This window comes from Anolis sagrei, chromosome 6, assembly GCF_037176765.1.
Source record: "Anolis sagrei isolate rAnoSag1 chromosome 6, rAnoSag1.mat, whole genome shotgun sequence".
Taxonomy (NCBI): domain Eukaryota; kingdom Metazoa; phylum Chordata; class Lepidosauria; order Squamata; family Dactyloidae; genus Anolis; species Anolis sagrei.
Window position 1 is genome coordinate 55,097,484 of NC_090026.1, and position 144,179 is coordinate 55,241,662.

Here is a 144,179-nt window from a genome sequence, read left to right on the forward strand (position 1 = left end):
CCTGCATGTCCATGAGGTCTCTTCCAACTCTTTGATTCTATGATTCTATGATTCTATGAAGGGTGCACGGGTGTGGGGATGAGGATAGGGGTTTTGGGATGAGTGTATGGTCTGATGTGTGTAAAATGCCATGTGCTGATTTCCTGAATGTTATGGGGGAAAATTGAATAGAAAGCTTTGACTGAAAGTAGTGAAAAACAGGCAGAAATAGCAAGTCTATGTGTATTAAGTTATGTAAATGATAATAATTTGTACTCAATGTCAAAATTAACTGATTGATTGAATAAGGTAGACAGGCATGTACACCTCAAAAATATTGGTACCTGATTATATCTGCCATGATTTGCTTTTTTGTTATGTACCATAATCAAAATAAACAGTTTTATTAAAAAAAAAAAACCAACCCCCCCCCCAAAAAAAAAAACACTAACCAGTTTAATTCAGCATATGCTTTTGTCCGCTTCTGAAGATTTCAGTTTCGAAAAAATACATATGAAGAAATGGGCCATCAACCATAAAAAGTCAGTTTTGAATGTACCAAAGTCTCCTCCTTCTTTTTATATTAAAGGGATAATAATAATAATAATAATAATAATAATAATAATAATAATTTTTTTATTTATACCCCGCTTCCATCTCCCCAAGGAACTCGGAGCGGCTTACATGAGGCCAAGCCCAACAACACATCAATAAACAGAAAAGCAATAAACAAAACAATACAATGCAATATAAATAACACACAAGGATTTAAAAACCTATGGCCAGGCCAAATGTAATAGTTTAAAAATGTAAAAATAAACGCTGGGCATGAACAAGGTAGGATATATCTGGTAAGAGGGATTTAAAGAAGTGAGGGGCGCAGTCCAACACAATCCTATAGAATAAAATAATAAAAATTATTCAGCCTAGGTAGGTGCATCTGTCATTACTAGATTAGTTTTAAATTTTATTTTGTACTGTCTATTTTACTTGATTGGTTTGTTTGTTTTATTGTGATGTTATTTTGTTGTTTATATTTTATGTTGCTGTAATGTATCGCTGGGCTTGACCTCATGTAAGCTGCTCCGAGTCCCCTTTGGGGAGATGGTAGGTAAAGGTAAAGGTAGTCCCCTGACATTAAGTCCAGTCATGTCTGACTCTGGGGTGTGGTGCTCATCTCCATTTCTAAGCCGAAGAGCCAGCATTGTCCGTAGACACCTCCAAGGTCATGTGGCCGGCATGACTGCATGGAGCGCCGTTACCTTCCCGCCGGAGTAGTATTGATCTACTCACATTTGCATGTTTTCAAACTGCTAGGTTGGCAGAAGCTAGGGCTGACAGCGGAAGCTCACGCCGCTCCCCGGAATCGAACCTGCGACCTTTCGATCAACAAGCTCAGCAACTCAGTGCTTTAACCCACTGTGTAGCGGGGTATAAATAAAGATGATGATGATTATTATTATTATTGTCATACAACTGAAAACTGTACTGAAGGTAAGCAAAGTTCCATCTAAATCAAGGGTGAGCAAAGTGCAGCCTTCCAAATGTTTACCGGACCACAACTCACACAGCCCTGCAGTTCATAACCTCCAAAAGGATGTATAACTCCTGATCTAAATCCAGTATATTTTTTCCAACTACAAGAAGGACATCAATAAGAATAGGATATCCTTAGTAATGCTAGCATATAGTTTGGTTTTTTTTCCTACACAGCAAGAAAAAAAAGGTAATCTACTTAATTAACATGATGAACAGTGAAGATAATTGGTTTTTATATGTTTTTAAATGGTTTTTATTGTATGATTTGATAAATCTGTTGAAATTTTATACTATATATGGTTAAGGCACCGGGATTGTGGCGCAGCTGGCTGAGTGTCAGCTGCATTAAGATCACTCTGACCAAAAGGTCATGAGTTCAAAGCCAGCCTGGGTTGGAGTGAGTTTCCAACCAATTGTGTGTAGCCTGTTGTTGACCTTTGCAACCCGAAAGACAGTTGCATCTGTCAAGTATGAAAATTAGGTACCACCTTAAAGTGTGGGGAGGCTAAATTAACTAATTTATGAGGCCATAAAGAAGACTCCAGCAGAGCATTCCAGCGGGGAAGCATGCGGGGAATGCGGAAAGTACTTCATCAGCGTCGCAGATGGACGATGAAAGTGACAGCTCCCCTGGCGGCCAGAAAAAGTTAAATAGCCTCTGTGTATGTCTGTATATGTTTGTATGTCAAAATTGGCATTGAATGTTTGCCATATATGTGTACACTGTAATCCGCCCTGAGTCCCCTGCGGGGTGAGAAGGGCGGAATATAAAAGCTGTAAATAAATAAAAATAATAAATAAATAAAGCATCAAATGGCTGCCAAGTTGTAAGCCGCCTTGAGTCACCTTCGGGTTTGAGAAAGGTGGGATAGAAATATCATAAATAAATAAGTAAATTAACCCTGTGCTACAAAATTATGTGAAATGCTGAGAGTTGTAAATTGACAAGAATGCAGAGAATTATGTCACTATAGACATATGGTGGCATCTCCTCTTAGGACATCATCTAGCTCTTCAAAACCAACATGATTTTAAGGCCTGCTCGGATTTACAGGCAGTATGCAGTCCCTTTTGCATACTGGTGCAAAAGTTAGAATTAAGTTAGAGCAAAAGCAGACAGTGAAAGTTGGCTATGGAGATATTCAATTTCCTATCCCAGGAGATAAATTGGTCACTTGTGCAACCATGCTTTTGGATGTTTCCTTTCCAGCCATTTGCGTTGCTTACAATGCACATCGGTGACTACGAATCTGCAATGCACTTTGCCTTCTGCAAAGCCAATTTCACCATGCGATGTAGTTTAGAATGGGGCATGCTGCAGCACATTATTTAGATTTAGATTTCCCCCAACTTTGCTTAAAGCACAATACAGTGCATAAAGGACACTGCTGCTCACTTCAGTGGCATGCACAGTACAGCTGCCTCAATAAAGCTAGCTTCAAACGGCATTATTATATGGTCAATGTAGACGAACCCAAGGTCAATTTGTTCTCTTAGCACAAATGTGTATTCCTACCTGATGCTTGTGAATACTTACATGCATGTATTTTGATGTATTTTGTTATTGTGTGTTTATTATGTTGTATTATTTTGGGCTTGGCCTCATGTTAGCTCCCCCGAGTCCCCTTTGGGGAGATGGTGGCGGGTTATAAATAAAGATTATTATTATTATTATTGACACAAAAGCACAGTATGTCACAGCAAACGACATCTATATGTATTGTCGAAGGCTTTCATGGCTGGAATCACTAGGTTCTTGTGGGTTTTTTCGGGCTATAGAGCCATGTTCTAGAGGCATTTCTCCTGAGTTTCGCCTGCATCTATGGCAAGCATCCTCAGAACCTCTGAGGATGCTTGCCATAGATGCAGGCGAAACGTCAGGAGAAATGCCTCTAGAACATGGCTCTATAGCCCGAAAAAACCCACAAGAACCTAGACATCTATATGCTGGATTTCGTATCACAAAATCACAAGTCGACCACTTCCCAAGCGTCTAGGACTGTGTGATGTATTTATTATTAGAAATAATAATAATAAATACATCACACAGTCCTAGACGCTTGGGAAGTGTTCAACTTGTGATTTTATTTATTATTTATTTATTTATTTATTTATTATTATTATTATTATTATTTCTTCTAAAGGGTAGAGAATGGAAAAGTTGGGTTGTTGTAGGTTTTTCCGGGCTATATGGCCATGTTCTAGAGGCATTTTCTCCTGACGTTTTGCCTGCATCTATGGCAAGCATCCTCAGAGGTAGTGAGGTCTGTTGGAAGTAGGAAAATGGGTTTATATATCTGTGGAATGACCAGGGTGGGACAAAGGACTTGTGAATGTTTCAACTGACCACCTTGATTAGCATTTAATGGCTTAGAAGTGCCTGGGGGGAATCTTTTGTTGGGAGTGATTTGATGTGCCTGATCATTTACCCATTTTCCAGCAGACCTCACTACCTCTGAGGATGCTTCTCATAGATGCAGGTGAAACGTCAGGAGAAAATGCCTCTAGAACATGGCCATATAGCCCGGAAAAACCTACAACAACCCAGTGATTCTGGCCATGAAAGCCTTCGACAATACAATGGAAAAGCTACAACTTCCACGCCCTGGTCATGTTAGCTAGAGAATTCCAGAAGCAGCAATTCTAAAAAGTAACTTTTCCTATCTCTGATGTAAAAAATGAACCAGACTTGTTCAAGTTTTGGGATAATTACATTTTTTACAAGAATGATTAAAACAGTAATCTGTTTTCACAAAAGAGGTTTGGCTAATACTGAAACACTTAAAGTGTTTATCTTTTGCTGTGGGGAATACATTTCACATCTCCTTCGAATGCATTTCCATTTGTCAAAAAACCATGACTTTTCTACACAATTAATTTCAGGTAATAACATAGTACACAACATGCTATAAAATAATTTGTAGTCTTAGCACCTTGGCAACTATGGAATAACTGGAAAACATGTGTTTCTTTTATTGTCTTTACCTTAAACATACCAAAAATACTTCCCGCAACCCAATCTCCAAGTACAACTGAGAAAAGAACAGTGCCTGAACATCCAAAAGGCAACAGGAGTGTAGAAGTGCTGCAGATGTTTGCTGGAGTGAATCTTCAGTTCTATGTATAACTAGTGTTCTACCCTGGGGAACGTGGCTTCTGTAGCCTCTTGCAAGGAGATTCCAGATATCTAAAAATCAAGTACATTTTCAATGAATTTCAAACATATGATGATGTATGCATTCAACTATTCTAGTCGGCAACTACTTCTACCCGAGTTTTATACACAAGAACTAAGAACAATAAAGACTAAACTGTTCTTGGCCCTATTCAGTTGTAGATCAGAGCTTTCCAAACATTTCATGTTGGTGACATACTTTTAGATAGGCATGATTTTGCGATATAGTAACTGTGTTTTACTAGCAAATCAGAAGTTAAATCAACCCCCTCTAACTTTTTAAACAGAGGGCCAGGTCACAGTCCCTCAAACTGTTGGAGGGCCAGATTATAATTTGAAAAAGGCATGAATGAATTCCTATGCACACTGGACATACATTATTTGTAGTGCAAAAACACTTTAAAAGAATGCAACAATTAAAATGAAGAACAATTTAAACAAATATAAACATATTAGTATTTCAATCCCTAATCCATCTAAAACACAGACATGTGCCTTTCACCTTAAGAACAGACAAGCATCCCGAGCTCTGAGGATTACCTGGGAAGAAATCCCACTGCAGCATTGCAGAGCACCCGCGGTCCACTCTGGGCCGTGCTCTGACCTACAAGAAGCACTGCCTGAATATCAAGCAAAAGGTGGGTGCTAGAAACAATATCATACGAAAGCTGACTGGCACAACCTGGGGATCACAACCAGACACAGTGAAGACATCTGCCCTTGCGCTATGCTACTCTGCTGCTGAGTATGCATGTCTAGTGTGGAACACATCTCACCACGCTAAAACAGTGGATGTGGCTCTTAATGAGACATGCCTCATTATCACGGGGTGTCTGCACCCTACACCACTGGAGAAATTACTCTGCTTAGCCGGTATTGCACCACCTGACATCTGCCGGGAAGTAGCAGCCAATAGTGATAGGACCAAGGCAGTGACATCTCCAGCTCATCCCTTGTTTGGGTATCAGCCAGCACGTCAATGACTTAAATCAAGAAATAGTTTTCTAAGATCTACAGAGACACTCGCTGGAACACCTCAGCAAGTGAGAGTCCAAAAGTGGCAGGCTTAAACCCAGAACCTCAACCAATGGCTGATACCAAATGAGAGACTCCCCCCTGGGCATACAGAAGACTGGGCGACTTGGAAGGCACTGAACAGACTGCACTCTGGCACCATGAGATGCAGAGCCAATCTTAAGAAATGGGGCCACAAAGTGGAATCCACGACATGCGAGTGCGGAGAAGAGCAAACCACTGACCACCTGCGGCAATGCAACCTGAGCCCTGCCACATGCACAATGGAGTACCTCCTTGCGGCAACACCAGAGGCACTCCAAGTGGCCAGATACTGGTCAAAGGACATTTAATCAACTACCAAGCTTGCAAGTTTTTTGTTTTGTCTGTCTGTTTGTTTTGTTCTGTTAGAAATGTAATACAATTGTCTGGTTGCCCCTGACACGATAAATAAATACGTATTTCAATGGGAAGTGTGGCCCTGCTGTTGGTTGATGAGATTTGTTTTTGTTATTGTTATTGTGTGCTTTCCAGTTGTTTCAGACTTAGGTTGACCCTGAGCGAGGGCTGGGTATATGACCTTGGAGGGCCATATTCGGCCCTCAAGCCATAGTTTGAGGACCCCTGCCCTATAGGAACAACAGGCATACACAGTACATATACTGTAATAATGAAATGTATAGGGACATGAGAGATCTCATGAAAACATTTTTCCAGGAGCCCAGCTAATATGGAGAATCTCTGTGAATCCTGGAGATTCATTCTTCAGGCTGTCACTCTGGTTTTGGTTTTTTTAAAAAATTGAGGCTGGAAAAGACTACAGAGAGGCTGGGGCTACCAGCAGTCCCTGAGTTACAAACATCTTCCTTACAAATGGCCCATAGTTAAGAACGGGAATGAGACAACAGGAGAGAAATCAACCCCTAGGAAGGAAAATTCACTCCTGAAAAGAGTTCTCATTAGGAAAAGGTGTCTCAGCTGAAACTTTATCACCAATCCTTGTTTCCACAACAAACCAAGTTTTTCAAAATCCAATTATTACAAGGACAGAAATCTTCTGGACAGAACCAGAGACAGCAAAACAAACACCACAGGTTTGTTAACCCTTTCCTATGTTATCTAGGGTTATAGATCAGGGGTCTTCAAACTAAGGCTGGATATGGCCCTCCAAGGTCATTTACCCGGCCCTTGCTCAGGGTCAACCTAAGTCTGAAACGACTTGAAAGTACACAACAACAACAATCCTATCTCATCAGCCAAAAGCAGGCTCACACTTCCCACTGAAATCCTAATAAGTTTATATTTGTTAAAATTGTTCTTCACTTTAATTATTGTATTGTTTTAAAGTGGTTTTTTTTGCACTACAAATAAGATATGTGCAGTGTGCATAGGAATTCATTCATTTTTTTTTTCAAATTATAATCCGGTCCTCCAGCAGTTTGAGGGACTGTGACCTGGCCCTCTTTTTAAAAGGTTTGAGGACCCCTGCTATAGATAGATAGATAGATAAATAAATAGATAGATAGATAGATAGATAGATAGATAGATAGATAGATGGCTTGGTTGATCAAGAAAAAAAATGGTTCTAAACTCGTTTCGTATGTAGGGGCGCTGGAGGTTTGATTTTTAAATTATTTCCAAAATTTTCTTTAAAAAAGATCGAAAATACCAGGAAATACGAATTGTTTTCTTTGTTTCGTTAATGGAAGGTGCCCTTCCCTCCCTCCAGAACCATTAAAATCTCGCAGTTTCCCTTCCTTCCCTTGCGGTGAGCTTCCATGCAGAAGGGAGAGATGGGCATGGCCAAGCACAGCCCTCCTTGGAGGCCTCGCCCCCAGCGACCAAGCACAGCGCTCCTTGGAGATTTTACAACTAACACTTTTAAAATCTCTCACCTTTCTTTCTCTTCCCTGGCAAGCTCTCCATGGGAGAGGTGGGCGTGGCCAAGCACAGCGCTCCTCATAGGTCACTGGGGGCAAGACCTCCAAGGAGGGCTGTACTTGGCCATGCCCACCTCCTTCCTCTTTGCATCGGCGGCTTTGCAAGATGGGCGTGGCTACGCCCAGCTCTTCCACATCGCCACTTGTCTCCAGGGAGGTAGTCACGCCCACCTCACAAAGCCGTCGATGCAAAGAGGAAGGAGGTGGGCATGGGTAAGAACAGCTGTTCCTGAAGGCCACGCCCCCAGCATTTATGATTCACTGGCGGAAGTCATAAGGAAGATGGCGGACGCGGCTTCGATATGGCAAAAACACTTCCAGGTTGCCAAAACGCGTCGATATTGCTTCTAAAGGTAATTATTTAACGAATTAATAACGAGATAAGAAATTAATGAACTGGATCAACCAAGCCTAATAGATAGATAGATATAGATGAGAGTTGGACCTGTACTTGTTCCGACTTACAAATCCAGTTTAAGAACAAACCTACAGACCTATCTTGTTTGTAACTTGTACACACACTTTCCATGTAAGTTTCATCTTCACACAGCTGAATAACCGAAAAGGTGTATTATCTATCTACCCCTTCACTCCATTCACATTATGTTATGAATATCATTTATATCCCCCCTTAGCCATCTTTTTACATCTTAAAACCAAGTAAAATCATTTGCACTTTAAGATTGAGAAGAATTAATATCTCAAGGATTTTACTTATCCTTTTTTGAACTTTTTCCCTCACAAGCATCCCATGTTCCAAGCATAGAACGAGATGTCCTCCTCTGCTTGAACCACGGGCTGATGTTGCTTTCCAGCTTTGTTCTTTGGTAATTAGAATGGTAAATGGTACTCTAAATCTAGATGTATACATACATAATGGTATCTTTGCTACTGTATGTTCCAAACCTGTACTAATGGTTATCAACCAGGAGATTTCATTTTTATGAAAGGTACGTACGTGCTGGGGAAAGTGGAAGGGAAAAGGAAGAGGGGCCGACCAAGGGCAAGATGAATGGATGGCATCCTGACCTTGAAGGAGCTGGGGGTGGTGACGGCTGACAGGGAGCTCTGGCGTGGGCTGGTCCATGAGGTCACGAAGAGTCGGAGGCAACTGAACGAATGAACAACAACAACGTACTCTCTCTTCCAAAGACAAAGTTTGCATTATTTGGAGGAAAGAAACTCGGCAGATTGCAAAGATTTACATTCTACAGCAATGACTAAGTAGCTCACCTTCAAAACCTCAAATCATAAATTTTACAAGATAACATCACTAATGGGTATGTATCGACCACTCCCTCTCCAACCCAAAGCAAATGAATACCTGGTGCAGGGCCAGGCTTGAGTTTTGAAGATCTATTGTGGCAAGAGATGGCATGCGAGATTCCGAAACAACTTTATTTTCTTTCTTCGGAAATCTGGAATTCCGAGCTATATGTGAAGGAAAGACAGCTAGCATACTTTGTTTCAACCCCACATCACTGAACATTTGTTTTTGGTTGCAAAAAATGACTTTCTTTTGGTGACTTCATTCATTCATTCACCATAGAATATAAAAGGCTCTGACACGGCTTGATGGATCTGGACAAAACCTGCTATGCAGATCCTTCATTATCCAAATCAAAATACTGGGGTAGGGGAGGGGGAGAGATCCACTTTAAAAATCCACCCCTTTTGGGGCCAGGGCCCCAATCATGATGGGCAGCAAACATTGCAAGGTAAGAAATGTATGCTGCAAGCCCACTGCTTCACCTAGACGGAGTGAAGGGAGAGTGAGCGCATCATCATCGCAGCCAAGGGAGTGCCCCCATTCCGCCCCCCCCCCCCCCCCCGGTTTGTATGTAGGAGATTGGTTCATCAGGCTGCTATCAATGAGTATTTTTAATACATATCATGCATTTATTTATTTATTTATTTTTGTTTACATTATTTCTATCCCGCCCATTTCAGCCCGAAGGCGACTCAGATCTGCATACCAAGTTTTGTCCATGAGCAATGCTGGGTATATACTTTAGCATTATATAAAATTGCAAACATACATAGATACCCTTTTGATTTGACTTATTCTATTTGCCACTTGTTCTTGCCAGATTTTTAATGAAAAGTGTTCATGTTTGCATGTCTTCATGGACATACTTCCCATTATGTTCCCCCCCTGAAAAGTAAGGGCACAATGGACAATGTTATGGAAAAGGGAAAATCTGGGCTGAAATTACAAATATGGTAGATATGCGGACTGGTTCACTGAATCTGAAGCATGGACTGATAGGAGACCATCAAAACTTGTGTATTTAGGGAGAATCAATGTAAAATGTTTTATAGGTGTTATATCACTCCAGCAACATTGGCTGAAATAGACAAATCACAACAAGGTATTTGCTGGAGGTGCAGGAAACAGACAGGGACCTTCCTCCATATGTGGTGGACCTGTGTGACCATACAGGCATTTTGGGATAAGGTAATTAAGGAGACAAATCAAATGTTACATAACAAGATTTTTAAAAGCCCAGGATTGTGTCTGCTAGGTTTGCATAGAGAAGACAATAATCAAAAGGACCAAGAAATACGGAGGGGTATTTTTTAAATAAGATCTGTTTTGTTGTAGATACTAGTAGTTCGCGCACATACCGCAACGAGCGCGTGCGTCATGTACCGGCATGCCTCGGGAACAACTGTGCTCAGTTTCCGCTCTGTAGCTAACCTGTACGGTTCTGTTCTGTGCTTTAAAAATGTTTAAGACTATCAACTCAATTATCTTTTAACTTAATCAAGTTTGAATGTATGTTAGTTCACTATTATGGGAGTCTTAGGATAGTGATTATTGTCTATTTGTGTATGTTTTTGTTTTTGTTTTAATGTTGATACAGTCAGTGGACTAATCAATAAACTTTTCTTTGCTTGACATTAATATTGAAATATGAAATATATACATAAAGTCTTTACTCTGCTTTGCCAGTTTGTTTGGAACAGTTCTTGCAAAGATAAAATTGGTTTCATCTTTGCCACTGGAACCAAAAGTTCTAAATCTCATTTTTTGGGCTCCAGCCAAATCAGATTTGTAAGAATATTAAGAATTACCTTTTAGAATACAAATGGGTTGTTGTTAGCATTATCACCGCCACCAAACTACTAAAAATATTACTTTGACATTGCTACTTTTAGGACCTATTGCAAGCTCTTACCATCTACACACTTGAGTTCAGGGAGATGGCTGTGGTTCAGCTCTGGCAAACGCACGTTTGTTCTGGGAAACTCCCACCGTTTCTTGTTTGTTTGAAGGACACTGTTTTCATTTGAGATCTGGTACCAAACAATAGTTGATAGAAATGAATCTAGAGTTTCCAACAAAAACCTATGATTTACAGTTAAATATTTTACAGACCGCTTTCTGTAATGTGCAATATTATGCTACAAGAACCAATATTTATTATTATTATTATTATTATTAAACTTTATTTGTACCCCGCTAGCATCTCCCGCAGGACTCGATGCGGCTTACAAAGGCCAAGGCCTCAACACAACAACAGCAAAACAATAACAGTACAATTTAAAGCAAATTAAAACATAAGCAATAAGAAAATAACACAACAATTACGCAATAAAAACCAGGGCCGGGCCAGTGATGGGTACAGGTTCAAAAAGTGCTGGGTGTGGCAGGTGGTATTTTGGATTTCCGGGCAAGTGCAATGTGCAGAGAGTCTTAAACTCTAATAAAGTGCTTCTGGGGCGTGGTGTTGGAGATTATCCTATTCCGGAAAGGCACATCGGAATAGCCAGGTCTTCAGATTCTTCCTGAAGACTGCCAAAGTGGGTGCTAGTCTACTATCTTTGGGGAGGGTGTTCCAGAGTCGGGGGGCAACCACAGAGAAGGCCCTATCCCTCGTCCCCACCAAACGCGCCTGTGACGCAGGTGGGATCGTAAGCAGGGCCTCTCCGGATGAACGAAGGGATCGTGTGGGTTCATACACGGAGATGCGGTCACGCAAGTAGGCAGATCCCAAACCGTTTAGGGCTTTGTAGGTAAGCACCTGCACCTTGAATTGGGATATATTCTGCATCCCATATGAATAGTGAATTGATTGTCCGTGTGTGGCTTTTTGATACAAAACAGAACCATTCACAAACAAAAGGAGATAATAGCAAGTGTAACCAAAGCTCAAAGTGTGAATAAATACCCCAAAAAGCCATTTAAGGGAGGGGAAAAAATGTAATTCCAAACAGCTAAACTTAGGTGCAGAATTCATAGAAGTGAGTGATAATAATAACAACAACAATACTTTATTTGTACCCCACTACAATCTCCCCAAGGGACTCGGGGAGGCCGAGCCCAAACACAACAATACAAGCAATTAAAAACACATAGACAATAAGATAAACAACATTATCAATAAAACAAGACATAAGTGTTAAAGTGTTAAATCTCAGACAATGCTTATTTTCATCAAATAATATCTGAAAGATCTTACCAATGCTGTCAGGTTCATACTATAATGTCCTTGTGGTGATTTTTTGCCTTGCTTTATGAATGGATTGAAATATATTTTGGTCTTCTCATCAGCCCTAGAATGGCACAAAAATCACAAAGATCCTATTGACATTGACATCTTTAAAAGTCAGTTCTGAAGAATTTTATCCTCTATCACAATCAAAAACACAACTGTTGAAGGGTCAGTGTGACAGTATATTACATCATAACTTTACTGAAGTTGATCAGGTCTACATCTGATCCAACAGACAAGTTCGGGCAACTGCCTGAGAGCAGCAAATATACCATTTATGAACTCCATGGAAAAAAATAAAATAAGCAAGCCCAGGCAGGTATGGGATAAATAAGTATAGGATAACTTGGTTTGGAACAGCACAGAGTTTTGTGGAACCTAAAAGTCGAGCACAGGGGTCCTCAAACCTTTTAAAGAGAGGGCCAGGTCACAGTCCCACAAAGTGTTGGAGGGCTGGATTATCATTAAAAAAAAAAAGAATGAATTCCTATGCACACTGCACATATCTTATTTGTAGTGCTAATAACACTTAAAACAATACAATAATTAAAATGAAGAACAATTTTAACAAATATAAATATTTACAAATATAAATGAAATATATAGTATTTCATTGGGAAGTGTGGGCCTGCTTTTGGCTGATGAGATAGGATCGTTGTTGTTGTTGTGTGCCTTCAAGTCATGTCAGACCTAGGTTGACACTGAGCGAGGGCCGGGTAAATGACCTTGGAGGGCTGTATCCGGACCCCGGGCCGTAGTTTGAGGACCCCTGGTCTAGCAGATGACTTGTTACCATAAGCTTTTGTGGACTAAGACCCAGAGCTCTGCTACCACATGGTTACTTAGCACTCAATTTCAAGGGGAAACTACACAGAGTTAGGCCTGCTTGTCTGCAAAGCACCAGAAAATGAAAAAGAATGAGATCCATTTCAATTCCAATTGTTTATAATCCCTGATTTCAAAGCTATTCAGAAAAAAGGCCACGGCAAAGGGCTATCTAGTACAGGATTCTATTTCACACAATGACTAAGCAGAAGCTCACCAGCAATAAATATAAATCAAATAGAGTTGCAAGAAGATAACATGTCAACATGTGTGGGTTGTCATACAAGCAATACCCACTGAAATTCCCTCTTCTACACAACCATTAAAAAAAGAAATTATTTCCCTTATTTCATATGACAACTCTGAAATCCAGAATAGATTTTCCCACAAGATTCAACAAGCTGACAATCATCATTCTTCTTGAATGCTACCATAGGGGTAGAATCATATGGGAGAGAACACCTTCAAACTGCCACCACAAGTATGCCCACATCTTCATGGATGATTTGGAACAACACTTTCTCAGCTGCTGTTCATAAATATATTTTCTCTGAGATGCCGTGGTGACATTTTTATTATCTGTACTCTTGATGCCCTTACAAAGTTCTGCCAAAATTTCCATAACCTTGGGTTGTTGTAGGTTTTTTCAGGCTGTATGGCCATGGTATAGAGGCATTCTCTCCTGATGTTTTGCCTGCATCTATGGCAAGCATCCTCAGAGGTAGTGAGGTCTGTTGGAACTAGGAAAATGGGTTTATATATCTGTGGAATGACAAAGGACTCTTGTCTGCTGGAGCTAGGTGTGAATGTTTCAACTGACCACCTTGATTAGCATATAATGGCCTGACTGTGCCTGGAGCAAACTTTTGTTGAGATTCCGGCCATGAAAGCCTTCGATAATACATTCCATAACCTTCATCACACCACCAATCTGAATGCAGACCAGTCCACAAAACAGCTTCTCCTTCTAGAGTGAAGTGTGCAATTACTATAGTTAAAATGGAAATCTAAAGACTGGTGAACATACTTGCTTGCTTCTTGTTTCCAACCAGAATACGCAAAATCTAGTGTTTAAAGCAAATCCTATAATACAACCACATTTGCTGTATCATAGGGATTTCTCTCTGATGCATCAGTCCCTGACTTGTCAGACCAAGAGTCACAACACAAGGCTTTAAACCAGACATAACTCAGACTATAATACTTAAGCATCAATGGGAGCGGAGGATCAACAAGGCCAGACTGGTGCTCAGGTATAATCTACAATAAGACAAACCAGAGGGAAAAAAATGATCATGTCACATACTGTCCCTGGCTAAAACCACTCAAATGTATCATCAGTATCACCCATCTTGCCTAGACAATGAAACTTCCCTGAGATATGCCTTAGGGTAGTAAGTCTGTACTTGTTTACAGAGAGAAACTCCATTTAAAAAGGTCAACAACAAATCTCACCAAGAAAAACCAGTATAAGAACAAGAGCCTGTGGCAGACCAAAAGTCAACGATGTCCATATGCCCTTCCTGGCAACACCAGCACATACAAAAAATGTCAACAACACCAGGAGTTAATTTAACTGCTTATCATCCAATAAAACTTATGCAATTCCACAGATTATTAACTCTGCATAGGAATTTGTAAACAGTGTGTATTACATTTTATGTACGACAAACAAGCCAATACCTTCCCACACACAAACATAATAGATAAAAATGTAGGACAAGAAATGTTACATCAAAGATGGTGGAAGGAGGGTGGGAATTAGCTGAAACAGTTTGACTCATCATATCAAGAAGTTCAACTCTGCCTCTTGTAGTTTAGAAAGCCATAATGACTTTTACTGGACTACTCTACATCAATAAACTCATCAATGCAAGAACATTTCTATGTATTGTCAAAGGCTTTCATGGCTGGAATCACTGGGTTGCTGTAGGTTTTTTGGGCTGTATGGCAATGTTCTAGAACAGGGGTCCTCAAACTAAGGCCCGAGGGCCAGATATGGCCCTCCCAGGTCATTTACTCAGCCCTTGCTCAGGGTCAACCTAAGTCTGAAATGACTTGAAAGCACACAACAACAACCTTATCTCATCAGCCAAAAGCAGGCCCACAATTCCCATTGTAATACTAATAAGTTTATATTTGTTAAAACTGTTCTTCATTTTAATTATTGTATTGTTTTTAAGTATTAATTATTGTATTGTTTTTTTCGGGCTGTATGGCATGGTATGTTTTGCATTACAAATAAGATATGTTCAGTGTGCATAGGAGTTAATTCGTTTTTTTTTTCCAAATTATAATTTGGCCCTCCAACAGTTTGAGGGCTGTGACCTGGCCCTCTGTTTAAAAAGTTTGAGGACCCCTATTCTAGAACATGGCCATACAGCCCAAAAAATCTACAACAGCCCAAGAATGTTTCTGTTGCCATAACAACTACTAGTTTGTTAACAGTCACTGTAGGGCAATTATTATTGTCTGGACCTGTTGAAATTTGATTTCCTCTGACAACCTCACTGGTTAAAACACCACAGCAACTATAGCACAACCTCCATCCATATCCAAGGACTTGATATCCCTGGTTTCACTCACCCGCACTTCAAAATGCATTCCCTTTGGAAATGCATTCTCTAGGTCCTCCAGTGCAATTCTATGGTATTCCTTCTGGAATGCACTTCAATCCTCACCTAGGTTATCCCACCTGAACTTCCCATTGAGCTGTCTTTGGCTGTCAATAAATCATTCATCGCTCTTGTGGGTGCATCTGTATGGGTGCATCTACACTGTAGAATTAATGCACTTTGATCCTGCTTTAACTGCCATGGCCCAATGTTAAACTATAAATCCTGAGATTTATGGTTTAGGGAAGCTCCATCACTCTTGGGCAGAGAAGGCTAAAGACTTTGTAAAAATATAGGATTTAATATTATCTGCAATTTTAAACAACCACGAGGGCCTTGGAACACATTCCACATGGAAGCAGGGGTCATACTATATGTATAAATACATTATTTAGGGATACTATTCTATCCATAAGATGAAGTGGGTTGCAGCTTGTTTGCTGATATTTAAAATGCCACAGTACTCTTTGCTTTCACATGTTAAAAAACCAAATAGAAAATACGGACAATTTTGAGCAAATGACCCATGTTTATTTATTCAAAGCAAAGTATACCATCAGCAAATTATGGTCACTGATCATTAGCACTAATCCATCAGTTTTAGTATAACCCAGATGGCCCTGGTTCAAATTTCACTTCGTCTGCAAATTTACTAGGAGGCCTAAGGCAAATCCTGCTAATCTTTCAGCCCTCACCTCTCCACTGAAAAGTGGAACTGATAGTATCTGTCAGGAAGATTGAAAAGATTATGGAGATGATGTAGATGAAGGACTGAACACTCCAAACTGCTATATAGAATGCTACCTGTTAAGACTGTCCACATACGTAGCTATAAACTTAGGTTTGCCAGTATCAATAGAGAACAGGAGTTCATCCCTAATGCACTAGGATACTTTTATGCCACTTTGCATTTTAAACATACACTCAAAATATCTTAGAAACCACAAAACTTGATTTTTATTTTTTTTTTTATTTTTTGCTATCAACATTCCCCTTGAACAAAAAGAGGGAGGGATAATAATAATAATAATAATAATAATAATCCTTTATGTGTACCCCACTACCATCTCCCGAAGGACTTGGTGCGGCTTACAAGAGGCTGAGCCCAAGTACAACAATAAAACAACAACAACAACACAATAACTCAAAAAACAAAGCAATAGCAAAGAATAGCAATACATTAAAAACATCCAATGACGCAATTAAAAGAATGGCTGGGCCAAATGTAATAATTAAAATTAAAAATTCTGGGCATGACAAGGTGGAGTGTTTGGAAGGGGATGGGCATGCAGATATCCTAGATCTCTGATAAAGTGTGCTGGGACATAATGCTAGAAGTTTCCTTATTCTGGAAAGGCACACTGAAACAACCACGTTTTCAAGCTCCTCCTAAAGATAGCTAGCGACGGGGCCTGACTGATGTCCTTAGGGAGAGAGTTCCAGAGACGAGGGGCCACCACCGAGAAGGCCCTATCCCTCGTCCCCACCAGTTGAGCTGGCGATGCCGGTGGGATCATCAGCAGGGCCTCTCCAGATGAACGAAGAGATTGTGTGGGTTCGTACACAGAGATGCGGTCACGCAGGTAAGTGGGTCCCAAACCGTTTAGGGCTTTGTAGGTAAGCACCTGCACTTTGAATTGGGACCGGAAAATGAAAGGCAGCCAGTGGAGCTCCTTAAACAGGAGGGTTGACCTCTCTCTGTAAAGAGCACCAGTTAACAACCTGGCTGACGACCGTTGGACCAATTGAAATTTATGGGCCGTTTTTAAGGGCTGCCCCACGTAGAGTGCATTACAGTAGTCCAACCTGGAAGTGACTAAGGTGTGGACCACCCTGGCCAGATCCGCCTTCATGAGGTACGGTCGCAGTTGGCACACAAGTCTTAATTGTGCGAAGGCCCTCCCGGCCACCACCGACGCCTGAGCTTCAAGCAACAGTGATGAGTCCAGGAGGACCCCCAAACTGCGGACCTGTGACTTCAGGGAGAATGTAACCCCATCCAGCGCAGGTTGCCATCCTATACCCCTATCTGGTTTACGATCGACCAGGAGGACCTCTGTCTTGTCAGGATTGATCTTCAAAATCACCTAAAGTTGCTGCAACACTTTTTTTCTTTGTGTATACTAAGATGATCCAATAAAAAATTTCAAATGCAAAAAAAAAAAAAAAATCTTAGAAATGTAATGAGGGAAGTGACCTTTAGTTGGGATTAGAAATATTTTCTGAACAGATTGAACCAGTACTTTCTGAACATGAGGAAGAACTTCCTGACTGTGAGAGCCGTTCAGCAGTGGAACTCTCTGCCCTGGAGAGTGGTGGAGGCTCTTTCTTTGGAAGCTTTTAAACAGAGACTGGATGGCCATCTGTTAGGGGTGCTTTGAATGCAATATTCCTGCTTCTTGGCAGGGGGTTGGACTGGATGGCCCATGAGGTCTCTTCCAACTCTATGATTCTATGATTCTATACTGGGAGGTTCTACAAGGGAGACATAACCTTCCTCACGTTACTTTGATTTTGTACCTGTAGTTATGTGTTCCCAATTTCGTCCCAGTGCCACTGATACTGGATGACATGGTAGAACAGTTCTGTGTAATGGGAGGAATCACCATGCTGGGATTCTTTATATAATCCAGACTGCTGCATGAATCTTTCAGTGTTACAGGAGGAATGGCTTTGACTTGCCCAGCTCCGTTCTCATACAGGAAACTTGTATTTGAAGATCTGCCAGATTTCTCTATATCAGTCTTGGACAATTTCATTCTAAACAGCTTGGAGTCTTTGATCTTGGAATCAACACTCAGGTCCTGTTTCAAAACACAAGCACTATTGTGTGAACCATGAATTGTGTAGGCCAATATTATTTAAAAATCAACATCAGAGAACAGAACCAGGAAAAATACAGAAAGGAAAACAAGGCTTCTTTCCATGTGCTAATTGTACAAGAGGTTGTAAATCCAATTAGAAAACCTATGTAGTTATTCTGCAAAATTGCATGTGGAAAAGTCCAATTGCGCCATCGGCAATATTCTGAAAGTACTACACAAGATTTTAGACAAACAAATTATCATGGATCACATTAGAGGTTCTCTATTATTTTATTTACTATATCTTATTTGTAGTGCAAAGAATACTGCTCTTCTCAGCCATCAGGCGACTCAGGGCGGTTTACAACGGCAACGATTCGATGCCCCAAAACACGCTAAAACAGTGGTTCTCAATCGGTGGGTCCCCAGGTGTTTTGGCCTACAACTCCCAGAAATACCTGCCAGTTTACCAGCTGTTAGGATTTCTGAGAGTTGAAGGCCAAAACATCTGGGGACCCACAGGCTGAGAACCACTGCCCTAAAACATTTAAAAACATTAACACATAATATAAAACCATTGTTAAATTAAGTTAAACATTAGGTGATAAATGTGCATGGATGAGGTCACTCTCAATGCTGAGACACTTGTGGGTTTTGATCTGGACAGCCTATGAATGGAGATTATTTTTTTACATATTTAACATGACAATAATGATGTCAAACCGATTATCATTCTAAGATATTTTTTGCATGTTCTAGAACAGGGGTCCTCAAACTTTTTAAACAGAGGGCCAGGTCACAGTCCCTCAAAGTGTTGGAGGGCCGGATTATAATTTGAAAAAAACATGAATGTATTCCTATGAACACCGCACGTATCTTATTTGTAGTGCAAAAACCACTTACAAACAATACTATAATTAAATGAAGAACAATTTTAACAAATATAAACTTATTAGTGTTTCAATGGGAAGTGTGGGCCTGCTTTTAGCTGATGAGATAGGATTGTTGTTGTTGTTGTTGTTGTGTGTTTTCACGTTGTTTAAGATTTAGGTTGACCCTGAGCAAGGGCCAGGTAAATGACCTTGGAGGGTCGTATCTGGCCCTCGGGCCTTAGTTTGAGGACCCCTATTCTAGAACCTCAACTCCCAGAAGTCCTACCCAGCCTGGTTCAGAGTCTTGTGTATGGAAGTCAATAACTCTGCCCCCCAGAAGTAGAGGTTAGCAAAACATCCTTGCCTCATGCTACACTTGCCGCCACCACATTCCCCTCCCAAAGCTGGAGACTGTTGTGTTCCAGAGATTTTTGGACAAACACAAGTGCAACACAATAGTCCTCTGCATCTTCTCCAAAAAGGCACCTGTGCAAAATGAAAGTCAATAACTCTGCTCCCTGGAAGCGGAGGATTAGAAAGCATTGTCCAAATGTGACACTTCCAGGGAGCAGAGTTATTGACTTCCATGCATAGAAATCCCTTTTGCATAATGTTTCATGAACAATTATTTCAGGGAACTGAGGTGGGCTCTAGGGCCCTTTTGGCAGCCTCAGCTTCTCCCTTTCCTCTCCCCGAAGCTAAGTTTGCCACTTTTCCACTATTCTCACCTCCCTTTGCAAGAAGCACAACTGAGTAATCCAATGTGAGCTTCCCACACACCTCACAGCCACAATTTATTTATTTATTTGCCATATTTATACTCCACCTTTCTCTACTCCAGCAGAGGGACTCAAGGTGGCTTACAATGGCACATACACAGTGCCTCAAAACAACAAATCATCTTAAAATTACAACATATTTTAAATGGGTTGTTGTAGGTTTTTTCGGGCTGTATGGCCATGGTCTAGAGGCATTCTCTCCTGACGTTTTGCCTACATCTACGGCAAGCGTCCTCAGAGGTAGTGAGGTCTGTTGGAACTAGGAAAAAGGGTTTATATATCTGTGGAATGACCAGGGTGAGACAAAGGACTCTTGTCTGCTGGAGCTAGGTGTGAATGTTTCAACTGACCACCAACTGACAACTGAACGGTTAAAATATATTCAAAGTTAAAAGTTCCTTCCTCAACCACCCAGCCTTTGGGTGAATATGAGTCGTTATGGTTGCTGAAATTACTAAGGTTTTTTGGCATCATTTTTTTTTTGTTTCATCCTTTACATCAGGGGTCCTCAATCATTTTAAACAGAGGGCCAGGTCACAGTCCCTCAGACTGTTGGAGGGCCGGGTTATAATTTGAAAAAAAACCATGAATGAATTCCTATGCACACTGCACATATCTTATGTGTAGGGCAAAAAACACTTAAAAACAATACAATAATTAAAATGAAGAACAATTTTAACAAATATAAACTTATTAGTATTTCGGTGGGAAGTGTGGGCCTGCTTTTGGCTGATGAGATAGGATGAGCCGTGAGGAAGTGAGAATGAGGAAGGAGAAACGTCAGGAGAAAATGCCTCTAGAACATGGCCATATAGCCCGAAAAAAACCCATAAGAACCTAGAGATGGGATTGTTGTTGTTGTGTGCTTTCAACCTTAGGTTGACCCTTAGGTTGACCCTCAGACTTAGGTTGACCCTGAGCGAGGGCCAGGTAAATGACCTTGGAGGGTCGTATCTGGTCCCCGGGCCTTAGTTTGAGGACCCCTGCTTTACATCCTTTTCTAAGTTTTATATTTGATTTAATTTCTTGAAGCAAAAGAAAGACAAAATTATTATCCACTTTTGCTTGACATGAAGTTGGACATGAAAGGTCATATCAAAATACAATCTGTTCATCCTCAAGGAGCTGCAGATTTCTAAATAAATTGATATATATATATATACACACACACACACACACACACACACATTTGAAATCCTATCCAAGACCACAATTTTATTTCATGGAAATTTCTTGCTAGTGTCTTCAGTAATAAATTAAAAACAACCATATGAGAAAGATCAATGCACCCAGGTAGAAAAAGAAAACGTCTAACTGAAGGCATCAAATTTAATCAAATGGCAGAAATAGTCATTTTAATGCAAAGATAACTGGCCTCCGTTTAAAAAAAATAATGGGTAGTTTTGCTCTCATTTTGTTTCACTCTGAAATTGCCAATTGCTGATTCTAAATTTTACTTTGGAAAATAATAGAACTAAAGCATAAGGCATCTCTATAGGTTCTTATATAAATTGAATAAATAAATAAACAATGCTACAAACCTGGATTACAAGCATTTTTCTATCTTCACCGGAATCATCTTTATCCTTCCTAATTATTTTTGACTTCTTAGGCAAAGGGTGATCTCTTTCTTTCTGAATCTTGCCTTTAAGTTCTTGAGCAAATCTTTGCCCCCCACATTTTGAAAGAACATATGTACAAAGGAAACTTGCATTAATTCCTCAATAAATCAAAACATGATACAATATGCAGAAAATATCAACTTTTGAATCCCTCCCACCCTGCAAGGACAACATCTATATATATAAAAATGGTCTGTGCATAATGAGTACCTTAAAAACAAAAGAACCAATGAACGAAATCACACCAAATTTGGCAACAAAACGTCTCACAACACAAGGAGTGACCATCACTCAAAAATTATGATTTTGTCATTTGGGAGTTGTAGTTGCTGGGATTTATAATCAAAGAGAATTCTGAACTCCACCAACGATGGAATTGAACCAAACTTGGCATACAGGACTACCCTGACCAACAGAAAACACTAGAAAGGATTGGTGGGCATTGACCTGGAATTTTGGAGTTGTAATTCACCTACATCTAGAGAGCACTGTGGACTCAAACAATGATGGATCTGGACCAAACTTGACACGAATACTCAATATGCCCAAATATATACACAGATGGAGTTTGGGGGAAATAGACCTTGACATTTGGGAGTTGTACTTACTGGGATTTATAGTTCACCCACAATCCAAGAGCATTCTGAACCCCATCAACAACAGGATTGGGGCAAACTTCCCACACATAACCCCCATGACCAACAGAAAATACTTAAGGCCATCCAGTCCAACTCCCTTTGCCAGGACAAGAAAACGTAATCAAAGCCCTCCTGACAAAGAGCCATCCAGTCATAGATATAGGTATAGATATATATATATGATTCACACACAGAGAGATATAGTATCATAGATTTGAAAAGGACCCCTAAAGAAGGACAATTATATGCTGCATGTTCCAGAGTGGGCAAACCAGACAATCTCCACATCAACACTGGCAAAGAAACAGCAAGAAATACTGTTTACCCACAAGCAAAAAGGCATTGCATATATTAGAAACAAACACTTTCTAATTACTTTATTTTCCAGATCACCAGACTGGGGCACAGCAACACGTGGCAGGGGATGGCTAGTGTACTATAAAGGGCTCTTCCAGACTAGCTAAGAGTTCCAAGAGGAATAAGTGATAAAGTGGACAAAATCCCTGAGCCAAGAAAATACCCTAGATGAGATTTTCTACAGATCCCCTACATATCTAGGCTGCTGCTTCTCAACTTGGCCAAATCACCTGAGAACTAAAGTTCATTTCCCAGTTTCTGGTGTCACTCCCCAACAGAAAGCACAACTCAATCTAAAAAGACTCCTCCACAGACTGCAAGTACAGATGCAGGCAAAACCAGGCACCCAGGGTTCAATTCCCCCTTACAATTAGTAGTTCTTGTTTATGTTGAGAAGAATCCCTTAGAAACCTAGAAAATCCCTGTAGGTTGTTTTCTATCTAAGATTGTGGTTCTCAGCCTTTGGACTTTCAGATAAAACAGGAATAAAAAAAATAGAAATACTGTTTTAAAGCATTGCTGAACTGAACAAGGAGAGTCGACCCACCTTTCAGCAAAACCGTCTTTGTTAAACAGATCACACTGCAAGAGTTCAGCACAAGATGGCCTTTTGTCTGGATCGGTCTGCAGACACCGCTGAAATGATATTATAATATTAAATGATATTATCATGATAATTCCTTGGTAAATAAATCAGACAAAGTTCCCAAGAACTGAATCCTTGTTATGACTAAGATTAAAGAAACAGCAGAATTAGCTCTGGAAATTCAAGGAGTGTTGAGACTTGGGTTGTTGTAGGTTTTTTCGGGCTATATGTCCATGGTCTAGAGGCATTTTCTCCTGATGTTTTGCCTGCATCCATGGCAAGCAGGCGAAACGTCAGGAGAAAATGCCTCTAGACCAGGGGTCCTCAAACTAAGGCCCGGGGGCCAGATGCGACCCTCCAAGGTCATTTACCCGGCCCTCGCTCAGGGTCAACCTAAGTCTGAAATGACTTGAAAGCACATAACAACAACAACAATCCTATCTCATCAGCCAAAAGCAGGCCCACATTTCCCATTGAAATACTAATAAGTTTATATTTGTTAACATTGTTTCTCATTTTAATTATTGTATTGTTTTAAGTGTTTTTTACACTACAAATAAGATATGTGCAGCGTGCATAGGAATTTATGTTGGGTTTTTTTCAAATTATAATCCGGCCCTCTAACAGTTTGAGGGACTGTGACCTGGCCCTCTGTTTAAAAAGTTTGTGGACCCCTGCTCTAGACCATGGCCATATAGCCCGAAAAAACTTACAACAACCCAGTAATTCCGGCCATGAAAGCCTTCGACAATACAGTGTTGAGACTCATTTGCAAAGGGTAATTTCCTCTGGATCACACTAAAAAAGATTGTAGCTTACTACAAGATTGTAGCTTACGACATGCTGCTGAGAGTAATGAAGTGAAATTCCACTGGGCATCTCAAGTCTTGGATGTACCTAACGACACAGTCTTGTCCTAGTGCAAGATCTTGTAAGGATTAAAGTTACAACTTGCATCCAGTGTGGCAACCCTAGAATAAGATTGGTTTGTAGAATTGCCAGCAAGAGTTTCTATATGTCACTAAGACTATAATTTGGAAATATAATTTCGTTTTATCTACAACCCCAGGATTCCACAGCCAAACTTTGGCTAAACTATCACTACACATATGGCATAATGTGCAAAGTTTTTACAAAATAAGGGTTTTTTGCGTGCTGTAGTACTTTAATTATTTGCCTTTAAAGCAATGTTTACATGATTTTAATTCCGCTGACAGCATAAAATACTATGTTAAGTCTATCTTTTTTGTAAATTTGGCACCACATGTGTTTTTATTTGTAAACAGCCTTAATCTTCAAAATTTGCTTGAAGTCCCTAACATCCGGACTTATCATCTGTCCTCTACTAGGCAGAGAGCCTTCTCAATTGTGGCCCCTTATTTTATGGAATGCCTTGCCAGTTGAAACTCGAACCATCTGAGAGCTACTTGCTTTTTGGAAAGCCTGTAAAACCTTTCTTTTCCGACAAGCTTTCGATGGGCGAATAACTCGGGACTATGTCTGTTCTCGTTTTTATTGTATTTTAAAGTTGGTTGTATTGTTTTAATCTACTGCTGTAAACCGCTCCGAGCCAAATTGGAAGTGGCGGTATACAAGCCAAATAAATAAATAAATAAATAAATAAAATCTCAGTTTCAAGGGAAAGGTATTTATTGTTTTATCGTATCAAGAGCGAACTAAACAGTTGTATTGTATTTAAAAAAAACCCAAAAAGTTTGCAAACTTGGCATTAATGGGGAAAAGTATGATATAAATAAATGGATGAATGAGTGAATAAGTGTCTAACACTCTAGGAGCCTGGGAATGGAGAGCAGCAACGGAGAAACTATTAGGCAACCAAGGGCAAGCCACGCTGACAGTATTTTTACCAGGCTTGGCTAATTCAAAAGATTCATGCTGCCTGCTAATCTCAGAAGCCACGTCTATTTGCCTTGTTTCCAAAGAGCCCTTAGGTACCCAAATCCATGGCAGTCCCACTCTCAGTTTCCAATTAAAACTTCATATATTCCTAGATATATCCCCAATTTTAATTCCCTCAATGTGTTATCAACAATACCGAGGAGAATAAACAAAGTTTCAAACACAACGAAAATTCTTAACAGCCTCCAGAGACTTTGGGAAATCCCTTTTTGGAGCACCATACTGGTCTCATTGCTTTTTTCTTTTCTTTTTTTCCTCTGATTTTTCCCCCTCTCTTCATCATTTTTCAATGTGTACACCTTTCTTATTTTTCTTTTTTTTTTGTTTCGTAATTTCACTTAAAAATGTAAAATCACAATAAAAATAAATAAATAAATAAACAAACAAACAAACAATTCTTGAGGAGAAAAGACAAAAACTGGCTAACAGGACTGAAGTGGAAAGATGAACTGCTTTGCATGCATTTACCTTAGCAAATTCTATGACTGCAACAGAGAGCTTGGAATACCGTTTTTCAAGAGGTTCAAGATCCTTAACTTCAGGCAATCTCACCCCAGCAAAGAGAGGATTTTTATAGAACAATTCTTGGTGCCTTGGTATTAAGTTACCTGAAATTGATCATTTTTAATATTGTTCAATCTTCAAAACATAAGGAAAAATGCAAAAATATCAATGACATACACACACACATATGCACCCATTCTCTGAAAATCAAGTGGCATAATTCATGGATATTCTCTCTCTTTTTACACAATTCTGGGAAGTGATAAAGAAGTATAGATTGTGTTAGAGCTCCACTCATGGATACAGACATCAGTTTCCCTAGTTTCTGATATTTTGCCAGGTACAAAACCTACTTTATTTTACTTGGGTATTTATATTCTGCTTTTCTATGATAAAACCGAAGATGGTGAATTTTTTTTTCAAAATGTACAAATTGTTCTAGGAATAAAAATCAGTTGGCAGAACATCATCACACATCATTATAAAACATTTATCTGTATGTTTGCATATGTGCACTCAAGTTGCCTATAAATGCCATGAATTTCATAGGATTTTCTAAGTCAAAGAATTCCCAGATTTGCTCTTGCCAGTTCCTTCCTCTGAAATAGTGTATTCATTGGAAGTCATTACCTGGAGAGATCAGGAAAGCCCCTTCACTAGAAACGTTCAAAAAGAACCTTAAAATCTGGCTCTTCCGCTGCGCCTTTGGTGAGTAGGTGCACAACATGACATTACTGCACCCCTCAACTGCAGGAAATATAAAATCCTGATAAGTAACGAGTCAATAAACCCCATGACTTTAAAACCAGCCAGAACAGAAACTTCTTATTTCCATTGGAGTGGATACACTACTACCCCAAAATCCAATAGGGTGTTACTTTCAAATATGACTTACGCCACTGTTCATGATATCAATGATCTTCTCCCTAAGGCGTTCACCATAGCATACCTTATAGTAGGGCCATTTATGTTCTAGATTACATCCAAGACCAAGGAGACAGCTATGTTGAACACAGTAGTTCATCCAAAATTCTGTTACATGATCCTTTCTCACATTAACCTTAATCTTCCAAAATTCTGCAAACCAAATAAAAAAAACAAATAATGCTCTCTTACCCATACTTTTCATAATATGGTACAACTGATCAATATCAGAGTCACCAGGGAAAAGGGGTTCTCCTGTAAGCATTTCCGTTACCAGGCAGCCAATAGCCCACACGTCTACAGCCCTGGGGAGGAAACAGAAACCAATTATTCAGAGACAGAATATACTAAAATACATCTTCTATGATAATGCGAAGAAAAGCTAATTTCAAAGGTGTGAGGGCAGGACCTGCCCATGAATTGAATTGAGAACCAAAGAGAAACAAAATAAATAATATTTATTACAGGAACTCCATGCCTATTAATGGGAAATCAAGAACTTTGGTCCAAAAGCAAGGTGCTGGCTGCTGGAGCAGATGAACAACTGCACTGCATCCTGTCAGATCCCCAAAATCTGGAGGAAAGCAAGAGTCATCGCCATCTTAAAGCCAGGCAAAGACCATAATGATCCAAAAAGCTACAGACCAATCTCCCTGTTGTGCCACCTCTACAAAATTCTGGAGAGACTTATTTTGCACAGAATTATGGAAAAAATAGACCCCTGTCTGATTCCACAGCAAGCTGGCTTCAGGAAAGGCAAAAGCTGCACATCGCAAGTGTTGAACTTGACTCAGCACATAGAAGATGGCTTTGAAAGGCAGCAGATGACAGGAGCTATCTTCATAGACCTGTCAGCAGTCTATGATACTGTGAACCACCGCCTCCTCCTGAGAAAAATGTATAATATCACAAAGGACTACCACCTCACCCGCCTCATAGGAAACCTGCTAAAAAACAGGAGCTTTTTTGTTGAGTTCCAGGGCCAGAGAAGCAAATGGCAGAAACAGAAGAACGGCCTGCCTCAGGGGAGCATGCTTGCTCCATTCATGTTCAACATCTACATAAATGACCAGCCACTGCCAGAAGGGACAGAGAGTTTCATTTATGCTGATGATCGTGCCATCACCGCTCAAGCAGGGATCTTTGGGATGGTAGAACAAAAGCTCTCCGAAGCTCTAGGTGCTCTTACTGCCTATTACAGGGAAAACCAGCTGATCCCCAACCCATCTAAAACACAGACATGTGCTTTTCACCTTAAGAACAGACAAGCATCCTGAGCTCTGAGGATTACCTGGGAAGGAATCCCACTGGAGCATTGCAGCGCACCCAAATACCTGGGAGTCACTCTGGACCGTGCTCTTACCTACAAGAAGCACTGCCTGAGCATCAAGCAAAAAGTGGGTGCTAGAAACAATATCATACGAAAGCTGACTGGCACAACCTGGGGATCAAAACCAGACACAGTGAAGACATCTGCCCTTGCGCTATGCTACTCTGCTGCTGAGTACGCATGCCCTGTGTGGAACACATCTGACCACACTAAAACAGTGGATGTGGCTCTTAATGAGACATGCCGCATTATCATGGGGTGTCTGCGCCCTACACCACTGGAGAAATTACACTGCTTAGCCGGTATTGCACCACCTGACATCCGCCAGGAAGTAGCAGCCAATAGTGAAAGGACCAAGACAGAGACATCTCCAGCTCATCTCATCCCCTGTTTGGGTATCAGCCAGCACGTCAACAACTTAAATCTAGAAATAGTTTTCTAAGATCTACAGACACATTCACTGGAACACCTCAGCAAGCGAGAGTCCAAAAGTGGCAGGCTCAAACCCAGAACCTCAATCAATGGTTGATACCAAATGAGAGACTCCCCGCTGGGCACACAAATAACTGGGCAACTTGGAAGGCGCTGAACAGACTACGCTCTGGCACCACAAGATGCAGAGCCAATGTTAAGAAATGGGGCTACAAAGTGGAATACACGACATGCAAGTGTGGAGAAGGGCAAACCACTGACCACCTGCTGCAATGCAACCTGAGCCCTGCCACATGCACAATGGAGGACCTCCTTGCAACAACACCAGAAGCACTCCAAGTGACCAGATACTGGTCAAAGGACATTTAATCAACTACCAAACTCACAAATTTTGTATTTTGCCTGTTTGTTTGCTTTGTTCTGTTAGAAATGTAATATAATTGACTGGTTGCCCTGACACAACAAATAAATGGGAAAGTTATTAAGAGCACTGGAAGAGGACTGTTAGAAGAGGATCTGAAACCACTAATAAGAATATTGGTTAGATTTTATTGACTGTGAGAGCCGTTCAGCAGTGGAACTCTCTGCCCCGGAGTGTGGTGGAGGCTCCTTCTTTGGAAGCTTTTAAGCAGAGGCTGGATGGCCATTTGTCAGGGGTGATTTGAATGCAATATTCCTGCTTCTTGGCAGGGGGTTGGACTGGATGGCCCATGAGGTCTCTTCCAACTCTTTGATTGATTCTATGATTCTATGATTTTAATGTCGTTCTTTTTCTTTCGTGTTTTTATTTTCCCTTTGTTATACAGGAACATTATTGTATATAATTAAGATCACTATAAAATACAAATCAATTTAAAAATTAAAAGAAATATGATCATGATTATCTAAGAGACGGCTCAAAGCCATGTTTAGCTATAGTTCCTTACTTGCCATATTTGATATCTCCAACCAATAGCTCGGGAGCTCGATACCACCGTGTTGCTACATAATCTGTGTACGCTTCACCTGGGGCTGCTAGTGTTCGTGCAAAACCAAAGTCACAGAGCTTGATGATTCCCGAATAGGAAACCAATATATTCTCAGGCTTGATATCTCTGTGTATGATCTAAAAAGAAAGTAAATGTAAGGAAAAAAGAACACGCAATTATATTACAAAATTTGTTTTCAGGGCTTATATATTTTTTGCACTGAAACTGTTTGTGCCTAGAATTCTCATATCTGTTGTGTCCTCATTTCACATTGCCTTCCTTCTTTTCTTTAGATGCCTACACTCTATTTCTAAATGCTCAACTTAAATCATAAGATACTGTAATTGCATGCAATCAACTGCTCCAAGAGTCGTTTATGCTAAAAGACTGGAAATCAAACTGATGAAAGATGAGGACATTTGAAGATGTTGAGGCTGGAAATTAAATGAGCAAAAAGTACATTATCTTCCTTATGTTTTCCACAAACTTTATGTTGTCAGCAAACATGAGAACTGGCACATCCATGAGGGATGTGAATTCAAGTGGAATTTGAAAACACAGAGAGAAACGAAACAGCTACTCTGGTCAGAGTGAAGACAGAGGGGAGCAGAAGACATTTCCATCTTGTCTTTACTAATAATATAATATAGTATATTGTATATACATATAATATCTATAATATTATAATGTAATACAATCTAATACTAGTAATAGTACAACATTATAATTATAATTATATATTTACATTACATGTAATATTACTAATAATATTACAATATAATGGTATAATGGGATTGTGGTGCAGCTGGCTGAGTGTGAGCTGCGTTAAGATCACTCTGACCAAAAAGGTCATGAGTTCGAAGCCACACCGGGTTGGAGTGGGTTTCCAACCAATTGTGTAGCCTGTTGTCGACCTTTGCAACCCAAAAGACAGTTGCATCTGTCAAGTAGGAAAATTAGGTACCACCTTAAAGTGTGGGGAGGCTAAATTAACTAATTTATGAGGTCATAAAAAAGACTCCAGCAAAGCACTCCAGCAAAAAGCACGCGGGGAATGCGGAAGTACTTCATCGGTGTCGCAGATGGACGATGAAAGCGACAGCTCCCCTGGCGGCCAGAAAAAGTTAAATAGCCTCTGTGTATGTCTGTATATGTTGTACGTCAAAATTGGCATTGAATGTTTGCCATATATGTGTACACTGTAATCCGCCCTGAGTCCCCTGCGGGGTGAGAAGGGCGGAATATAAATGCTGCAAATAAATAAATAATAAGTATAGTGCAATATAGTAATATATAATACTGGTATTGGACTATGCTAATAATATAACATATTATATGAAAATATATCTTGTAAGCCGCTCTGAGTCCCCTTCGGGGTGAGAAGGGCGGCATATAAATGCTGTAAATAAATAAATAACTGCAATAAAGTTTAAACTCTCACAATTAGTTTTGAATTAAACTAGTACTGTTTTTAGTATGAAAACATACATCACTGTGAATTCAAGTTTTTACAAAGCCTTATCAACTTTGTGTGATTTCCATCATTTGAAACATCACAGCTCTGCACTCTGAATTACCCTACTGATGCTTAGAGGTACAATAACCTTCACGACAGTTCTAGAATTGAGACCATCAGTCTGTGTTTCTAGGCTTTATTGTTATAGTAGAAATGCTGAATGAGTCCCAAATTTGGGAATTTTTCCAAAAAAAATATTTCCAATATATATAGTGTCAGGTTTTACAATGTATTGTAATGTAATATAGCTGAGTCATGCACTGCTAATGGGTTTCCATTGGAAATGCTGAGTCATGCATTAACTGTATATAGGGAATCATTTGGGGAATGTGTTCTGGCCTAGTCCAGGTGATTGTGAATGATGTAATTCTGGGTCTGAGTTAAGTCAATGAGTTGGGAACCAATCAGTGATTGCTATGTGTAATTGTATAGAATTGTATATAAGGAAGTCATGTACAGTGTATATTTCTCCTTGTGCTGTGATGTTGTTCGTCGAAGGCTATATGTAATTAAAAGAACCTGTCTGCTAAGACAAGAAATAACTGTATACTGTGATAAGTTTGTAATATCATCTAGACTGGGGGAAAGACAATGGTAAAACTGACAATGGCCGGGCATGTGCTCAAGTATATGTAAAAGGTTTCAGAGTGACTGCAGGCTGTGGGAGCAGTTGACTGAAAATACTGTGCAGGAAGAAGCTACTGGAAAGCGCTGAAGTTGTGCAACTGATCTGCTGCTGAATTGTGAAGTTAATCTCAACATATAGTGTGGTGCATCTATCAAATATTCATCTGGTGTCAAAGCAAGATCCTTAAGAGTCATAAAGCTTCTAGTTCTAAGCCGTCTGAGATCAATTTACAAAATCAATACATGGAATGTATTTAATCAAGAACAAATAACATGCTAGTGTGGGTAATTAGATGGACAATGAAGTTTACTTACATTGTGACTATGACAAAATCCTATCCCCTTTATAATTTGAAATAAGTATTTTCGAACTCTATTATAATCGAGGCCATTTGGAAACATCTCAAGATCATCAAGGACTGTGTGGTCCACAAATTCAAACACTAGGTACCATCTTTTTTTCTTCTTACAAACTTCCAGCAGGTTCACCAGGTTTTCATGCCTTAATTGCTATTGGGAGACAGAAAATGCGTCACAAAACTACATCAAAGCCTGAAAACATTCACCACAGCTGTCCCTTGATATTTGAATTCTCTTAGGAAGCAAGACTCACAGTATTCAAAAGGTCTACAATCGTACTATATCTAATGGATCTACTATTGTATTCAATGGGGATTATAGCCTTGGTCTACATCTCCTGCTGCTGTCAGCTACTGTGCTATCTAGATTAGATTTTAGCTTTGAGACTCAGACTCCCAGTTTGTTACTTCACTCCCTTGAACCTAGATTTCTTAAATGTCACAAGACTGACTCTCTCACATGTTGTTGGACTGCAGTCTCCATCATGTCATACCATGAGACATACTGGCTAACTCTGATGGGTACTGCAGTTGAACAACTGAAAGCCCACCATTCCCCACACATCCTTGTGCTCCTAATTTGAACACACTGTTGTACAATGAATTTCGGGGCCAACAGTTATATTTTAACTGCTTGAAATTCTGTTTCAAGTCACCTGCAATAAATCCAATCCTCTTCTTTTCCCACAAAGTCGTGCTCTTTGATATGTCTGTCAGACATGCTTGGAGAAGCAGAGGGCCATTTTCCAGTCATGAACCAGCAAGACCACTGTACTGAGATTTTCTAGAAAAAGAAGTGGTGTTGCAGTCACTTCTTGTTAGTTTGGAGGACATTTTTTGACTGTTTTGGGATACCACCATTCCAAACTGCATTACACAGCAAAGGTTGAGTAAATGTAGCTTATTGTTCACAGTCCTTCCCTCAATAGTTGTTGTACAGGGTGCTGCAGCATAACTTCCTTTTTTTAAATGCGCACCATTCAGTTGGTTGAAGACATAGCAGAGCACTAGTGGTCTCGTTCGAGAGGCGGGAGTATAAAGTTTTGTCCTGACACAGTTCAGTCGCCACCATGCGTTGGAACAGTGAGGAGCGTGCTTTTGCTGTTGAGGCCTACTTTTCGAGCGGATGTTCTGTGATCGCAACTCAGCGCGCCTTTTGGAATCGCTTTAATTGAGCCCCATTGGCCCCTGTCCTGGACCGGAAATCAATTGTGACGTGGGTCACTACATTCATACAAACTGCAAGTGTAACAAGACGAAGAACTGGAGTCCCTCGGCCCATTCGATCACCTGAGAACATTGAGGCAATGTTGCGATCACCACAGCGTTCTGCGCGCAAACATGCATCTGCCCTTGGACTTTCCGATTGTTCTGTGAGGAGAATTCTTCATGATGATCTTCATTTCCATCCTTACAAGATGGCGATTGTGCAGGAACTTTCTGAACGTGACTTCAATTCTCGGAGGAACGCATGTGAGGTTCTTCTCAAAGTCGTTCCTGAGGACACTATTGTTTTTTAAGTGATGAAGCCCATTTTCATTTGTGTGGATCCGTCAACAAACAAAACATGCACTACTGGGCTGACAACAATCCTCGAGAATTGCATCAAAGGCCTTTGCATTCACCTAAAATCACGGTGTGGTGTGCAATTTCCTCAGCTGAACAATTCAGAAATGAACAATTCAGAAATGGTTCCGGTCCAACTTACCTATCCAAACGTATCTCTCCTTATGAACCTTCTAGGAAGCTAAGCTCTCCTTATGAACCTTCTAGGAAGCTCTCGTTCCCACCTTCCTAACAGATGCGTCTGGTGGAGATGAGAGACAGGGCCTTTTCAGCGGTGGCCCCTCAACTGCAGAATGCCCTGTCTAGAGAGATACGATCGCCCTCTCCCTCCTGACCTTTTGAAGAAAGGTGAAAACCTGGCTTTTCAAGCAGGCCTTCCCAAATATGGCATAGATATACAATATTATGGACCACTGATGACGCAACTGGACAATGATTTGATATGGAGAAGCTTTGATAATGTTTTAATGCTTTGTATGGTTTTTACATTTTTATACTGCTGTTATTGTTTTAATAGTATTTATGTTTGTTTTAATTGTTGTAATTGTTCTGGCATCAAATTGTTGCCTGTTGTTAACCGCTCCAAGTTACCCTTGGGCTGAGAGGGGCGGTATATAAGTGTAGTAAATAAATAAATAAATAAACTTCTATGAATACCCCTCCTCAAAAATATGCATGTCTACAGTATATTATAATGACAGATAAAAAACAGAACTACCATTCATCTGTTATTATAATATAACTGATAACACTATGTAACAAAATTTGAAAAAAATCTGTTCCTGGTTTGAAAGTGTTATTTTCTGTTTAATTGTGCGGTACTTATTTTGAAAGTAGTTGTTATACTCCACAAACTTCATTTTTGTGGCTGACACAAACTAGATTGACTTGGCTGAGACTCTATGAGATGTTCATTGAAAAACTACAGCAAAATGTGCTGCAGGATGTCCCATATAAACAAAGTTTTTGCAGTTTGATAAACTTTCCCCATGTTTTTAATGATAGCACCAATTAGGAAATGACATTTATTACCTAAGAGCAAAACTCGTGTTATATAGTGTAATTGTACCAGTCAAAACTACCTTAGGGGCTTTTACGTGATAGCAGCTATCATTATTAATTGCAAGAACCACAGCCACAACAAATCTACTGCCGCACAAACCAGAAAGAAGTCCAACCATGGCCTCACCTTGAGAAGCTTAATTTCCCTCATGGCAATTTTTTTAACCATCTTATCATCCTCGCTTTCCAAAAATTTCTTGATGGCAACCACTCTGCCATTCTCCTTGTTCCTGCATTTCATCACCATTCCATAGCTTCCTTCTCCCACAAGACCAAGGATCTCATACTTTTCCATTTGAATATGAAGAGACTGGGCCCTAGGCTGTAAGATAAAAACCAGGGTGTGCAAGTGTAGCCATTTATATGATGAAGCCATTTGTTATCGGGTTAGCAACACATACATCCAAATACTCTTCGATCCGTTCTTTTTAAATGAGATTCTACAGTTTATTGCTAAGGGCAAAGACAGGATGTAACATTCCAAAGGAGTCCTTCTGGCACTTTTCTACCAGTAACGTAAACTGGGCCTGACATCTTGCCTTGCACACTTACAAAGTACTCCAAAAATCACATAACCAGCTGCCGGTGGCAACCAGAAATATACTGACACTGAATGAACAGGAATGCGTAGAAGTTAAAGACTTGCCTTCTTCAAAATAGCACCAGGTTACAATGTACTACTGTATATACTCGAATATAAGCTGACCCAAATATAACCCAAGACACCTAATTTTACCATAAAAAAGCTGGGAAAACGTATTGACTCGAGTATAAGCCGAAGGTGGGAAATGCAGCAGCTACTAGTCAATTTCAAAATAAACATAAATATCAAAACAATTACATTAATTGAGGAATCAGTAGATTAAATGTGTTTGAATATTTACATAGAATTGTAATATAAGATAAAACTGTCCAATCTGATAAACCATTATTCTCACCTTCTTCAATGTAAATGTGCTTATGTATCCTTCCAATCTATATAAATAAAAATGTAATGTTCGTTTGTGGGATTAACAGAACTCAAAAACCACTGAACGAATTGACACCAAATTTGAACACAAGATACCTAACAACCCAATGTATGTCCTTCACTCAAAAAATTGATTTTGTCATTTGGGAGTTGTAGTTGCTGGGATTCACTTACAATCAAAGAGCATTCTGAACCCCACCAACGATGGAATTGAACCAAACTTGGCACACAGTTCTCCCCTGACCAACAGAAAGTACTGGAAGGGTTTGGTGGGCAGTGTCCATGATATAGTAATGAATAGAGTAAAATAATAAATGTAATATTAATAACAACAACAACAACAACAACAGAATAAAATAATAAATAACCTTGACTCGAGTATAAGCCGAGGGAGACTTTTTCAGCCTAAAAAAGGGCTGTAAAACTAGGCTCATACTAGAGTAGATACAGTAATTTGAAGGGAAAGAGGTTGCTATAATAACTCTCTTGTCAACAGTTCAACAGTGACAAATGCAAGATACTCCACTTGGCAGAAAAAACGAAATGCAAAGATACAGAATGGGTGACGCCTGGCTCGAGAGCAGTACGTGTGAAAAAGATCTTGGAGTCCTCGTGGACAACAAGTTAAACATGAGCCAACAATGTGACGTGGCGGCAAAAAAAGCCAATGGGATTTTGGCCTGCATCAATAGGAGCATAGTGTCTAGATCTAAGGAAGTAATGCTACCCCTCTATTCTGCTTTGGTTAGACCACACCTGGAATATTGTGTCCAATTCTGGGCGCCACAATTCAAGAGAGATATTGACAAGCTGGAATGTGTCCAGAGGAGGGCGACTAAAATGATCAAGGGTCTGGAGAACAAGCCCTATGAGGAGCGGCTTAGGGAACTGGGCATGTTTAGCCTGAAGAAGAGAAGGCTGAGAGGAGATATGATAGCCATGTATAAATATGTGAGAGGAAGCCACAGGGAGGAGGGAGCAAGCTTGTTTTCTGCTTCCTTGGAGACTAGGACGCGGAACAATGGCTTCAAACTACAAGAGAGGAGATTCCATCTGAACATTAGGAAGAACTTCCTGACTGTGAGAGCCGTTCAGCAGTGGAACTCTCTGCCCCGGAGTGTGGTGGAGGCTCCTTCTTTGGAAGCTTTTAAACAGAGGCTGGATGGCCATTTGTCAGGGGTGATTTGAATGCAATATTCCTGCTTCTTGGCAGGGGGTTGGACTGGATGGCCCACGAGGTCTCTTCCAACTCTTTGATTCTATGATTCTATGATTCTACATGTGGCTTCGAAGAAAAATGGTGGAGGAGGAAAACTGAATGTTTCTTGGAAAAAAATAAATCTTAAAATCCTTATATAGTGTTACATGTTCATCCTTCTTCACCTTATGAGTACTAATATGAATCATAAAATCTTCAAGAAACAAGGACAGATAAATACTGTACCTTGAAAAAAATCAAACGCCCTAACCATTAGACACCATCACAGCTCCCTCTATCAGCTTCAGCTCCTCATGCGGGGACATGAGAGAAGCCACCCAAAAGGATGATAAAAACATCAAAAAATCATCCGGGCGTCCCCTGGGCAACGTCCTTGCAGACAGCCAATTCTCTCACACCAGAAGCGACTTGCGGTTTCTCAAAAAAAAAAAAAAAAAGCTTAATAAATTAAGTGCATCTTTTCAATGAATTTAGGCAGCCTTTCACATCAGCACAATCTATTGATATTTTGAAACCGTTGCTATTTTAATTCTAACGTCAGTGTATATTGTATTAGCAGATAGCTGACTAGAAAAGTGTGCTTCATACTTACGATGAAGAGAGTAATCCAGGAAGTAAATCTGAGGAAAAGGTTAAAACTAAATAGGAATGTGGTTGCATCTCAGATCCCTTTTACCACTCATATTCTATGATGCAGACGATTCATTATCTCCTTGCAGCAGATGATCTGAAAACCTTTACTTTAAAAACAAAACACAAAAATATTTATTCCTATTTTCACTTCACCCAATGCCTTCAGTAGCTTAAAGAAAATATAAAACCAATAATTATAAATATAATAAATATAATAAATATAAAACCAATAATTATAAATCTAATAAATATAATAAATATAAAACCAATAATTATAAATCACCATTTTGTAACAACATGAAACTATTAAAATGACAAAATAATGCAACCAATTTTTTTTAATACCTGATAGAATTGTTTCTTTTTAAACATAAAAACGACTGGACGAATTGACACCAAATTTGGACACAAGACACCTAACAACCCAATATATGTCCTTCACTCAAAAAAATTGATTTTGTCATTTGAGAGATGTAGTTGCTGGGATTTATAGTTCACCTACAATCAAAGAACATTCTGAACCCCACCAACGATGGAATTGAACCAAACTTAGCACACAGTTCTCCCATCACCAACAGAAAATACTGGAAGGGTTTGGTGGGCATTGACCTTGAGTTTGGAAGTTGTAGTTCATCTACATCCAGAGATCACAGTGGACTCAAACAATAATGGATCTGGACCAAACTCTACAAGAATACTCAATATGTCCAAATGTGAACACTGGTGGAGTTTGGGGAAAATAGAACCTTGACATTTGGGAGTTGTAGTTGCTGGAATTTATAGTTCACCTACAATCACAGAGCATTCTGAACCCCACCAATGATAGAATGGGGCCAAACCTCCCATACAGAACCCCCATGTGGGCCACAGCAACGTGTGGCAGGGGACGGCTAGTATGCAATGAATTATCCTATCCTATTCTATCTGTTTTGTCATCGAACCGCTCATTTGGGCTTCACACAAATCTACAATTTGCCAAAATATACAATCCCGTGCTTTTCTTTTCCATTTTTGGCCAAATAGCTTAACAATTGGTGTCTCCCATCGAATATGACGTCTGCCCAAGAGGTCTCTTGGTATTCAGTTCGTTAGTCGAAATGTCCATCAGTTGTCTTTTGTTCATGCTATTTGCCCTGCCCATCTTCTTTTTGCCTCACAGATCATATATTTTCAAATATTTTCAATTAGTATATTTTCAAATATTTTCAAAAAAATTGTATATATTCAAAAATATAAATGAAAGATTTTCATGAGATATGTTTTGTCCCCATACATTTCATTATTGCAGTTTATGCATGTGTCTATATCTCTTGTAAGGATTAGTGTCACTTCCGGTTTGCTAGTAAAACTGAACAGCTGTGTCATGAAATGATGCAGGTAAAATAGTGTGTCCCCAACATGAAATGTTTGGAAAACTCTGCTGTATTGAATTACTGATCACAGAGGGACATTCAGACCCCTTCTATATTGCCATATCATCCAGATTATCAAAGCAGATAATCCAAATTATGTGTGTGTGGTTTTGTGAATGCGTTGTAATGTATTTATTGGCTTTTTAAGTCTCTTCTGTTGTGTTTTTCAGTGTTTTATGAGTGTTGGTCACTCATTGGCCTCATTGGTGTATTGTGTCCAAATTTGGTGTCAATTCATCCAGTGATTTTTGAGTTATGTTAATGAACATTATATTTTTATTAATATAGACTAGCTGTACCCACCACACGTTGCTGTGGCCAACCTTCCCTCCCTCTTTTTCTCCTTCTTTCTTTCTCTCTTTCCTTCCTTCCCTTTTTTGCTTTCTTTCTATCCTTCCTTCCTTCTTTACCTATTCTTGGACTGTAACTCCAAGCAGTCCTCCTGATTGATCTATCTATCTACTATTTATCTCTATCTAATCTAAATATCTTATCTATCTGGAGGATTTTTGGGAGTTGCAGTCCAGGAATAGGAAACGTATATGGATTGGGATGCTTTCAAAGAAATCCAAGGAGAAGCAAGCTTGCAGCTTGGAAGCAGTTCATTTGGAGCATCCTCCTCCCCTAAAGGGGATGCTGGGAGCTGTCATTTTCGCACATGCCCTATTGTCATTTAGCTTTGGGGGTTTTTTTAAGTCCTTCCCGCTATATTTTGGGAGGGGTTTATGAGTGATGGTCACTCGTTGGTCTGTTAGGCATGTAGTGTCCAAATTTCATGTCAATTCATCCAGTGGTTTTTGAGTTACGTTAATCCCACAAACGAACATTATATTTTTATTTATATAGATGGGACTGAAATTTACATTATGTTACTCTTCCAATAAAAAATATAACAACATCATTATTCGAGAATACTTTAAGAATTCAGGAAATCAATATAATTGGAAAAGGGGAGGGCAAATAAGAAGGAAAAATGGAAGGAGAAATTGGACCCCTTTCAATCAGGCTTTCGTTCAGGTCATGGGACAGAGACTGTCTTGGTAGCTATTACTGACGAAATTCGTCGTCAGTTAGACCGAGGCGGATCAGCACTATTGGTACTCTTGGACCTCACAGCTGCATTCGACACCGTGGATCATGACTTGCTGATTCATCGATTGGCTATGTCTGGTGTACGAGGTTTAGCCCTGAAATGGTTCAATTCGTTCCTCCGGGACCGGAGACAGAGGGTGGAGTGGTTAGGCCAAAGCTCTGAGAGCTCCTGCCTTTGCTGTGGAGTTCCCCAGGGTGCTATCCCCTCGCCCGTTATTTAACATCTACGTCCGGCCACTTGCTGGACTGGTGCAGAGCTTTGGCATAGAGTGCTACCAGTATGCAGATGATACCCAGCTACTCTTGCGTCTCGAACCTGGGACAACCGCAATTCCGAAGAACTTTAGGCTGTGTTTGGAAGCAGTAATGAGTTGGCTGCGAGCGAGGAGACTAAAAGTGAATCCTGAAAAAACTGAGATACTCTGGCCTGGCCAGCCGCCAGAATTAATCCAGTCTCTGCCTGATTTCGATGGGGAAGTTCTGGTTCCGTCTGCCACTGTTAAAAGCCTTGGGGTTGTGTTGGACTCATCGCTGACGATGGAGGCCCAGATCACTGCCATAAGTAAGCAGGCCTTTTTTCATCTTCGACAGGCAAGGAAATTGGCATCCTACCTTTCGGTAGAAGCATTGGCAACAGTAATCCACTCAACAGTCACCATGAGGTTGGACTATTGCAACGCCTTATATGCCGGCCTTCTGAAGTCAACAACCCAGAAGATTCGGATGGTCCAAAATGCGGTGGCCAGGCTGCTAGCGGGATCATCTATAAGATCCCATATTACACCGATTCTGCAACAACTGCATTGGCTACCAATAGAACATCGGATCTCTTCCAAGATACTGATCCTGACATTTAGAGCTCAAAATGGCCAAGGACCAGTAATGGCTGAGGAGAAAGTCAGGAGAAGAGGTGACTTTTGGTGCACCTCCATACATTAGACTTCAGGCATGCCTCTGGACGCAAAGCGGGCCAGGCAAGGGAGCAAGTGCGGCAAGTGTAGTTACTGGGATGTATAGTTCACCTACAATCAAAGAGCATTCTGAACTCCACCAATGATGGAATTGAACCAAATATGGCACACAGAACTCCCACGACGAACAGAAAATATATATCAAAGATTGGTTGGGGGGGGGGGGCAAAATACTGTTTTGCTTACCGTTGAAAATTACCTAGGGCTGCCTCTGCCAAGGACCTTTATATCTTAGGGACCGCCTCATTCCTTTTCTCCATCAGTTGTCACCTCGATCCACCCAGGAAAATCTCCTCTACATACCGGGCCCTAGGGAGGTACACCTGGAAGCTACAAGGCGTAGAGCTTTTTCGACCTATGCTCCAATTCTGTGGAACTCATTGCCTCCATACATTAGAGCAATGTTGGAGTTGCGACCTTTTGTAAAGGCACTCAATACTTGGCTGTTTGGTTGTGCATTTAAATAATCAGATCTAATTTGCCAAATAGTCACTGTTTTTATGTTGAATGTTTTTATATTGTGTAAATGCTATTTTAGCTTGTAAGTCGCTCGGAGCACCTTGGTGGAGAGCGACTAATTAAGAAATAAAGTGAAGTGAAGTGAAATTGCTGTCACCATGTAGTTAAAAAGTCTCAGTAATTTTTGGCAATACTGCATTTAATAATAATAATAATAATAATTTTCATAATAATTGTGCTGGTACAGCTGTACCAGGAGCTCCGATTTTGTTTGCTTTGCAGTTAATGTTTGTTTGCAATCCCAGGCTTGGGATTTTGCAACAGGGTGGCTTCCTGTTATAGGCTGCAATCATAGGGTAAGCCGCCTGCCAATTATAGTTAGGTTTCCTGGTCCCGCCCCTTTTTGAGTTTTGGAGGGAACAGGAGCCATTTTGAGTTAGTCCACACAGAGAAGTCTTTGTTACAGGACTTAAAACCAGGATCATTTACAGCTTGGCCGGGGAGAAATAGCCCCATAGCTTGGCCAGGGATATACAGTCTCAGCACAGCTTTTGCTGGGGACTTTACAGTTTGCTGAGGAACTTACAGCCTCTCAGCTCTCTTGCTAGGGATCCAGTCCCACAGCGCTTCAGCCAGCCATCACTAGGAAGTGAACATCTTACTCCTCCTGGAAGTTCTGCAAAGGACTCTGTTTTGGTAAGGGCCCTTCTCAGCAGTCATAAAGCCGATTGGACCGGGTGTAGGGGCCCCACGCCAACAGAAGAGAAGACAGATTGCCCAGGGAGAGGTCGGGGATTTTCCCATCAGTGAAGGAACAGTTGCTTGCCCTTGGGGGCAAGATCGAGAAAGCTAATAGTTTGTTAAGAAAACCTTGAAGTCAATAGTTGAAGCTTTGTTATTTGTTCAGTAATAAAGATTTTGTTGCGTCTTTAAAGACTTTGAAGCCCATCTTTTCTGGAAAATCCCAAAAAACCTCTTTCTGAGACAACCCCGGCGTCCTGTTGGGCTCACAGAAATTAAGTCCTGTTTATAGGTTTTTTATAGGAGCCCAGCGCACAACAGCACAATAATAAAAAACAGTGTGTGCACCTCCATAACTCAGCATATTGGGGCTGGATCCTACTATTTGCACCTTCTTTGGAATTTTATATATGAAAATATATTTTATATTATCTCCCCGAAGAGGACTAAGTGCGGTTTCCAAATAAAATCACCAAAACATACAGAGTAAACAGCATGATATAAAATTAACAAAACAACATAAACATAAAAATTGTCACAATAACACATACATATTAAAATATTGATTAAGACCATTAACACCAATTATTTTGGAAATGCACACCTCCCATTGGCTGCCTTGCCCTGACTGTAACTCAGAGCCCTGGACTGAATAGATATAAAGTGTAAAGCCAGATTTTTATTCTGTGTGTTTGGGAGTACAGAATGAGTCCCACAGACCTTGAACATTTCTACACTGCCATATAATCCAGTTCAAAGCAGGCGCCTGTTCTTCCTCTGAGGGAAGAGGCCTTCCATGCCTCCCCAAATTATCCCAACCACAGAAGGTACAAAAGGGGGAAGACTCCATTCTGTCCCCTCAAATGGGGAAGGTTCTGCTCAGGTGAAGGCCTCAAAGGCCTGGAAGCCACTCACCTGTCCGCGCGCCGCCTCCTTCTCCTCCTTTCCTGGCTCCGCCTCCTCTAGCGCCTCCCTTGCAAGGTGCAAACCCAGGCTGAAGGGGATGGAACGGCAGGGCCCGGGCGGTTGCCAGGGCAACGGGAGGCTCGCCTGCCTGACGCTCGCGCCGCAAACGCCAAGGCGTTTGCGGCGCGTGCGTCAGGCAGGCGGGCCTCCCGTTGCCCTGGCAACCGCCCGGGCCCTGCCGTTCCATCCCCTTCCACCAGGAGGCAGCGAGGATGCAAAGGAAGATGAGGATGGTAAAGAATGGCGGGCTTTCCAAATGTGCAAGTTTCCATTCGCTTTGCCCTTTACGAATGCCTGCCAGCCTTGCATTTAAGAAATGCGAATGCTTCTGCAAGATCCCAAAGCAGTTATTTGTCTGTATACTATATTTTACTATATTTATACCCGGAAGGTGAGACGTCGAAATATATTACAATGCTTTCACCTGCAAAATATTTTTTTCAAGGGAGGGGTTGTTTTTGGGTGGAAATGTGTAACCACAAATAATTGTGAACCCTATTCACACCTGGGATATTGTGTCCAATTCTGGGCACCACAATTGGAGGGAGATGTTGACAAGCTGGAATGTGTCCAGAGGAGGGCGTCTAAAATGATCAAGGGTCTGGAGAACAAGCCCTATGAGGAGCGGCTTAAAGAGCTGGGCATGTTTCGACTGAAGAAGAGAAGGCTGAGAGGAGACTTACTTTCTTACTTAGGCGATCCCTCGTTTTCCACGGATGATTGTCTTCCAGTATTCTTGTGGGTCCGTATGTGACTGTGGAGCCCTATTCCTGCTCTGCATCTTCTCCCACAGTGAGGGCATTGGTTTCCAGGTGGAAGGTGGTCTCGGTCGGGGTTGGCTTGACACGCCTTCCTCTTGGCATGCTTCTCCCTTTCGCCCTCCATTCGTGCCTCCTCGAATTCTGCAGCACTGCTGGTCACAGCTGACCTCCAGCTGGAGCGCTCAAGGGCCAGGGCTTCCCAGTTCTCAGTGTCTATGCCAGAGTTTTAAAGGTTGGCTTTGAGCCCATCTTTAAATCTCTTTTCCTGTCCACCAACATTCCATTTTCCGTTCTTGAGTTCGGAGTAGAGCAACTGGGAGACGGTGGTTGGGCATCTGGACAACGTGGCCGGTCCAGCGGAGTTGATGGCAGAGGTCCATCGTCTCAATGCTGGTGGTCTTTGCTTCTTCCAGCACTCTGGTGTTTGTCCGCCTGTCTTCCCAAGAGATTTGCAGGATTTTCCGGAGGCAGCACTGATGGAATCGTTCCAGGACTTGCATGTGATGTCTGTAGACAGTCCACGTCTCACAGGCATATAGCAGGGTTGGGAGGACAATAGCTCTATAAACAAGCACCTTGGTATCCCTACGGATGTCCTAGTCCTCAAACACTCTCTGCTTCATTCGGAAAAATGCTGCGCTCGCAGAGCTCAGGCGGTGTTGTATTTCAGTGTCGATGTTGACTTTGGTGGAGGTGACAGTCCATTGAGCGGGCTGAGAGGAGACATGATAATAATAATAATAATAATAATAATAATAATAATAATACTTTATTTATACCCCGCTACCATCTCCCAAGGGACTCGGTGCGGCTTACATGAGGCTGAGCCCACAATACATCAATACATGCAATAACAACCACAATGCAAAGCAAAATACAAATGCTAATACAAAGCAATGAAAAATAAAACATAAATAGCATAAACATTGAACAATAGCACAAAACACATTTAAAATCTATGGCTGGGCCAAATGTAATTAAAGTTAAAAAAATAATGTTGGGCATGAACAAGATAGAGGAGGTAGGGTGTTGGTGGAAACGTACAAGCAATCCTAAATCAGTATAAAGTGCTTTTCATAGAATAGAATCATAGAATCAAAGAGTTGGAAGAGACCTCATGGGCCATCCAGTCGAACACCCTGCCAAGAAGCAGGAATATTGCATTCAAATCACCCCTGACAGATGGCCATCCAGCCTCTGTTTAAAAGCTTCAATTACAAATGGCTCCTTGAAGGCAACCATAAAGCTTATTTATTTATTTATTTCCTGCATTTATTATGTGGCCCTTGATGAAAATGAGTTTGACACCCCTGCTCTAGATGTTGTCTAACTTGTATTTTCAGGAATAGTGATGAAGAATGTTGTGAGTTGCAGTTGATGCCAGTTGTTAGTACACAGGAGGTACAAGTTTCACACTGTAGAAATAAAACCAGGATCATAGAATCATAGAGTTGGAAGAGACCTCATGGGCCATCCAGTACAACCCGCTGCCACGAAGCAGGAATATTGCATTCAAAGCACCCCTGACAGATGGCCATCCAGCCTGTGTTTAAAAGCTTCCAAAAAAGGAGCCTCCACCACACTCCGGGGCAGAGAGTTCCGCTGCTGAACGGCTCTCACAGTCAGGAAGTTCTTCCTCATGTTCAGATGGAATCTCCTCTCTTGTAGTTTGAAGCCATTGTTCCGTGTCCTTGTCTCCAGGGAAGCAGTAAACAAGCTTGCGCCCTCCTCCCTGTGACTTCCTCTCACATATTTATACATGGCTATCATATCTCCTCTCAGCCTTCTCTTCTTCAGGCTAAACACGCCCAGCTCCTTAAGCCGTTCCTCATAAGGCTTGTTCTCCAGACCTTGATCATTTTAGTCGCCCTCCTCTGGAAACATTCCAGCTTGTCAATATTTCTCTTCAATTGTGGTGCCCAGAATTGGAGACAATATTCCAGGTGTGGTCTAAACAAGGTGGAATAGAGGGGTAGCAATACTTCCCTAGATCTAGACACTATGCCCCTATTGATGCAGGCCAAAATCTCATTGGCTTTTTTTGCCGCCACATCACATTTTGCCGCCACATCACATTGTTTAACGCCCTCTACATTGGCCTTCCTCTGTCGGTGATCCAGAAGCTCAAGTTTATGCAGGACAACTTAAATAACTTAAAAGGTTTTGGGGCTCCCAAATTGAACATTATAAATCTACTAGAATAACTGCAATCTACAGATGTCATCTGTACGCAGATGATGTTCAACTCTACTACTCCTTCCCACCTGTTACCAAGGAGGCTGTGCAGGTCCTGACCGTTGCTTGGCTGCTGTGACAATCTGAATGAGGGCGAACAGATTGAAACTCAATCCAGACAAGACAGAGGTACTCCTGGTCAGTCGAAAGGCCAAACAGGGTATAGGGTTACAACCTGTGTTAGACAGGGTTACACTCTCCCTGAAGACACAGGTTCGCAGTTTGGGAGTGATCCTGGACTCATCGCTGAGCATGGAACCCCAGGTCTCGACGGTGGCCAGGAGAGCTTTTGCACAATTAAAGCTTGTGCTCTAGCTGCACCCGTTCCTTGGGAAGTCTGACTTGGTCACAGTGGTCCACCCTCTGGTTACATCTTGAATAGACTACTGCAACGCTCTCTATGTGGGGCTGTCTTTGAAAGCTTCTCGGAAGCTCCGACTAGTCCAGCGGTTGGTGGCCAGGTTGTTAACTGGAACTGCGTACAGGGAGCGTACCACTCCTCTGTTGCACCAGCTCCACTGGCTGCCAATTAGCTTCCGGGCACTATTTATTTATTTATTATTCGAACCTATATGCCGCCACTCCCCTGGGGCTCGGAGCGGCTTACAAGAATGACTAAAATCTAACACAATTTAAAAACAATTTAAAAACAGCAATATCAAAGATCAAAGGCCTGTCGAAACAGGTATGTCTTACATACCCTGCGGAAAGCCGATAGGTCCTGCAAGGCACGGACTTCGGGTGGCAGAGTATTCCAGAGTGATGGTGCCACTGCTGTAAAGGCTCTGCGTCTGGTTGCTGTTAGACACAAAGTCTTGACACTGGGAACTTCCAATAAATCTTGGTCCTCAGAACAGAGGGATCTCTGGGGTTGGTAGGGGGTGAGGCGGTCCCTCGGGTACATTGGCCCCAGACCATGCAAGGCTTTAAAGGTGAGTACCATCACTCTGAAAGTGATCCAGTGCTCAATTGGTAACCAATGCAGCTGTAGTAAGATTGGTGTTATGTGGCATCTCATTGGAATTCCTGCAAGAAGCCGAGCAGCTGCATTTTGTACCAACTTGAGCTTTCGGATCACCGTCAGAGGAAGGCCAATGTAGAGGGCGTTACAGTAGTCCAGTCTTGAGATGACCGTGGCCTGGATCACCGTAGCTAGGTCGTCCCTGGACAGGTAGGGGGCCAGCCGTCTAGCCTGCCGCAGATGAAAAAAGGCGGTTCTGCTAACGGCGAAGACTTGGGCCTCCATCGTCAGCACAGGGTCCAAAAAGACTCCCAGACTCTTTACCAATGATGACGAGCGTAGCGCCTCGCCATCCAGGGTAGGCAGCTGGATATCCCCACTGCCTGGTCAACCCAGCCACAGGATCTCCGTCTTTGCTGGATTCACCCTCAACCTGTTGGCACGCAGCCATCCAGTAACGGCCTCGAGGCACTGATGGAAATAATCGAGTACAGAGTCCGGTTGGCCTTCCATCTTCAGCACCAGCTGAGTGTCATCGGCGTACTGATAACACTCAAGCCCAAAACCTCGAACCAGCTGAGCAAGTGGTCGCATATAGATGTTAAACAACAATTCAAAGTGCTGGTTTTAATCTTTAAAGTCCTGAATGGTTCTGGCCCAGATTACCTGTCCGAACGTATCTACTGCTATGAACCATCACGAAGCTTAAGATCATCAGGAGAGGCCCTGCTCTCAATCCCACCTCTCTCGCAAACGCGGTTGGTGGGGGCAAGAGACAGGGCCTTCTCGGCAGTGGCCCCCCGTCGGTGGAACTCTCTCCCTAAGGACATCAGGTTGGCCACCTCCCTCCTGTCCTTTAGAAGACAACTGAAGACCTGGCTCTGGGGCCAGGCGTTCGATTAGAGGCCAGCAGCAATAGGAAAAGGAAATTTGGATTTTGCGACATGTATTCTCCCGGCTCAACTTGGTTTTTACTGGCTTGTTAATCTATTAATTTATTGTTAAATTTTACTGATGATGTACGTTTTAAAATGATTTTATTGTGAATTGTAATTTTTATGGTATTTATGCTGTTAGCATCCTCTGATGCTCATGTGAGGCCGCGCTGAGTCCCCCTTGTGGGGAGAACAGCGGGATATAAATATATGAAATAAATAAAACCTAATAAATTGTATCACTTCACTTACTTTGTGAATAAGATTACAAACTGGAAATATCAAAATCTAACTGTCCAACCAATAAAAGCTTGCAAACTTGTTTGGTTTTAAGCAGCTGATGACGTGAAAATCAAGGAGGAGAAGTGGTATGAAATCTCTGTAGCATAAACAGAATCATGGGTGACTTGGCACTTCTGCTTGATTTTCTTAATGAAGACCCTACTATTTTAAAAGGGACATGATTTCACTATGTTTAAGTAACTATTAAACAAGTAAGCGGTCTTAAATGATGAGATTGTACTGCATGGCATCTTGACACGTGGGCTGAATGCACTGGTAGTGAAGAGAATGCTCAAGAATAAGGCAACTCATTGCTACTGAACTAACTGGAAGAAGTGTGATTTTGTTATCAATATCCACAGTAGGACTAAATGATGAATGGGTTGTAAGTTTTTCGGGCTATATGGCCATGTTCAAGAAAAGGTTTTTATATCTGTGGAATGACCAGGGTGAGACAAAGGACTCTTGTCTGCTGGAGCTATGCGTGAATGTTTCAACTGACCACCTTGATTAGCATTTGATGGCCTGGCAGTGCCTAGGGCAATCTTTTGTTGAGAGGTGTTTTGCTGTTTTTTTGCTGTTGTAATTTTAAGGGTTTTTTTAAATACTGATAGCCACATTTTGTTCATTTTCATGGTTTCCTCCTTGCTGTTGAAACTGTCCACATGCTTGTGTATTTCAATGGCTTCTCTGTGTAGTCTGACATGGTGGTCCAGCATTTCTGTGTTCTCAAATAATATGCTGTGTCCAGGTTGGTTCATCAGGTGCTCTGCTATGGCTGATTTCTCTGGTTGAAGTAATCTGCAGTGCCTTTCAAGAACATGAACAAAAAAAATGAACAAAATTTGGCTACCAGTATTAAAAAACTCTAAAATTACAACAGCAAAACAACAGAGAGGAAACAATCAAGGATTGTCTGCACATTGCACCCGCCTCCAAAAAACCTCTACATAACCTGTCAAGTTCAGCACTTTTAAATTTTGTCCATTACATTTGGCCCGGCCTTTTAGATTTTAAATGCATCATGTGTCATTGTTTTTAGTGTTTTATTGTCTTGCTTGATGTTTTATTATTTGCTTATGAGTTTTACTGTTATGTTTGTATGTTGTTTGTTGCGGCCTTGGCCTTTGTAAGACGCATCGAGTCCTTCAGGAGATTTTGCGGGGTATAAATAAAGTTAATAATAATAATCTAATCACCTCTCAACAAAAGATTGCCCCAGGCACTGCCAGGCCATCAAATGCTAATCAAGGTGGTCGGTTGAAACATTCACACCTAGCTCCAGCAGACAAGAGTCCTTTGTCCCACCCTGGTCATTCCACAGATTTATAAACCCTTTTCCCTAGTTCCAACTGACCTCACTACCTCTGAGGATGCTTGCCATAGATGCAGGCGAAATGTCAGGAGGGAATGCTTCTAGAACATGGCCATATAGCCCGAAAAACCTACAACCCAGTGATTCCAGCCATGAAAGCCTTCGACAATACACAATAGGATTGTCTTTCCACACAGAAACCTGCTACACTAGAGCATTAATCCCACCGAGAGAGAATTCGTGACCATTGATGAATGCTGCAGACATCAGTAGTTTATTGGTATGTTTAGTCAAAACACATTCAAAAATGGAAACTTAAAAGTAAATACTTTCCACCTGCAACAAGTAAACTAGATTCTACTAGCATATAATGCTTAACACATTACAGCAATAAAGATGGTAGTCCACTGTCTTGCATACCTACTAAAGCCAAAAAGATGGTTAAAGCAAGTTTGTTGAAATAGGAATGTAATGATAGCAAATACTATCCATATCAACAAATCAGCAGTTTAAACAGGTCAAAGATCTGTCACTTTTTTTCTTCTAGAGGTACATTTATTGAAAAGGAGGGACAAGAACACTATGAGTCCACAGTACAGTAGGTGAACAGTCACCATGTAAACTTCTGTGTATGCTTCCAATATTGTAATTTCATGGCATTTAAAGAAGCAAGCCAGAAAGCTGAATGGCTCAGTAGCTCCTCTAATTGTCAGTAACATTTTTTTTCCAATTATTCCTCCAGTGCCATTTGCCTTAACAGTTTTAACAAAAAAAAAATGGCAGGGCAATACCATAGTACTAAACAAGTCAAGAAACAGAAAACACTGGTAGGCAAACTGCTTGCTGAGAACAGCAGTTTAAAGAAAGGCTTCCCAACTTAAGTCAAGTTTATGGTTTATGGTGAGGCATTCAAGTACGACATTTCCAGGTATCATCTGAAAATGAAACAGTTCAAAACATAAAACACCCCAAAATATAAACATGGAATTAGAGAAATGTTGTCCCAGAAAGTGTATGAAAATAGTGCAAGACTTACCGTCAAACATAGAAGACCTCAATTTGGGGGGTGGAAAAAGAATGATACAAATTCACTATCCCACCTGTACATACAGGAAGGTTTTCCCACTTTTTTTAATCGTTACTTGAAACCAAATGCTCCTTACATTTGGGAATATTTGTCACATCATAACAAGTGAGGTCTTCCATGCTTAGAGCAGCTCTGAGTGGTCACATACTATTGCCTCCCCTCCTCCTCAAGAGTAAGCCTGAGGTTTGCCGAGTTGTCCAGTGTGAAGCTGGGGAGTATTGTTTGCTACATTTGCCGTTTTCTGGAATGTGCTATGTTTGCAAACAGGAACCTGGAAACAGCAAACCTCTCACCAAAATGCAAGAAGCTCTACAAAGTCCAAACACATACGGGGAGTTTTCCCTCTGTGTACAAATCTGCGCCGCACAGGCAAAGTTGCTTCAAGGTTTTGTGCAAAACGGGTGACAGTTTCAAAAACTGGAAATAGCAAATACTCAAGCTATTGTCCTGCTCTGCGAAAATTGCAGTATCCTTGAGTGTAACGTGTTAATTAGGTTATCGGGAGTATACTTAAAATGAAGGTACACGCTTGATTAACTTTGGACTTCTCTATGCAAGAATGCACTCTCACTTCCATAACTCCACTTGTTAAAAATGCAGCTACTACTTCGTACCTCCCTTTCTCAAAAGGCTTCAGAAGCTTGTTAGCTGTAGAGCTAGGCAAATAATATTCCAGCAACTTTTACTGATTTCAAGATACTGCAATTTTATACAATGATTTTATAAACATTTTTACAGCTGTTAAGAGTTTTGCAGCACAGCCATTCATACACTATACTGTACAAAATCACCAGCAAGACTGGAATGATGTATTTAATAGAAGGCACCATCATGCTTATTACATTACCAGAGACCTCAATACAGTAAAGACAATTTTTCACTGTACACTGCTTACAGAAAGGGGAAAAGGGAGGAGGAGTGTGTTGAGCAGTCAGCCATTCCTCTTCTGGAGAGGCAGGGAGCTCATAAGATTCTTTTCTTTTTTAAAAAAAAACTCATTTTGCTTTCAGGACTATGATTTCTGAAGTTTTACATTTGTGTTTACAGCTAAATTGTTTCTTTCTGGAACATACTTGTAGTCTTGTTAAGGTCTATGTGTGTATATATATATATATATTGGTCACAGCAAGCAGAGCAGATGCCCGCATCGTTTCACAAGCTATTTTTTTCCTTGCTGCTTTCAGCAGATGTCAACGTAAAATGAGTCAAGTACCCATTAGCACGTTTAAGTTCATAAAAACATGAGTTGTTTGGAGCCAAGTGTTCTAAAAGGGGGGAAAGAGCAAGCTTCTCCAATTGCAAAGATTGGACTATTTGCATTTCCAACAGCAATAGGCAGAAACAGTAACACTTACACAAAATGTGCAGCAAAGGATTATTATTTTTTTTTTTACAATGAAAGGACCTTAACTCAATTAGGTACGCCCTTTGTCCTTTTTGTTGTTGTTGCTGCAGAAAGTTTAAATGGCCATTTCTCAGTCCTTAATCTCCACGTCTAATTTATAAGTTAACAGTGTGACTTCTTTGTGAAACTGGGGAAAGAACGTCCACCTCATTTTAACTTGTAACCAAAAGATGTTTCTCACATCAAAGAAATGATCAAAAAAGGCTGTGTTACATTCCAAAGCCAGAAAATTAACAAGAATGCAAACACGACGAATAATGTATCATTGCCAAGACTGCCTGCCAACACTGGTGTCTTCAGCGACGTTGACCTGTAAACCGGCCCTCCATTTGCCCGGTTCCTCGTCCAGAGCCAAGTTTCTGGGACATGCCACCCCGCAGAGGCGGCCCTCTTCCATCACGATCTCGCATCATTCCACCACCCACTATGCCACGTGGGCCCCCAGGACCTCGGTCGTTGCGCCGAATATCCCTGCGGTCATCACCACCACCTCGAGTCTCCCTTTCACGAGCAGCTCTGGTCTTCTTTTCTTCTACATTCAATCTCACCTCACCACGGAACATAATGGGCTTTGGGGAGAGAGAAGAGAGAGAAAGTATTGATATAAAAGTTTGATTAGTTTAACAATATCCAAATAGGACACAAGTAGTAGACCAGGTGTTCTGCATGCTAAATATCCCATTGGCAATCCCCGTTATTTCCAGTTAAAAGGGTCACAGAAAGGATGGACCTTTGCTTTGCTTCTTCCAGCATGCTGGAAGAAGCAAAGACCACCAGCATTGAAGCGTTGGCCCTCCACCATCGACTCTGCTGGACCGGCCACATTGTCCGGATGCCCGACCATTGTCTCCCAAAGCAGTTGCTCTACAACAAACTCAAGAATGGAAAACGGAATGTTGGTGGACAGGAAAAGAGATTTAAAGATGGGCTCAAAGCCAAACTTAAAAACTCTGGCATAGACACGGAGAACTGGGAAGCCCTGGCCCTTTACCGCTCCAGCTGGCGGTCAGCTGTGACCAGCAGTGCTGCAGAATTTGAAGAGGCACGAATGGAGGGTGAAAGAGAGAAACGTGTCAAGAGCAGGCACATCAAGCCAACCCCGACCAAGACCGCCTTCCACCTGGAAGCCAATGCCCTCGCTGCGGAAGAAGATTCAGATCAAGAATAGGGCTCCACAGTCACCGCTAGGACACCGAAATTGGAGGGCCATCATCCTTGGACTAAGAGGGATCGCCTAAGTAAGTAAGGACCATAAAAACTACCTCTCTACTAAATACAGGGTGCAGCATCATAACTTCCTTTTTTCAAAACTTAATAAAACCCATTGTATGAATCAGAAAAAAATATATAATGTAGGCACATAGCTAAAGTTTTGTTTTACATAGTTTTGAAGATCAAATTAGGTAGGTGACGTCCCCCATTCTCCATACACTGAGTAAACCGATTTCTGGCGTTTGTAATTACTCTTGCCAGCATAGCAGGCGTTATGTTGGCAATTTCTTCCTGGATGTTGGTTTTCAAATCTTGTAGGGTCCTTGGACGGTTCACATAAACATGGGATTTGAAAAAACCCCATAGAAAAAAATCACAAGGAGAATCTGGAGAGCGGGCTGGCCACTCCAAATCTGCTCGAAAAGTAGGCCTCAACGGCAAAAGCACGCTCCTCACTGTTGCAACGTATGATGGTGACTGAACTGTGTCCCGCCTCTCGAACAAGACCACTAGCGCTCCGCTACGTTTTCAACCGACTGAATGCACGCATTTTAAAAAAGGAAGTTATGCTCCTTCACCCTGTATTTGAAAGCCAGATGTTTCATCCCTTCATTACGGGTTTACAGTTATTTATGGATGAAATAATCCGGAGGATACGACTTTGAAAGGTTAAAAAGACAGAATCCAAAGCATTTGTACATAGTAATGCAAGCAATCCCACGCCTCCTTTAGCATACACTGACCATAGTTGGACTACTTACTTTTGCCAACAAAATTTTCTGAACAGGTTCAGAGTCATCAAATACTACAAATCCAAAGTTTGGAAGTTTTCCTCCAACACCTTTAGTATTGATGCGAAGTTCGACAACATTCCCAAAACCTATGAAAGCATAGTGCATGTGGTTATGGGAAGGAAGGCACAGCAAATCAACTGACACAGAAGGCAATATTTTCAGTATTCGTTACAGTGGAACTCACAATATATGGAATTACAGTGTTTAAGGACCTAGGAGTCCCATCTTCCATGCAGTATGTCTCTACAAAATGAAAGATGTGTCACTTACTCATGAAGAATTCTTTCAGTTCATTCTCATCAATATCGTGTGGCAAGTTCCCAACAAACAGCTGGTGACTATCTGGGTAGCGAATTATCCGACGATTGTCTGATTCGTTCTGATCCATATCCCCTCGGCCTACAGTTATTCCAAACAGTGATACAGTTATTCCAATCAGTGCAAATCTGTGTATTTTAATTAGTATATGCCGCTTCTATCTATATATATATAAATGCTCTGTGCATAATGAGTACCTTAAAAACAAAAGAACCAATTAACGAAATCACACCAAATCTGGCAACAAAACGTCTCACAACAAAAGGAGTGACCATCACTCAAAAAATTATGATTTTGTCATTTGGGAGTTGTAGTTGCTGGGATTTATAGTTCACCTACAATCAAAGAGCATTCTGAACTCCACCAATGATGGAATTGAACCAAACTTGGCACGCAGGACTCCCTTGACCAACAGAAAACATTAGAAGGGTTTGGTGGGCATTGACCTTGAGTTTGGGAGTTGTAGTTCACTTACATCCAGAGAGCACTGTGGACTCAAACAATGATGGATCTGGACCAAACTTGGCACAAGCACTCAATACGCCCAAATATGAACACAGATGGAGTTTTGGGAAAATAGACCTTGATATTTGGGAGTTGTAGTTGGTGGGATTCACAGTTCACCTACAATCAAAGAGCATTCTGAACCCCACAAACGACAGAATCGAGGCAAACTTCCCACACAGAACCCCCATGACCAACAGAAAATACTCAAGGCCATCCAATCCAACTCCCTTCATCAGGGCAAGAAAACATAATCAGAGCCCTCCTGACAAAGAGCCATCCAACAATAGATATAGATAGATAGATTGATATGATTCACACACACAGAGATATAGTATCAAAGATTTGAAAGGGACCCTTTCAACGATATGTTGCATGTTCCAGGGTGGGCAAACCAGACAATCTCTACATCAACACTGACAAAGAAACAGCAATAAATTCTGTTTACCCACAAGCATAAAGAAATTACAAATATTAGAAACCAACACTTTCTCATTACTTTATTTTCCAGATCAACAGACTGGGCCACAGCAACGCGTGGCAGTGGACAGCTAGTTTGTATCTAAATGACACCTGTTTTAAAACTTTGAAAAATAGGTTAGTTGCTTACTTGTAATATAATAGCAATAAAACTTTATTAATATCCCTCCCATCTCCCCAAGGGGACTCAGGGCGGATTCAAAGCCAAAAGAAAAAAAGAGGCAAACATTCAATGCCTCAGTACAGTACCAGAAAAAACATAGTGACCCAAATAATCCTGTTTATAAAAACAAGTTATAACATGATACTTACAGATTGAATAAAGCATGACCTAACAAAAATGATCCATATATTAGAGACCTAAACATAAAACATCCACATTCAATGACAAACATCCACAGAAATTCACTAAGATGTGCTAACTGATTATGTAGGCAATGATGCTAATTGGGCTAACATGATCTGATCAAGCCCGAATATAATAGCAGTATTTTTAATCAGACGTCTAGTGACAAGATATTCATCATTTTGCAGAACGTGCAAAAAGAATCTGTGAACCCCACCTCCTCCAAGATGAACTGAACCACCTCAACTGGGCTCTACAGGCCAATGGATACTCCACCTCAGAAATCAGAAGAGCTGCAAGACCGAGAACAAGCCACGAGAGTCAAGATGAAGATCCACCCAGAGGAAAAGTGTTCTTGCCATACATCAAGGGAACCACTGACCACACAGGGAAGTTGATGAGGAAACATAACATATAAACTATCTACAGACCCACCAAGAAAATCCAACAAATGCTACGTTCAGCAAAGGACAAGAGGGATCCTCTCACTTCTGCAGGAGTCTACCGTGTACCATGCAGCTGTGGACAAGTCTACATAGGGACCACCAAACGCAGCGCCCAAACACGAATCAAGGAACATAAAAGGCACTGCAAACTACTTCAACCAGAAAAGTCAGCCACAGCAGAGCACCTGGACACAGCGTATTATTTGAGAACACAGAAATGCTGGACCACTCTAACAGCCACCATGTCAGACTACACAGAGAAGCCGTTGAAATCCGCAAGCATGTGGACAATTTCAACAGAAAGGAGGAAACCACAAAAATGAACAAAATCTGGCTACCGGTATTAAAAAAACTCTCAAATTACACCACAAAATAACAGAGAGGAAACAATCAGGGACATCTAATCACCTCTCAACAAAAGATTGCCCCAGGCACTGCCAGGCCAACAAATACTAATCAAGGTGGTCTGTTGAAACATTCACACCTAGCTCCAACAGATAAGAGTTCTTTGTCCCACTCTGGTCATTCCACAGATATATAAACCCTTTTTCCTAGTTCCAACAGACCTCACTATCTCTAAGGATGCTTGCCATAGATGCAGGCGAAACGTTAAGAGAAAAATGCCTCTAGAACATGGCCATATATCCCGAAAAAACCTACAACAACCCATACATCATTTAGTCCTCCTCCTCTCCATATGCTAATGAGCAAAAGAAAGTTTTCAGTTGTTTTTGAAGGAAAGAAGGGAGGGGGTAGCTTTATTTCTTAAGGGAGGAAGTTCCAGAGGTCTGGGGCAACCATGGAGAAGGCTCTCTCTCTCATCCCTGCCAGCCAGGGACGGGATCAAGAGAAGGGCCTCCTCCGCTGATCACAGTGCACGAGTTGACTTATAGGAGGAGATGCAATTGGTCAAATAGTCTGTAATGGTTAGATCCGAGATTCTCAAACTGTGCTCCTCCAGATGTTTTGAACTACTTATCCCACAATTCCTAACAGTTGGTAAGCTGGCTTGGATTTCTGGGAGGTCTAAAACATCTAGAGGAGCACAGTTTAAGAAGCACTGGGTTAGATAGACAGGTCAGACCAAAACAAATAAACCAGTGTTTCTCAACCTTCCTAATGCCGCGACCCCTTAATACAGTTCCTCATGTTGTGGTGACCCCCAACCATAACATTATTTTCATTGCTACTGCACAACTGTAAGTTTGCTATTGTTATGAATCGTTACGTAAATCTCAGACATGCATTTTCATTCACTGGACCAAATTTGGTACAAATACCTGATACACCCAAATTTGAGTACTGGTGGGGTTGGGGGAGGGGGAGGATTTTTGTCATTTGGGAATGGTAGTTGCTGGGATTTATAGTTCATCTACAATCAAATAGCATTCTGAACTCCACCAATGATGGAATTGGACCAAACTTGGCAAACAGAAGTCCCGTGACCAACAGAAAATACTGGAAGGGTTTGGTGGGCATTGACCTTGAATTTTGGAGTTGTAGTTCACCGACATCCAGAGAACAATGATGGATCTGGACCAAACTTGGCACAAATATGCCCAAATGTAAACACCGGTGGAGTTTGGGGAAAATAAACCTTGACATTTGGGAGTTGTAGTTGCTGGGATTTATAGTTCATCTACAAAGAGCATTCTGAATTCCACCAGCAATAGAATTGGGCCAAACTTCCTACACATATCTCCCATGAGCAACAGAAAATACTGTGTTTTCTGATGGTCTTTTGGCGACCCCTGTTACACCCCCTGGCAACCCCTCCCAGAGTTCCTGATTCCCAGGTTGAGAAACACTGAAATAAACTGACTTTTAAAAGTCCTTCAAAATCCAGAGCCTACTGCAAAGTAAAACAACATTGCCAGCACTTGAAAAAAGCCTACCTGGTCTGGGTCCTCTTGATGGGAAACCTGGTCGCTCTCTTGGACGCTGTTCACGAACGCGAGGAGGCTGGGACTGGGTTTCAGGTTTTGTTTCTACTCTTTGCTGGAACAAGACAATCAATTATCAGCAAAAATCTAATACAGAAATCTGCATTAGCAGAAAGAGCCTTAAAAGCCAAAGCAAATCGACTCACAAATGCAGAACAACAATACATATTTTATAAAGTAGGAAAATATTTTTTCATTAATTCCTCTGTACCAATCCAGGACTGTAGGGCTCGCACCTCAAACTGCAAACCAGACATGAACAGGGACACACAGAAATCTGTTCTACCTCATGTCTTATTCATTGTACAAAGCTCTGTTTATTTCCCTGTTTTCTCTATGAGTTCTCCCTTACAAATAATTCTACTTCTTTATCTCACCCTAAGTTTTTGAATCATTTTATGTACATGTTCACTGTCATTATGTTTGGTTTATTGTTTTCTTTCTTTCTTTCTTTCTTTCTGTTTTGTGTATATTGTTTATATGCTTATATGTTTTATATTTTAATGCTATGTTGTTTATTTTATTGCAATTTGTACCTTATTTTACTGTAATTTGTTGTTCGGGCTTGGCCTCATGTAAGCCGACCCGAGTCCCCGTTGGGGGAGATAGTGGCGGGGTATAAATAAAGTTTATTATTATTATTATTATTATTATTATTATTATTATTATTATTGGAGCCAAGAAAGGCTACAACAAATAAGAAATCTTTCTCTCATGCACAGGCCAGGTATCTGTTTGCTTACAGATCAGTATAGATGGGCATTGCTACTTTGGATTAACATGTTTTGTAACTTATTTATGAAGAGTAATGTGAGACCTATTTAGGCCATGTCTGGTCCAAAAGATTCCATTGATTCATTAAAAAAAATATTTTTAAGATTGAACTAGATAATCTCTTGACTTTCCTTTAAACAATGCTAAATGTTTTGCCTGAGAAAGCTGTAATTTCATACAAAGGAAAAACACTGAGGACACCAGTTTTCCAAACTGTCCAACCAATGCAATCGTTTGGGAAAAGATCCAGGAAATGACCAGGTATGATATCCCCTATCATTCAGTTTAGAAATGCATAAGTAGAATTTGTATAGCTACAGACTGGAAACCAACAAAAGTTCCATTCTTGGCATTCTAATGCAAATGTTGGTAGTTTCCATTTTTAATTATGTAAAATGAAATTTGGTCAAATACTAAATTGCTCTCTCATAAGGGAAAGCAACATGGAACCCTCAAATGTGAATTTAAAACAGTTTTAAATTGATGAATTATTTGAGTATCTAATGCTATAGTTTTGCTACTGAAGTTACATTCTAATTTGACGAACCACTGTTTAAATTACCGTATATACGCGAGTACAAGCCGACCCAAATATAAGCTGAGGCACCTAAATTTACCGCAAAAACCTGGTAAAATGTATTGACTCAAATATAAGCCGAGAGTGGGAAATTCAGCTACTGGTAAATTTCAAAATAAAAATAGATACCAATAAATAGGAAGTCAGTTTCATTTTCTTAAGTGGCAGAACTTGAAATAGCAGCAATGGCATAAGAACTATTAATTATTTCTGTATGAAATTATTGTTTCTCAAATACTAAGACTAAAACTCTCCAAAAATTTGTTTCAATAAGGAATAGGGTCTCCACCATATTTTTAAGAAATAATGTCCTAGGAAAGACACATTTTGCATTCTAAGCATTTTGAAAAACGGTGCAGATGTAAGGAAACAAGAATTTGTATGTGTACGAACCCACACGATCCCTTCATTCATCTGGAGAGGCCCTGCTTACGATCCCACCGGCATCGCAAGCGCGATTGGTGGGGACGAGGGATAGGGCTTTCTTGTTAGTGGCCCCTCGACTCTGGAACTCTCTCCCTAAGGACATCAGGAAGGCCCCATCGCTAGCAATCTTTAGGAGGAGCTTGGAAACATGGGTGTTCCAGTGTGCCTTCCCAGAATAAGGAAACTCCTAGAATTATGTCCCAACGCACTTTATTTAGAGATCTAGGATATCTGCATGCCCACCCCCCTCCAAACACCCCACCTTTCATGCTCAGCACTTTTTAATTTTAATTTTAATTATTACATTTGGCCCGGCCATTGTTTTTAACTTCGTCATTGCGTGTTGTTAATCTTATTGCTTGTTTTTTGTTTTATTGTTGTTTTATTGTTGTATTTTGGACTCGGCCTCATGTAAGCCGCACCGAGTCCTTCGGGAGATGGTAGCGGGGTACAACTAAAGGTTTATTATTATTTTTATTAAATGCCTTAGTTTGGTAACTACAAAAAAAAAACCTTTCCCCATTTCCAGTTTTTTCAACGCCTCATGTTATTTTACCACAAGTTTTCTTAGAATGTGTGTGATCCCCGTACTGGCAAAATGTAAACAAACCAGACGACAAGTAGTCATAAATTGGTACAGAGCACTAGATTTCAAATCAGATAACGAAATGGTACAATTTAAGCAATTGCTTTGTTAGTGAAGCAGTTTGCAGAATACATATGGAGATAATCTAAGGTGTTCACAGACTGGTTACCTGTGAGACTGGTGCTTTAACATGGGTTGGAATTCCAGAGGAAGAAACAGTACCACTAGGAGGCAAGTTTTTACTGGTCACTGAAGCCCAGGAGAAAGCCTGCAGGAAATGCAATAAACCTGGTCTACTGATCATGGTAAACCACTGACAATACTTAAGGGAATACTAAACCAATGAAAACATTCTCTTTCTGTTCCAAAACAGTGTCAGGAATAAACAGAACCACAACACAGCATTAGCACAACAGATTATCAAAGAAGATAGTTTTAGCTACTCCCTCATTTTAGTAGCACAGAACAAAAAGTGCAGCATAGCTTCCGTACTTCTCACAATAACACTCACGCCAACCTTTTTACATTGATAAAAATTATGCAAAACTAAATTTTCTCTTGTAGAGCTAAGCAGAATTAATATGCCATTGGTTAAGATAGCGTGAATAGATCAATCCTTTCTTTTCTTGATTTAGTTCCTCTCACACGTTCACAACTATGATAGCATGTGATATCAGTGATGGTATCAAGTGATGAGAGTTAACATGGATCTCCTAAAGCAGTGGTTCTCAACCTTCCTAATGCCGTGACACCTTAATACAGTTCCTCATTTTGTGATGACTCCTGACCATAACATTATTTCCATTGGTACTTCGTAACTGTAATTTTGCTACTGTTATGAATCGTAATGTAAAGATCCAATATGCAGGATGTCTTTTCATTCACTGGACCAAATTTGACACAAATAGCCACTATACCAAAATTTGAAAACTGGTGGGGTTGCCGGGGGGATTCATTTTGTCATTTGGGAGTTGTAGTTGCTGGGATTTATAGTTAACCTATAATCAAAGAGCATTCTGAACTCCACCAACAAAAGAATCAAGCCAAATTTGGCACACAGAACTCCCAAGACCAAGAGAAAGTACTGGAAGGGTTTGGTGGGCATTGACCTTGAGTTTGGGAGTTGTAGTTCACCTACATCTGTGGACTCAAACAATGATAGATCTGGACCAAACTTGGCATGAATACTCAATATGCCCAAATGTGAATTCTGGTGGAGTTTGGGGAAAATAGACCTTGACATTTGGGAGTTGTAATTGCCGGGATTTATAGTTAACCTATAAACCCAGCCCAAAATGGATCTGCACCAAACTTGGCACACTACCGACATGATCAACATTAACTACTGGTGGGGTTGGGGGGGGGGCTGTTTTGAATTCTGGAAGTTGTCATTTACCAACACCAACAAGGATGAGGACAGGCAGACATCTTCAGCCTTCTCTGCCACAAGGGTTCCTAAGACCATCAGAAATATGTGTTCTCTGATGGTCTTTGGTGACCCCTCTGAAATCCCCTCACGACCCCCCCAGGGGGTCCCGACCCCCAGGTTGAGAAACACTGTCCTAAAGAGATATGTTTACATTAGAACATACTGTTTGGTTCAGCCTTTTCCCTTGACATCCAAATCGATTCTGTGGCACTCATCTTTTACCAACTGAGGTTAGTGGAGCAGATGGGACCAATACTGAACAGAAATAGGCTGGGAACCTACTCAGACTAATGTGGTGCATTACACATGGGGATAATTTACTATGAAAGAAATTCAGATGTTTAAAATACAGTGACTAGTTATTGACTGAAACTGGCAAATGTATTTTGCTCATTTCAGGCCATTTTATGTTTCCAAATACTGTTCAGAGCTCTTTTTATACTTCCAAATACCACAGCTCATTTTATGTTTCCAAATACCATTCAAAACTCTTAACAGCTTGAGCTCAGGGTATGTAGGTGAATCTGTCAAATGGTTAACATCATCATCTGAGGCCCTTTCCTAACTCCACCACCAGCAGAGCTTTGCTGGGTAAAGATCCAAAATGGGCCTTTTGCTTGTGGTCCTTGTTTATAGCTATCACAAGGGAGGCTTGTTTGGGAGCATGAACCTTGCTAACATGAAGCAAAGATCCTCCCTTTAAAGCTGCTTTAAAGTTGGTGTTTTTACTTAGCTGATACCTAGCTTTCCTCTCACCATCTTGAAAGGAGAACATCCTCTGAGATTGTTCTATTTTTAAGCAGTCATCTATTTATAAACTGCTTTGGCTTTATTCACAACTTTGAAGAGATCAAACAAAATTAGGTTCCTAATTTCCAATCTAGATTCAAAACACAATTTATAAAAGGAACCTCATTAAGAGGGAAGGTTGTTAACATTCGCTGCCATCAAGACCAATTCCTAAGTGATTTTGTCTAGAAAGAGAGAGGCACAGAGGATCACACAAACCATTCTTGATCTCAAGACTGTCTCAATGAATCAATAATATTGTGTCTGGATGTGATTCCTTAGAAGAAGAAAAAAATAACAAAAACTATTATTCTATATAGAGAAAAGAAATTCCTGTATTAAAGGTACTGAAAGCTTTCAAATCTTCTTTCCACAATCCCCAAATAATTAAACAAACTTGAGTTTAAAGCACACAAAGCTTGGGATATTGATTCTCACAATCTGAAATCAAGACTTTGAACTGTATAAACTTACAATTATAATACGAGATGAATAAAGATTCAATAATCATACCATACTAATGAGTCAGAGATAAATGCAATTCTATACTTTTAGTCATCTCTAGACCAGTGTTTCCCAACCCTTGGTCCTCCAGGTATTTTGGACTTTAGTCCCCATAATTCCTAACAGCTGGTAAATGGCTGGGATTTCTGGGAGTTGAACACCAAAACACCTGAATGACCAAATTTTGGGAAACATTGGTCTAGACCAGGGGTCCTCAAACTTTTTAAACAGAGGGCCAGGTCATAGTCCCTGAAACTGTTGGAGGGCAGGATTATAATTTGGAAGGAAAAAAAAACCAAACATGAATGAATAAATGAAAAAAAATGAATTCCTATGCACACCACACATATCTTATTTGTTGTGCAAAAAAAAGTTTAAAACAATACAATAATTAAAATGAAGACCAATTTTAACAAATATAACCTTATTAGTATTTCAATGGGAAGCGTGGGCCTGCTTTTGGCTGATGAGATAGGATTGTTGTTGTTGTTGTTGTTGTTGTTGTGTGTTTTCAAGTAGTTTCAGATTTAGGCTGACCCTGAGCAAGAGTTGGGTAAATGACCTTGGAAGGTTGTATCCGGCCCCTGGGCCTTTGTTTGAGGACCCCTGGTCGTAGACCAATTGAGATTTCCCTTTGAATTTGGATTACAAGAAACTTGTGTATACATTTATACATATAAAATAAGCTGAATAAAGTTCTGGAGAATTAACAAGATAAGAACTGTATTGTAAGTAGTTCTAATTGTGATTATGGCTACCTGGGTTTCTACATAATCTTGTTTTGCTAAACAGTTTCAATCTAATTGGACAATGCATCCCGATTTAACCAACCTTTGGTGGTTCCTGTGGTAGAGAAACTGTTTCTGCAGGAGGTGGGGATGGAGACTTTTCTTCTAGTTCTTCAATGGTCTTTTCTTCAATGTCAGGTTTCAATTCTTCAGTTTTTGATTCAGATTCCAGCTCTGGTTCGGGTTCATGAGAAGATTCTTCCAAGGTTTCTTCTATTCCATTACTGAAAGAATTAAACACATCAGATACCGTTACGTTTCCAGTAGCATAAAAGTCTTAAAATGTACTAACATGGACATAAATCCAAGTACTAGTTTCAGTTACAGAGAACAGGATTTTCATAAGCATTCATTTACCATTCAGCAAAGTGGCTAGTTCAGTAAAGCCAACCAACTGGATGGTGACTCTTAAGGGGAAAAACTTGACTCTGTATGCAACCATTCTTCATTTCTTAAATCTATGTATCTAATCCATCCCTAATCCATATTATGCATCCCTTCAGATAATTATTGGACTGCAATGCCAAGCAGCCTTGACCAGCACAGTCAATGGTGAGGAATGCTGGGTGCTGCAGGCCAATAGCATTTGGAAAGCTTCGTGATTTTTATTTCTGAAATAAGCTGTCTTGCAATCCATGTTTATATTGTTCTCCTTCAGTTGAGATGCAATTTCAATTACTTCTTATTATTAGCTGCCAGCATCCAGACAAATCCATTAATCCTACACAGGAAGAAAAAATAACAACACTGTCCATTATACAATTATCTTATTTGCCAATGAATGCATTTGAAGAGATTAATTTTCATCCAAGTTGGCTCTCTATCAACTGCACCTACATTTTAGTTGCCTCCTCAATGACATCATCCACTTACAGTGGATGATGTCATTGGTTTTTTACAGAAGTCAGTAAAATTGCCTGATTACACAGAAATAAACCGAATAGTAAAACATATTATAAAACATCTCATGTTTTTGTTATCAGCATTACCAAAGATAAAAAGGCTATAGCTCTCATGGAAGATCTCCAGAAGTAGTTAGTCCAATTGTTCTTCCATTGTTATGATTGCCTGAGTTTTTGAAATTCACGATGAACACAGTCTAAAAAAACTCCCATTCAACTTTGAACAAATGTTCCCAATATTGTGTTTTATTGCAAGCAAGGAATAAATACATGAAAACATAATTTCTCAAAACTGTCTATTTTGGATTTTTATTACTTAAATACCTATAATGATTAAACAAAATAAATTTAGCATATATTTATTTTCACATAAACATGTAGGCCCATCTTACGTTACGGGGTGATTATCATAGTAAGCGCTGCTTGCATTTTCTTGAGTGGGCTCAGGAGATGGCTGCCTTTCTTCATGTTCTTCTTCTACTTCATCTTCTGACTCTGAGACATTGGAGAAATGCATTTTGAAATGTTATCACCATCATTAGTGTTATCATTACCAATTTATTTATAACAATAATAATAATAATAATAATTTTATTTGTCGTGTCAGGGCAAACAGTCAATTATATTACATTTCTAACAGTACAAAGCAAACAGACAGACAAAATACAAAATTTGTGTAGTAATAATAATAATAATAATAGTAATAATAATAATAGTAATAATAATAATAATAATAATAATAATAATACTTGATTTATATTCCGCCCTATCTCCCCAAGAGGACTCAGGGCAGATTACAACGCACTAAAAAATACGTAGTGACAAACACATAGAGGCAAACATTCAATGCCTCACCACAAAAGCAGGCAAGGATGGAATTAACAACCCACCCAATCTCAACACCAATTGACATCAAACAACCAGTTACAAATAAAACCTAAAATCGCATGAAGTTGTTGAACTGTGTTTGATTAATTGGGAGATTTAATAGTGTGTGTGTGTGTTTTAAAGCTGGCTATGTGTATGAAAAGCTATCCAGCATGTGTGGAGTTAAAGGATCACAGAAGTTCAAGTTTTCCTAGAAGGGACAGTAAAAATGTTTCCTGCTTCCTCTGATGGAATGGATTTGGATCACATTGGAATGTTAGAGGCGTGCCTTTCACTGATAAGGGAGACTGCAACCGCCATTACGAAGATGTTCCTGAATGAGTACAGATGTGTTAGTTTAAGCCAGGGGTCCTCAAACTAAGGCCCGGGGGGCGGATACGGCCCTCCAAGGTTATTTACCTGGCCCTCGCTCAGGGTCAACCTAAGTCTGAAATGACTTGAAAGCACACAACAGCAACAACAACAACAACAGTCCTATCTCATCGGCCAAATGCAGGCCCACACTTCTCATTGAAATACTAATACGTTTATATTTGTTTAAATTGCACTTCATTTTAATTATTGTATTGTTTTTAAGTGTTTTTTGCACTACAAATAAGATATGTGCATAGGAATTCATTCATGTTTTTTAAAATTATAATCTGGCCCTCCAACAGTTTGAGGGACTGTGACCTGGCCCTCTGTTTAAAAAGTTTGAGGATCCCTGGTTTAAGCCATGTGCTATGTTGCTTCTTGTGTATATAGTATAAATAAACTATTTAATGGCTGCAATAAACCCTTTATTGCCTTGATAGAAGCTACATAATAAAGTTATAGCTAATCATAAAAACATAAAAATTATTTCAACCATAAAAACATGAACCTCAGTTTAACGAGCTCCTGAAGGTTCACTAAAAATGTTAAAATATTTAAAAATTCAAGGTTGGCTATTACTATAATATCTGACAGCACCAGGCCAACCTGCCAAGGCTAGAGGATAATGAAAATATCCAATCAAAGGCGAAGTAGCTGACTGTCGTTCCCTAGTCCACCTCCTCCTCTTCTCTGCATGCTAAAGTGCGCAAATGGGTTTTTAATTTATTGTCGAAGGCTTTCATAGCCAGAATCACTGGATTGTTGTAGGTTTTTTTTCAGGCTATATGGCCATGTTCTAGAGGCATTTTTTCCTGATGTTTCACCTGCATCTCTGGCAAGCATCCTCAGAGGTAGTGAGGTCTGTTGGAACTAGGAAAATGGGTTTATATATCTGTGGAATGACCAGGGTGGGACAAAGGACTCTTGTCTGTTGGAGCTAGGTGTGAATGTTTCAACTGACCACCTTGATGGCCTGGTAGTGCCTGGGGGCAATCTTTGGGGACATCTAATCACCTCTCAACAAAAGATCAAGGTGGTCAGTTGAATGTAGAGTGTATTACAGTAAACCAAAGGGGATGTAGTCATATCTGATGTCCCCAGGTGCAACTAGTGACCTAATTTTGATTGTGCAATTGCACTCCAGATCACTACTGAAATCTGGCCCATGCAGGCTTCAGGGTTGAGTCTAGAAGTCTACCCAAGCAATGGATCAGCACAAGGTAAACCCTTATTTCCTGATCTGTCTTTCCGCTGTCCAGGAGCATCTCTGTCTCTTCCGAATTTTCAATGTCATCAGAATATTGTTAACCCCAAACTCTGGACAATGCCTCCCAGTGGTTCAATGTATATGGTGAACAACAAAGGATCAAACTTGAATTCTAAAAGCACTACCTTTTGACTTCACCCCTACATGAAAGACTGAAATCACTGTAAAACAGTCCCATGTCCCAGCCTAAAGAGGCAATCCAGAGGATAAAGTGGTCATGTTTGTAATAAAATGTAGCAGGGTCTGTCACAAGAAATGTATCATTCTCCCTTTCCTATAGAAGGGAATGCCTTTTCCAGGATGTTCTCCCTGAGGAGGACATAAAGCTGTCCTCATAATAAACAAAGGCATCAAAGAAAGTGCAACATGGATGAGCCACTCCAATAGATCTTTTAATACAGCTGTTCTTGAATCTATGCTCCATGGAGCCCTTGGGGCTCTGAGAAGCATACTAAGGGTCTCTGTAATATTATAGTATAACGTTATAGTACAATGTAATATATAATATTAATATTGTGCTATGATAATAATATAATATATTGTATTTACTTTTTACTTGTAAGCCACTCTGAGTCCCCTTCAGGGTGAGAAGGGCAGCATATAAATGGCGTAAATAAATAAATAAATAAATAAATAAATTGCGGGTGCTGGTGGGAGTGGAGCCTGAGCAAGGCCTTGTCTTCCGTCTTAGCAGGGCCTCCCTCCCTTCGCACAATGCCTTCTTTTCTGGGACTGCATTCATTCCCTCCCTGGCGACTGGAAAGCTGCTCCCATGTGTGTTTGGAGGGAGGAGGAGGAGAAGGAGGAGACATCATCTCACCTTCATCTAGCTCAGCTTCAGAGTCACCAAATACTTCATCTTCATAACGGAATATGTCGTTGTGGACATAGAACTTATTTGGAACAGATCCCTATAAAAACAACCAAAGAGAAAAAGAAGGCTCAACAGTGAACCACTGAAGTCGCTGTTAACACTGTAAATATTTCCAAATTTAATCCTTTCCCTGCTGCATTCAAAAGATAATCAATATAATTAAGATAGCTACGATATGTAATCATGTGTAAATTGATTTTTTTTTTACAACAAATCACATCAAAACCTTGGTCAACCTATACATGAGTCAAGGCTGAAATAAGGACCCAGTGCAAAAGCAGTGACAAGAGACAGAAGCCAGAAGTGTTTCCACCCCATTGCTCCTTCCGTGCCGAAACTGGAGAAAGAAAGGCAGACTTCCTTCCTTTCCTTCTTTTTGAGTCTGAGCAGAGTTCAGCAGTAACATGGGGAAGACATGTGGAGCACCTGACATAAAGGGAATTCAAAATTACCACCACAGAATTTTTTTAAATAAAGATATTTTAAAAACAACAACAAAATGACCATCACAACCTTTCCAGAGAACCATATGAACTTCATCCCTTATTTAAAATGGATGCTGTTGCTTCATTCTATCTCACATGCCCAAAATGATTCCTCCACATTGCTACTGAACTCCACTCAGATCAAAAAAGATAAGGGGGAAATAGAGAAGGACAAAAGAAATAAAGCTGCTAATGCCAAATGGGAATTCAATGCAAGATAGTTTATAGCACTAATTATTCCAAAATTCCCTCCTGTTCTTTTTGGGTGAGAAAAGGTGACTCTGCTTAACATATAAGATTAATTAATCAAGTGATTTACTTACTTCTGGAGCCAGCACAAAGGTCTGCATAAACTTCCTCATTGGCTGCCCATTGTTTGTCAGCTCACCCATGACTTGCACAACAACTCCATCATTCAGGGTTGCATGGGCATCCACATGGCGAATCTTGGTGCGGCATTCACTAAACTGCAAGGACATTACCTTCTTGTGTATATCCTAAAGAGCAAAAATGTTGACACATTGTAAATCTTGTAGGGATGTGGGGTTTTTTTTACTGCAACATGTACATTTATGTAACAAAAAATATGGAAGACTGTATTCTCAATATATAGCTTTTTCATCATCCTAATAGAAACAGATCAGACATCACACTGGCAACGCATAGTTAAAGCAATGGTATTCCCCAGAGTCATCTACGGATGTGAGAGTTGGACCATAGGGAAGGCTGAGCGAAGGAAGATATATGCTTTTGAACTGTAGTGCTGGAGGAAAGTTCTGAGAGTACCTTGGACTGCAAGAAGATCTAACCAGTCCATACTTCAGGAAACAAAGCCCGACTGCTCATTGGAGAGTAGGATAGTAGAGGCAAAGATGAAGTATTTTGGCCACCTCATGAGAAGAAAGGAAAGCTTAGAGAAGACAATGATGCTTGGGAAAATGGAAGGAAAAAGGAAGAGGGGGAAGCCAAGGGCAAGATGGATGGATGGCATCCTTGAAGTGACTGGATTGACCATGAAGGAGCTGGGGATGGTGACGGACGACAGGGAGCTCTGGTGTGGGCTGGTCCATGAGGTCACGAAGAGTCGGAAGTGACTGAACGAATGAACAAGGAGGACAGACTGTCTTAATCAGAGGCCCGGAACTCCTTTTACAGAAGTTACATTTGAAATACTAATCTTAGTCTTAATTTTTGCACTCCACATTTTAGCATATTCTCTACATAATTCCTAATTGGTTCCCTCATCCTCTTAGCTACTGTAACATTTTCAAGGCTTGGAACTCTTTTTATCCATACTGTTACAAAAGCTAACATACCTCAAACAGCATTTGTGCCAGTGAAAATATGACATGTAGGAAGTCAAAAGTGTAGTGACTATATAGGCTTTTCAGGAGAACCTCTTATTCAAGAGCGGCGTCTTCCTTTCTTTTATGATATCCTCTTTACTAATTTAGCCACAGCATAATTTCTGTACCTGATTTACCTCTCTTTCCTCAAGCCTACCAAATCTTTATTGGTCCAGAAGTTGTGTTGTAGCCTGTTATAAGTGTAGTCAAATCTTAGAATCTCAGACTATACTTATAATTTCTTCTATCCAGCTAAAACACTACTTCTGGACCAATTAAAAAAGCAGGGGTCTTCACCAAGAACAGTGTGGCAACAGGCCCTTCCACACCGCCCTATATCTCAGAATATCAAGGCAGAAAATCCCACATTATCTGAGTGTGAGCACTATACGGTTCTGGCCCAGCTTACTTGTCTGAACGCATCCGCCACTACATCCCACCTCGTAATCTACAATCATCCGGGGAGGCCCTGCTCTCGCTCCCATCAACAGCACATATGCGCCTGGTAGGGATGAGAGACAGGGTCTTCTCAGCTGTGATCTCCCGCCTATGGAACACACTCCCAAATAAGGTAAGAGTGGCTCCCTCCCTCCTGGCTTTTAGAAAAAAAATTGAAATCATGGTTTTGGGACCAGGCCATCGGGCAGTAGAGGTAAATGTATGCAGCATTTCAGAAAGACAATAACTAGAACGGCGATTTGATGAACGAGACTGTTTTATTGTTTTAATTATTGTTTTATTGCTTGTGGATGTACTGTTTTTAACTTGATTTATGTCTAATGGAATTGTATAATTGTAATTGTTTGTACTGGCATTGAATTTTGCCATTACTTATGTGTAAACCGCTTTGAGTCCCTCTCGGGGTTGGAAAAGCGGTATAGAAATACTGTAAATAGATAGATAGATAGATAGATAGACCCAGTTCAAAGCAAATATTCTGATATTTTTCTGCCTTGATATTCTGGGACATAGGGCTGTGTGGAAGAGCCCAACAATAGTGAAGAACATTAGGAAGTATATTCCACAAATATTTGAAGTCACTTTCATAATGCTAGATAATATTGAAATAATAGCACATCACTATGGTGGAAATGTACTTCCTGGATATCACTTTATTCTGCTTGGGTCTGACATACAATACATATTGCCACATGTCAACACCCACAAGAACATACATATAGGAAAGAAAAATAATTCACATGGGCCTTTGGATGGGATTTTACTACAAACATCCAAGACAAACTGGCTTGAAAAGGGAAGTTATTTCTTCTTCAAACATCCAACTTATTTTTTAAAGTTTCTGCTGTCTTGTATATGTTCATTATCTGGCCCATTGAACAGTAATTGAGAAAGTAGAGCCGTATAATTGGCAATACAAAAAAACTGGGGGGGACGGGGGGACACAAGGAACACCAGAAGTATCTTAGCTAGATGACAACACTTCAATTATGCCACTTTGGTTTTTAAATATTATTTAAAGAAAAATCAAGAATAATAGTGCTTTTTTCACACATACATAATTTTGTTAAGTATTAAAAATATTTAACAACTCGAACAAACAATAACACTATTAAGTATTTAATGTTGTAGCAAACTCAGATAATCTCGATCTCCATATTATTCAAGACACCTTCAAAATTTATTATATACAGCATAGTAACCATGCCAATTTTTAAAATAACTAACAACAATTTGGGGGCAATTTGACTTAAGAATTCAACAAATATATTTACTGTTGCAAATGTACATTAACACATGCATAAAAAGTATTTTTTAAACTAAGGGAAGCCTGGATTGCGAGAAGATCCAATCAGTCCATACTTCAGGAAATAAAGCCCGACTGCTCGTTGGAGGGAAGGATAGTAGAGGCCAAGATGAAGTACTTTGGCCACATCATGAGAAGAAAGGAAAGCTTAGAGAAGACAATGATGCTGGGGAAAATGGAAGGAAAAAGGAAGAGGGGCCGACCAAGGGCAAGATGGATGGATGGTATCATTGAAGTGACTGGATTGACCTTGAAGGAGCTGGGGTGGTGATGGCCAACAGGGAGCTCTGGCGTGGGCTGATCCATGAGGTCACAAAGAGTCGGAAACAACTGAACAGATGAACAACAAGAAGAAGAGAAGCCTAATATTTAGTCAGTTGAAATATGTGTTAATGCATTAATTTGAACAGAATCCTGCTAAAAACAATGACCAACAGGACAATATAACTGATATGCAGTACATACAGCTTGGCCGTACACTGCCTCTTGGGGTTTGCCACTGGCATCCAGGCCACCATGGACATAGGAAGAATTCCTGCCATAAAACCTGCAAAGGTAATAAAGTATAAGGATTAGGATAGTCATATAGTATTATGGTCTAGAACTCATTACTTTGAAGAAAAATAGTTTCTAATATACTTCACTTCACTTTATTTCTTAATTAGTCGCTCTCCACCAAGGTGCTCCGAGCGACTTACAATTTAAAATAGCATTTACACAATATAAAAACATCAAACATAAAAACATTCAACAGTTACTATTTGGCAAATTAGATCTGATCACTTTACTTAAATGCACAATCAAACAGCCAAGTCTTGAGCGCCTTTACAAAAGGTCGCAACTCCGACATTGCTCTAATGTATGGAGGCAATAAGTTCTACAGAATTGGAGCATAGATCGAAAAAGCTCTACGCCATATATCTTCCAGGTGTACCTCCCTAGGGCCTGATAAGTATAGGAGGTTTTCTTGGGTGGATCGAGGTAACCACTGATGGGAAAAAGGAATGAGGCGGTCCGTAAGATATAAAGGTCCTTGGCCATTTTGAGCTCTAAATGTCAGGATCAGTATTTTGTAAGAGATCCGATGTTCTATTGGTAGCCAATGCAGTTGTTGTAGAATCGGTGTAATATGGGATCTTATAGATGATCCCGCTAGCAGCCTGGCCGCCGCATTTTAGACCATCCAAATCTTCTGAGTTGTTGACTTCGGAAGGTCAGCATATAAGGCGTTGCAATAGTCCAACCTAGTGGTGACTGTTGCGTGGATTACTGTTGCCAATGCTTCTACCGAAAGGTAGGATGCCAATTTCCTTGCCTGGCAAAGATGAAAAAAGGCCTGCTTACTTATGGCAGTGATCTGGGCCTCCATTGTCAGCGATGAGTCCAACACAACCCCAAGGCTTTTAACAGTGGCAGATGGAACCAGAGATTCCCCATCGAAGTCAGGCAGAGACTGGATTAATTCTGGCGGCTGGCTGGGCTAGAGTATCTCAGTTTTTGCAGGATTCACTTTTAGTCTGCTCACTCGCAGCCAACTCATCACTGCTTCCAAACACAGCCTAAAGTTCTCAGGAATCACGGTTGTCCCAGGTTCAAGATGCAAGAGTAGCTGGATATCATCTGTATACTGCCAAGAATTTAAAAAATGCTACCCCAAAAATAATCTTACACTGAATGGCCAGCTAGGAAATCCTTTGGAGATGTATTGGGCTCAATTAATCAATTGCTCAATCTAAACCATCGCATTCCTAAATCCTTCAGAAGATATTTTCAGTTCTTACAGATCAACAGTTTTGTTCACTTCCCCTTTCATTTGAAGGAATACAGGTTCATATTCTTTTTCTAAAAAGAGCTTCTTAACCATTCCTCCAGTTTCTGCCCTCATCTGCAATAATAGCTTCCTGCTTACAATATTTTCATTTGCACTTCTAGCCCCTTCACGACAATTTTACACTACCCTATTTCCCAGTGTTTTTAAAATTATTTTTTTTTATTCTTGAATTGGCCCTGCCCAGTGATTTCTTTCTGTGTTTTGATGTTTGGTTTTATATTGCTGTGTTGTCTATTATATTGGTTTTTGCATTTTATGTATTTTATTTTTTGAGTTTTTATGTTTTTGTGTAATACTGTGTTTATTATATTGATGGGCGTGGCCTCATGTAAGCCACCTGAGTCCCCCTGGGGAAGATGGAGTGGGGTATAAATAAAGTTTTTATTATTATTACTAGCCGTCCCCTGCCACGTGTTGCTGTGGTCCACATGGGGGTTCTGTGTGGGAGGTTTGGCCCAATTCTATCGGTGGTGGTGGTGGGGGGGGGGGGGGGTTCAGAATGCTCTAATGCTCTGTGATTGTAGGTGAACTATTAATCCCAGCAAGTACAACTCCCAAATGTCAAGATTCTGTTGTCCACAAACTCCACCAGTATTCACATTTGGGCATATTGAGTATTCGTGTTAAGTTTGGTCCAGATCCAGCATTGTTTGAGTCCAGTGATCTCTGGATGTAGGTGAACTACAACTCCAAAACCAAAGGACACTGCCCACCAAACCCTTCCAGTATTTCCTGTTGGTCATGGAAGAACTGTGTGTCAAGTTTGGTTCAATTCCATCGTTGGTGGGGTTCAGAAGGCTCTTTGATTGCAGGTGAACTATAAATCCCAGCAACTACAACTCCCAAATGACAAAATAATTTTTTTAAGTGAAGGGCATATATTGGCCTGTCCAAATTTGGTGCCAATTCCCCCAGTGGTTTTTGAGTTCTGTGAATATCACAAAGGAACATTACATTTTTATTTATATAGATTATTACTTTTATTATTATTATTATTATTATTATTATTATTATTAGCCTATTTCTTGAGTATGACATTATCCAGCAGTAACTTAATTTTTTTTAAAGGACATATAATCTTTATAATCATGAGCACTAAAAACCCCATGACTATATTTTTTCACAATTTACATTTATTATAAACCTGGTGATCGAACAGAATCCTACTGTTGGAAGAAACCACAAGGGCTGTCCTGTCCTAAGTAACTTCTGAATAAGTCACTTCTAAGTCACTTCTGAATGTATTATACTGGAGTGTTTTCTAAAATTGCATGTTTTCTAATAATGATAACAACTGCTCAGAGATATTCAACAGATACTGCAGGAGGGCAGCAGAAGAATCATAACTTTAGCTGTCATTCACATTACCTTTAAAGCTAGTTGAAAATTGCATTTTTTGAAAAAGACTGCAAACGCCTCCTACTGGCTGGCAGGATAACAACACGATGATTTAGCCTTTCTGGAAACTTGTTTATCACCCTCATCTGTTCTGTTTTGTTCTCATCTTTTTGACCTTTTGACATCTACTGTCTCTTGTCTTAAGGTGAGCAAGCTGTAATTCAAATCACAGCTCTATTCCTTTAGCTCAGTGGTCCTAACACTAAGGCCCGGGGCCAGGTACGGCCCTCCAAGGTCATTTACCCAGCCCTCGCTTAGCGTCAACCTAAGTCTGAAATGACTTGAAAGCACACAACAACAATAACAACAATCCTAAAGCAGGCCCACACTTCCCATTGAAATACTAATAAGTTTTATTTGTTGTTCTTCATTTTAATTATTATATTGTTTTAAGGTTTTTTGCACTACAAATAAGATATGTGCAGTGTGCATAGGAATTCATTCATGTTTTTTCAAATTATAATCCGGCCCTCCAACAATTTCAGGGACTGTGACCTGGCCCTGTTTAAAAAGTTTGAGGACACCTGCTTTAGCTGATATTACTGAACTTGCATCTCACTTTAAATGCCATGGCTCCATGCAATGGAGTCCTCGTGGGAGTTCACTGAACATTGAAAAAACCAAGGTGCTGTTCCAGCAGACACCAGCCAACCCCTCTCCAATGCCAGCGATACAGCTTAATGGTGTAACATTAGAAATTGTTGACCATTTCCGCTACCTTGGCAGCCACCTCTCCACCAAAGTCAACATCGACACCGAAATACAACACCGCCTGAGCTCTGTGAGCGCAGCATTTTTCCAAATGAAGCAGGGAGTGTTTGAGGACCGGGACATCCGTAGGGATACCAAGGTGCTTGTTTATAGAGCTATTGTCCTCCCAACCCTGCTCTATGCCTGTGAGACGTGGACTGTCTACAGATGTCACATGCAACTCCTGGAACGATTCCATCAGCGCTGCCTCCGGAAAATCCTGCAAATCTCTTGAGAAGAAAGGCGGACAAACGTCAGCGTGCTGGAAGAAGCAAAGACCACCAGCATTGAAGCGATGGTCCTCCGCCACCAACTCCGCTGGACCAGCCACGTTGTCCAGATGCCCGACCACCATCTCCCAAAGCAGTTGCTCTACTCTGAACTCAAGAACGGAAAACGGAATGTTGGTGGACAGGAAAAGAGATTTAAAGATGGGCTCAAAGCTAACCTTAAAAACTCTAGCATAGACATGGAGAACTGGGAAGCCCTGGCCCTTTACTGCTCCAGCTGGAGGTCAGCTGTGACCAGCAGTGCTGCAGAATTTGAAGAGGCACGAATGGAGGGTGAAAGGGAGAAGCGTACCAAGAGGAAGGCGCATCAAGCCAACCCCGACCGAGACCGCCTTCCACCTGGAAACCAATGCCCTCACTGCGGAAGAAGATGCAGAGCAAGAATAGGGCTCCACAGCCACATACGGACCCACAAGAATGTTGGAATACAATCCTCCTCAGAAAACAAGGGATCGCCTAAGTAAGTATAGCTTCCCAAGATCCATGCCCTTTTCTGGGTGCATCTACCCCGTGGAATGAATGCAGTTGGACCTTACTTTAAATGCCGTGTCTCCATTAGATGGTCTTGGGAACTGCAATTTCCCAAGGTTCATGAACCTTCTCTGGGTGCATCTACACTGTGAAATGAAGGCAGCTGGATCATAATACCATAATACCATAGCTCCATACTATGCAATCCTGGGAGTTATAGTTCCACCCTTCTCTGTGGGGCAGGAGAGAGAGAGAAAGAGAGAGAATCGCCGCTTTCCTTCCCTCCCTCCCTGCTTCCAGAATTGAAGACATATATTACAAATATGAGAATTTGATAGATCATTGCCAATCTTTGTACGTTCCTACTCATATATTAAACCTGCAATGGATGGTCTCTAGTACATGTTCACCTTTAAAATGAGGACTGTGGCTACCAAACAATAGGGCTTCTTCGTGACACGCAACTCAGTTATAAACCTCCCAAATACATTATCTTTTCAACAGGAGGAAACGTTTTTTCATTGCGCTAAGGTTTTCAGATGACATTTTAATTCTGTTTTAGATTTTTTTAAAAATTGTTTTAAAATAAAATTTGAATCCTGTTAATGGCTTTATGCTGATTTAATAATTTTGTGGCTTTCAATTATAATTATTTCCTTTGTAATTATTTTATTTTCTGTAAACTATCCAGGAAATATGTAAACTATCCAGGAAATATGACCAAAGGGCAGTATTACACTAATATATACTTTATTACAATATATAAATTATTGTAATGTATAAGACATAAATTATAAATAAATAAAAAATAGGAATAACACAAACCGCATCTATACTTTCTTCCCTCTCCAAAAGCCTCTTCTTCCTATTGTTTGGTTACATTCTCAATTTTTTTTTTGCACAGCACACATGTTACAATTATCATTGTCATCTCTATACTCCACTTTGCCAAAAAGTAGGACTCTATAATGTATTATTGAAAAAGCAACCATTTATGCACTTTGTTCAACATATTAGTACCCTCAAAGTAGGATAAAGAAAATTAGTGGAGTCCAGATGATATTAATCTATATAGGCAATTTGACTGCTCATAACGATTTATATGGGTTAATCAATCCACCTCAACTTTGGCCAAACCCACACAAATTATGGATTTTTTTTTAAGTTACCTGTGTAAGAAATCTGGTGCTTTATTTAGCAGAGTATAGTACTGCCTCACGAACTCCCGCCCTACAAGCAGCGGACTTGGCTTCTCCATCACCATTTCTTTGGTACACAGTGTCAAGGCTGTAATACAGGAGAGCAAATGAAAAAGATGTACATTTCAAAATCACCAGCATTAATTGTAGTAGAGCTTTATAACAATGAAGTGGGAGTGGGGGTGGAACAGTTAAAAAAAAATAGGATGCTGAGTATCTCTTTTCACTTCACTTTATTTCTTAATTAGTCGCTCTCCACCAAGGTACTCCGAGCGACTTACAATTTAAAATAGCATTTACACAATATAAAAACATTCAGCATAAAAACATACAACAGTGACTATTTGGCAAATTAGATCTGATCAAATTAGATCTTATCAGTGGTTAAGCAGACAAGTGAGCAAAGTGTTTAAAGACAAATTCAGTTCAATTCATATCTATTCAAAAGTAAGTTTCACCAAGTTTAATGGGGGTAATTCACAGGCTAACAAACTTGGGACTACTTATTTTGGAATAAACTAACACAGGATTGGATTGTCAACCAAAGCAACACATTCCTGAAATTGAATATCCCAAAAAAAAAAGGGGGGGGGGGAGGAATCCAATCAAAAATGCTAAGTAATTCTTTACACCTTGATATCACATTTTTTGCATGTTAAATTGGCTTCAGATATTTTAATGGGATTGTCCATTAAATGGAAATTAAAATTTTGTAAAACGTATTATTGTAATTGCATTTTGTTTTCATCTTGTGCTCTAAACTGCCTTAGTCCTATATATTAGGAGAAAGGCAGACTATAACATAAATAAATAAATAATACTTAATCAAACATTTTAGACCTCACAAGTTCCTTTGACACTGACAGAACTGTAGTTGTTAAAAGTTTATCTCATTCTTTATTGAAAATTGCAGTAATCTTCCCAGTCCCCACAAAAATTAGCTCAGATCTCTCATTTTACCCTTTAACCCAGGGGTCCTCAAACTAAGGCCCGGGGGCCGGATTCCAAGGTCATTTACCTGGCCCTTGCTCAGGGTCAACCTAAGTCTGGATCGACTTGAAAACACTCAACAACAACAACAACAATCCTATCTCATCAGCCAAAAGTAGGCACACACTTCCCATTGAAATACTAATAAGTTTATATTTGTTAAAATTGTTCTTCATTTTAATTATTGTATTGTCTTAGGTGTTTTTTGCACTACAAATAAGATATGTGCAGTGTGCATAGGAATTCATTCATTTTTTTTCAAATTATAATCCGGCCCTTCAACAATTTGAGGGACTGTGACCTGGCCCCCTGCTTTAAAGAATAGTCCTAACTCATAGTACTTCTAGAAAAAAAACTTAAAACGATTACTGTGATTAATCCTTTATACAAACATATAGTGCAGAAATACTTGAAATCACGTGTGCATTTCCTTCTAGCCCATCTCAGAAAAGGTAGCATAGAACTGGAAGAGGAACTTTAAAAATCAGAATGATTATAGGATTAAAGAACTACTAAGAAATGTCCATTTTTTCAAATTTTATTTTGAAAAACAGTCTGTTCTCTCTTTCACACTCCTCAGAGAAATTTAAGATTTGGAGCACATCTTCAAAATATTGCAATGCATTTTAGCCAGTGTGGAGGTCCCAAAAAAGCAATGGCAACGTTTAGCAGAACATAGTGAAACCTTTTTCCCAGGGTCAATGTCAACAACAGTTTGACACCTATGGGAAAGGACATGTAAGCCAAACTTGCTTTTTCATTGAACAGACAGGCAAAACCACTCTGCCCTTCCACCCTGAGCCTTGATGGTTTCAATTTGTTATCCTGACAGCAGGACATACCCCAAAACTGTAAAAACCACAAATAAAACTGCTATTTTTTAAACCTTGAGAGACTACCTCTATATGAATTGCTAGGCCCTCCAAGGTAACTCAATGTTGAACTTGGTCTCACATTTTTTGCATGTTAAACTGGCTTCAGATATTTTAATGTGATTGTCCATTAAATGGAAATTAAAATTTTGTAAAACATATTATTCTAATTGCATTTTGTTTTAATCTTGTACTGTAAACTGGCTTAGGTTAACCATATAGTGACCCTGGAGAACCTTGAGATTCTTAGGAAGAACATATGAAACCCACAAATAATCAAATCCACAAAAGTTAAATCTGTAAACGTTGATGGCTTTTATCAACATGGAGTTCCCAGTGGCGCAATGGGTTAAACCCTTGTGCCGGCAGAAATGCTGACCAAAAGGTCAGCGGTTCAAATCCGGGAAGCGGGGGTGAACTCCCATCTGCCAGCTCCAGCTTCCCGTGTGGGGACATGAGAGAAGCCTCCCACAGGATGGTAAAACATCCGGGTGTCCCCTGGGCAATGTCCTTGCAGACGGCCAATTCTCTCACATCAGAAGTGATTTGCAGTTTTTCAAGTCACTCCTGACACACACAAAAAATCAGTAACATGAAGTGAAAAATTTTACACTGCCATATATTTCTTATAAAAAAGCTTTTTATTTAAAAAATGAATTGTTTAATAAAACGAATTACATAAACATAATGAACACGAGACAAGACAAAATTAGCCAAAGGAATAAATGCAAAAGAAGTCAGATTTAAAAGAAAAGATCTATCCAGATTGACTCAACCGCAGAACTTACACAGCAAGAAAGAATCCTTGCCTTACTAAATTATCTGTGATTGAACTGATCTATGCTAGTTGGAACTAACAATATGATTTAGGCCAAAGTTATAATTAACGTTTTCCAGATCACTCTTCCTAGGAATTCTGTATGTACACAATTCTTCAGCCAGGTCAGGTGAGTTTAACATTTTCCAATGTTTTCATTTCTCCCATTAAAAAATCTAAACAATATAAAGGAAGTGTATACTGTATTATTTTGCCAGATTTAATATGTATAAAAGTACTCCAATCTAAATTTTCCAAAACTCCATCAGTGCAATCTATATATGTCTTCTTGGAAATCTCACTGATTAGAAAGGAACTTGCCCTCAAGTAAGTAGGTGAATAAATGTAGCTTTAGTGCTGTTTGAAGTAATCAATAAAGCATTTCACATGTCTGGAAATAGTTATACATTGCATAAAATTACTATGACATTTATAGAGTTCTGTTTAGTAAATTTCAATAATTAGGGGGAAAACAGATCTCGATTGATACTAAAAAGAAATGTTCCCATATTAAAATTGATGGAACACATTCTTGACTGAATGTGCACGAAAGGGGAACATTTTGAGAGATGGGCCTTCATAACACTTGCACGTTGTCCCCTGGGCAACGTCCTTGCAGACGGCCAATTCTCTCATACCAGAAGCGACTTGAAGTTTCTCAAGTCGCTCCTGACACAACAAAAAAAAAATAACACTTGCAAACTCCGGCCATTCTAGGTGTTCCCAAAAAAATCCAAATGCAGCACTTAACAATTAATGGAGACTTTATTACCCCAACTGAAGGCTGAAAACAATATAGGTTGGGGACGCAACACTCACATGAAGCAAGCACTATGCTGGGAAATATCAGACCTGCTACGCAGGTCAAAAACTACAGGGTGAGACAGCATAACTTCCTTTTTTTAAATGCGCGCCATTCAGTCGGTTGAAGACGTAGCGGAGCGTTAGCGGTCTCATTCGAGAGGCGGGAGTATAAAGTTTTGTCCTGACACAGTTCAGTCGCCATCATGCGTTGGAACAGTGAGGAGCGTGCTTTTGCCGTTGAGGCCTACTTTTCGAGCGGATTTGGAGTGACCAGACCGTTCTCCAGATTTGGCCCCTTGTGATTTTTTGAAATCACGTGTTTATGTGAACCGTCCAAGGACCCTACAAGATTTGAAGACCAACATCCAGGAAGAAATTGCCAACATAACGGCTGCTATGCTGGCAAGAGTCATGACAAACGCCAGAAATCGGTTTATTCAGTGTATGGAGAATGGGGGACATCACCTACCTAATTTGAACTTCAAAACTATGTAAAACAAAACTTTAGGTATGTGCCTACATTATAAAAAATAAAATAAAATTCTGATTCATACAATGGGTTTTATTCAGTTTTGAAAAAAGGAAGTTATGCTGCCTCACCCTGTATCTCCTTTGCCTTGAAAAAAAGTTGATGTGAGTTCCATAGCAACTCTATGAGGGAAAGGGTATATTCTGTCTCTATGATTATTCTTACAAACTGGAGAGGACCAACCAAAGGCACTAGAAGACTAGCAAAGGGGCCTTTTGTACACCAGTAAGATTAAGAAAAGTCTAAGCTCCTGGTTGCTGATGTGATAAATCATGAAGTAGGCTTGTAAAGGAAAGGATAACAAGGTATGCTGTAAGGGCAAGATATATGGTTTGTTGGAGAAATAATTAGCCAAACTAGGGAGCTCCAAGGTTGAACAATTCTTTGCCAAGGGGAGGCAGGTTTCATCTTTGTTGTCCTTGACTGGCTGCCTTTTAAGAAAAGTGATCTGGTTTTTTACAGATCAATGCTATATTTTTTATTTATTAAAATATTTATATTCCTCCCTATATCCAAAGATCTCAGAAATAATAAATAGTGAACAATAGTTTTAAAAGACTAAGAATATATCTAATTTTGCTGTTGTTGTGTGCCTTTAACTGGTTTCTGATTTAAAATCAATTAAAAACAGATTATTTGAAACTGAATAAAACAATTTAAAATACTATAACCATAAGCCATATCCATCCTGGATACAATTATTTAGATCCATAAAATGTTTCACCCAATTTTCACATGGTGATAAAGATCTCAATGTTGGTGCGAGTTGGGCCTCCAGAGAGGGGGAATTCTACAACTGAGGTGCCATCGTAGAAATTGGTTAAGATTACTAGTGTTCCACCTCTCCTGGTCACTCAGGGCCCTTCCACACAGCCCTATATCCCAGAATATTAAAACAGAAAATCCCACAATATCTGCTTTGAACTGGGTTATCTGAGGGCCCTTCCACACAGCCATATAGCCCAGAATATCAAGGCAGAAAATCCCACAATATCTGCTTTGAACTGGGTTATCTGAGTCCACACTGCCATATATTTCAGTTCAAAGCAGATAATGTAGAATTTTATTCAACTGTATGGAAGGGGCCTGAGTCCAAACTCAGATAATGTGGGATTTCCTGCCTTAATATTCCAGGATATAGGGGTGTGTGGAAGAGCCCTTAGGCTGGATCTACACTGCCCTATATTCCAGGATCTGATCCCAGATTATCTTATCCCAGATTATCCTATAGTATAGACTCATATAATCTAGTTCAAAGCATATAATCTGGGAACAGATCCTGAGATATAAGGAAAGATCCAGCCTCCATTACATAACTGTTTTCTTAGCAAGATTTGTTCAAAAGCACTTTGTCATAATTTTCTTAGGCGACTGAGAAAGTATGACTTACCCAAGGTCACTGAATGGGTTTCCAAGGCCAAGCAGAAAATCATGCCTTGATCTCCATAGTTACAGTCTAACACTCCAACTAACATACTTCACTGGCTCTTGGACACAAATGATAGAAGACACTGATATCTCTCCAACCTCAAGGTTGGGTTATTATACTGCTTTCTAGGTTTTGTAGTCTCTGGTGAATGTTGGGAACTGTATATTACATTGTACGGCTAAAACCTGTGCTCCTCCAGTCTGGACCAAGTACCAAAGGGTAAGTTTGATTTTTTTAATAAATTTAGATATCATACAAGCTTGTTCTGTTCCACCCTAAAGCTCAAATGAATGCACCCTTTTAATTTCTCAATTCAAATGACATTTTAAAATGGCAGGATCATATAATGATGAATTCTTCACTGCTTCAATACTACAGTGGAATCCCCACTTCTGTTTCATAGATCAATTTTGCAGGAGACTTGACTGGGATAACCATTATTAGCAAATAGTAGTTGGGGGAGGGGGGGGGTAAATACAAGGGGGCTAGTTCCAAAATGAGCAGGAAGCAGGCCCGTAGCCAGGATTTCGTTTCGGGGGGGGGGGGGGGTAAAAAAATTTCAGGGGGGGTTTCGGGGGGGGCTGAGTTTCGGGGGGGGGGGCTGAGTCTGAGTGAAAGAGGGTCTAGCCTAGCAAACCTTTTGTATCATTACCCCAATACCCCCATGCATATGGGATATATTGAGAATGGTGATCAAATCATGATATTAATAAACATAACAGTTTAAATAATGCACCAGTAAGGCCTTTTCGCGAACCACCATGAGAATTTCGGGGGGGGGGGGCTGAAGCCCCCCGAGCCCCCCCCCCCCGGCTACATGCCTGCCAGGAAGTATTTTAATTTTCTTGAAACTATATATCACTTTTATTTAATCTATATTTGTTCTTCCTACCCCCAAAACATGGGACTCAAAGCAACCTGAAAAGCTCAAAAATGCAGTCATTTCTCATGGGTTAAGCATTTGTGGATTTGATTCGTGAATTTCTGTATATTACTTTGCCATTGCTGCTGAGCTATAGGAAACTGAAAAATATGTTCGCTCTAGGCATTTGCTGAACATAGAACTGGAAGCTGAAGATAGAGTTATTGGAGGCCCAACAAATAACTAGAGAAATATTCTGTTGGTTAAAAATTATAACAAGTATTTATTGCCAATTTTATTGGTTATGTCCCTAATCCTCACAAATGTGGAAAGCTGATTGTGCATCTTCCTTGGTTTTTAGATCCAATGAAGACCCAATTTCATTGCTCAACATAGCTCTGGGAAGGTGACAAATTTTAAGCAAAAAATATCAATAAGAGGACTTTCTTCAGACACCAATCTTTGGTATGGCATTTGGGACAGAAGCATATACAGGTTGAGTACCCTTTATATGAATCAGAAATGCCTCAAAATCTAAAATAGTCCACACATGTGACTGAGACAATGACATTTTTGCTTCCTGATGATTCAATGTAAACAAACTTTCTTCCATGCTCAAAATATTAATTAAAAAGTATTATATAAAGTTACATTTAGGTTATGAGTATAAGGTATATATGAAACAAAAATAAATTCTGTGTTTACTCTGGTCCAATCTCCATGATATCTCATGACTCAGGTCTATGCAATACCGTTATTCCAAAATAAAATAAAATTTTAAAAATCTGAAATCTTCTGGTCCCAAGCATTTTTAATAAAGGTATTCAACTTGTCGTAGTTTTGCTGTTTCCTCCCTATTCATCATAGCTGATTTATCCACATCCCCCATTCCACAAACTTTCATTATCTATTTTCTCTATTTTTTCTCCTTCACTACTAGCCCGTCGCTTTGCCTTCCCCTTCCTTCTCTAATGCTACATCCTCCTTTCTTCTCACATTTAGTGATTTTTATAGTGTTTTGAGGATATAGCACACATATTATTTGATTGGAAATTGTAACAGAAGGTGAGAAACTTGTATCTTGGTCCACATATCAAACCGACAATTTATTGGGAATCTCACATCAGAACAACATATTTAATGTGTGGAAAGACCCAAAAATAACATATAAAAAGCTCTGTATTTAAGCAAAGCAATACATCTGAGATCCACATATGTGGGGCTGATCAGGGCACATTGTAGGTAGAAATATTATGTGTGTGTATATGTGTGTGTTCAGTTTTATCATACTTATTTACTGTATTATTATAAGTGTCTTATTTAACTTACTATATAGAGTTTTATTAAGTTGTATCAAGCTTTGTTGTTTGGTTTGGTATGGTGATATGGCCTAAGGGCTAATCAATAAATTTATTTATTAGTGATTTTTCTAGATAAAATCTGTTTCTTCTGCAAAACTCCCTGGCCTTCATCAGTGAGTCTGGTACATATTGCCCCTCTGTAAAGTGTAAATATATATTAGATCCAAATCCTCCTCCAGGTCCACTTACCCTCCTCCTATGAAACTTGCCAAAGTACTAACCCTCCATTTATGTATATTTTCATCTGGTCCTTCCCAAACAGTTTTAATTGTGAGTTTTAAACACCACTGTATTCCTGGTTTTGTTTTGTGTATAGGTATGTTTTAATATGTGTATTTTACAGAGTGTTTTAATATGATTCTGTGTTTTAGTAATGCTTTAATCCGCCTCAAGCCATGAGAAGTAGCAGGCAAGAAATTTCATTTATTTATCTATATTCCGCTTTATCTCTCAAAGCAGCTCACAATTAAAAGCATTACAATACAACTTAAAATATACAAATACATGTGTTGTAATGTAATTTTTTTGTTTTTTTGTTTCTTAAGTCTCTTTCACTGTGTTTTTCAGTATTTTTATGAGTGATGGTCACTCCTTGGCCTGATAGGTGTATTGTGTCCAAATTTGGTGTCAATTCGCCCAGTGGTTTTTGAGTTATGCTCATCCCACAAACGAACATTACATTTTTATTTATATAGACTAGCTGTCCCTTGCCATGCGTTGCTGTGGCTGTCTGTGTATATGTGTTTTGTACATGTATATATGTGTATATGTGTGTGTATATATTTGTATATAAGTGTATATATGTCTGTGTATATATGTGGTTTTGCGCATGTGTTGTAATGCATTTTTTATTTTTTGGCTTTTTAAATCTCTTTTGCTGTGTTTTTCAGTGTTTTTATGACTGATGGTCACTCGTTGGCCTGATAGGTGCATTGTGTCCAAATTTGGTGTTACTTCGTCCAGTGGTTTTTGAGTTACATTATTATTATTATTGAACATTACATTTTTATTTATATCGATTATAATTACTATATTATTATATATTATTGTACTATATTATCGTACCACAACACATATAATATACCACCAGTATATTACACTATTATATATTGTATTATATCATAAGTCGAGGTATATATATAAAACTAGCTGTCCCCTGCCATGCGTTGCTGTGGCCAATAATAATAATAATAATAATAATAATAATAATAATAATAATAAACCTTTATTTGTACCCCGCTACCATCTCCCAAACAACTCGATGCGGCTTACAAGAGGCCGAGCCCAAATACAACAATAAAACAACAACAACAATAATACAGCAAAATAAATCAAAAACAAAGCAATAACATTAACAACACACAATGACGCAATTAAAAACTATGGCAGGGCCAAATGTAATAATTAAAAATTAAAATTAAAAAGTGCTGCATAACCAGGAGAAAGGGTGGGTGTTTGGAGAGGGATGGGTATGCAGATATCCTAAATCTCTGATAAAGTGTGTTGGGGACAAAATGCTTGGAGTTTCCTTATTCTGGGAAGGCACACTGGAACAACCACGTTTTCAAGCTCCTCCTAAAAATTGCCAGCGATGGGGTCTGCCTGATGTCCTTAGGGAGAGAGTTCCAGAGTCGAGGGGCCACCACCGAGAAAGCCCTATCCCTCGTCCCCACCAATTGCACTTGCGATGCAGGTGGGATCGTGAGTAGGGACTCTTCAGATGAACGAAGAGATCGTGTGGGTTCGTACACCGAGATGCGGTCACGCAGGTAGGCGGGTCCCAAACTGTGAATATGTGTTTTGTGTATGTGTGTATATATATACTAGCTGTCCCCTGCCACGTGTTGCTGTGGCTCAGTCTGTGTATATGTGTTTTGTGTGTGTATATATGGGTGTATATATTTGTGTATATGTGTGTTTTGTACATGTGTTGTAATTTATCTTTTTGTTTTTTGGCTTTTTAAGTCTCTTTGGCTGTGTTTTTCATGTTTTTATGAGTGGTCACTCATTAGCCTGATAGGTGTCTTGTGTCCAAATTTGGTGTCAATTCGTCCAGTGGTTTTTGAGTTATGTGAATCCCACAAATGAACATTACATTTTTATTTATATAGATGTGTCTGTATATATATTTGTGTATATGTGTATACATGTGTGTTTGTGCATGCGTTGTAATGTTGTTTTTTTGGCTTTTTAGAATCAAAGAGTTGGAAGAGACCTCATGGGCCATCCAGTCCAACCCCCTGCCAAGAAGCAGGAATACTGCATTCAAAGCACCCCTGACAGATGGCCACCCAGCCTCTGTTTAAAAGCTTCCAAAGAAGGAGCCTCCACCACACTCCGGGGCAGAAAGTTCCACTGCTGAACGGCTCTCACAGTCAGGAAGTTCTTCCTCATGTTCAGATGGAATCTCCTCTCTTGTAGTTTGAAGCCATTGTTCCGCGTCCTAGTCTCCAAGGAAGCAGAAAACAAGCTTGCTCCCTCCTCCCTGTGGCTTCCTCTCACATATTTACACATGACTATCCTATCTCCTCTCAGCCTTCTCTTCTTCAGGCTAAACATGCCCAGCTCCTTAAGCCGCTCCTCATAGGGCTTGTTCTCCAGACCCTTGATCATTTTAGTCTCCCTCCTCTGGACACATTCCAGCTTGTCAATATCTCTCTTGAATTGTGGTGCCCAGAATTGGACACAATATTCCAGGTGTGGTCTAAACATGCCCAGCTCCTTAAGCTGCTCCTCATAGTCTCTTCTGTGTTTTTCAGTGTTTTTATGAGTGATGGTCACTCGTTGGTCTGATTCGTGTTCAAATTTGGTGTTAATTCATCCAGTGGTTTTTGTTATGATCACCCCACAAATGAACATTACATTTTTATTTATATAGACTAGCCATCCCTTGCCACGTGTTGCTGTGGCCCAGTCTGTGTATATGTATTTTGTACGGGTATATATGTGTGTATATATTTATATATATGTGTATATATGCCTGTTTGTTTATATATGTGGTTTTGCGAATGTGTTGTAATGCATTTTAATTTTTTTTTCTTTTTAAGTCTCTTTTGCTGTGTTTTTCAGTGTTTTTATGAGTGATGGTCACTCGTTGGCCTGAGAGGTGTATTGTGTCCAAATTTGGTGTCAATTCGCCCAGCATTTTTTGAGTTATGTTAATCCCACAAATGAACATTACATTTTTATTTATATAGATTATATCTCATTATTATATAATTATATATTGTATTGTACTATATTTTCGTACCACAACACATGCGCAGTATATTATACTATTATATATTGTATTATATAATAAGTCGAGGTATATATATAAAACTAGTTGTCCCCTGCCACGCGTTGCTGTGGCTCAGTCTGTGTATATGTGTTTTGTGTGTATATATATGGGTGTATATATTTGTGTATATGTGTGTTTTGTACATGTGTTGTAATTTATCTTTTTGTGTTTTGGCTTTTTAAGTCTCTTTTGCTGTGTTTTTCCATGTTTTTATGAGTAATGGTCACTCGTTGGCCTGATAAGGTGTATTGTGTCCAAATTTGGTGTCAATTCATCCAGTGGTTTTTGAGTATGTGAATCCTATAAACAAACATTACATTTTTATTTATATAGATGTATCTGTATATATATTTGTGTGTATGTGTATACATATGTGTTTGTGCATGCATTGTAATGTTTTTGTTGGTTTTTTTTTTTTGCTTTTTAAGTCTCTTCTGTGGTTTTTCAGTGTTTTTATGAGTGATGGTCACTTGTTGGCCTGATTAGTGTTCAAATTTGGTGTTAATTTGCCCAATGGTTTTTGAGTTATGTTAATCCCACAAAGGAACATTACATTTTTATTTATATAGATGTGTCTGTATATATATTTGTGTATATGTGTATACATGTGTGTTTGTGCATGCGTTGTAATGTTGTTGTTGTTTTATTATTATTATTATTATTATTATTATTATAACTTTATTTGTACCCCGCTAGCATCTCCCGAAGGATTTGGTGCGGCTTACAACAGGCCGAAGCCCACACAATACAACAATACAATACATAGCAAATAAGACAATTAAGCAGAAAAACAAATACAATAGCAATACAGCAAGACATTATTAAAAATTGAGCCGGCCGGAATAGGGGTACAGGATTAAAAGTGCTGATGTGTCGGAGGGATATGGGATTATAATATAAATGTGGTGTGCAGTGTGCGGTGGTCTTGATTCTGACTAAAGTGCTTCTGGGATTTGGAACTGGGGTTTCTAGCCAGAGAAGGCATATAGGGTTCCTAGTCTGAGAAGGCACATTTGAACAGCCAGGTTTTCAAATTCTTTCTGAAGACTGCCAGTGTAGGGGCTTGTCTGAGGTCTTTCGGGAGGGTGTTCCAGAGGCGGGGGGCCACCACGGAGAAGGCCCTGTCCCGTGTCCCCACCAGACGCGCTTGTGACACGGGCGGGATCACGAGCAGGGCCTCTCCAGATGACCGGAGTGAGCGTGTGGGTTCGTAGACAACGATGCGGTCACGCAGGTAGGGTGGTCCCAAACTGTTCAGGGCTTTGTAGGTAAGCACCTGCACCTTAAATTGGGCTCGGAAAACAAACGGCAGCCAGTGGAGCTCCTTAAACAGGAGGGTTGACCTCTCTCTGTAATGGGCCCCAGTTAACATTCTGGCTGCTGCCCGCTGGATCAATTGGAGTTTCCGAGCCGTTTTGGCTTTTTAAGTCTCTTCTGTGTTTTTCAGTGTTTTTATGAGTGATGGTCACTCGTTGGCCTGATTAGTGTTCAAATTTGGTGTTAATTCATCCAGTGGTTTCTGAGTTCTGTTAATCCCACAAACGAAATTACATTTTTATTTATATATAGATAGATTACATTAAAACATTAATATTATATGTAATAGTATTATTATATCACAAAAAGCCTTCGACAATACATTAATATTATATGTAATAGTATTATTATATCACAATAAGAAATAAAACTATTACTAGTACTATTATTACTATTATTGGTGAAAGAATGGTGAAAAGAAATAAACCTCGGCTTTTCTGCAAACTCCTCAGTACTGACCTGCCTTACATGGTAGTTGTAAGGCGAATACACTGATTCGAGGCCAACGTTTACTGCGTATTAGGAGGCGGGGTTGAAGGGGGCCCATCTACATTGCAATACAATGCAGTTTGGAACTGCATGATATGGTCAGCGTAGACCCACATAATGCAGCTCTGTGCAATTAACTGCTGTTGACAGCAGCAGCAGCATCCCCCCTCCTCCCTCCTCCGCCACGTCCTTTCTCTGAGGGGCGAGAAAAAAGCCCCGCCAGGAGGCAAAGCGCGGGCCCAGGAGGCTCCCCATCCGCCCGTGCCCCGTTACCCACCTAGGCGCTCTCCGCGGTCTCGGGATCCGGTTCGCTCCCGGCCGAAGGCACGGGGAGGAGCGACTGGGGCTGCGCGTCCCTCCCTCCTTCCTTCCTTCCCTCAGACGGAGTCCGGGCGGAACCGGAAGTGGCTCTCTCGCTCCCCGCCGGGAGAGCGCGAGGCCGAAAGCGCGCGCGCGCCTGCGAAAAGGTCCCCAATAGCCGCCAGGAGTGGGCGGGGCTAAAGCCGCCACATCTGGTGCGCGAGGAGCACGCTTTTGAAGTGATGGGCCAAACGGAAGTCCGGCTTTGGCGTCCTTCTTTTGTTTATCCTCTCTATGCTTACGCTTCCGGGAAAGGAAAGGCCATTGTAACGTCCTCCGTTAGGGCCGCCAGGTTTTTGGGACTTCAGCTCCCACAATTCCTGCCGCCTAGACAAGCTTCTGAGGCGCTTGGGAGTTGAAGTCCGCCCAAAAAAACCTCGAAGCCGGCCATTCTCTTCTCTCAAGAGTTCATTGGAAGAGAGCTTCGTGCACGCTCCACTTCCGGTTCCCTGTAGGTTCTTTCGTAAACATTGCTAGCAAGGTATTGTCGAAGGCTTTCATGGCCGGGATCACTGGGTTGTTGTAGGTTTTTCCGGGCTATATGGCCATGTTCTGGAGGCAATTTTTCTCCTGACGTTTCGCCTGCATCTATGGCAAGCATCCTCAGAGGTAGTGAGGTCTGTTGGAAGTAGGAAAAATGGGTTTATATATCTTTGGAATGACCAGGGTAATGTTTCAGCTGATCACCTTGATTTGCATTCAATGGCCTGGAAGCGCCTGGGGGGAATCTCTTGTTGAGAGTGAATTGCTAGCAAGCCATGCTAATATTGTACATATAATAATAATAATACTATTTATATCCCGCCCTAAACATAATATAATAATTTTTATTTATTTATTTATTTACCTTACTTATATACCGCTGTTCTCAGCCCGAAGGCGACTCACAGCGGTTCACAACAAATACGAACAGCAAAAATTCAGTGCTACAGTATAAAAACAGTTAACAACCTAACACATTACATACCATTCCTTGAACGTGAAAAAGCATTTGATTAGATTCCCCATGACTTGATCTGGTGAGCACTATGGTCACATGGAATACCAGAAGACTATCTAACATGGATGAAGCTACTGGGTGCCGTGCCAATCCAGAAGTATCTCCGGAAGAGCTCATCCAGCATTTATAAACAATAAACACTGACAAAAATCACAATATGTCAACTGCAAAAGGCCACCTTGCTTGGATCCGCACGCATCATTCGAAAATACACCATACAGTCCTAGACGCTTGGGAAGTGTTCGACTTGTGATTTTGTGATACGAAATACAGCATCTATATCTCATTTGCTGTGACATACTGTGTTTTTGTGTCAGTAAAATAATAATATTTATATCCCACTTTTATCTCCCCAAAGGGGACTCAAAGCAGCTTGACATAAAATCATTGGTATCCAATTTAAAATATATAAATATACAAACATTGAAACAGAATTAAACACAGACAGTATTTTTAAGCATTCAGTTAAAATCCATAGAATCATAGAAACCTAGAGTTGAAAGAGACCTCATGGGCCATCCAGTCCAACCCCCTGCCAAGAAGCAGGAATATTGCATTCAAAGCACCCCTGACAGATGGCCATCCAGCCTCTTTTTAAAAGCTTCCAAAGAAGGAGCCTCCACCACATGCCGGGGCAGAGAGTTCCACTGCTGAACGGCTCTCACAGTCAGGAAGTTCTTCCTCATGTTCAGATGGAATCTCCTTTCTTGTAGTTTGAAGCCATTGTTCCGCGTCCTAGTTTCCAGGGAAGCAGAAAACAAGCTTGCTCCCTCCTCCCTGTGGCTTCCTCTCACATATTTCTACATGGCTATCATATCTTCTCTCAGCCTTCTCTTCTTCAGGCTAAACATGCCCAGCTCCTTCAAACATATTAAAAGTTAAGAACAAGTATGGTCTGCTGCCCTGCAGAGATTTCACCACCTTTCACTATCACTGTTGGTGTGCATCAGGGATCAGCACTCTCACCATTACTAGACATGCTCTGCATGAACACTGCTACAGCAGATTTGCAGACTATGCATCCCTGGACACTAGGTTTGGTTGATTTAAAAAATGTTCAAAACTCGTTTAGGATGTAAAGAGTGCTGGTGGTTCAATTCTAAACACATTTCTGAATTTTTCTGGGGGGAGAAGTTGGAACTTTCCGAAACTTCTGAAACTTCTGAATCGATTTGTTAATGCAGATGTGCATACACAGTAGGGAAAAATAGCACTGGTGAAACTTCGGGGGATTCTCTATTCTCCCTCATTTTTAGACCAACCCTGATGAAACTTGCGACAGCGGTAGAACACATGGACCACTGTTAGCTCACCAAATTTCATAACCTTTGACTTATCCATGGATTTTTGGTGAATTTTCAAAGTTTTTATTTAAAAAATTAATAATAAAGAAAATCTGTTCCTGGTTTGAAAGTGTTATTTCCTGTTTAATTGTGTGTTTTTTACTTTGAAAGTAGTTGTTCTACTCCAGAAACTTTGTGTGGCACAAACTGTGTTAAATTGGGGGAGAACAGAAATCATAGTACAGACCTCATCAAGGAACATCTAGACTGACCCCCTTCTTCTGGGCAGAAAGGCACCATCCTGACATCCATTTTAGGACATCCATTTGCTTCCTCTACTGAGTTGGAGAGGACACTCAAGACACATCCATCTGTTTATTTCTATTAGCTTAACTACATTACATTAATCTACACTGACCATATAATCCAGTTTCAAATTATTATATGGTAGTGTAGATGGAGCTTGGAACCTGTTTTTACAACTCCCTTGAGAGAGAGAGAGAGAGCTGCCCATAGTTTAAAGAACATTCACGATACAAAGATTAGATCGGCAACTTCCCTTCTTTCATTTAGGAAAAAGTTGAAAACCTGGATATGGGACCAGGCATTTGGACATTCTGGCAGCCAAAGAAAGACTTGATGATGAGCTAGAATTTGACGGAATGGATTTACGGAACTCCAAACGCTGAGCTCAGGATTAGTTTACTATTGTGTTATTGTATTCTATTGTATTGATGGTTTTAATTTTAATTTGTAACTGTTTAATTGCTTTTATATATGTATGTATATGTGACAAAGGCATCGAATTGTGCCTTCCTCTAAGCCGCCCAGAGTCCCCCCTTGGGGGTGAGAAGGGCGGGGTAAAAGTAACGGAAATAATAATAATAATAATAATCATCATCATCATCATCATCATGGATGGGATGCAGTAGTAGATACCTTCTTCATCCCAAATGAAAAATGCAGACTCCTTGGTTTTTAAATCAAGATGCGTATTTATTATATGAATATATATTCAGAGTTGGGCATATTGGGTATGTGTGCCAAGTTTGGTCCAGATCCATCATCGTGTAGATTCAGAGTGCTCTCAGATTGTAGGTGAACTGCAACTTCCAGAATTCAAGGTTAGCCCCCACCTTCCCCAAACCGGCTTCAGAGTGGCCTCTGGATGTTGGTAAACTATAACTCACATAATCTAGGGCCCATCCCACCAAACCCCTCCAGTATGTTCTGGTGGTTATGGGGGTGGTGGGTCTGTGTGCCAAGTTTGGTCCAGATCCATTGTTGGTGGGAGTTCCAGTGCTCTCTGAAAGTTGGGGGTTTCTTGAAAAATACAAACAAACATATAATACTATATATTGATATATAGATTACATAATATATATGGTCCTTGCTTGACCACAAAGTGAAGGCAGAACCTTATTGAAAAGACAACTTCAGTCCTCACCTACATTTTGAGATTTAGGCCTATTTATTTATTTATTTATTTATCGTGTCATCAGCAACCATACCATTGTATTACAATTCTAACAGAGCAAAGCAAACACACAGATTAAAAAGAGAAGAAAAAAAAAAAACAAAAACACAGATTTTGCAAATTTGGTAGTTGGTTAAATGTCCTTTGACCAGTATCTGGCCACTTGGAGTGCCTCTGGTGTTACCGCAAGAAGGTCCTCCATTGTGCATGTGGCAGGGCTCAGGGTGCATTGCAGCAGGTGCTCAGTGGTTTGTTCTTCTTCGCACTCGCATGCCGTTGATTCCACCCTGTAGCCCCATTTCTGAAGGTTGGCTCTGCATCTCGTGGTGCCAGAGCGCAGTCTGTTCAGCGCCTTCCAAGTCGCCCAGTCTTCTGTGTGCCCAGGGGGGAGTCTCTCATCTGGTATCACCCATGGATTGAGGTGCTGGGTTTGGGCCTGCCACTTTTGGACTCTCGCTTGCTGGGGTGTTCCAGCGAGTGTCTCTGTAGATCTAAAAAAACTATGTCTTGATTTAAGTCATTGACGTGCTGGCTGATACCCAAACAGGGGATGAGCTGGAGATGTCACTGCCTTGGTCCTTTCACTATTGGCTGCTACTTCCCGGCGGATGTCAGGTGGTGCAATACCGGCTAAGCAGTGTAATTTCTCCAGTCGTGTAGGGCGCAGGCACTCCGTTATAACGTGGCATGTCTCATTAAGAGCCACATCAACTGTTTTAGTGTGGTGAGATGTGTTCCACACTGAGCATGCATACTCAGCAGCAGAATAGCACAGTGCAAGGGCAGATGTCTTCACTGTATCTGGTTGTGATCCCCAGGTTGTGCCAGACAGCTTTCGTATGATGTTGTTTCTAGCGCCCACTTTTTGCTTGATGTTCAGGCAGTGCTTCTTGTAGGTCAGAGCACGGTCCAGAGTGACTCCCAGGTATTTGGGTGTGTTGCAATACTCCAGTGGGATTCCTTCCCAGGTAATCCTCAGAGCTTGGGATGCTTGTCTGTTCTTAAGGTGAAAGGTGCATGTCTGTGTTTTAGATGGATTAGGGATCAGTTGGTTTTCCCCGTAATAGGCAGTAAGAGCACCTAGAGCTTCGGAAAGGTTCTGTTCAACCATCTCAAAGCTCCCTGCTTGAGCGGTAATGGCACGATCATCAGCATAGATGAAACTCTCTGTCCCTTCTGGCAGTGGCTGGTCATTTGTGTAGATGTTGAACATGGATGGAGCAAGCACGCTCCCCTGAGGCAGGCCGTTCTTCTATTTCCGCCTATAATTTAGGCCTATAATGCATATATTATATCATTAACCCAATTTGACAACCCTGCAACTGCTATGCTTCAATGCTATGGAATCTTGGGACTTGTAGTTTGGTGAGGCGTCAACACTCTTCAGCAAAAAAAAAAAAGGCCTCGTAAAACTACAGTTCTGACGTTTCCATAGCACTGAACTATGGCAATGAAAGTGGTGTCAAAGTGCAGTGTAAATGCAGCCTTCGCTTCCCCTTATGGGTAGCTGTCGAAGATAGAAGAGTCTACACAGAAACCGGAAGTCGAGGGTGTTCGTGCGTCGCTTCGTGTTCTGTCTCTATGATGCCCATCTTTGTGCCACGTCTTGGCGCAGGCGCAGTAGAGCGGCGGCGGCTGGCTGAGAGACACGAAGCGGCTGCGGCCTAGCCAGAGAGCCGGGCCCGTCGGGAAGATGAATTTCTTGCGGGGCGTCATGGGCGCCCAGAGCGCTGGGCCGCAGCCTTCTGGAGCCGAGACGGTGAGTCAGGCGGCTTGGGGTTTCCTCCTTGGGAAGCACTGCATGCCATTTTGCCTCCCTTGGTTTGTTGTCACGGCCTAGTTCCCAACCTGAGGGCTGAAGTCGCCCTTTCAGTAGGTCCCTGCCTTCACAATATAGTCAGGAAAGGACTATCTCTAAAAGCAAGTATAATTTATAATGTGGGGTGCTGTGAGTTGCTGTACTGAGAAACACAAGTGTGCTCCATGATCAGGCATGGGTAAACTTCGGCCCTCCAGATGTTTTGGACTACCAGCTCCCACAATTCCTAACAGCTGGTAGGCTATTAGGAATTGTGGGAGTTGGAGCCCAAAACACCTGTAGGGCCAAAGTTTGCCCATGCCTGATCTATATCAGCCAGTATGTCAACGACTTAAATCAAGAAATAGTTTTCTAAGATCTACAGATCTCAGCAAGCGAGAGTCCAAAAGTGGCAGGCTCAAACCCAGAACCTCAACCAATGGCTGAACAAGCTGAAGATTAATCCTGACAAGACAGAGGTCCTCCTGGTCGATCATAAACCAGACCGGAGTATAGGGAGGCAACCTGTGCTGGACAGGGTTGCACTCCCCCTGAAGTCACAGGTCTGCTGTTTGGATTCTTCACTTACGTTTGAGGCTCAGGTGTCAGCGGTGGCCGGGAGGGTTTTTGCACAATTGAGACTCGTGCGCTAACTGTGACCGTACCTCGTGAAGGCGGATCTGGCCAGGGTGGTCCATGCCTTAGTCACCTCCAGATTAGACTACTGTAATGCGCTCTACGTGGGGCTGCCCTTGAAAATGGCCCGGAAATTCCAACTGGTCCAATGGGCGGCAGCCAGGTTGTTAACTGGTGCTCCTTACAGGGAGAGATCAACCCTCCTGTTTAAGGAGCTCCATTGGCTGCTGTTCATTTTCCGGTCCCAATTCAAGGTGCAAGTGCTTACCTACAAAGCCCTAAACGGTTTGGGACCCGCCTACCTGCATGACCACATCTCCGTATATGAACCCACACGATCTCTCCGATCATCTGGAGAGGCCCTGCTCACGATCCCACCTACACTGCAAGCATGATTGGTGGGGACGAGGGACAGGGCCTTCTCCGTGGTGGCGCCCGGACTCTGTCTCCCCAAGGACATCAGACAAGCCCCAACCATGGCAGTCTTTAGGAAGATCTTGAAGACGTGGTTGTTCCAGTGTGCCTTCCCAGAATAGGAAACTCCTAGCATCATGTCCCAAATGCACTTTACTAGAGATTTAAGATTGTCTGCACACCGCACCTATCTCCAAAAACCTATCCATCTCACCTGTCATGCTTACCTTTGAGGCTCAAGCGTTGGTGGTGGCCAGGAGGGCCTTTGCACAATTAAGACTCGTGCGCCAACTGCGACCGTACCTCGGGAAGGCGGATCTGGCCAAAGTGGTCCACGCCTTAGTCACCTCTAGACTGGATTACTGCAATGCACTCTACGTGGGGCTGCCTTTGAAAACGGCCCAGAAATTTCAGATGATTCAACGGACGCCAGCTAGGTTCTTAACTGGGGCTCCTTACAGGGAGCAGTCATCCCTCCTGTTCAAGGAGCTCCACTGGCTGCCATTCATCTACCGGACCCAATTCAAGGTGCAGGTTCTCACCTACAAAGCCCTGAACGGTTTGGGACCCGCCTACCTGCGTGACCGCATCTCCATATACAAACCCACACGATCACTTCGATCATCCGGAGAGGCCCTGCTCTCGATCCCACCAGCCTCGCACGCGCGATTGGTGGGGACGAGAGAGAGCGCCTTTTTGGTGGTGGCCCCTCGGCTCTAGAACTCACTCCCTAAAGACATCAGACAGGCCCCAACTCTGGCAGTCTTCAGGAGGAGCTTGAAGACGTGGCTGTTCCAGTGTGCCTTCCCGGAATAATGATCCCATAGCACTTTGTCCTCCAAAGCACTTTACATTTCTTTAGGTCTGCTCATATGCCCTTCCACAAACAGCAGTATCACCTTTCGTCCATGTCCCAGCATTATTTCCAATTTTAACTCTACATTTGGTCTTCCTACTGTTTTTTAATTATGTGTTGTCTTATTGATAATGTTGTGTATTTTATTGTCTATGATTTTTTAATTGCTTGTATTGTTGTTATTATTGCTTGTATTGTTGTATTTGGGCTCGGCCTCATGTAAGCCGCACCGAGTCCCTTGGGGAGATGGTAGAGGGGTACAAATAAAGTGTTGTTGTTATTATTATTATTATTATTATTATTATGGCTGATACCAATTGAGAGACTCCCCCATGGGCACACAGAAAACTGGGCAACTAGGAAGACGCTGAACAGAGTGCGCTCGGGCAACACGAGATGCAGAGCCATCCTCAAGAAATGGGGCTACAAAGTGGAATCCACGACATGCGAGTGCGGAGAAGAGCAAACCACTGACCACCTGCTGCAATGCAACCTGAGCCCTGCTACATGCACAATGGAGGACCTTCTTGCGGCAACACCAGAAGGCACTCCAAGTGGCCAGATACTGGTCAAAGGACATTTAATCAACTACCAAGCTTGCAAACTTTGTGTTTTGTTTGTGTGTTTGGTAAAAAATGCAATGCAACTGTTTGGTCTGCCCCTGACACGATAAATAAAATAAGAAGGAGAAGTCGAAGAAGAAACAGAAGAAACAGAAGAGTCAAGAGAGCAATAAATAAACAAAGAAGAAAAAACTTTTTGTGCTTTCGGTAACTGATAAATGGATTTAAAAATATACTGTAACAATATTAATGGTCTAAATCTGCCCAATAAAAGAAATAAAGTTTTTACCAATTTAATTAAGAGAAAGTGTCATGTAGTGGCTCTGCAAGAGACACATATTAATCATAAACACACCCCCCATTTAATAAACAAAAAATTGGGGAAAACCTACTATGCATCTGCTAACGAAAAGAAAAGAGGGGTGGTTACATATATAAAAGAAAACATAGAGTCTGAACTGGTCTTTAAAGACCCCGATGGTAGAATACTTGGGGTCAAGATAATCTGGCAAAATTCTAGAATTTTAATTTGTAATGTGTATGCCCCGAATGAAACAAAAGCAACATTCACAAAGACGTTAAAAGAATATATATTAAAACAAGAATTCGACAAAATAATAATTCTGGGGGACTTTAACAGTGTTCTGGACGACAGAAAAGACAGATCAGGGGGAGATAAACACACAAAAAATGGGGAAAAGAAAAAAGTAGGACTGATGCCAAAAGCACTAAAAAATTTACTGGAGGAAATGAATACAGTGGACGTTTGGAGGCAAAGAAATGAGGATAGCCAGGACTACACATACTTCTCGGCCAGGCACAAATCCTGGTCGAGGATAGATATGATATGGGCCTCACCATCCATTGTATCTAAAGTCAAGAAGATAAATATTCTCCCGAGGACAGACTCAGACCATTGTCCACTAGAGATGGTAGTAAAAGGGGAGAATAAACAATGGAGATGGAAGCTAGATGATTACTTATTACTAAGAGAAGAAGATGTTGAAAGGAACAGAAGGCTCTTGAAAGAATATTTCGAAAATAATGACACAGAGGACATGAACACTTTTACCTTATGGGAGGCAGGCAAAGCTGTTATGCGAGGCCACCTAATCCAACAAAAAGCATGGAGGAAAAAGGAGAAGATGAAAAAAATGGAAATAATACGAGAGAAAATTGAAAAAGAAGAGAGGAATCTTAAAAATGACCCAAAAAACAGAGAAACAATAAATAAATTAGCAAAATTACAAAAAGAAAGAGAATTCTTGGAATTAGAAGAGAAAGCAAAACAATTGAATTATATAAGGGCAGAATATTTCCAAAGCGCGAACAAACCCGGGGCCTGGCTTGCAAGAAAACTGAGAAAGAAGAAAGAAAAATGTTACATAACAAAGATCAGAACGGAGGAAAAAATATACACAGATGAGACAGGAATAAAAAGCCAATTCGAAAAATATTACAGAATACTCTACAGAGATGAACAAATAAAAAATGAAGAGATTATGAAATACTTAGAGAAGAGGGAAATCCAAAAATTATCTGAAGAGGAGAGAGAAATATTAAATAAAGAAATAACAGAAAAAGAGATTGCTCTGGCAATAAAAAAAACTGAAAATGAATAAAGCCCCTGGACCGGACGGATATACGGCAATTTTCTATAAGAAATTACAAACAGAATTGACACCATATTTAAAAAGAGTTATGAACGAAATCCGAGAAAAACAGGAAATGCCGTTAACTTGGAGAGAAGCCAATATATGTGTAATCCCAAAACAAAACAAAAATCAAGAAAAAATAGAAAATTATAGACCGATATCCTTACTAAATTTGGATTATAAATTATTTAGTGATATATTGGCAGAAAGGCTCAAAAAATGTATGATAAATTGGATAAAAGAAGAACAAACAGGTTTTTTACCCGGTAGAAATCAAAGTGAGAATGTTAGAACAGTGGTGGATTTAATTGAATACTATGATAAAAAAATACAAAATGAAGTAATGTTCTTAGCTATCGACGCGGAAAAAGCGTTTGATAGAATCAATTGGAACTTTTTCAAACTATTGATTAAGGAAATGGATATGGGGTACTACTTTTGGAATTCGAATAAAATAAATCTATATCCTCCAGTGTTCTCTTACTCCAGAGCTTTCCAAAATATTTCACTTTTGAGACCTGCATAATTGTGCAACACAGCCATTCAGTTTTACTCACAAATTGGAGCTTAGACCATTTATTTATTTATTACTAGTTGTACCCGCCAAACACGTTGCTGTGGCCAACCTTCCCTCCCTCTTTCTCTCCTTCCTTCCCTTCCTTCGCTCTTTTTCTTCTTTCTTCCTTCTCTACCTGTTTCTTTCCTCCCTTCCTTTGCTCTTTGGTTCCATCCTTCCTTGTCTCTTTCACTTTTTTATTTCCTTCTCTCCTCCCTTCTCTACCTTTCTTTCCTTCCTTCTGTCTTTCCCTCCTTCTTTCTCCCTTTCTCTCCCTCCCTTCCGCTTTTCTGTGTATTATGTGTTTTGTGTGTGTATATATGCATATATGTGTGTATATATTTGTATATTTGTGTAATATAATAATAATAATCATCATCATCATCATCTTTATTTATACCCCGCCACCATCTCCCCAATGGGGACTCGGGGCAGCTTACATGAGGCCAAGCCCAAACAACAAATTACAACAGAGTAAAACTGAAAATGCAAACCGAAAACACAAACAATAAACAACAACATCATAATTACATAGAACATGTGAATACATAACAATATAAAATTACAATAAGCACAATCACAGTGACAATGGGCGGGCTACATGTAATGAATTAAAAGAAAAACTCATTAAAAACTAATTACAAACTCAGATGAGATAAAAGAGAAGCAGGTTATTTGCGGAGGAGGGCTCATTATAGTGGGGGTTGTGTGTTTGTGTATATATGTAGTTTTACGCATGCATTATAATGTTTTTTTGTTTTGTTTTTGGCTTTAAAAGTCTCTTCTGCTGTGTTTTCCAATTTTTTTTATGAGTGATGGTCACTTGTTGGTCTGATAGGTGTATTGTGTCCAAATTGGTGTCAGTTCTTCCAATGGTTTTTGAGTTATGTTAATCCCACAAACAAACATTGCATTTTTATTTATATAGATTTACTATATTTGTACCCCACCCTATCTCACTCTTTATAAGCAATACAGGTAGATAGATACTGGACTATTCTCTTCTGATTGGGTCAGACCTCACCTGGAATGCTATGTCCAGTTTTGGACACCATAATTCATGAAGGATATTGACAAGCTGGAACATGTCCAGAGAAGGGAGACCAAAATTATTAAAGGTTTGGAAGCCAAGCCCAACAAGGAGCAGCTAAGAGAGCTGGATATGTTTAACTTGGAGAAAAGACGGCTGAGAAGAGACATGGTAGCCGGCCGCATTTAAGTATCTGAAAGTATGTCACATTGAGGAGGGGGCAAGCTTGTTTTTTGCTACCCTGGAGACTAGGACACAGGGTAACAGATTCAAACTGCAGGAATACAGCTTCCACCAAAACATTAGGAAGAACTTCCCTTATGGTAAGTGTTGTTTGGCAGAGGAATGCACTGCCTTGGGGTGAAGTCTCCTTCTCTGGAGGTTATTAAGCAAAGGCTGGATGGCCGTCTTTCAGAGGTGCTTTGATAGTTTGTTCCTACATGGCAAGTGGGTGGACTGGATGACCCTTGTAGTCTCTTCCCACGCTATGATTTTATGATTCTGCGTTATGATTCTTCTGTTTTTCCTCCTCACAGATTATAATACATTAGAATGACTTATTGTACAACATTATTGTATAGATTTATGTATGAGAGCTCTTGTATTTATGAACAGTGTAAATTAGTGTCCTAAAAGTAATACTTGTGGTATGTGTTTCACTGTCATTGGCATCCATGATCAGTAAATTTTACACATTTCTGCCTGTTCTCATATTACTTAGTAGACAGCTGGAGTGATACCAGAAGCGTGCTTCATCCTTCCCTTACAAAAGAAATTTATTTATTTATTTACTTTGCTTATATACTGCTGTTCTCAGCCTGCAGGCAACTCACTGAAACACTGAGATCAAAGGGTTAAGATTGGTTTTCTTGGATCCCAAAAGCATCTTCTTCTTAGGCAATCCTTCGTTGGCCGAGTAGGATAGTCTTCCAGGATCAGTACTCTGGTGGGTTCGTAGGTGACTGTGGAGCCCTATTATTGATCTGCATCTTCTCCCGCAGTGAGGGCATTGGTTTGCAGGTAGAAGGAGGTCTCGGTCGGGGTTGGCTTGATGCGCCTTCCTCTTGGCACGTTTCTCTCTTTCACCCTCCATTCGTGCTTCTTCAAATTCTGCAGCACTGCTGGTCACAGCTGACCTCCAGCTGGAGCGCTCAAAGGCCAGGGCTTCCCAGTTCTCAGTGTCTATGCCAGAGTTTTAAAGGTTGGCTTTGAGCCCATCTTTTAATCTCTTTTCCTGCCCACCAACATTCCGTTTTCCGTTCTTGCTTTGGGAGACGGTGGTCAGGCATCCGGACAACGTGGCCGGTCCAGCGGAGTTGATGGCGGAGGACCATCGCTTCAATGCTGGTGGTCTTTGCTTCTTCAAAAGACACCAATATTGACTCAACAAATGTCTCCCGTATTAAGCAACATCTAGTAAGTTTTCAGTATCCACAAATTCTGCAGCCATTGATTAAACCAGTCACAGCTTGAAAGTATCCCTCTCCAAAATTCTGAAAGTTAAATCTTGATTTGGCCATTTCATATAAGAGAAACAAGTTTACTGTGCCATTGTATATAATTGGATTTAAGTATCTATTGATTTTGGTATCTGCAAGGAGCCCTGGAATCAAATTCCAGCAGATAACAAGAGCCTACTGTAATTACCAGGCTTGTAAGAAATGGTTAGATAGGAAAAGGGTGGTAGATGCTGGTTGATCAAGAGTTTTGGATACCCAATTATTTTAATAAGAAAAACATGCCAGCTCTTCAAAAATGAGACTTTTGCATTTTGTTGTCCATGCAGTACTCTAGTTTAGTTCTATTTTCTGTTGATCCATAGAGCCATTCATCCATCTGGGTTTGAGTCAATAGCAAAGGTGACCAAGTCTTTTGTAAACATTTTTTCCAGTCATAATATGCTTACATTGCTGTCTTGTTAGCATAGTAAAACAAACAGCCAAAGATAGATTTGATTAAAACAAAGGGTTTCTTTCTTTCTTTCTTTCTTCCTTTGCATTATTCAACTCTTTATCTTTGGAGCATTTGTTTTTAAATGAGCCTGGACTGCTTATAGCTTGTAAGGAAGATGTAACTTTATAGGTTAAATGAAACAAATACTAAATGATCTCCTATATTATCAAGAGGGAGATTTTGCTATCGGTCCTTGTATATAGAGGGTGGGATCAATAGTCGGTCCATTTTTTAAAGCTTGGCTGAGAACTGAACATTCAAAAGTGGCAAGTTTTGCTCTTTTAGTTCATCTGTGAATACAGGATTCTTTTCCCTGTACAGAGCAGAGGTTGTTCTTGGTGCAGAGGTTGCAGTACATGTTCTGCAACCTTTGATCAAACTGAGGAGAACAAGGAGAAAAATATCTGCTTCCCTTACATTCTGAACCTTTATGGTCTGGATGCATTTGTTGCTCAGAAATGCTGCCAGAAACCCCGCCTACATAATACAGTTGTAAAGAGCTCATGCTTTTCATTGTGGAACAGAAAGGCAAACAAGCTTTTCTTTCTCAGTATGAATGGGATTTGTGACACTACACTGAGCATAGAAAATGTTTTCATGTTGGGAATACTGTGTGGAAAATTGATGCATTTGATTTGCAGGGTTTTAAGGCTGCTCCTTTCCAGTGATAACTAAAGGTTTGAATAAAATTATTCATTCAACTTGCTTGTTTGCTTTCAAGCCTGACATCTCTCTTGGCAGCATTGTTTTAATAGGACTAAGACCCTTTTTACGTTGCCCTATATTCCAGGATTTGATCCCAGATTATCTGTTTTGAATTGTATTATATGAGTCTATACTGCCAGATAATCTGGGATAAGCAGATAATCTGGGATCAGGTCCTGGGATGTAGGGGCAGTGTGGAAAGGGCCTAAGAAGCATTTTGTAGTAGTAGCTCCGGATCCCTAGAGCACCAGTCTCTCAATGAAACAGTTGGGAGCATGCTATTGTGGCCTCTCTCTTAGAGGACTTGCCAGTATTGCCTCCCATGTACAGTCAACTCTCCACATTTGTGGGTTTAACTTTTGCAAATTTGATAATTTGTGTATTCAATTAGTCTGTTCTCTCTTGAAATCTTCTGCCAGATAAATAATAATAATAATAATAGTAATAATCTTTATTTATACCCCGCTCCATCTCCCCCGGGGGACTCGGGGCGGCTTACATGAGGCCACACCCATCAACACAATAGACACAGTATACACAAAACATAAAATGCAAAAACCAATATAATAAACAACACAGCAATATAAAATCAAACATCAAACACAAGAAATTCCACAGGGCAGGGCCACTTCAGAATAAAAAATTAAAATATTTTAAAAACACTGGGAGACAGGCAATGTAAGATTGTCGTTAAGAGGAGCCGGGATGAGGAAGGATTTAATTGCACGAACCATAAACTAAAGTGCTTCTGAGGTCATTTTGGACAGGGAGTGTCCTACATTCAATCATTGAAGGCACATTGGAATAACCAGGTTTTCAGCTTCCTCCTGAAGATTGTCAGCGAGGGGGCTTGTTGACAATAAAGTTACGTTGTCTACTTTGATTTTCCCAGAGAGGTGTTCTCTCAATTTTTTTAAATCCCTAACAATTGCGAAAGTGGGGGTCATGTTGTATCTTATAGTGGACTACTACAAGCCATCTGGAGACTTGCGTGGAAATGTATTTGTTAGGTCGATGTGACTTGGCTCTCCATTTAGCTCTGATGCCAGGCCAGAGGTTACTGAAATATATTGTGTTAATATGTATTTCTCTGATGGATGGATGGATGTATATGGAAAGGTCTGAACTTGAAATCAGGCCGCTACTAATGCAATTACTGTATATTTCCTAATGAAAAGTAATGCATTCCTATTTATTCTAAAACTTATATAAGGACATATTTCAACATTTTACCTTCCTGTGCTATGCCTGTATTCTCTTATTCATCACTAGCCGTACCCGCCACGCATTGCTATGGCCAACCTTCCCTCTCTTTCTCTCCTTCCTTCCCTCTTTCCTTCCTTCCTTCCTTCCCTCTTTTTCTTTCCCTATTTCTCTTCTTTCTTCCATCTCTGCCTGTTTCTTTCCTCCCTTCCTTTACTCTTTGGTTACATCCTTCCTTCTCCCCTTCCTTCCTTCCTTCCTTCCTTCCTTCCCTACCTTTCGTTCCTTTTCTCCTTCCTTCCCTCTCTTTTTCCTTTCACTTTATTTCCTTCTCTCCTTCCTTGCTTTTCTACCTCTCTTTCTTTCTTTCCTTCCTCCTTTCCCTCCCTCCTTCTATCCTTCCTTCCCCCTTTCTCTCTTTCATTCCTTCCCTCTTTCTCTCCTTCTCTCTTTACTTCTTGACTGACCCATTTAATATTGTATTTATATCTTAAATACAATATTAAATGAAGGAGGGAGGGAAGGAAATGAAGGGGAAGGAAATAAAGAAAGGGAAAGAAGGAGGAAGGAAGGAAAAGAAGGAAAGGACATACATTCGTGTCCAAATTTGGTGTCAATTCTCCCAGTGGTTTTTGAGTTCTGTTAATCCCGCAAACGAACATTACATTTTTATTTATATAGATTAAAGGTGAAAACTAAAGATAGAGGCATTAATACTTTTGGGACAAGGGAGGTCTACATTTTCAGTCTTGTTTGCTTTCCTCTAGCATATTGCTATACATACTAATTCACAAATAAGACAATTGAATTCAAATGTAATTCTATTTAGAGGATCCTCTGACCCAGAAAGTCATGCTGCTGATTTGCCAAGGCCCCACAGCAAAGCACCATCTCCCAGGAAAGGAGACTGCAAAAAGCCTTCTGCAGCTGCTCCCTGATCAAATTAATAGTGCAAGTGCCTGGGAAGGACACATGGAAGGAATGTTTAAACCAGGAGTCCTCAAATTTTTTAAACAGAGGGCCAGGTCACAGTCCCTCAAACTGTTGGAGGGCCGGATTATAATTTGAAAAAAACACAAATGAATTCCTATTCACACTGCACATATCTTATTTGTAGTGCAAAAAACCTCACTTAAAACAATACAATAATTAAAATGAAGAATAATTTTAACAAATATAAACTTATTAGTATTTCAGTGGAAAGTGTGGGCCTGCTTTTGGCTGATGAGATAGGAATGTTGTTGTTGTTGTGTGCTTTTAAGTCATTTCAGACTTAGGTTGACCCTGAGGAAGGGCCAGATAAATGACCTTGGAGGGCCATATCTGGCCCTCGGGCCTTAGTTTGAGGACCCCTGGTTTAAACTGATATTCTGGCAGAATTGGGGAGGTATCTGTGATACTTGTTGAAGGCCTTTGGATTGCTAATTTGTTACATGATTTAGTTTTGCTGATATTTATTCTGGTTGAAAATGTGACTGAACGTGCTTTGTGTGAGTGTAGGGATCCACTCATCCTTTTCAGAAGTTGAGTTATCAATGGAATACAATCCCAAAAGGTTATTTGGAAAGGAAGTAGCTCTCAAGGAGATAAATATTCCTAATCTCTGATGTATTATTTTTATATTTATGAGCAATGTTAGTCCCATTCTCAGTAAAGAAAGATTAATAGTGGTGTAGTCCTGTTTTTTAAAGTAACAATAAGTGCGTAAGATCTTTAACATTATAAGTTCAAGTAAAATTTAGTGATAAAACTCTAAATCAGGGGTCCTTAAACTAAGGGCCAAATACGGCCCTCCAAGGTCCTTTACCCGGCCCTCACTCAGGGTCAACCTAAGTCTGAAATGACTTGAAAGCACACAACAACAATCCTATCTTATCAGCCAAAAGCAGGCCCACACTTCCTACTGAAATACTAATAATTTTATATTTGTTACAATTGTTCTTCATTTTATTGTTTTTAAGTGGTTTTTTTTTTTTGCACTACAAATAAGATATGTGTAGTGTGCATGGGAATTCATTCATGCTTTTTCAAATTATAATCCAGCCCTCCAACAGTTTGCAGGGCTGTTACCTGGCCCTCTGTTTAAAAAGTTTGAGGACCCCTTCTCTAAATGATAATATGAAACATTTAAAAAAAATTAGAAACACAAAATTAGGATATTTGATAAGTAACTTATAGGAGTGCGCCGATCAATATATAGTTGATACATTCCCCTTTGAGTTTTACAATGATCTGCCTTAGAAGCTTCCCATCTGACCCAGCCCACAGGATAAAGTTGCTGTTCCACAGGGACTCTACAATAATAATAATAATAATAATAATAATAATTATTATTATTATTATTTATTTGATCAGTCATATGACTATTTCAAAATAAAACACGAGTAAAAAAACAAGGCAACAAGGGGACTCTACAATACTATCCCTGAGGTATTCACAGAGAATACTTTGGAAACATAAATTTGTAAATGCCTTCTGTAAATGGGTATTAAAATAAAGACTATATGGTAATGATAAATGCATTCGTTATTAAAATGAGACTATTGCCCAGAACATTTTGCATGCGAGATCGTACTAACATCTTGCTTAACATTCTAGGCAAATAGACAACCTTGAACTGTGTTTTATATTCTAGATCTCAATGATTTTGTAGTGAAGGCAGGGAGTAGGTTTATAAAACATGTATTTGCATACTAGTTGATTTGTTGCTATCCCGCAGATGTCAAAAGCAAAGTTTAAGTAATGGTTACAGGAGAAGCCATCTAGTTTTTAAAATTATTTTAGCACCTTCAGATAAACTCTTACATTAAGGCAGTCCAACTTCCAATCTTAAATGTGTGATCTTATGAAACACCCAATATTGTCCTTTAAATTTGCATTGGACTGCTCCTAGTTGGCACCTTCTCATTCCATTACCATATTTCAGCCTAGGATAAAAGTTTTGGAATAACTTTGTCCTGTAATATTTTAAAAGCAGGGGCTATTTAAAAAAATAACTTTTTAAAAACCAAAACCAATGAAACATATTTAGGCTCAACTATAGTGAACTTCCAGTGGAAGCTCCTGTCATAGCTCAGGATTACAGAGAAAAGATGTTTGCTGTCAACAAAATGCAGTGAAACACCTTGTAAGTTTTTGGTTTTCTTTACTTCTAGATTCAGAAATTATGTGATAGAGTAGCATCCTCAACGTTACTTGATGATCGTAGGGATGCTGTACGTGCACTAAAATCTCTTTCAAAGGTATGTATGTTTTATTCCTTTAATATCCTTTGGATATTTTTATTCATTTATTTATTTGGGACATTTTTATACTACCTTTCTACATGTAGCTTTCATTTAAGTAAGAATCTTTTAACTTGACATTGTTAATGTCTGTCCTTGACCTTAACAGAAATATCGCTTGGAAGTAGGGATTCAGGCTATGCCTCATCTTATCCATGTTCTCCAGACAGATCGGTAAGCATCTTAAGAAAAAATTAAGAAGTGTTCAGACCTTTTCTGCTCATCCTTGCTGTAGTGCATGGTCCAATTTTAATTCAAATTAATATGATGTACTTGCAAGATCCTTTTAATAAGAAATAAAATTATCAGTAGCTATCAGAAGGGTACACTTTTGCAAGTACTAAATGGCAAACTCAGTGATTAAAAAAAATAATTATCAGAAATTATGTGTGTCATTAAGAGATTATTTATATAAGAGAGCTTATTCTCTATCCAAAATAGTGATTGCCAGAAAAACATAGATAATTAAAAATGTTTTAGAACTATTTTTTGTATTGAAAATGCCATGACTTGCAATATAGTTGCTGCTAATGAGCCAAATATGAATATTCGTCCTAATGAAGAGATATTTCAAACATGCTGACACTGCTTTCCTTTCAGTAAAAAGTGGCATTTGTTTTCACAGTTCAGATTCGGAAATAATTGGTTATGCTTTGGATACCCTTTACAATATTATCTCCAATGATTTGGAAGAGGAAGAACAAGGTACACACTTGATTTTAATGATATAATTGCCTAAACATGTAGGTTTGCTTTTGTTTAATTATCTGGTTATCAGTCGAAGATTTTAAAAAAAAACCCATAGTTCACAACTTTGGTTTGCAATTCTGAAAACAAGGCTACATGAAGTTTGTGCCTATTCACCCTCACTTATTTTCTCTCTTGTTTTTTCATCAAGAGGGAGATAAAAGTCTCTGCTTTCATTTTACGTTAATAAGAACTTCCTCTTGTGTCTGAACCCAGAGAATGGTGATTAGTTTTAATAGTAGCTAGTTCAAAAAGGACAAGATCATACATAATATATAGTTTGATCTTGTCTTGTTAAAATTATTTGCAGATCCCTACGTGCAGACATAACAGGGAACTCTGACTAGCTTCAAATCAAAGTAATTGCTTCTGATCTTCCAACTGCATCAGAGAAGAGAGGAGATGAGAGTGTCTGAGCCCATGGCTTATGCAGGCTTGTTCACATTACCATAAGTAATAAATGTGCATTGCAATTGAGTTACCAAGTATCTCTTTGCTATTTCAGAAATTGTTTTTATGAAACTAGTATTTGTGTTAAACACAGTGTTCACAATCTTTGCATAACTGTCATATATCTGAACAAATAGAATATGTGGTTTAACTATTGTGGAAAGTTATTTTTACAATATGTGTGAGTGTGTCAGAACATCCCTTCAAGTCACCTATGAATATATGGTGATACCATGAATTTCGTAGAGGTTTCTTAGACAAGGAATATTTAGAGGTGATTTCCCATTGCATTATTCTGAGTGGAGCCTACAGCACTTGGTCATTTTAAAACTTCTACCGTGTTTTTATTTCTCTCATATAGAATTACCTTGTTTACTGATACAGCATGTCAAATGTTTCAGATCATTTTCTCTATATAATTATAAAACTAGGATTCCACCTTAACTACCAAGGCAGTTGGATGAAATTGTGTGATTTGTAGTTTAGTGAGGCACTAGAGGCCTCTGAGATATAATGCTATACACTTCGTTAAACTATAAACCTAGGAGTACATAAGATGAAGCCATTACAGTTAAGGTGCAGTGTATAATGTGAAATTGTGTAGTTTAAGAATATCTTCCCCTTACTTTGCTAGAGATACACTTCCATATCGGGCAATTTCTTCTTGGGGGATTAGGCACATAAAATTACCCAAGGGTGATATAGTGGATTAAAAGTATGTCTTATTCTTGTGTTTCCTAAGTCAAGATGTTAAATATTATTTCTCAAGTGGCTAGCCTGTCATATATAATCAATAAAAGACAGAAATAAAACACAAATGATTTTAATTATTGTTTTCCTCTGGAAATATGAGTAATAAGTCTTACAGATCTTTCCATACTAATATTTTGAGCTCCAAATGGTGGATCTTTTTCTGAATGGCAGATATGCATTCAGCTGTGGTGAGATTCGGAGTGGGGGTGGGAGGAGAAAAAATACTTGTGCTTTTTCTTACTGTTTTTCTTGGGATTGTATTAATATACATTGAGCTCAAAGTAGCCAGCTGTCCACTTGTACATTTTCCTATCTTTTCACCAAACTGCTTCTGAACATTAGAGCATATATCTCTATCAAGATCCAGGTGTATTGCAGTTAGTTCAAATTTATCATAATATTAGTAAAGATGCTGAAGTTGATGGATCTAATTTGGTTATGAGTACAGGCCTCTGGATTTTAATGAATCTACTCAAATTAGTAGCCCCCGGTGGCGCAGTGGGTTAAAGCACTGAGCTGCTGAGCTTGTTGATCGAAAGGTCGCAGGTTCGATTCCGGGGAGCGGCGTGAGCTTCCGCTGTCAGCCCTAGCTTCTGCCAACCTAGCAGTTCGAAAACATGCAAATGTGAGTAGATCAATAGGTACCGCTCCGGCGGGAAGGTAACGGCGCTCCATGCAGTCATGCCGGCCACATGACCTTGGAGATGTCTACGGACAACGCTGGCTCTTCGGCTGAGAAATGGAGATGAGCACCACACCCCAGAGTCAGACATGACTGGACTTAATGTCAGGGGACTACCTTACCTTACCTTACTCAAATTATGACTAAATAATTAGTACCTTCACATTGATGCTGCTTGTGTAAGGGAACAATGCTATTTTGATATTCAGACCTCAAGAATGTTCACCAGGAGGTCAGGCTTTTCAGGGTGCATTATTAGATCCTACAGTATATATTGTGTAGTGTACTGGATCTCATTTGAAAAAACTAGCTTGTGAGAGATCCTGGGGCTCTTTCATTATCTTTATGAGTTTCTATCAATTTTTGAAAGTTTTTCAGTTAGTTGGAGAATAATTTTGGGGGGGGGGGGGACACCTAGAGTTAAAAAAAACGGAGAAACACATGTAATGATAATATAGCTCTACATTTTAGAAATCAGATTTTTTTATTTGAAGCCAAGATAGGACTGTAGAAAATATTTATTTTGGTTAAATAAAGAATGTAAAAGCAAAATTGAGATTAATGCAGCTTCAAATAACCATGCTTCAAATAATCCTCACCCTCTGAGGATGCCTGCCATAGATGCAGGCGAAACGTCAGGAGAAATGCCTCTAGAACATGGCCATATAGCCCGAAAAAACCCACAAGAACTGAATATTTGTTGCATTGTATATATAGGAAACATTCAGATGTACAGAAATTGCTTCCATAAGCATGTGCTTTGCTATTTTTATTTATTTTTTTCCAAATCATTTGATGATGGGTGATACTTGGAAATATTTGTTCAGGTATTGTCGAAGGCTTTCATGGCCAGAATCACTGGGTTGTTGTAGGTTTTTTCGGGCTATATGGCCATGTTCTAGAGCATCAATTCTCAACCTGGGGTCGGGACCCCTGGAGGGGTCGCGAAGGGGTGCCAGAGGAGTCGCCAAAGACCATCAGAAAACACAGTATTTTCTGTTGGTCATGGGGGGTTCTGTGTAGAAGGTTTGACCCAATTCTATTGTTGGTGGGGCTCAGAATCCTCTTTGATTGTAGGTGAACTATAAATCCCAGCAACTACAACTCCCAAATGACAAAATCAATACACCCCCCCCCCCCCCGCAACCTCACCAAGTATTTGTGCCACGTTTGGTCCAGTCAATGAAAATACATTCTGCATATCAGATATTTACACAATGAGCCATAACAGTAGCAAAATTACAGTTTTGAAGTAGCAACGAAAATAATTTTAAGTTTGGGGTTCACCACAACATGAGGAACTGTATTAAGGGGTAATGGCATTAGGAGGGTTGAGAAACACTGTTCTAGAAGCATTCTTTCCTGACATTTCACCAGCATCTATGGCAAGCATCCTCAGAGGTAGCGACCTCTCATTACCTCTGAGGATGCTTGCCATAGATGCAGACGAAATGTCAGGAGAGAATGCCTCTAGAACATGGCCATATAGCCCGAAAAAACCTACAACAACCCATTTGTTCAGGTATTAAGGTGTAGGACAAGTAGGTGATATTGTTCTATTAATCTTGAAGAGAAAGAATAATTTAAGTACATAAAATGGAGCATGCAGAATAAATAGATACCTGCAAGAGTGCCTTTTGTACTATACATGGGACAAAAGAAATGAGAAACACAAATCCAAATGCATAACATTTATATAATTGTTAGGTTAGAATGGCAACTGATAGAGAGAATTCAAGGAGAAAAGAGGAAACAGGTATTGGAGAGGACCATTCTGATCATATTGATGGCTTTTTTTTTTTGTCGTGTCAGGAGTGACTCCTGGTGTGAGAGAATTGGCCGTCTGCAAGGACGTTGCCCAGGGGACGCCTGGATGATTTGATGTTTTTATCATCCTTGTGGGAGGCTTCTCTCATGTCCCCGCATGAGGAGCTGGAGCTGATAGAGGGAGCTCATCCGCCTCTCCCCAGATTCGAATCTGCAACATGTTGGTCTTCAGTCCTGCCGGCAGAGGGGTTTAACCCACTGCGCCACCGGGGGCTCCTATATTGATGGCTGATTCTTTTGAACAGCTTGGATGATAATAAGCTAAACCAGGGGTCCCCAAACTAAGGCCTGGGGGCCTGATACGGCCCTCCAAGGTCATTTACCCGCCCTCGCTCAGGGTCAGCCTATGTCTGAAATGACTTCAAAGCACACAACAACAACAATCCTATCTCATCAGCCAAGAGCAGGCCCACACTTCCCATTGAAATACTAATAAGTTTATATTTGTTGAAATTGTTCTTCATTTTAATTATTGTATTCTTTTAAAGTGTTTTTTGCACTACAAATAAGATATGTGCAGTGTGCATAGGAATTCATTCATGTTTATTTTTTTTCAAATTATAATCCGGCCCTCCAACAGTTTGAGGGATTGTGACCTGGCCCTCTCTTTAAAAAGTTTGAGGACCCATGAGCTAAATTGTAGGCATTCTATGGCTTCTCTGGGGCCAGGGACCATACTGGATCTCTCTCACTTAACCAAAGCTGTATCCTGTTCTTCATTTAAAATGCTATTACACTACCAAATTTCAGTAGCATGGCAACAGATTCAGTGGATAAGCTTCTTCGAAGAAAAGAACAAAGGTATTCCTTTGCTTTCATGTTGCCCACCCTGCAGTGTCATGCTGATTTTATTTTGTAACAGAACTGAAACTCCTTGGTAGGGGAGCATGATTTAAAGGAAGGTATGATAAGAAATTTGTAGAATCTTTGATGGTTTCCAGTCTCTAGTGCATGGATTTATCAGTACATCATTAGGAGTACCTAAGCTAGACTAATCAAGTAACCATTGTAATATTGATCTGGAGTTCTTCCTTTTGACTTAGTTCTATACAATTAACTGACCTTTTGTGCTGTACTAAATGGGAAACTGCTTCATTTTGAATCTTTCTCTCTTCTTCTCTGCCTTTACAGATGATTCTGAAGGTAAAAAGGATCTAAATTTATATTAGCATGGTGCCTGTTAGTCATAGTTTGAAGGACTAATGACTCACAACTCAAGCACTTTAAAAGGGACATTCCATTGCAAGTATTTTAGAGTTGTAATTTTCTTCTTAAACTCCCAAATTGAAAACGGTTTGATCCTTTGCATTTCAAGAGGAACAGTGTAATTAGAAGTAGTATCATTGGAATAATATGATAGCTTGTGATGTAAGGTCATCGTTTGTTACTAAAAATGCTGATGTAATATGAAAAGATGTGTTCAGAAATGTTTGTTCCTTTATTTTCACCAACCTTGACTTGCAAGGTACAAAAGCTTAATGCAGTTAGATTTAATTGGTGAAGGCATTTGTACCAAAGCAAAGTCAAGTTCAAAATTGCCTCATTTGAAGTGTCCTTTTTAAACAGTGCTTTGTATATAAGCATGCTTTATTTAACATACCCTGCTGTATAGAATTACGTTTATCTTTAACTGTACAGAGTTCCAAGATACATTTAGACTAATGTAGCACACTAACAAACAACTAATCATACTAAAATATTTTGTTCCAGGCTTGTACTAATGAGTTCAGGTACATTATAACCTGCTTCATAGCATGCTCAAACTATTAGGCTTCTTTCCTGTTGCCCTTCTTTGTTGTCATTGTATATATGTTTGTTCTTCAAAAATACTTAGATTTTCTCTTATTTCTAAATTTATTCTAACAATTAAAAAGGATAATGAATATCATTGTCCACATCTTGATACAGGTGTTTGTTTTAATAGCAGTTTTGAATATCTGTGTCATGAGGGTTGGAAAAAATTAATAACAGCTAAGTAGTTAAAATAATTTCCAAACTGATGTATCAGAGAGACTAAAATATAAAATGTAAAGTTGTTTGTTGGGTATTGTGACCTTAGTAGGACATGCCAGTCCTAGGCTTCTCCAGTTCTCATCTCATCCAACCATTTTAATACATTTCTCTGCAGAGGTTGAAAAAATAGAATAGAATGAAGGGAGCTTTTCTTATAGACATTAAAGAATATTATAACATCCAGCATAGAAATAAGTGTTCTCAATATTATGGAATAGGAGTCCAAAGAAGCCAATGTGGTGGTGTCAGAGAAGAGCAACAATGCTAATTCTTTTTTCTGATGTTAGCAAACCTTGGCAGATTCAAAAAAGGATTCAGTCAGTGGAGTCCCTAAACAGATTTCAACGGTAACCTAGATTGAGATGAGGCCTAGCAAAGAGAAAATCAGGACCAAAAATTAGTACTAACTGGTGACAAGCCAAAAGGAAGACGTTATCTTGTGTAACTACTGCTACACTTAGCTTCCCCCCCCCCCCCCCCTCCATTTTAACTATTTGTGTTGTGGAATTAAAAGCCCAAGAAACTACAATAGTGAGAGAGGAAAGCACAGTCAAATAAAACATATATCTCCAGCAACAAAAGTAGACAGAAAATAGGAAACAAGAGTGAGAAAATAAAGAGTTTAAGAGAAAATAAAGGAGGCAAGTGTGCTATCTAGAAGTGAATAATTCACAAGAAAAAGATACTCCATAGTCATTTCTTGGATGTGCTATTACTTTGGTGGGGAGGAGAAAATTATAGATGTATTTTTTTAAAATTATAATAGTGTCCTATGAGTGTAGCACAGCTTTGTAACCAAGTCAGAAAAATTACAAACCCGCAGAAATTTAGCATAGAAGAGACACAGAGATAGGTTCAAAGTAGGGATATGGTACTTTATACTTTTTCTCTTGGTTTTCTCAATAGTCACTCTGGGAGCCTTTTAGTCTGAGGGGAAGGGTATAAAAACAATCAATAAATCAATATAGCCTGTCTGTAATTCCTTGGAACAAATTCCCATCTAAATAAAGCATCAGTGTGATTGTGCAATTTACACTGTGTGAGTTCTGATAGTTCCCTTGCATATTGAAGACCATGCTAGTGTTTCCTTTTGAGGCTAAACAGGTAGTGGACATAAAAGAGTAAAGACATGTCAAGGAGAATGGAATTTCAGTTTAGAAATACTTTATAGCTCAGAAATTTACTGAATGTAGTATGTAGAAATAGTGGTTCGAGTTATGTACTTTGTCCAAATTGATTGAGAACCTATGGGGCAGGGGGAGGATACAGAAAATAGGCTAATGGATCTGGTTTCTATGTCAAGGTGAGTATTGGGCTCTGAACACAGCCATAACTGAACTTGTACGTACTACCTAGTCCTTTGTTTATTCCTGCCCAGTCCTAGTACTCGAGTAACTTTTCTGTATCTTAGCACTAGGCATGAAGGAAACTTCTCTAAAGAATCTTGTGGGGGCCAAAATTAGCAGAGTGAAGCATTGTGACCATTATTCAGAGCTTGGAAATATTACTATTTGGAAGGCCACCATTCCCAGAATCCCTCAGTCAGCTCAGCAAGACGTCCATTATTTGAAATACTTTTATGACTCCAAATGCTGAAAAGAAACAGTCTTCTTAATCTCAATCAGCTTTATTCTAAAGGTTGGGAAGGTCAGTCAAGGTTGAGAAGAGGTACCACTGTACTGGAGTTAAAAGCCCAGTCCCCATTTCCATACTGTCATCATCCTCACAACTGATCACATTTCAGCCATTACAGCATTCATAGTTAGTTAATTAGACAGAAAAGAATTGCCCATCCTCCAGAGGTCACATCAACTCCGTAGGTTCCATTTACATTTCTGCCGCTTTTATAGCTTCTTGATTACCAACTATTATTTAAGATGCTGTCTCCACAATCTACATCTTGGTAAAAAAAAATCAAAAACTTATACAACAATGGTGTGATAGAAATAATTATCATAGTCTACTGCAGACACTAACTGTCATGGCAACATTTTCCAGCAAGTGCCTGTTGATGTTAATGAATGATGCTATGAAATCTCTCTACACTACATTAAATTTACTTTGGTGCATTTGTTGTGTGATGTGTGACAACTAATGCATATTTGTGGTGTTTATATTCAGTTGTCTTCTCACTGTTATATTTACCAGATGTAGTCTTTATCAGAAGCTCTGAAACTGCTCTCTTGTTGGCTATTTAATATTACAGAAGAAAATTCACAGAAGCAAGTTGAAGATCTTGGAAGCCAATTTACAGAAATTTTTATTAAGCAGCATGAAAATGTCACTCTTTTGTTGACATATTTAGAGGTGAGAATTATTTTACAGCTCTAGAGTAAACTTTTATTTACTTTAATAGTGCCATGAATGAAGCTATACCAATTTAAGACTATTGCAGAAACAAGAGTTTGTTTCAGAGATTACTGATAGATATACACTAGTGTGAGCCATCCTTTCAAATATTCACCATGACTAAAATCATAGGATTTCTAATCCCATATTTCTCTGTGATGTTTAAACTGGGATGGGACATTTTGCAGTGGAAGTCTGCAGTTAGTCATGTCAGTTTTTAGACTTGTTGTTGGCTGGTTCTGTTTTTGTACAGAACCAGTATAGGGAAAATGTTGCTAAAGCAGAGCTGCAAGGAAGAAAGCCTTGCATATAGGATTGAAAAGAGAGTCTGGATATATATTTCTATACATCCATGATTTTCAAAAAGCTTATATACTGTAAGAAAAATGTTCATTGGAAATTTGTGCAAGAGATGTAATGGTTATTTCCCTTATCACACAATTCCTCATTGGGTTTGCTGTTTTCCTCTCCCCACCTCATCACCTTTCATTTTTCTACTATGTCATTTAGATTTAAATGCCAGTCCTTATAAATGACTATAATACAAGCCAGTGTTGTATAGTTTTTAGGCTATAACATTCACTAGGTGACCCTACCTCTCTCTCAGCCTAGCCAAGGTTACACCATTGTCTTCTGGATAAAATGTGGGGGGAATACCCTGAGCACCTCGGGAGAATGACAGGATATCAATAAAACAGCCTTTCATTTTCATCTTAGCAGACAACCAAATTGGTATTTTGCTGTTAATTTAGCTTTTGTTATATTAAACATGATGTTAGATTAAAATTCTCCTATAGTACATTATTTATTTCTTTATTTATTTATACAGCATTTATATTCCGCTCTTCTCACCCCGCAGGGGACTCAGGGCGGATTACAGTGTACACATATATGGCAAACATTCAATGCCAATTTTAACATACAACATATACAGACATACACAGAGGCTATTAACCTTTTCTGGCCACCAGCGGAGCTGTCGCTTTCATCGTCCATCTGCGACACTGATGAAGTACTTCCGCATTCCCCGCATGCTTTTTTGCTGGAGTGCTTTGCTAGAGTCTTTTTTATGGCCTCATAAATTAGTTATTCTAAGTTGACATTAATTCCGGAACTAAGCAGCAGAGCTCTGAACTGAGTCTTTGGGGTACATTGTGTCTCAAGCATTTATTGAAGAGAAAGCTTTTTACTATAGACATGCTTGGGAGTCAGAAACTCTTGCCGATCTACTACAGATCAGCTGCCCTGGTTTAGAACAACTATAAACATATATAGGGTAATGGAAGCTCTGAAATACAGTGGGTTTTAATGCATAGCATGATATATTGCAGGAATTTGATTTCCAAGTTCGGTGGCCTGGAGTGAAACTTCTTACAGCATTGTTAAAGCAGCAGGGACCTCAAGTGCAGCAGATCATATTAGTCAGTCCTATGGGTAAGTATTAATACCAGTTTTATTTTGAACATTTACTGTATATACTCGAGTATAAGTAGACCCGAATATAAGCCGAGGCACCTAATTTTACCACAAAAACTGGGAAATCTTATTGACTTGAGTATAAGCCAAGGGTGAGAAATGCAGCCACTACTGGTGAATTTGACAGATGGCCACCCAGTCTTTCTGTCCCTCTCCCCCCCCTCGCGGAGCACGAGCTTTCTTCAGCGGTGGCAGAGGAGGGGGGGAGCCCCTGCGGCAGGCTTTTCCGCAGGCTTGCTCTCCTTCTTCCTTGTCCCATGCGTGGCTGCGGTGGCAGGGGCAGTAGCAGGAGGAAGCAGAAAAGCCGCGCATGGGCCGAGGTGGGAGGGGAAAGCGTGCGCCGCTCCCCTTCCTCTCTTGCCTTACGCGCACCTTCTTCAGCGGCGGAGGCAGGAAAGACGCGCGAGGGAGAAGGGAAAGGTGCGTGCCTTTCTCCTCCCATGCCCTGTGCATGCCTTTACCACCGCTACCAAGGAAGGTGCACACGGGGCATGGGAGGAGAGAAAGGCGCGCACCTTTCCCTTCCAGCTTACCTGTCTGAATGTATCTCCCTCTATGAACCATCTCGGAGTTTCAGATAGTGAGGAGGCCCTGCTCTTGATCCCGCCTCCTTCACAGGCACAATTGGTGGGGATAAGAGACAGGGCCTTTTCAATAATGGCCCCCCAGCTGTAGAATTCCCTCCCCAGGAATATTAGATCAACTCCCTCCCTCTTGACTTTCCATAAAAGAGTAAAAACATGGCTCTGTGACCAAGCCTTTGGTGATTTTGTACAATAGATAGATATGGGATGACATTCAATCACCATAGGAATGGCCCGGATTACGGTTGTGGATTATGTGATCAAACTGTGCATGTATTGTTTTAAATGTTTAATTGTTTTAATGTGTTTTAATTTTATTCTGAATTTTTATTTTAACTGTACATTGTTTTAAGGCCTGTGTGTAAAACTGCCTTGAGTTCCCTCCGGGGTTGAGAAAGGCGGGGTAGAAATGTAGTAAATAAATAATAAATAAATCTACATGGGATGTTGAAAACCTAATACCATTTAGAGCAGGATAGTATTATGATAGATGACCCAAATTCTGACATAGCAATACATCTGTGGGTATAACAAACCTTCTATCATGGTTTTCTTTTCCAGGGGTCTCCAGGCTGATGGACCTACTAGCAGATTCTAGAGAGGTTATACGGAATGATGTAAGTATATAAAGGGAAACCTTTTAATTAAGTATAATCACGTGATTGAAAATTATATTGCTTTGTAGAGTGCAAACTTACACCGTTATGTAGAAAAATGGTATGGGACAGCATTGGCTCTGTCATTAAGAATGTGGGCTAACTACAATCACTGTAGAACTTTATTAGGTAGCATGTTTGCAGAAGATACATTATTGTAATCTACACCCCAGAGTGATGCATTATGTAAGAAGGTTTTTATTCCATTTTTCATTTAAACAGTTTCAAAGTAGTTTACATGAAAAAAAATCAAGCTATAAATAGTCATAAACTAGAGCAATGATTTGACATTAGAATCCGCACTCACTGGGGTTAAGATCACGGGATAAGGAATCCAGGACAAGATATGAGCCAGCTATACTACTGCAAATGTTTTAATTTGTTATGAACTGTTATGAATTGTTTTTGATCTGTTAAAAGTTTTAATTATATTTTATGTTAATTTGCAATCTGCCTTGAGTCCCTCTTTTGGAAGAAAAGGAGTGGTATAAAGTTTAAAATAGTAATGATCATGAGGCAGTTTAGGGAGAGAGAAATGGAAGATTATATGTGCCATCCCTGCCATTGTACCTTGGCTTCTCAAAGCTACACAATGAAGAAAGGATTGTCTCAGTATAGAGCTGGTCTCTGGTGGGAAAGTACTGCATAATTATATTGATGGGACATTCTGCTTTGCTAGAATTGAATGCAATCTTTGCCTTAATAGAAGCCATCTAGCAAAATATTAACATTTGCATAGGTGAAGTAGACACACAAAAGGGAAACAATTCTATTTATGAAGACCTGAGATTCTCAGGAGTTTTTTAAATAGAAAGAGGTGAGTCTCTGAAATAGAAGGATGCACATACCATGGTTCTTCTATTATGCAGATAGATATGGACTAAAACCTTTTTTTATTGTTGGATGGAAGTTTGTTGGTCAGTTTTATCTGCCTTTTCTTCCATAGGGTGTGTTGTTACTTCAGCAGTTAACAAGAAGCAATGCAGCCATCCAGAAAATAGTTGCTTTTGAAAATGCCTTTGAGAGGTTGTTGGATATCATAACAGAGGAGGGAAACAGTGATGGAGGTATGCTCTTGCAAACTTTATTATCTTACAGCACTCATGAAATATTGGGTGGCAAACAACCCTTTCTAGTTTCAGATATAAATTAGGTCAAAATCCCAGTTAGTTCAACATAAGTTTGTAGTGGTTTCAGAAGGGGGTCTGAGTGTAGTTTAACCTCCAGAAGATGAAGGAAGAGAGGCCCACACTGCTTTAATAAAGTGAGCAGTTTGCATCATTAGGTCTGCACTGCAGTGTTTATGAAACCACTAGAATACAATAACATCTATATAAATAAAAATGTAATGTTCGTTTGTGGGATTAACAGAACTCAAAAACCATTGGACAAATTGACACCAAATTTGGACACAAGACACCTAACAACCCAATGTATGTCCTTCACTCAAAAAAATTGATTTTGTCATTTGGGAGTTGTAGTTGCTGGGATTTATAGTTCACCTACAATCAAAGAACATTCTGAACCCCACCAACAATGGAATGGAATCAAACTTGGCACACAGTTCTCCCATGACCAACAGAAAATACTGGAAGGGTTTGGTTTTGGAGTTGTAGTTCACCTACATCCAAAGATCACTGTGGACTCAAACAATGATAGATCCGGACCAAACTCTACAAGAATACTCAATATGTCCAAATGTGAACATTGATGGAATTTGGGGAAAATAGAATCTTGACATTTGGGAGTTGTAGTTGCTGGGATTTATCGTTCACCTACAACCACAGAGCATTCATGTGGCAGGGGACGGCTAGTTTGAAATAAATAGGCTGCATTGGATCTGTGTATGTTAGTATATAGCTTGCAGTATTTCTAAAGAATATCTTTTAGATCTTAGACCAGGGGTCCTCAAACTAAGGCCCGGGGGCCAGGTACGGCCCTCCAAGGTCATTTACACAGCCCTCACTCAGGGTCAACCTAAGTCTGAAATGACTTGAAAGCACACACAACAACAACAATCCTATCTCATCAGCCAAAAGCAGGTCCACACTTTCCATTGAAATACTAATAAGTTTATATTTGTTAAAATTGTTTTAAAGTGGTTTTTGCACTACAAATAAGATATGTCCAGTGTGCATAGGAATTCATTCATTTTTTTTCTCGAAATTATAATCTGGCCCTCCCAGCAGTTGGAAGGACTGTGACATGGTTTAAAAGGTTTGAGAGCCCCTGCCTTAGACAGTTATTTGTGTAATATCAGTTATTTCGCCATAGTAGAAACATCTTACTGTACATTACTCCCTCAGCTTTCTCTTTCTTTCTTTCTTTCTTTCTTTCTTTCTTTCTTTCTTTCTAAAAAAATTACATGTGTGTTATGCTATTAAAATATGCTGTCTTGGAGTGATTATATAATTTTGACTGCTGAAACAAGTGTCCACCAACCCTTCTGTCTTTGCAGGCATTGTTGTGGAAGACTGTCTTCTTTTACTACAAAATTTGTTGAAGAACAACAATTCAAATCAGAATTTCTTTAAGGAAGGGTCCTATATTCAACGTATGAAGCCATGGTTTGAAGTTAGCGATGACAATGCTGGATGGTCAGCACAGAAAGTAACCAATCTGCATCTCATGCTGCAGGTAACTGCTTGTGTTAGAAAGCAAACAGAGCTGATTAGCACCAGTATATTCACTCCTGTGAATGTATTTTGAATTCAGTAGATTTTTTTTTCTTAAGTCAAATATCAAAAAGTGTTCCCATTAGCATTTTGACACTCCTATATGATGTTTATTTTCTGTTCCAGCTGGTTCGAGTGTTGGTGTCTCCCACAAATCCCCCTGGTGCCACCAGCAGTTGTCAAAAAGCCATGTTTCATTGTGGGTTGCTTCAACAGCTTTGTACAATCCTGATGGCCACTGGGGTTCCTGCTGACATTCTTACTGAGGTAACAGAGCACAGAGAAAGAGAAAGTTATATACAGAGAGAGGTGGCGGCGGTGCGGGGGGGGGGGGGGGGGGGGGAGTCATGGAGCACAGGAAAGTTTATTAAATTCCTGACTTGAAACTCAGTGTTTGAGGTGATGCCACTGAACAGCTTTGCTTTTGACTCCATGTGCAGTAGTACCATGCAGTTCTACCTGCAGTGTGAGTGTCATACATGCAAGGCATCAAAAATGATGAATAGCTCTGATGAAACTCATATACATTTATCTTCAGCAGATAAACAAGGAGCTCCCGGTGGCGCAGTGGGTTAAACCCCTGTGCCGGCAGGACTGAAGACCGACAGGTTGCAGGTTCAAATCCGGGGAGAGGTGGATGAGCTCCCTCTATCAGCTCCAGCTCCTCATGTGGGGACATGAGAGAAGCCTCCCACAAGGATGATAAAAACATCAAATCATCCTGGCGTCCCCTGGGCAACGTCTTTGCAGACGGCCAATTCTCTCACACCAGAAGCAACTTGCAGTTTCTCAAGTTGCTCCTTACACGACAAAAAGAAAAGCAGATAAACAACCACACGTTCGATACTGTAAAGTGTAACTTTGAATCAATATTTTTTCTTGCTTCTCCTTGTCTTGTGAATTGGCAAATAAGAAAATCCTTTTCTGTTTTAAAAATGTTTTGCATAGCTGTTTGCTGTTGGGAGCCAAGATCAGTTTATTGTATTACTAGGTTAAATCACATACCAAAAGAACCCCATTGAAATTAATGTGGCCTGTTGAGTTGGACCTAAGTAAAATCCTTTCCTTTAGGTAAGACTAGATTGTGTATTGCCTTTTCGTATTTCCTTTAAAATATTTTTATTATGTTTTCTTAAAGATAAATTTAAGACCCCACTCCCCATAACTTCCCCCATCCCTGTAACCTCACCCTTCGAAAATACAACTAAAAAAATACATGAAAGATGTTAAAAACACAGTTGACTTCTCTCCCCTTCCCCCAAGCAAAGGCATCAAAATGTTATAATGTACTTCTATTCTAATTGCTTTGACTTCTGCTAAATATAAACAAATGTAGTTAAAATTAATGCCGTCTCACAAGTGATATTAATACAATGTAAATCAGTTCTTATAATAGCACTATTTATTTTCCATTTCAGTGTTTATTCATTTTTTCCTTTTTATCTGGATTGTTCTTACTGTATTTCAGCAATTTTCCTTGTTCAAAATTTTTATGTTTTTTTGTTTATATAGGCATTGAATGTTTGCCTGTTACTATGTTGGAAACTGCCCAGAGTCCCTATTATTATAAAGTTATTGTTGATACCATATTCTTTTTGTTGATCCTCCTTTTCCACTTACATATTTTCATATACAATTTTTCATATACAATTTCTAATATTTTCCATATTTCTAATCCTTCAATTTTTGTGGATCTGTGTCATTTTACTTTTTAGACTATTAACACTGTGTCAGAGGTAATTCGAGGGTGTCAGATAAACCAAGACTACTTTGCTTCAGTAAATGCACCTTCAAACCCACCAAGGTACGGTAAGGAAAAACCTTGATGTCTTTTACTGTAAATATTAATATGTGAAATAGCAAAATATTTGCATGTGGAATTTCCCTGGTAGGAACTTTCATGACCCCCCCCCCCCCCCGGAAATACTGTGTGGCTCCTTTCTAGAAGAAATAAACCTCGTAGTTAATACAAGGATCTCAGATCAAATAGTCTATTGCCAACTAGCAACAGTTATTAGAAACAGTAACATTATTTTCTTTTTCATTCACTAATGGTATTACTGATATTTTTATCTATGCTCCTATAATAGTTATGGGGTGGAACATGAAAAGCCAAAAGGAGTAAAGATATTAGTTAACAGGTCAGTTCAGAGTAGGGAAGCAAGGGTTCATAGAGTTTCTAGTAGCATCCTGCTAGAGGAACACAGAGTTGGAGGATATATTTATTCTTCAGTATTGAAATTTCACTCCTTGGAACAAAATTAGTATACACACATGTATATATGCCTATTTGAAAAAAATAATAGATTGCTTTCTTTCCAACTTGACAGGCCTGCAATTGTGGTATTGCTTATGTCAATGGTAAATGAACGGCAACCATTTGTGCTACGTTGTGCCGTCCTTTACTGTTTTCAGTGTTTTTTGTATAAGAACCAGAAGGGACAAGGAGAAATCGTCTCAACACTTCTGCCTTCAACTATTGACGGTATAGAATTTTATATGAACGTTTTAATAAATATGTGACATTTGCCTGAAACTTTGCAAACTGTGGACACTAATATAATAATAATAATAATAATAATAATAATAATAATACTTTATTTATATACCGCTCCATCTCCCCAAGGGGACTCAGGTAACATCTCCCAGGTAACACCACAAAACATACAAGATAAAAAACAACATAACCATAAGATTAACAAAACAAAATATAAGCATATTATTAAATCTCATTGGATTCATTCAGGTTTAAAAAGACATATTGGAACACTTTATTGATGGGTTTGAGTCAGGGAGCGGTCAAGCCTCCTGTTCAAGGAGCTCCACTGGCTGCCATTCACCTGGCTGCCAATTCAAGGTGCAGGTTCTTACCTACAAAGCCCTGAACGGTTTGGGACCCGCCTACCTACGTGACTGCATCTCTGTATATGAACCCACATGATTCTTTCGATCATCCAGGGAGGCTCTGCTCTCAATCCCACCAGCATTGCAGGCACGGTTGGTGGGGGCGAGAGAGAGGGCCTTTTTGGTGGTGGCCCCTCGACTCTGGAACTCACTCCCTAAAGACATCAGACAGGCCCCCAACCTTCAAGGAGGAGCTTGAAGACATGGTTGTTCCAGTGTGCCTTCCCGGAATAATGATCCCATAGTACTTTGTCCTCCAAAGCACTTTACATTTTTTAGATCTGCTCGTAGGCCTTCCCACAAATACCACTATCACCTTTCGTCCATGTCCCAGCATTATTTCCATTTTAACTTTACATTTGGCCTCTCCACTGTTTTTAATTGAGTGTTGTCTTATTGATAATGTTGTATATTTTATTGTCTATGTTTTTATTTTAATTGCTTGTACTGTTGTTGTTTTGCTTGTATTGTTGTATTCGGACTCAGCCTCATGTAAGCCGCACCGAGTCCCTTGGGAGATGGTAGCGGGGTACAAATAAAGTGTTGTTGTTGTTATTATTATTATTATTATTATTATTATTATATAGAACACATTGAAGCCTTTGAAGTTCAAGACCATAAAATTTAGATATTTATTTATTTATTTATTTGCATTATTTCTATCCCGCCCATTGTCACCCGAAGGTGACTCAGGGCAGTATATAAAGTTGGGAAGGAGGGTTGAATCTCTGAGCAGTACAATTGCTGGGGGAGAAATCAACAGATCACAGCCATATCTGAATTTCTGGAAAGATAGTCTGTCATCTTTGTATTTAAATCAGTGGTGTCAAACTTGCCCTCCGGGTGTTTTGAAGTTTATCTCCCAGAATTGGACATTGGACAAGCTGGCTAAAGCTTCTGGATGTTGGAGGCCCAAACATCTGGAGGGCCACAAGTTGGACTTTAGCCCTGATTTAAGTGGTCCAGTTTTTAGGGTGCTCTCTTAAAAATGTATTTCACTAACGTGCATAGTTTCAGAAAAAATAACATTTCCAAACATGTGTGGCATGTCTGAAAGTAACCTGATGGCATTTTTGTACTATGTGTGAGGTAGGATTTTTGCTCATATTTTGATATCTGGTATTACATTTTGTGCCTGGTATTACAGCAACAGGAAATTCTGTCTCAGCTGGCCAGCTACTGTGTGGAGGACTCTTTTCTACAGACTCACTCTCAAATTGGTGTGCAGCTGTGGCATTGGCTCATGCTTTACAAGAAAATGCCACTTTGAAAGAACAGCTACTAAGAGTCCAGCTTGCAACAAGTATTGGTAATCCTCCAGTGTCCTTACTCCAGCAATGCACCAACATTCTTTCTCAGGTATGATATTAGCATCTTTCTGTTTTTGCATAAAATGGTTAAGCTAAAAAAAATAGCAGTACTTTTATATCAAGGCATGTTTTTTTTTCCTTAGTAGTTAGAAAGCTCTTTCTAAATGATGTAACGTCATTTTTTTGTAGAAGCTGAAATAGAATTAAATGCTGTTCCTCTCTAGTGTGTATTATCTCTCCACCGTCCCGCCCGTCAAAATGAATTCTGTTAAATTCCAACCAGTACATGTGGTATACCTCATATTTGGTTTTTGTGTGCCTTCGAGTAGTTTCTGACTTATGGCTACCCAAAGGCAAACCTGTCCTAGGGTGTTTTTGGCCTTCCTTTGAAGCTGTGAGAGTGTGACTTGCCCAACAACAACAACACACTTTATTTATATACCGCTCTATCTCCCCGAGGGGACTCAGAGATGTTTCCAAGTAACATCATCAATACATACAAAGAAAACAGCATAAACATAAAATTAACAAGACAATATAAACATATAGCACATATATATCTAAAATAATCCTTCCTGTTCAAGTGAATTTAAAAATCCGGGCCAAATCCCTACTCAGTCACCCATGGCTGACTAGGGATTTGGTTTCCCAAGTTATAATCCAGCATTCAAATGCTCACACCATTACACCACACTGGCTCTTATAATTGAGTTTAGGATGAGTAAAATCAGTGTATTGTTGAAGGCTTTCATGGCCGGAATCACTGGGTTGTTGTAGGTTTTTGCGGGCTGTATGGCCATGGTCTAGAGACATTCTCTCCTGACATTTCGCCTGCATCTATGGCAAGCATCCTCAGACCTCAATACCTCTGAGGATGCTTGCCATAGATGCAGGCGAAACGTCAGGAGAGAATGCCTCTAGACCATGGCCATACAGCCCGAAAAAACCTACCACAACCCAGTAAAATCAGTATTTTATTGATTACACAATACAACACGATTTTCTTCCTCGGTTATAAGTGTCATTTCCTAATTGGTTCTGTCATAAAAACATGGAAAAATTTATTAAACTGGAAAAAAACTTTGTTTTTGCTTGACATCCTGCAGCGCATTTTATTATAGTTTTTCAATAAATATATAATGGAGTTTCAACCAATTCAAATTAATTTGTGGCAGCCATAAAAATGAAAGTTCTAGGGTATAACAATCACCTTCTAAGTTAAAACCACACAATTAAACAGGAAATAGCACTTTCAAGCTAGAAACAGGGAAAAAAGCAAATTTTGTTGTTACAGTGTTATTGATGAATAATACACATGAAGAACAATGTATTAGAACAGGGGTCTTCAAACTTTTTAAACAGAGGGCCAGATCACAGTCCCTCCAACTGTTGGAGAGCCGGATTATAATTTGAAAAAAAAATGAATGAATTCCTATGCACACTGCACATATCTTATTTGTAGTGCAAAAACACTTTAAAACAATACAATAATTAAAATAGAGAATAATTTTAACAAATATAAATTTATTAGTATTTCAATGGGAAGTGTGGGCCTGCTTTTGGCTGATGAGATAGGATTGTTATTGTGTGCTTTCAAGTCATTTCAGACTTAGGTTGACCCTGAGCAAGGGCCGGGTAAATGATCTTGGGGGGCCGTATCCGGCCCTCAGGCCATAGTTTGAGGACCCCTGTATTAGAAGGTACTAAAATGCATAAGTAGTCAAGCTTATATCCACATCTAACAGAATTGAAAGTATAAACCTGTATGAAAACATGAAGGAATATGCAGGAAAAGCATTTGACTTGTTTACCTACAAGCAGAAGAGTGGTAACTATCTGTCTTCTAGAAAAAGAGTGCCAAATAGAAATCCTACATTAATTTGACTGTCAGTTATTAAGCAGATGAAGATCAATCATGCTTGTCTTCTTTCTGTTGCCTTCTTGCAACTTCTTACAGAAGGTATCTGTGTTCCTTTTTGACCTTCAAACTGACTTTCAGTGTTCTGTCAGATTTCAGAAACTGTTTTCTAATCGGTTTTTTAATAACTGCTTCACTGGGGAGCTGTGTTTCCCCTTCCCAGGGCCCCCTGTGCCCTGCTTTGTGCTGGTCAGTGACTGTAATAAAGTTTTGTATTATTGAGAGCCATTCTGTTTTTAGATTAAGAAAAGTTGTCACCTTTCACCACTCTTTTAATCAAAAGGTTTGGATCCTTTTGATAAGAGATAAGATACACAACACACAACACAAGATCTTGGAGTCCTTGTGGACAACACAACACACAACACAAGATCTTGGAGTCCTCGTGGACAACAAGTTAAACATGAGCCAACAGTGTGATGTGGCGGCAAAAAAAGCCAATGGGATTTTGGCCTGCATCAATAGGAGCATGGTGTCTAGATCTAGGGAAGTCATGCTACCCCTCTATTCCGCTTTGGTTAGACCACACCTGGAATATTGTGTCCAATTCTGGGCACCACAATTCAAGAGAGATATTGACAAGCTGGTATGTGTCCAGAGGAGGGCGACTAAAATGATCAAAGGTCTGGAGAACAAGCTCTATGAGGAGCGGCTTAAGGAGCTGGGCATGTTTAGCCTGAAGAAGAGAAGGCTGAGAGGAGATATGATAGCCATGTATAAATATGTGAGAGAAAGCCACAGGGAGGAGGGAGCAAGCTTGTCTTCTGCTTCCTTGGAGACTAGGACGCGGAACAATGGCTTCAAACTATAAGAGAGGAGATTCCATCTGAACACGAGGAAGAACTTCCTGACTGTGAGAGCTGTTCAGCAGTGGAACTCTCTGCCCCGGAGTGTGGTGGAGGCTCCTTCTTTGGAAGCTTTTAAACAGAGGCTGGATGGCCATCTGTCAGGGGTGATTTGAATGCAATATTCCTGCTTCTTGGCAGGGGGATGGACTGGATGGCCCATGAGGTCTCTTCCAACTCTTTGATTCTATGATTCTATGATATTGACCTGTGAATAGGGTGACTCGAGGTTTTTGACTGATTTGTTTTGACTGAAATTTCTAGACTCATACATGAGTACATACAGTAATTGTCAAAGTTCTGCCTAGTTTCCTGTGGGATTGTATAGCCAGAGACTGCAAGCATACCATTGTTAATAAGACAGGGTTGGGGGGGGGGGGGGGTCAAAAGAGCAGGCACCAAGACACATTGTAGTGAAGCAAACAATTTTGTATAATAGATTAATCATTCCATGTCATATGTTTTATATATCATGCAAAAGTTTGTTCTGCACAGAGATCATGTTCCACAGAATAGATTATGTTCCACAGAATAACCAGTATTTACATAACATTTCCACACTTCAGTGTAAATAATCTCAAGGCCTCACTTAAAAAAAAAAACTAAGCCCTTTGTTGTACTATTATATAATAAACCTGCAACATTCCCTTATCATTTTTGGTGTATGATTTACAGGGTGATAAGATCGACAGACGGGTATGTATTGGTGCACCTGAAGCATTTTTTTTGGTCCCAGCAGGGTCTTTCTGCTTTTTTAACTTTTGCTGTGTGTTTTATGAAATAACTGCTTTGAGGTTTTTCCTACTTAACTGTTCTGTGCCTGCTGTCCAGTTTTATTCCTAATAACAACCTATCTTGTTTCTTCTGGTGTTTGTGGAAGTGGTGGTATGGAAAACTTGGTTGTTATGGGTCCTTTTTTCTTTCCACTTGGAAAGACCTTGCACAGCCGCTGGGCACTGAATGTGGTGGATCTTTTTTCTTTTCTCAGTGTGGATTTAATATCACATTTGGGTGAAGTTTAATATAAGCTTAAAGATGTTAAGTCTTTGGGAGAGAAATGCAGTGGTATATACAGTTTTCTCCTTCAGACATTTGTATTAAATAATGCATAATTAATATTTTATGCTGATTGTGCCAAGAAGCATACATGCAAGATTTGAATCTTAAGACTGGTATGGTTTAGAGGTGGATTTAAAAGGAGCAAGCCATGTCAGGTTTTATTTGCATCAAGCTGGTGGCCATTGCAGTTATATTTCGCACCTCAGAGTAGAGTCACCTTGCCCAAAACACCAAACCACACCAAGGCTGAAGGTTTTGTAGTTTATTGAAGAAAAGAACAGTCTTAAATGCAAAGGTAAAGTTCCAAGAGTTCAATAGCAAACAATATGAAGCATAATCCAAAAGGCATTGTTCAAACAAGATTCCATGGCAACATGACAGAGTCCCAAGAAGCCAATTACATTGCCCAAAAGCCCAGGCAATCCAGGGAAGTGACTAGGTTAAACGCAGAAGTTGCACTGACAAATATTTGTTTTCAAACAACCCTTTAATATCTTTTCCCAGCATGAACACATTCCGTTGACCCCCTATCCTCCCTCTTGTTAGCAAGCCTTGCACTGTGGCAAACTTTGAATTGTAAGCGATCCTCCCTATCTAGATCTTCAGAGCTCTCAAGGTCGGATAGCTTGTTAGGCTCAGGCTGGGAGCTATCCTCCTCCAACTGCACCTGGCTAGTTTCATTAACATCAGAAACATCATCTGAAACATTCCTTGCCATGGGAAACTGAAACCCCTCATTTTCTTCAGAAATAACAGGAACACCTTCATGAATCTGAATCTCATCATCTTCTACCTGAGGCTCCAGCTGAGCCACAACATTATAGTAGAAACAGTGTTGTGAAGTTTCTTATAATTAAGCCAAGGCCACTCTTTACTTTCAGTTAGTCACATCTATCTATCTATCTATCTATCTATCTATCTATCTATCTATCTATCTAATGTTAGCACAACTTTATAGCAATCACTTCTCAAGAATATTGTAATTGGTTAAGAAGCCTTACCATGGAAAATACATTACTGTTTTCAATTATATTTTAAAAATGGAAACAAGCTTTTCTGAGAACATATGTTTGTATATGGATGGGTATATTTGTCGTGTTTTTTCTCCCTCCCCAAATACTTCACAAATTTTTTTAAAAAAACAATCCTTATAAGAACAAACCAGAAACATCTACTGAAGCTTAAAAACACAGGGGGGAAAAGATGCTCTGCTACGGGTTAGGGATGATTTTCATTGGGTTGTAATTGTGGAGGGAAAAGTCAAACTTCCATGCCCTGTAGGTCCTTACCCTAGAATTACATTTTTGAAACATAGGCATGCTTATTTTAACTGTGTGATTAGCAAGACTTGGTTTGGCTTTCAAATGATGTTGCCTTTTTGGTATGTAGTTATTTTATTGACTGAAAAACTTGTGTGACAATTGGTTGCCTTCTACGTAATTTGGCATTTTACTTTTTTGGGAAAGTTTGGGAAATATTTCAAAGTAGCAAATGTGTGAAGGAATCAGAAGACCGGGTAATACAAGTGATGTTTTGTTTCTTTCCTTGTTTTTTCTCTCTCCAGGGAAGCAAAGTGCAGACAAGAGTTGGATTATTAATGCTGCTTTGTACTTGGCTCAGCAACTGCCCTATTGCTGTAACACACTTTCTCCACAATTCAGCCAATATTCCTTTTGTATCCTTTCCAATGCATTCAGTGCTCCCAATGATAAATACGGTTCTTAAGACCACAGTTTATGTGTGTCAACCAGAGAGGAGGGTCCTCACTTTGTGGATCAAACAGTAATGTTTCAGTATAATTACATTGTCATTTCCTTTAATGGCAATGTAATTTACATAGGTTCCTGAATAAATATATGTATTACTTACACTTGTTTTCATTGCACTGATAATAATATGTACTATGAAAATACCCCATTCCCAAAATATTATTTCTCTCCCATTAATGAACATATATGTAGCACTATTTAAGGAAGGGTTCACAAATGTAGTTGTTAATAAACCAATGCAATTCTACATAATTGTGCTCTTCTTTGTTTGATATCAGTGTTGTAACTTTCTAGAAAAAACAGTTTTTCATAGGAAAATTCAGTAAAAGTTCCTATTCCTAACATTATTCAGGATATTCAGATGACTTTCCATCATCCATGACTTGTAAATATTTTTAAAATAAAAAACTTGATTTTTATTTTATTTTTTGACTTTCATATCCCACACTGTGCAGATGAGCATACCTGTCTTCCTTCAAAGCTTTAAATGTGCTTTTCAAGCTGTCTTAAATACACATATTGATTGTTTTACATTTTACTGGATATGTTTAGGGCATATAATCAGTAAATGCTTGAATATTTGATTTATGTTTACTTAGTTAATTTAATACAAATAATTCATTAAAATAGAATAAATTGTTTTTATGAATGAGGCACATTCTCTCCATTTAGTGTCTAAATAGCCTTAACAGAGGATCTAGCTAACAGGACAAATAGCCGAAAACCTTGGAGAAGAGGAGCAATTAGTCCAAGGACTGTGTGCTCTTTTATTAGGAATTTCTATTTATTACAATGACAATTCACTTGAGAATTACAAAAAGTGAGTATATTGGGAAATAATGTAATGCTAAAGTATCCTCCGTTCATATACCTTCAAAGGCAATGAATAAAAAACAGATGGACCTCACAATACAGCTAAGCGGGTGGGGGTGATACTGAAGCATTTGATGAAATTAAATGGTTGAAACTGTATTGAAATGCCAGGCCATAGTTTGTCTTCTAGAGTCATATGGCTTTCTGTTGAGGCTCAGAACTGAAGTGAAAACTCCCACATAACTAATAATGCTTTTTAAACTACAGGTTTTCCTCTTCCCTCATTATTTCCAAATGCCTAACTTAACTTGATCCATTTCATTTGCTGTACTCTGTGGAAACTGTTACTGAAAAATTCAAAATATACATAGGTGATATATCAGGCCAATCAAACAGAGCTAAAAATATTATATTCAATGATTTTATTGATGGTAGGGGGAAAATAATGTTTTTGCTAGAGAATCTGAAGATATCTTCATTATGCTTTATTCTCTGTATTGCTTTTGCTATCGCATGCTATTACATTTTAGTTCTTCATTCTTTCAGTCATTATATCTTTGTTCTTAGATGTTGTTCTTTCTGTCCATCAAATTAGATGCATTAGTTAATTGGAGTCCATAGATTTCACTCTGTTGTCTGTTACTTAAGTGCTATGTTTTCTCCTTTAGGGAGAAATTAAAGCAACTGATAGAAAAGAGGATTGGCAAAGAAAACTTTATTGAGAAATTGGGATTTATTAGCAAACATGAATTCTATTCCCGAGCGGCCCAGAAACCTCAACCAAGCTTTTCTAGTCCAGACCATATGATGTTCGATCATGAATTTACTAAATTAGTGAAAGAGTTGGAAGGTAAGATATGTTATCATATTTCTGCTTTTGGACAAGAAATATTATGTCTTAAGGTAATTAGAAGTTCTGTTCATAATGAATGTCAAGTTAAATGAACATCAGCATCAATTTAAGTTTTTCCTGAATGTACTTCCGTGCTAAGACTTGCTATGAACCTGGAACAGATTGTTCTAGTGCAGAAGCTACTATAGATTTATTAGGTTACCTGTTATTAGAGTGATTTGTTGTTTAAAATTTGAGGGGGCAATTCTGTCCAGTTAAAATTATAATTATATATTTACATATTATAATTATTATAATTATATATTTACATTACATGTAATATTACTAATAATATTACAATATAATGGTATAGTGCAATATAGTAATATATAATACGGATATTGTACTATTCTAATAATATAATATATTGTATGAAAATATATATTGTAAGCTGCTCTGAGTCCCCTTTGGGGTGAGAAGGGTGGCATATAAATGCCATAAATAAATAAATAAATTAAAAGGGGGAGGTTGGAGTTCAGATGGGTCAGAACATGAAGAGACATAATTGTGCCAATTTCTAGTTCTATGAGTGTGTTTCTGCTTATCTTCTGACCAAATATGAACCACTGCGGAGATTAAGATCTTCTGGGGAGGCCCTGCTCTCGGTCCCACCACCATCACAGGCGCGTTTGGCAGGGACGAGAGACAGGGCCTTCTCAGTAATTGCCCCTTGACTATAGAACTCCCTTCCTAATGAGATCAGGTCAGCCCCATCCCTCTTATCCTTTAGAAGGATGATAAAAACGTGGCTGTGGGACCAAACCTTTGGGACTGTGCAATGAGGCAGCTATAGGAACCCTTAGTATGCCAACCAAATTCGATATGGTTGTTGAGACAGTTTTAACTAGTGGATTTTAACGTCGAGATATGTGATTTTAATGCTTTTGTATGTGTATGGCATAATATGTTTCGGCATTGAATGTTTGCAGTTTATATGTTGTGCTCCACCCTGAGTCCCCTTTGGGGTGAGAAGGGCAGAATATAAATGGTGGTGGAGTCCCAACGGCTTCTTGTGCTGGGGGACTTCAACATCCACGCCGAGGCGACCCTCACAGGAGCGGCTCAGGACTTCATGTCTGCCATGGCAACCATGGGGCTGTCCCAGCAAATAACTGGCCCCACCCACTGTGCTGGACACACATTGGACTTGGTTTTCTGCCAGGGATGGGAGCAGGGTGGCGGTGTGGAGGAGTTGTCCATCTCTCCGTTGCCATGGACCGACCACTTCCTGATCAGATTTAGGCTCACTGCGCCCCCTAACCTCCGCAAGGGTGGAGGACCCATTAAGAAGGTCCGCCCCAGGAGGCTTATGGATCCGAACGGATTCCTGACGGCTCTTGGGGATTTTCCCGCCGCCTCGGTAGGTGACCATGTCGAGGCCTTGGTCGCTCTCTGGAATGGGGAGATGACCAGGGCAATTGACAGGATCGCTCCGGAACGTCCCCTCTCAAGTAACCGAGCTAAACCAGCTCCTTGGTTCACTGAGGAGCTGGCAGCGATGAAGCGAAGGAAGAGGGTACTAGAGAGCGTGTGGCGCTCGGACCCAAGCGAGCCAAATCGAACACGGTTTGTGTCCTTTTTAAGGGCATATGCCACGGCAATAAAAGCCGCAAAGAAAACTTTCTTTGCGGCTACTATTGCGTCTGCAAAAAACCGTCCGGCGGAGTTGTTTCGGATTGTCAGAGGTCTTTTAACTCCCCCTACCTTAGGCGGGAGCCCTGACAATTCGGCCACGCGCTGTGAAGCATTTGCTCGGTTCTTTGCAGACAAAGTCGCTTTGATCCGTTCTGGGCTGGACGCCACATTAAATGCAGTCTCTGTGGATGTGACACAAGCACCTGCTTGTCCTATTTTGTTGGATTCTTTTCAGTTTGTGAAACCCGAGGATGTGGACAAGATACTTGGAGGAATGAGGCCTACCACGTCCATCCTAGACCCCTGCCCATCCTGGCTTCTGAAAGAGGCCAGAGGGGGATTGGCTGAGTGGGTAACGGTGGTGGTTAATGCCTCCCTTCGGGAAGGCACGATTCCAGCGAGCCTAAAACAGGCTATTATAAAGCCGCTGTTGAAGAAACCATCACTGGACCCCACTAAATTTGACAACTTTCGGCCTGTTTCCAATCTTCCCTTTTTGGGCAAAGTCATGGAAAGCGTGGTGGCCTCACAACTCCAGGTATTCTTGAGAGACACGGATTATCTGGATCCGGCACAGTCTGGCTTCAGACCGGGACATGGTACCGAGACGGTCTTGGTCGCCTTAGTGGATGATCTCCGCCGGGAGCTAGACAGGGGGAGTGTGTCCCTGTTGGTGCTTCTGGACCTCTCAGCGGCCTTCGATACCGTCGACCACGGTATTCTTCTGGGACGCCTTGCAGAGATGGGCCTTGGGGGCACCGCTTTGCGGTGGCTCCAGTCATTTCTGGAGGGTCGTACCCAGAAGGTGTTATTGGGGGACTCCTGTTCAACACCACAGCCTTTGACCTGTGGCGTTCCTCAGGGCTCCATACTGTCCCCCATGCTGTTTAACATCTACATGAAGCCGCTGGGTGAGATCATCCGGAGTTTCGGGGTGCGGTGTCACCTGTACGCAGATGACGTCCAACTCTGTCACTCCTTCCCACCTGCTACTAAGGAGGCTGTCGAAGTCCTGAACCGGTGCCTGGCCGCTGTGACGGTCTGGATGAGGGCGAACAAACTGAAATTAAATCCAGACAAGACAGAGGTACTCCTGGTCAGTCGCAAGGCCGAACAGGGTATAGGGTTACAGCCTGTGCTGGACGGGGTCGCACTCCCCTTGAAGGCGCAGGTTTGCAGCTTGGGTGTGACCCTGGACTCATCGCTGAGCCTGGATCCCCAGGTTTCAGCGGTGACCAGGGGAGCATTTGCACAGCTTCGGCTCGTGCGCCAGCTGCGCCCGTATCTTGGGAAGTCTGACTTGGCCACGGTGGTACACGCTTTGGTCACATCCCGCCTCGACTACTGCAACGCTCTCTACGTGGGGCTGCCCTTGAAGACGGCCCGGAAGCTCCAGCTAGTTCAGCGCGCGGCAGCCATGTTGTTAACCGGAGCGGGACGCAGGGAGCGCACAACGCCCTTGCTGTCCCAGCTCCACTGGTTGCCGATCAGCTACCGGGCCCAATTTAAGGTGCTGGTGTTAACCTACAAAGCCCTAAACGGTTCCGGCCCAAAATACCTTGAGTACCGCATCTCGGCCTACGAGCCCACGAGGACCTTGAGATCGTCCGGGGAGGCCCTTCTCTCGGTCCCGCCTGCCTCACAGGCACGCCTGGCGGGGACTAGAGAACGGGCCTTCTCGGTGGTGGCCCCCCGGCTGTGGAACTCCCTCCCTGCTGCGATCAGGCAGGCGCCTTCCCTCATGGCCTTCCGCAAGGGCCTGAAGACTTGGCTCTTCGAAAAGGCCTTCAATTAAGTGCTTGTTTTTCTTGGAATGACCATCGGAATGGACTATGTCTATTGTAATTGTTGTCTTTATGTTCTATGTTTTGTACACCGCCACGAGTCGCCTTCGGGCTGAGAGTGGCGGTTAACAAATGCAAATAATAAATAAATAAATAAATAAATAATAATAAATGCTTTAAATAAATAAATAAATAAATAAATACTTAAAGTAATGTAGCCAATTTATTTGGTCACATAAAACTAAGCATCATATCTGCAGAAAATATTGAAGTTGATAAACCATCTGTGTATTAAAATAAAATAAAGCAGGACCTGTGTGGACGCATATGTTCTATAAGTAATAAAATGACATATTTCAGAGGAAGGAAACAAAGAGAATGAAAGTGAATTTTAATAAGACAAGTTGAGCAGTCGTGCTTTGCATAAATGCTTGAAATTTTTTTAAAAACCTAAGAATATTTGGATATTGAGTGGAAGGTTATTCCAGTGATATAGATTTCAGAGAAGTTGCCAAGAAGCAAAGAAGTAACAGCATGCCTTAAAATGACCTACTGTAATCTTCTTTCCTGAACTATAAAGGGCAACAAGTAATTGATAATTTTCTTCAGCATAGTAATAAATGCATTTGAATATCTTAAGAAATATTATTACTAGAAATATCTGGGTGCTTGCTTCTGTAATGCTTGCTGAAGTAGCCAAACCTAGATATCTAGGTCTCAGCGGTGGCCGGGAGAGCTTTGCGCAATTAAAACATGTGCACCAGTTGCGCCCGTTCCTTGGGAAGTCAGATCTGGCCACAGTGGTCCACACTCTTGTTACATCCCGAATAGATTACTGCAACGCACTCTACGTGGGGTTGCCTTTGAAGACTGTTCGGAAACTTCAGTTAATCCAGCGGGCAGCAGCCAGATTAGTCACCAGAGCGTCATACAGGGAGCATACCACCCCTCTGTTATGTCAGCTCCACTGGCTGCCGATCCAGTTCCGAGCACAATTCAAAGTGCTGGTCTTGACCTACAAAACCCTATACGGCTCCGGCCCAGCATACCTGTCCAAACGCATCTCCCTCTACGTCCCACCTCGGAGTTTGAGATCTTCTGGGGAGGCCCTGCTCTCGACCCCACCTCTATCACAAGTGAGATTGGTGGGGACGAGGAGCAGGGCCTTCTCGGTGGTGGCCTCTCACCTGTGGAATTCACTCCCTGGGGAAATTAGGTCATCGACATCCCTCCTCTCTTTCGGAAGGAAATTGAAAACATGGTTGTGGGACCAGGCTTTCGGGCAATCTGGCGGTTAGATAAGGACAATGACGACCAGAATCGATAGTACTTGACAATGTGGAATGAATTTACGGACTCCGAGATGGCGAACGCTGAGCATTAGATTGTTTTTATTGTTTTTATTGATTTTGATGTATAAACTGACTGTCTTAATTGTTACAATTGCTGTTTACATGTTTTATCCATTGTTATGTTTATGCTGGCATCAAATTGTGCCTTTGTAAACCACTCTGAGTCCCCCCTCGGGGTTGAGAAGGGCGGGGTAGAAATGCGTGAAATAAATAAATAAATAAATAATATCTATAGAGAAAGCATTGCTTTTTCCATGCTAATGGCCATCATTTCTTGTTTCTTAGGTGGCAGGAATCAAGATAGAATTCCTGAAACATCTGCCAGATACCTCTGAATTAGTAATGGCATCAAAATGATACCCAATTTGATATATGCAATCTAACAAAATCGGCAATTCTTTTACAGGGGTTATAACAAAGGCTGTTTATAAATCAAGTGAAGAAGATAAGAAAGAAGAGGAAGTAAAGAAAAGTTTAGAACAGCACGACAACATAGTGACACACTATAAAAATGTCATAAGAGTACAGGTAAATATCATTTAAAAGTAGTAACCATTTTCAAAAGTAGTTGCTTATCTCAGAAGCAAATCTAGACATGACATTAATCACTCTGTAATTAGACTGTGCCACTTCTATAAATAGTAAGCAGACTTGGGAAGGGAGTGATTTGGATTAACTGTGGCATATAAAGAGGTTTAACCCTTCCTCAATGCACAAACATTTTCCTCATTTGGTGGGACTGGTGACTTAGGGCCTGTCCAGACAGGCCTATATCCCAGGATCTGATCCCAGATTTTCTGCTTTAAACTGGATTATGTGAGTCTGCATTGCAAGATAATCTGGGATAAACAGAAAACCTGGGATCAGATCCTGGGATATGGGGCCTGTCTGGAAGGCCCTTTAGAACAGCGGTTCCCAAACTTTTTGGGTCATGGAATCCTTCAGAAAACATTTTTTTCCCCACAGAACCCTAAATCTTTTCCTGATTTTTACTAACCACTGTGAACCCACCAAATTCTTCCTTCCCATGTAGTTTTATTTTAAAATCTGTTTTAAATTTGATTTTTCAGATTTTTCACAGAACCCCCACAATGCTTTTGTGGAACCCTAGAGTTCTGGCATGTGCAATCCATGGTTCTGAAGTATTTACAAAACTAAAGTTCTGGTTGTGAAAACTAGGGGGTGCTTTGCTTCTACAGTGAAAACTAGCTGGTGCTTTGCTTCTACAGTGTTGCTAAAGTTCTGGTGGTGAAAATTTCAGAACTCTAACAAAACTTACAAAATTCCATTATTATTTTATTATTGGTAATTTTTATGACAGAACCTATTAGGAAAAGCCATTTATAATGAAATTTTGAAAGTTGTGTTAGAGTTCTGAAAGTTTCACCACCAGAACTTTAGTAACACTGTAGAAGCAAAGCACCAGTGTCCCCTAGTTTTCACTACCAGAACTTTAGTTTTGTAAGTACTTTAGAACCATTTAGAACCATGGATTGCACATGCCTATGGAACACATTTTGGGAACCATTGACTTAGAGAACCAGAATCCATTTCTCAGTGCAGTGAGCCATTGAGTTGATTCTATGGGATTTTTGGAAATGATATATAATGATCACATTCTAATTTAATGAGACAGCATATCAGTCAGTTTATGTAGTAGTTGACTGAGGGCAACCCATCTTTGACTTTTTCTATGGGAAACATGCGATATTCTGAATGGAAGCTCACATAGTTTACATCAGGGTGGAGTGCCTCTTGGAGAACCAGTATCATGGTTGACTAACTAGCTTAGTGAGGCGTTCATCTAGTTGGTGGAATGGGCTCTGCAGCCTTAGGTCTTCAATCACATCTTGAAATTCTTTGTCTAACATTTTGTAGACCAAACATTGACCAAAACTAGCAAATGCCCAAGTGCCACACTTTCTGTGCAAAATTGCAGAAATGAAAGCCCTTTCAACACCATGATGACAAAGAGTCTTTTTATGCATCTCCCATCCACCTCTTTCCATTGGGTTCTCAAGTCCTTTGGAAGATTTTGGAACTATGATCCAAGCTCTTAACAGTTGTGTCTAGAGATGGGAAAGCCTGGAAAAAAGACAGAAAAAATTGTGGGAAAACTGGGGATGGGGGTGGAAATGGAGTGGGGGGTTGTCTGGGTTTTTCCCCATCTCTAGTTGTGTCACCTGGGATTTCCAAAGTATGCCAAACTCTAACCAAAGGATACTGGGAACTGTTTGTTGGGTGAGAACTGCTACCTCGTGGTGTAGTACTGCACCTCTTGAGTGACTTTCTTGTTTCAGTTAGCTGTCTGGATACTGTAGTGCCAATGGGGCAGTGAGTGAAGTATTTCATATCCGATTTTCACCATGCGAAGCAAAGCTGGGCCATGTGACCCCAGTTTAGCTCAGTCAGCGATAAGAAAAATGGGAACTAGAGTACAGCACCATCTGAAGCCACACAGGTTTCCCATTCCTTCTCACATAGTAACCCCAATGGATATAATTCATGTCTTCATGCAGAAATTTTTGTATGAGTCAGTGAGGATTTGATATTATAGTTAACTTAAATATATTACTTTTAGTGCAGTCACAAAAGAATGAAGTGCACCAGGGAACAGCCTAGAACCATTCTATAGCCATCAAACTATAGAAATTTTGGAGAGTTGATGCCTGTTAAAAAATAGTCTCTGTATAAACTGATTTGTGCTTGTTGTGAGTCATAGCAAAGTTGTGTGTAAAATCTAATAGCACATTGTAGTGGAACTGGAATGTAGTGTGTTATGTAGATAGCATAACATGGCATCAGTAGAATCATTCACTACATTTAACTTCATTCACTACAATTAACATGTATAGATAACCTGGCAGTGGTGTAGGCGGCTAACTCTCTGTGTTTATTTTCTGTTATGTGATCTTTGCTGTAAGAAAAATAAATATAATGTGATGTTGTGTGTAGTTTCATATTAAGCATTTACTTTGCTTTAAGTTAATTTTCTTCTTAAATTTTATTTTTAAAGGACCAAGAGCTTGAAGAACTGAAGAAGCAAGTAGAATCTTTGAAAATGCAAAATGAACAATTTCAGACAACAATCACACAACAAGTATCACAGATTCAGCAACACAAGGACCAATATAACCTTCTTAAAGTACAACTAGGTGCAACTGCGAGTAATGTCTTGAATAATATTTGCAAATTGTACTGCTTTGGAACAATATGAATAGCAACAAGCTGTTGGCCCAGTATTAGTTTGCTCTTTTATAAGCATTTGGAGCCATTCCTACTGCTTCATCAAGTTGGAATTGGGTGATTGTAATGTAGGGATTCTATTGTTATTAGTAACTAGCTGTGCCCTGCCACGCGTTGCTGTGGTCTATAGTAAAACTTATCAAAGTTGAGGTGGATATCTGGACTATTATGAAAGAGAGGTACCTACCTATTCCTTCCCCCTTTTCCTCCCCCTTTCTCTCCTTTCTTCCTTCTCTACTTCTTTCTTTCTTTCCTTCTTTCGCTCCTTGGTTTCATCCTTCTCTCTTTCCTTCATTCCCTCCCCCTTTCTTCCCTCCCTGTTTGCTTCCTTCTTTCTCTTTTTATTTCCTTTTATTTCACCACCATCATAACAATAACAATAATGCAATGCATTGCCTCTGGGACCTGACACCTCTCCCATTCCCCCTAAAAGGGTCTCATAGGAATCATAGCATCATCATAATAATAGAAATAACAACCTTTACCCGCCACGTGTTGCTCTGGCCAACCTTGCCTCTTTCTCTCCTTCTTTCCCTCCTTCCTTCCTTCCCTCCCATCTTTCCTTCTCCTTTTCCTTCTCTATCTCTTTCCTTCCTTCCCCCTTTTTCTTTCTCTTCTGGTCTTTTCTTCCTTCTCTCTTTCCTTCTTTCCTTCCCTCCCTCTTTCTTTACATCTTCCCCTTTCCTTCACTCCCTCTTTCCTTCCTTCATTCCCTTTTTTCTTTCCTTCTCTCCTTCTTTCCTTCCCCCTTTTTCTTTCTCTTCTGGTCTCTTTTCTTCCTTCTCTCTTTCCTTCTTTCCTTCCCTCCCTCTTTCTCTACATCTTCCCCCTTCCTTCACTCCCTCTTTCCTTCCTTCATTCCCTTTTTCCTTCTCTCCTTCCTTCCTTCCCCCTTTTTCTTTCTCTTCTGGTCTCTTTTCTTCCTTCTCTCTTTCCTTCTTTCCTTCCCTCCCTCTTTCTCTACATCTTCCCCCTTCCTTCACTCCCTCTTTCCTTCCTTCATTCCCTTTTTTCTTTCCTTTTCTCCTTCTTTCCTTCCCACTTTTTCTTTCTCTTCTGGTCTCTTTTCTTCCTTCTCTCTTTCCTTCTTTCATTCCCTCCCTCTTTCTCTACATCTTCACCCTTCCTTCACTCCCTCTTTCCTTCCTTTATTCCCTTTTTCCTTTCCTTCTCTCCTTCCTTCCTTCCCCCTTTTTCTTTCCCTCCCTCTGTCTCTCATTTCCTTCCTTCTCTACCTCTTTCCTTCCTTCCCCCTTTTTCTTTCTCTTCTGCTGTCTCTCTTTCC

The 144,179-nt window shown here is 40.1% G+C and overlaps 3 protein-coding genes across 9 annotated transcripts in view; 1 reads left to right on the forward strand and 2 right to left on the reverse strand.

The window, feature by feature from the left end:
* Window positions 1-4,467: 4,467 nt before the first annotated feature.
* Window positions 4,468-43,028, reverse strand: CDKL2 (cyclin dependent kinase like 2). The gene is made up of 14 exons (XM_060781353.2): window positions 42,865-43,028; window positions 37,234-37,381; window positions 34,580-34,774; window positions 31,781-31,975; window positions 29,281-29,459; window positions 26,785-26,897; window positions 25,633-25,772; window positions 23,206-23,294; window positions 21,583-21,706; window positions 18,107-18,390; window positions 12,114-12,207; window positions 10,830-10,947; window positions 8,972-9,078; window positions 4,468-4,705 (listed from the first exon to the last, which is right to left on the reverse strand). The coding sequence occupies exons 3-14, from the start codon at window positions 34,745-34,747 to the stop codon at window positions 4,646-4,648; spliced, it is 1,671 nt and encodes a 556-aa protein (XP_060637336.2). The 5' UTR covers window positions 34,748-34,774; window positions 37,234-37,381; window positions 42,865-43,028; the 3' UTR covers window positions 4,468-4,645.
* A 6,627-nt stretch (window positions 43,029-49,655) lies between these two features.
* G3BP2 (G3BP stress granule assembly factor 2) lies at window positions 49,656-90,813 on the reverse strand. Its single transcript, XM_060781354.2, has 12 exons — window positions 90,660-90,813; window positions 77,603-77,720; window positions 72,159-72,240; window positions 68,906-69,079; window positions 68,044-68,134; window positions 65,107-65,209; window positions 63,856-64,036; window positions 60,472-60,570; window positions 57,892-57,994; window positions 54,173-54,301; window positions 53,870-53,988; window positions 49,656-52,465 (listed from the first exon to the last, which is right to left on the reverse strand). Exons 2-12 carry the CDS (start codon window positions 77,695-77,697, stop codon window positions 52,193-52,195), a joined length of 1,449 nt encoding a protein of 482 aa, XP_060637337.1. The 5' UTR covers window positions 77,698-77,720; window positions 90,660-90,813; the 3' UTR covers window positions 49,656-52,192.
* A 5,286-nt stretch (window positions 90,814-96,099) lies between these two features.
* The window catches only part of USO1 (USO1 vesicle transport factor), a 65,532-nt gene continuing 17,452 nt past the window's right edge, over window positions 96,100-144,179 (forward strand). Inside the window, exons 1-20 of one of the 7 annotated variants that reach the window (XM_060781356.2) lie at window positions 96,100-96,261; window positions 109,027-109,113; window positions 109,265-109,329; window positions 109,781-109,860; window positions 114,746-114,757; window positions 117,834-117,934; window positions 119,308-119,410; window positions 120,598-120,653; window positions 121,639-121,759; window positions 123,151-123,329; window positions 123,494-123,634; window positions 125,083-125,171; window positions 125,698-125,852; window positions 127,419-127,630; window positions 131,020-131,040; window positions 132,968-133,078; window positions 133,874-133,992; window positions 134,654-134,835; window positions 140,055-140,176; window positions 142,665-142,815. In XM_060781356.2, coding sequence (XP_060637339.2) covers window positions 96,196-96,261; window positions 109,027-109,113; window positions 109,265-109,329; window positions 109,781-109,860; window positions 114,746-114,757; window positions 117,834-117,934; window positions 119,308-119,410; window positions 120,598-120,653; window positions 121,639-121,759; window positions 123,151-123,329; window positions 123,494-123,634; window positions 125,083-125,171; window positions 125,698-125,852; window positions 127,419-127,630; window positions 131,020-131,040; window positions 132,968-133,078; window positions 133,874-133,992; window positions 134,654-134,835; window positions 140,055-140,176; window positions 142,665-142,815 — 2,173 coding nt within the window. In that variant the 5' untranslated portion in view covers window positions 96,100-96,195. The remainder of the gene's footprint in view (window positions 96,262-109,026; window positions 109,114-109,264; window positions 109,330-109,780; window positions 109,861-114,745; window positions 114,758-117,833; window positions 117,935-119,307; window positions 119,411-120,597; window positions 120,654-121,638; window positions 121,760-123,150; window positions 123,330-123,493; window positions 123,635-125,082; window positions 125,172-125,697; window positions 125,853-127,418; window positions 127,631-131,019; window positions 131,041-132,967; window positions 133,079-133,873; window positions 133,993-134,653; window positions 134,836-140,054; window positions 140,177-142,664; window positions 142,816-144,179) is intronic. The other 6 variants (XM_060781357.2, XM_060781359.2, XM_060781361.2 and 3 more) reach the window with 6 other exon arrangements.

Excerpts from the sequence above, each read along its gene's own strand:
- CDKL2 (XM_060781353.2), bottom strand. The coding sequence starts at position 34,747 with ATGGAAAAGTATGAGATCCTTGGTCTTGTGGGAGAAGGAAGCTATGGA. Across the intron at positions 23,295-25,632 it reads CAGTCATAGAATTTGCTAAG|CGGTGTCTGCAGACCGATCC; the intron begins GTAAATGCATGC and ends ATATCATTTCAG. Across the intron at positions 18,391-21,582 it reads GAAAAATGCTTGTAATCCAG|GACCTGAGTGTTGATTCCAA; the intron begins GTTTGTAGCATT and ends GTTTTGAAACAG.
- G3BP2 (XM_060781354.2), bottom strand. The coding sequence starts at position 77,697 with ATGGTGATGGAGAAGCCAAGTCCGCTGCTTGTAGGGCGGGAGTTCGTG. Across the intron at positions 72,241-77,602 it reads GCACCAGATTTCTTACACAG|GTTTTATGGCAGGAATTCTT; the intron begins GTAACTTAAAAA and ends TTACCTTTGCAG. Across the intron at positions 53,989-54,172 it reads ACTGAAAGAATTCTTCATGA|GTTTTGGGAATGTTGTCGAA; the intron begins GTAAGTGACACA and ends ATGCTTTCATAG.